General features: G+C 42.8%; 2 protein-coding genes across 3 annotated transcripts; both read left to right on the top strand.

The window, feature by feature from the left end:
* Positions 1–58125: 58125 nt before the first annotated feature.
* LOC310966203 (eukaryotic translation initiation factor 4B-like) lies at positions 58126–99335 on the top strand. 2 transcript variants are annotated; one of them, XR_014593803.1, is made up of 14 exons: positions 58126–58174; positions 63407–63547; positions 65867–66072; positions 68733–68849; positions 68983–69037; positions 76502–76648; positions 89442–89564; positions 91434–91595; positions 91890–92136; positions 94824–94912; positions 95321–95521; positions 95857–95894; positions 97649–97721; positions 97940–98005. XR_014593803.1 is itself a non-coding variant. In XM_083940058.1 (14 exons), the coding sequence occupies exons 1-14, from the start codon at positions 58162–58164 to the stop codon at positions 97974–97976; spliced, it is 1710 nt and encodes a 569-aa protein (XP_083796184.1). In that variant the 5' UTR covers positions 58126–58161; the 3' UTR covers positions 97977–99335. The 2 variants fall into 2 exon arrangements, 1 of the variants encoding a protein (XP_083796184.1); XM_083940058.1 differs by having other exon boundaries at positions 95321–95582; positions 97940–99335.
* Positions 99336–106492: 7157 nt separating this feature from the next.
* Positions 106493–116087, top strand: LOC310966154 (uncharacterized protein). The gene is made up of 2 exons (XM_083939996.1): positions 106493–107154; positions 115965–116087. Exons 1-2 carry the CDS (start codon positions 106649–106651, stop codon positions 116044–116046), a joined length of 588 nt encoding a protein of 195 aa, XP_083796122.1. The 5' UTR covers positions 106493–106648; the 3' UTR covers positions 116047–116087.
* Positions 116088–144179: the final 28092 nt, after the last annotated feature.

Below are 144179 nucleotides of genomic sequence, written 5' to 3'. Positions count from 1 at the left end.
GTTGCACTTCAGGCCGGTACTGTGCCGTGTTCTGAGGGGAAGAATATTATAAAATAAGATACCTGAATGGAAAATGTTATACTCTATCTAGCAGATAGAATAGAGATCAGAACTTCTTGCCTCTGATCATGGGTACTGTGTTGTACACAGTTACTCTAGATAGAGAATAGAACATTTCTCCAGACGTCTGTATCATCCGATGTCCCTCCTGCTAAAAAATGCCTGCTGGCGCACTAAACTACCAACAACTCTGCTGACTCCAGAAAGCCTCCTGTAGAATTTGAATTATGCAATATATACTCTGTGAGGTCCTTCTGATTTGACTAACATATTGTGTGTAAATTTCCTACAGTTATTAATGGTTGAACAAGCTGCTAACATGTCTAAACAGAATTGTGTAGTGTGTATGAGTCCTAGACCCCTCTTACAAATAATCCCAGCTATAATTCCCCAAACATGTGTAGCTGATATAGTGAATGACACAAATCCTAGGGCAAATTGTAGTTACTGGGATCACTGCGATCGACCTTAAGAAACCAATGTTTTCCTTAAAAAAAAAAGTAGCACCAGGCAACTTTACATGTAAAAACATGACTGAAGGAGAAAAACGACTAGGCAATCTCTCAAAAGAATGGTGTCACGTAATTGTGCCCGTAGACGGACAATTTAAACCCGTGTCACAAAGTGACATCTGGTGGTGGTGTGGGGACGAGAGATTATTTGATAAATTGCTGAGAAATGTGAAGGGATACTGTGCTCTCATAACATTGCTCTTGCCAATATCTATTCATTCTATGTCTGCTGCAAATTTAGCAGCTCATCGATCCAACGAAATGCCTGAACAGTGGCAACGTGCGAAAAGATCTGCGAAATGGGTAGATGTAAAAGATCCAACATACATTGATGCTATAGGAGTTCCACGAGGGGTGCCAGATGAATATAAAGTAGCCAACCAGATATCTAATGGTTTTGAATCTATTTTTTGCTTGTGGTGTACAGTTAACAAAAATGTCGACAGAATCAATTACATCCACTACAACGTGCAAAAGCTAGGAAATTGGACACAAAGTGGTTTTGAAGCAGTTCACGATCAATTAGTTGCAACTTCCTTCATGGCATTCCAAAAACGAATAGCCCTGGACATGCTATTGGCCGAGAAAGGAGGGGTATGTGCAATGTTCAGGTGAACAGTGCTGCACTTTCATCCCTAACAACACTGCTGCTGATGGCAGCCTCACTAAGGCCATAGAAGGGCTCAGTACTCTTAACGGTAAGATGAACGGACACTCTGGAGTCGATACAACTATGTGGGACTCCTGGATGGATGCTTTTGGGAAGTATAGAACTTTGGTGTCCTCTGTCCTAGTCTCCATAGCAGTTTTTGTTGCAATTTTAACCTTGTGTGGATGCTGTTGTGTTCCCTGTTTGCGTTCTTTGCTTAACCAGCTAATTACTACAGCTATTTCACCCATGGTGAACAAAGTGGAGCAAATGTATCCTTTGCTTGGCAGCGATCCCCAAGGTGATGATGAAAGCAACGATGACGACGACAAGGAAACTCCTTTTGATTTGACGGAACTGTATCCTGATCCAACAGACTATGACTCTGACAAGTATTAACAAACTGAGTGTAAATGTATTTGTGCTATTGAAAATGATCTTAGAGCTGAAAATCAAACAAGAAGTGGCTGACTAAAAGTGATATGAGAATTTGAGCAAATATGTGATAAACAGGAGGGAAATGTTAGAATAATTGTACATAAAGTAATCTCATATTTACTCTAATTGCCTTTACATATAAATTAACCTTACTTGGTGTGTGTGTATAGCCAATTTGTGCAGAGTTGTGTTGCAGGTAGAAGAAATCAGATAAGCATGACTGCTGATGAGTCACCAAAGAGGTATCTGTGCAAAAACAGACACTGCTCAACTGATTCAAGACAGAACATGGTTTAAGGACGAGCAACATGTGCCCCCTCTCCCTTAGAGTTGTAAACTCATAAACATAATGAATTGTTTATATGTGACGAGTTGCAGTTGTGTGCCCCCTCACCTTTAGAGCTTTAACACATATTGTAACTAGGGACTAAAGGAAATAAAAAGAAAGGGCTCGGCAGAGTGTGCTTCAGAGCGGTGGGAGATTGTATCTGAACGCATCTCTGTCCGTTCTCCTTGCAAGTAAAACATATAACTCTTGTCTTTCTCTCTTTTGTTAAGTTTTGGATGTTTTAGGTTGCTTGAACCTGACGGTTTTTATCTCTTTTAGGTAGAACAGAAATTGAAGCCTTGGTCATAGATGTAGGGAGCTTTTTTTGGTTAAGCGATTCTGTATAAACAGAGCGTAGGAGTGGTGTCAATTTACTGGCAAAAGTCTTGTAAAATTCAATGGGGTAACCATCTGGGCCGGGGGCTTTTCTATTTTTCATTAGTTTAATTGCTTGGCCAATTTCAACCTCAGATATTGGCTCTTTTAGGCTGGACTTATCGTCGTCACTTAGGGTGGGTAAGTCTAGATTTTTTACTAAATTGTTTGCACGACAACTATCCGACCTATATAGGGAGGAGTAAAACATTTTAAACTAATTATATATATCTTTAGGATCTGATTTGATGGTGCCATCAGTGGCTTGTATTTCTGTAATATAACTGACTGCTGAAAATTGGCGTAACTGATGAGAAAGCAGCCTACTCGAACGTTCTCCATGTTCGTAGTGGCTCTGTCTTAGTTTTAAAAATTTCTCTTCAGCCTGTTTAGAGGCAAGACTCTCTGACTCTCCATCGACAGACCTCCGGAAGAAAAGGATTGCATTGCAGACAGAGAGTTGCTGATCGTCATGAATAAGCGTGGTTAATTCTGTGAAGCGTTTCGACCTGCTTTTGTTCAGTCGAGATGTGTATTCTATTATGTGACCCCTAAAGTTTACTTTTAGTGTATCCCATAAGGTAAATATATTGGTATCTGGCAGCTGGTTAGGTTCAAGGAAAAAGTCAATCTGAGCCGAAATGAAGTCCACAAAGTCCTTTTCTGTTAAAAGTGTAGGGTTGAGACGCCAGTTGCGCCTTGTAGCTACATACAAGTGGAAGCATTTTTTTGTCTATAAGGAAAAAAATCAATCCTTGAATACGTCTGATGTGCAGTAGAAAAAAAGGAAAACTCCTTCAGTGTTTGATTTTCAAATCTCCAAAGATCTACCACACCACTTGACTGGCCAAACGTCTTAATAATATGAGCAGATTTGGAGAGAGGGCCTGCTGGGATTTTAGAGCGGTCAAGAGAGGGTTGACCTCTCTCGACCGCGCGGGACAACCGGGTTGTATTGAAATCTCCTCCTAATATCCTATAATCTCTTGTTGGCGCTGCATGAGTGGCAGCCTGTTACAGCAGCTCTCGCTCACTTTTGAGCTTTTTCCTCTTTTTATATTTCTTTTGCAATTTTTTAACTATTCTTTCTTAACACTCTTTTGAGCTCTCTCTTGGGCAGTATGGAGACCAGACTAGCGTACTTCGTTCTGGTCTCAATACTAATTTTTTCAACTTTTTCAGTTGTGTCCGGGGAGCCTGTACGCAGCCCTGTTGTTTACAGTAGGGATCAGCTGTTGGCCCTCAGTAGCGCTGCGTTGCAGCCGCACGAGCGGCCTGATGTCCCCCGCGAGCTGAGGAGGAGGAGATGTGGGTGCCGTTCCGGAGCCGCTCGCCGTCGCAGGAGGACATGCTACAGACCCGTCCTCCCGTCTGTCATCATGGGGAATGTAAAATCTCTTCCCAACAAGATGGACGAGCTAGCGGCGCTGACCCGGCATCATAGGGACTACCGCGAGTGCAGCATCATAGTGCTCACTGAGACGTGGCTAACAAAGCTGACCCCCGACACAGACGCTAACACGGACGGGTTTCAATTATGGCGGGCAGACAGGACGGCAGAGAGTGGTAAGAGGAAAGGAGGAGGGCTGGCTGTGTTTGTTAATGACAGTTTTGAATTTGAATTTGAATTTATTGAAAAGGATCCCCATTAGCTGACGCCTAGACGACAGCTAGTCTTCCTGGGGTCCACCGAGGTCATAAAACAGTTTTACACACTTAAATTGGCAAGGTCACAATCTTAGCCAAAAATAAGAAACAAATAAAAAAATAAAAACACAACAATAAATAAAGAGCTTAAAATTAAGAACAATAATAAAAATAAATAAAAACAATAAAAACAATAAAAAAGTTGAAGGATAAAATTCCGTTCATACATTAATAAACAGGACAATCCTTGCTGAGTCAAACAATTAAAATGAATAAAACCTTCTTAGTCTCTTTTTAAAAGCAAATTTTCCCTTTGTATCGCGAATCATAACAGGTAGATTGTTCCAAAGAACAGTTGCCCTATAAAATACAGTCCTTTTCATTGAGTTTGATTTGGGTAGTGGTAATGCCATTTGTCGACTATCCGCTCCTCTAGTGTAGTGCGAATGTGAATCTGAGCAATATGTTATTTTATCATAAAAAGATCCAGGAGTTTTGGTATTAATAATTCTGTGATAGTATATTAAAATGTTTGCAGATAGTCTATGCTCGACAGTCAGCCAACCAAGACATTCATGCATCACAGTAACACTAGTTCTTGTGGAACAACTAAGAACCAGTCTTGCAGCTTTGTTTTGAGCCACTTGTAATTGTTTTAGCAGACAGTTTGATGCAGCAGCCCATACAACAGAACAATAGTCTAAATGGCATAGCACCAATGTACAAACAACAACAACAACAGCAACTGCGAATTGATGAATGGTGCACATTTACGTGTAATTGCAACAGCTCTACCCATCTTGCCCACAACTTTGTTGATATGATCAGACTATGATAATGTGCAATCAAGCCAGAGTCCAAGGAGTTTTACAGTTTTTACTTGCTGAATGTTCTGGCCGTTCAATTGCACATTTATTGTTGGATTATGTGATAATCTACTTCTAGAACCAAATATTATTGCCGCCTTTTCTGATATATTTAGGATAAGTCTATTTGTTTTAATCCAGTTAAATAATTCAGTTATCTCACAAGACAGAACCTGATTAAGTTCTGAGCATGTAGGTGCTGCATAATACAGAGTAGAGTCATCTGCATACATGGTCAATGTTGTCTTATTGAGCACATACGGCATATCATTAGTAAAAATGGAAAATAAAAGAGGTCAGAGGCAGCTTCCTTGTGGGACCCCACATTCAAGAGACTTCTTGCAAGATAATGCACCATTAAAATAAACTTTTTGAGACCTATCAGACAGATAGCTTGCAAACCACTTGATAGCAGAAGAAGTGAAACCATAACTAACAAGTTTGGAAATCAAAATGTCATGGTCGATCACATCAAAAGCAGCACTGAAGTTGAGTAATACAGTACCAACAAGCATTGAGGCATCAATTGATGTTAACCAACTATCAGACATTTGGGTCATTGCAGTGCAGGTGGAATGACCAGACCTATATGCATGTTGGAACTTAGTTGTTAAATTATTATGAGAAAAGTAATGTTGTACTTGCTTAAATACAATCTTTTCCAGCAATTTACTAAGAACAGGCAAAATGCTAATAGGCCTACTATTCGGGCCACAGAAAGTGGATTTTGTGTCTTTGGGTAAAGGAATGATCTTTCCCTCCTTCCAGATTGTTGGACACACACCACTAGTGAGACATCTGTTGAATATGTGACAGATTGGTTTAGAAATATGTTCCACGGATAATCTCAACAGCTTGCTATCTAAATTGTCTGTACCAGCAGACCCACCCATAGTCAAAGATCTCAGCAACATTTCCACCTGCACAACATCAACCTGATTGAATTCAAAAGTACACTCTTTGTCCTGCATAATGAACTTTTTGATCAGCTCATCAGAGTTTGATACAACTGTACAATCCATGCTCTCTCGGAGTTTGGTAACCTTATTGACAAAGTAATCATTGAAATAATTAGCAATCTGTGATGGCTTGGTTAAATAAACTCCATTCACTTCAACAAAAGAAGTACAGGTAGATTTTTTCCCCATGCTTTCATTTAGAACATTCCACGTTCTCTTGCTATCTGTACAACTATTGTAGATCCTCTTTTGAAAATGTTGTTTCTTTTTCTCTCTGTTCACCTTGGTTACTTGATTCCTTAAAGTACAGTAACATTTTCTGTCTTCAAGAGAGCCCGAAAGAACAAAAACCTTTTTGGCTTCATCCCTTTGAGCCATCAAAGACTTTAATTCAGTGTCGATCCAAGGGGCACTTTTGGCTTTAACAGAAAATGTTTTAAGTGGGGCATGATTGTTGACAACTCCCATGTAAAGATCCATGAATAGCTTAAGGGATATATCGACATCATCAATGGCACACACCGAATCCCAATTAATGTTAGACAGATCCTTAAGAAAGTTCTCCTCATTAAATGCTCTATATGATCTTTTCATGATGATTTTAGGACAGGATCTAGGTAGCTTTGATCTCCTGGAGACAGCAACACAGTTATGGTCACTGAAGCCAACTATTACAGAAACAGGTGTTGAGCATAGATCAGGATTATTAGTGTAAATATGATCAATACATTTTGAGGTTAAAGATCCCAAACTATTACTTGAAATTCTTGTGGGTTGATCAATTAATTGAGATAAGCCACAGGTGTCTGTCATAGATTTAAGCTTATTCTTCAGAGGACAATCAGATAACCAATCAATATTTAGATCACCCAGCCAGTATAACTCCCTGTTTTCCTCGGTCACTTTGTCCAGCATATTGCATAAATCATTTAAATACTCTATCCTGGCACTCGGTGGCCTATAACAGCAGCCAATAAGTATTGGTTTTAAGAATGGAAGTTGCACCTGTAACCATAACACTTCAACTTCATCAACCATTAAGTCATGTCTCAGTTTCACAGGGAAATGATTACGTATGTAGATGGCCACGCCACCACCAAACCTGTTCCGATCATGTCTATAAATTGAAAACCCCCCTATATCAACATCTGTATTTTCTACAGAGTCATCCAGATGGGTTTCAGAAATCATAAGTATGTCTATTTTATTAAGTTGCAAAAATAAAGTAAGATCATGAACTTTATTCCTCAGACTACAAATATTAATATGTGCAAGCCTTTAGGCAGTTTATCTATACTAGTCATCTTAGATGATGGTAACTAAGTGAGATAAATAAAATGACAAATCAATTAGCATTATGTTACTTATTTGTATTCCCATTGCAATTGCTTGCTTGAATTGTGTTTGGAGATGGATATGTAATCAGTTTGTCATAGCGGAGAAAGGCTATTTCCCTTCTTTCTCTTGCTGCCTTCATTGCAGGTATCAGTTCTTTACGTTTTTGACGGACGTTTTCTGGATAATCTTCATTTAAAAATATTTTAGTGCCCTTTAAGCATTTTGCTTTGGCCATGACCTGTTGTTTATCCTTATGGCTTAAGAATTTCACCAGAATGGGCCTTGGTTTAGTTGGGTTGGTAGTCTTGAACCTACCAATTCTGTGCACTTTATCAATAATCATTTTATTGTAGTCTAGTTTTAAATGATCTTGAAAAAACAGCTTGACCTTTTCTTCAGAATCATGCCACTTCTCATGTGGCATTTCTGGGATGCCATCAATGAGAATGTTACTCTGTTTACAATGTGTCTCCAAACTGTCTGTTTTTGAGTCTAAGACCAACATTGATTCCGCCAATTTATTAACATCCTCCATGTTTGAATTACACCCCTTGTTTAGCTCTTTTTGAGCAATTCTTAAGTCATCTACCTCCTTTTGGGTGTACTGTAGACTTGTCTTTAAATCCTGGAGCTCTTTGACTAGCCCGTCCATTCTCTTGGTGGTAGTATTCATTATAATTTCAGTAAAGTTTCTGTAGTTCTGTTCTTGTTGTTGCAGCAGTGCTTTGAAGTGCACCCGTTCCTGCTCAAGTAGTTCACGTACCTGTGAGGTGGAGATGTAATCCTCACTGCTGTTTGTGTTGCCGCCTCTCGGCATTGTCATTTAAATCCACAGCAAATGCAGTAAATAACTGTACATTCACCAGCAGCAGCACAGACTACCGTTGCGGCTAGGGGCCCAGGCTGTAGCATATGGAAGCCAGGCAGAGGCTAGCAGAGATCCAGGCCAGCAGATGGAAGCCAGGCAGAGGCAAGCAGATCCACGCTAGCAGATGGAGAGCCAGGCAGATGCTAACAGAGACCCAGGCCAGTAGATGGAAGCCAGGCAGACACTACAGAGTACCAAGCTGTAGCAGATGGAAGCAAGGCAGAGGCTAGCAGACCCAGGCTAGCTGATGGAAAGCCAGGCAGAGGCTAGCAGAGATCCAGGCCAGCAGATGGAAGCCAGGCAGAGGCTAGCAGATCCACGCTAGCAGATGGAGAGCCAGGCAGAGGCTAGCAGAGACCCAGGCTAGTAGATGGAAGCCAGGCAGATACTACAGAGTACCAAGCTGTAGCAGATGGAAGCCAGGCAGAGGCCAGCAGACCCAGGCCAGGCAGAGGCTAGCAGACCCAGGCTAGCAGATGGAAAGCCAGGCAGAGGCTAGCAGATCCACGCTAGCAGATGGAGAACCAGGCAGAGGCTAGCAGAGACCCAGGCCAGTAGATGGAAGCAAGGCAGAGGCTACAGAGTACCAAGCTGTAGCAGATGGAAGCCAGGCAGAGGCTACAGAGTACCAAGCTGTAGCAGATGGAAGCCAGGCAGAGGCTACAGAGTACCAAGCTGTAGCAGATGGAAGCCAGGCAGAGGCTAGCAGACCCAGGCTAGCAGATGGAGGCCAGGCTGTAGCAGATGGAGGCCAGGCAGAGGCTAGCAGATCCACGCTAGTAGCCCAGGCCCAGGCCAGAAGAGGCCTAGAGCAAGTGCAGGCTAGGCTAGCAGGGATCCAACAGAAAGCTTCAGCAAGTAGAGGTAGTATAGTATTCCAAAACCATAAAGACGTAAAAGTTCTTTGAGGGAAATTAAGCACACAGTCAACTTGTAGTCAAGATGATATAGAAATATCACATTAGGATAGATGTGTAATCAGAGCACTGGCAAGCAACAAACAATGCTGGCGGCCATTTTGCAAGGAAGGAAATGACTGAGTTGGTGCTACTCTGGGCATATCACTGTTAAAGAGCAAGTCTGCAATAAGGTCATCGAACTTTTAGCTGTTAGCATGAGGCCGTACTACCTCCCGAGGGAGTTCACACAGGTGATTGTGTTAGCTGTGTACACCCCCCCCCCCCCCCCCCCCCCTCTGCTAACGCTGATACAGCTTGTGATGTTCTTCATTCAGTCTCAAGCTCACTGCAGACACAGCACCCACAGGCCCTCTTCCTCATCTCTGGGGACTTCAATCATGCCTCTCTGACCTCTACTCTGCCCACATTCACACAGTATGTCACCTGCCACACCAGAGACGATAAAACGCTGGACTTATTGTACGTCAACATCAAGAAGGCATACAACTCATCCCCCCTCCCTCCCCTGGGAAGATCTGACCACAACCTGGTGCATCTTCTGCCTGTGTACAAGCCCCTTGTGAACAGGCAACCAGTGGAAGTCCGCTTAGTTAAAGCATGGACTAAGGAGTCTGAGGAGGCTCTGAGAGACTGCTTTGACTCAACTGTGTGGGAAGAACTGTGTGTTTCTCATGGGGAGGACATTGACAGCTTAACAGACTGCATAACGGACTACATTAATTTTTGTGTTGATAACACTGTACCCACCAGGACTGTACGGTGTTTTTCAAACAGCAAGCCCTGGATTAATCCTGACATAAAGGCCCTTCTTAAGGAGAAAAAGAATGCCTTTAGGTCCGGAAACAAGGAGGAGCTGAAGGCTGTGCAGAGGGAGCTGAGGAAGAAGATCAGAGAGGGGAAGAACAGCTACAGGAGGAATATGGAAAACCAGCTGCAGCAGAGAAACGTCAGTGGAGTCTGGAAAAGCCTAAAAACTATCTCAGGGCAGAGGACACCAGGCTCCCAGGCTGTGGGGGATCAGACGTGGGTGAACAACATGAACCTGTTTTTCAACAGGTTCGAGGTTTGTTTTTCAGCTGTGGAAAACCTCCTGCGTGGTACCTGTACCAAAGACCCCTCACCCAAAAGACTTCAACAGCTACAGACCAGTTGCTCTCACTTCACACCTGATGAAGACCCTGGAGCGGCTGGTCCTCCTCCATCTCCGCCCTCTGGTGGGCCCCTTTTTGGACCCTCTCCAGTTCGCATATCAACCCAGCATCGGAGTGGATGACGCCATCTTCCTCCTGGACAGATCACTGTCTCACCTGGAGAAGGCTGGAAACACTGTGAGGATTATGTTCTTTGATTTCTCCAGTGCCTTTAACACCATCCAGCCTGCACTTCTGGGGGACAAGCTGGAGCTGGCAGGGGTGAACCAACACCTCACATCCTGGATCCTGGATTACCTCACTAACCAGCCACAGTATGTGATGACTCGGGACTACGTGTCGGACACAATAATCTGCAGTACGGGTCCCCACAGGGAACGGTCCTGGCTCCTTTCCTGTTCACCCTGTACACCGCAGACTTCTACCACCAATCCCCTCACTGCCATCTACAAAAGTTATCTGACGACTGCTATCGTCGGCCTCATCAGGGACGGTGACGACGGAGCCTACAGAGAACTTATTCAGGACTTTGTGGACCGGTGCCGGCGGAACCACCTCCAGCTCAACGCCGGGAAGACCAAAGAGCTGGTGGTGGATTTCTGCAGGCACAAACAACCCTGCACACAGGTGAAAATCCGGGGAACGGACATTGAGATGGTGACAGGAGGAGACTTGATAAACTTATCAAGAAGGCCGGCTCCATCCTGGGATGCCCTGTGGACCCAGTGCAGGTGGTGGGGGAGAGCAGGATGCTGGACAAGCTGTCATCCCTGCTGGTGCAGGAGTCCCACCCCCTGCAGGCCACTCTCACAGCACTGGGCAGCTCCTTCAGCAAAAGACTGATTCACCCTAAGTGTGCGAAGGAGAGGTATCGCAGGTCCTTCCTTCCTGCTGCTGTCAGACTTTACAATCAGCACTGCTCCCAATAGACTATTGACCTCATCCTGTACCCTGCACTGTGCAATATGCCTGTACTATGGGCACTTTTGTTTTTGCACTTTTTGGTAATATTTACTCATATTTATTCACTCCATATTATATTATTACAAAACAAACAAAACAAGAACACCTGCACTATATCATGTGAATATGTATATATGTCTATTTCTATTTCTTCCCTTTTTAAATTTAACTTTATTGCTTATTCTTTGCCATTTTCTTTACCTTATTTTGTGACAAAAGAATTTCCCCGTCTGCGGGACATTAAAGGTTCTTTTCTGATAATATCAAGTGGTGTGTGCCTGACTCTGGGATGCAGCTAAACAGTCAAGTCAAGTCAAATCAAATTTATTTATATAGCACATTTCATATGGCAAACTTGAACTCAGTGTGCTTTGAGAAATTAACACAAAGATACATTGAATAACATAAAATAGCATATAGGATAAAAAATAATTACAAGAAAATAAAAAATTAAATTAAAAAAATGAAATAAAAATAAGAAAAAATATATATGTATGTGTAATGAATAGTTTGACGGCAGAAGAGGAATCGAAAACAATATTTCCTAAACAATTGCAATGTCTTTCCTGTTAGCCATACCTGCGTTTTACCTCTCAGCATAGAGTGTCTGATTTATGTAGAAATGATGTGCCAGTCGAGAGCTCTTTTACAAACGCTTCAGCTTTGACTGTATCCGTGAAGCTTCTCTGCATTCCATCCCGTTGTAATAATCAGCTTGGCTTGGTACCACATCCCGTATTTTATGCCCTCACAACGTTGCAGAAGTTGTCTCACCTGCTTGAATGCAGCTCGCTGCCGTGCCACTGACCTTGTGTAATCAGGAAAAATCAGAATCCTGTCGTGTGTTCGAAGATAAGATTTTGTGCCGCATGATCAGAAGCGGTGAAAAAGTTGATATTTTATGGGTCTCAGTCTAGGGCGGGGCAAATTAGCTCTATGGGGCCCCCTTGAATACTGCCAAAGTGGAGCCCCTCAATGCGCTTTCACCTACATGTATGAAAATTGGTAGGCATGTGGAGAATGCAGAGACACAAAAAATATCTTCTTGGAGGTATGCCCTAAACACATTTATTGGACTTTGTTTTTTTTTTGAAAAAGCTTTACTCTGTACACTGTTCAACGGAATGACTTCAAAGTCGGTCTGTACACCTTCAGGACATGGGCGACGTTAAATTGTGGAGCCTGCGCATTTTATTTTTATTTTATCAGCCTGGCTGTGGCGGGGCCTCAAATTTCGCCCCCACGCCATAAACCAGGAAGTGGTCTTTAACTTGACCATACATTGTCCAATCTATCCCAAACTTCTCAGGCATGATTGGACTCTCGGCCTGAACACATCTATGAGACAATAGTCACTTATAGTCATAGCGCCCCTGCTGGTAACAGGCAATGACATGTTTTGTACTTTGATGTCCTCCTGACTGGTTCATCACATTCTCCTGGGGATGAGAGACTTAAGAGGTCTATGATGCTTCATTGTGAACGTGGGACGATGTCGTTTAACGGCACAGCTGTGGCGGAACGACGAATTCTGATTAAAAACCATGACAAAGGACACTGCTGAGACTGCATAACAGGATTTCAGATCTTTTCCAAACCTCACATGTTTGATAAGAGACCGTCCCTGAACACATATGTAGGACAATTTTGAATTATCATCATCATAGCACTCCCTACTTGCGACCAGGGGCGGCTGGCCCATAGTGGGCGATAGTGCACCGCCCTCCTTCAGCCACACAAAAAAATGTATATATTTTTTGTCGGCCTCAGTCTTAATCATAGACTGTATAAAGGTCTTAATATTATTGTCTAATCAGCAGCCTGAATACCACTCTCCAACCAGTAGCACCACCCCCATGTGCTCTCATAGAATTACATGTTAAGATTTTTTTTTTTCAAGTTTTGGACCCAAAAATGCATTTTTATGGGTTCATGGAGGGCTAGCCCCAACGTGATTTCATCATGTGAACTGATGCGTGTGGTCTGATCACGTATCAGTGCGCGAAAGCGCATAGAGAGTGAGACGACACAAGATCGTCATGGCAAGCAAATGCAATTCCATTATTTCATTGAGGGAATTACCGTTCAGTCTTTGAAGCAATATCGAAAAAGTGTCTATTAAAGTGTCTATTAAAGAATAACAACCACCCTGACCAAATTTAAATATCAAGCAGTCAACAAAAAAACGTACAATCGCTGATTTTCCCAGTGATGTTAGGAGCGGAAAACATGGCTTGCAGGGTGTAAAGTGGCTAATGCTCTTTTTTGCTACCCCTGCGTGTTAATTCACCCTGATGGCACCTAGACGGACACAGCCTGGACAAAGACAGGTGTCACTGTTCTGCAACATCTCTCGGAAAAGGTGAAGGAACGTGAAGCATCGAAGAACAGCGTTTTCATTTACGATGAAAAGTGTAAACTCATTGCTCAGGCTTATGACGGTGCCAGTGTAATGTGAGGAGAGAGGGCTGGTATGCAGCTAAAGGTACACAAAAGCACGGTCCTTCACCAGATTGTTGCACGAAGGCTGCCTAGAGCATCATCCACAAGACAGAACTTCAACAGCAGGATTGTGAGTACTGTCTATGAGAACCTGGCTGACCTCATCGAGTGCTTTGAGACCATCACGTCAGATAGATCATTTGACCGCACCACCTTGAGGGAGGCATCTGGCTTCCTGTGGAGGCTGCAGGATGATGGGTTCCGTTTTTTCCTGCAGCTGTTTCATCAAACCATGGCTCATGTTGACATGATGTACCAACTGCTGCAGAAGAGGGACATTGACATGGTGTTCATCAAATGTACCCTGCAGGACTTCACCAGCAGTGTTCAGGCAAGATAATATAATATAGTATAATAATTATGCACATGCTCATTACTACATTTTTGCATGTTGTGATGGCAATAATGAATAGAACCTCAAAAGTAATAAACCAATTTAATCATATGCATTTGTGTGCATAAGTAAGTTAAGCAAATCCAGAAGTAGTGATATTTTATTCGGCCATTTCCAGAAAGTTATGCAAAACAGTGTTTATTACTTACTAGTATAACGTTTTTTTTTTTTAAAGACATGGATTGTTGGTCATGGCAATGACACTGTCTCATTCAAATTCTCCTCAAAGCTCCTCACAACAGCAGCAGCAAAAAGCACCAGGTACGACAAGATCAAGGAGAGCCTTAGGAGAACAAGAGAAGCAGAAGCTGTCAAAAGAGGTATCTGCATTCACTACTGACCAATATTGTATACATACTCAAGTGTCGGATCTAAGTGATATAAAATCCCATCCTCATCCATAACGTATCCATTATACTCAAGGATACAGTATAAGTCTGCAAACTGAAACAAGACCCTACCAGCGGTTACAAAAAGAAGGTTATAGAGTGTCTACAGCAACTACAAAAAGAAGGAATCATTAGCAAACCACAGTATTTCAGGCTTTACCCCCAGGACTCGACCCCCTGCTTATATGGACTCCCAAAAATCCATAGAGAAGGGGCCCCGCTCAGGCCCATTGTCAGCAGCATAAACTTGGTCACTTATAACATTGCCAAGCATGTTGCCAATATTCTGGCACCACTGGTGGGCAACATCCCACGCCACATCCAAAACTCAATAGACTTTGTTAACAAAGTCCGAGACCTAAAAATGGATGCAGATGAAACCATGGTGTCCTACGACGTGACTTCCTTGTTCACCTGTATTCCAACCATGGAGGCCTTGGCCACGGTAAGAGAGCGGCTCACACAGGACAACTCCTTACACAACCGAACAAATCTCAAACCAGACCACATTTGCCAACTTCTGGATTTGTGCCTGAACACCACATATTTCCAGTTTAATGGCATTTTTACAGACAGAAACACGGCTGTGCCATGGGTTCACCAGTATCCCCTATTGTGGCAAATCTGTACATGGAGGAGGTAGAGGACAAGGCTTTGAACTCTTTCAAAAGGAGTAACCCCAAGCCATTGGTTCAGATATGTGGACGACACATGGGTTAAGATCAAATCCAAAGAGGTGCAAACTTTTACAGAACATATAAACTCTGTGGACAGAAACATCAAGTTCACCAGAGAGGAAGTCAAGGACAACAGTTTGCCTTTCTTAGACTGTGACGTCCATATGGAGAATGACAGGAGCCTCCACATTGGGGTATGCAGAAAACCCACTCACACAGATCAATATCTACTGTTTGACTCTCACCACCCTTTGGAACACAAGCTTGCCGTTATCAGAACACTGCAGCATAGAGCTGATAACGTACCCACCAGCTCACAGGCCCAAGGGGAAGAATGCAAGCACCTGAGAGGCGCCATCACAACTTGTGGCTACCCAGCTGGACCTTTGTGAAAACAGCAGCTGCTTCCAGAAAGAAAACCAAAGTGGTTGAGAAAGAAAAAGAAAACAAGAGAAACAACATAGTCATCCCGTATTCGGCTGGGGTAACAGAGACTAGTTCATCCAAAGGACAGAACACCACACACCCACAAAAGCAATCTGGTTGATGCTGTTAATGCAACGAGGAATGCAAAGATCCCTACATTGGAGAAACAAAACAACCACTGCATAAACGCACGACCCAACACAGGAGAGCTAACTCCTCAGGCCTGGACTCTGCTGTCCACTTACAACTCAAGGAGAAAGACCACTCCTTTGATGACAACAATGTCCACATCCTGGACAGAGAGGTGTGAGAAATAACCAAAGATTGACCTACCTTATTTATCTATGATTGTAAATCCCTGTATGTTTATTAACAGTCACGCTGTGAATGACTGCTGGGGGGGATTGTGGATAGGAGTCACAGGGGGGTTTGCAAATGGTGACAAACGGGGGGTCGTAAACACTGATAACACCCACTGGGGTCATAAATATGGGGTAGTGTGTTTTAATTGCTTTGATGTGCCTTGTGTCTGTAAGGATCTTTTGATGTCATGGTATAAATGTTGAAGTGACTTGAAGAGAGGCAGAGTTTGTTGAGACCCGCTGTTGGTATGAGCTCTCCTGTTATGCATGCAGTATTTAGTAAAGATATGATTTGTGAAACACTGAGGACTCCAGAGAATTTCTTTCACATTTGGCGACGAGGATGGGATTGGACGGTCTGCTGATCAGGCCTGAGTCATGACTGAAGGTTAAACCGGTAAGGAAAAATTCCGCTCCACCAAAGGAGGACAGGATTCCGCCTGATGTCAGGAACGGGTGCTGGACAGCAGACGCTCCATCCATTTTAAACCTGAGTACAGTGTTTTTTAGATCATATCTCGTGTGTAATTTTGAAGACAAGCTTCATTTACTTGTGGGGTTTTTGAAGCTCAAAAGAAGGTGTGTATAACCTAGGCGACAGTTCGAGAACCTGTGTGTGGTCTGCTGTCAAGATATTCTGTAATTCCTGTGAGTTTGAATATAAGGTCCGACGAGTCTATTTGTAGAGGTCGGACCGTCTTCATATGTCCTTTGTGGTTTTGAAGACTAGTTTCATTTTCTGTGTGATTTTGAGGCTCTGAGAAGGCGAGGTATCCTAGGTGACAGTTCGAGACAATGTAGTCTTCTGTCTGATATTCTATAAATCCTGTGGGGTTGAATATCGAGGTCCAATGAGTCCCGTTTGGAGATTGGACCGTCTTCATATTTTCTGTGTAATTTTATTTTGTAGACTAGTTTCATTAAAAAAATATATATGCACTTAAAAGCTATATAAGTGATGTCTTAAAATAGACATAAATGAGTATAATGTGTTGTGAGAGGGTGGTGCAACCTAACAAATGAGAGAAGTGTTTTGGAAAAAACATAAGCATTTAGGGAGAAAAATGAATGATTTCTGAATCAATTAGGAGTAGAAATTTTTGAACTGCAAATATAATTTGCATGAGTGTAGGGATTCCCAACTACAATAAAATGGGCGTATGAATGTGGTAAGGAAAATAAACTTTGGGTTAACTCATTTCAGTGTCTAAATATCCAGTATGGATATTAAAGGGTGCATTGCTCTGAACGAATGTGTCGTATAAACCACCTGGCTGAAAGATTATCCAAAGTTAGTGTATGTGTGATAAGATCTAACCATGTTCGTATGGAAAGATCAGCATGTGTGAAATCTGTCTGAGTGAACAATAAGCCCATTGAAAGTAAAAGCACATCCAAGTGAGTCAATAGAAAAATGGGAAACAAAATGGGAAAGTTAAAATTTTTACAGATCCTGCTAAATTTATAGCAGATAAATGGGTTAATGTGGTTGAGAGCTTCCATTTTGGCATTACTAGACTAAGAGGTTTTTTTGTTTTTTCGTCTTTTATTAGGCACATATTTAGGTACATATATAGTGAAGAGGGTAAAGTGATGAGAGAGAAAGGGACAGCGAGTAGGGAAAGATAGGAGGAAGGCAAACTCAGTTATAGAAAGACAAGAAAGAGATTAGGGATAAAAGACAGGGCCTCCTCATGCTGTCTCCAGGCCATATTCCCAGAAGGACTCTGACAATGAGGGGGAGGGGAGACTGAACCTGCATCTGATGTGTCAGTTGTCACAAAACCAGTGACGGAGGAAAACAGACTGAAACAAAGAAAAAGATAACTTTGCTTCTCAAGAAAGTTCTCTCTCCAAACAGCAACTTCTTTTTTACTACTGGCCTGAAGAAAAGGAGACGGATGTCCACGGCACCAGATGTTCAGTTGAATTGAACACTGAAGAGCTTGTGTTCAGGGCATGTCAGCCAGAGGAACTAAAAGATTGCAAGGAGGGGGAGCTGGAGAGGTGTAAACTCCGATGGGCCAACATTCGACCGGCCATTTGGTCCACTATACCAGCAGAATGGGGCACAGAATCCTGGACAAAGATGGCCTCATCAAGACAACATCAGAAGGAGAGAAAGAAGGAGACTGGGACAATGGCTCAATGCTGAAGATCCAGAGAAGTCCTGGTTGCATGTTTTCTCATGGTTCCCCCGTGAACAGGCCATACAGACAGCGGAGGAAGGTCAGAGCATTTGAAAATCACAAATTAGAAATTAAAGATAAAAACATCCACACTAGATGACACGTTAGTTGAACTTAGAATGAACAGGATGTTAATGTTCAACACATACATACACTTGCATATACATATAGGAACATTTATTAAGAATAAGTATTGGTGTCAATAGGGAAAATTAGGGTTTTGCAGTAAGAGTTGATCATTAGACAAACAGAAAGTTAAGGTTTTGATTACTATGCCCAGACAAAATATTTTTTAGCTCACATGAGAAAAAAATCAAGATATTGAAAGCAACAAGCATGCCATTGTGGAATGTCTCAAACATACCTCACATTTTACCTGAAGAGGCATCATAGATGTCACAGGTTTGAGTTTCTGGTGATTGATTTTAGAGAATGCAATATTGATGCATCACTGTAAATCCTGACTCATTATTCTGGGTTTTTTTTTTTTTTTTTGCTTTCACTCTCAATGGTATTTCAATTTTTGGAATTTAATGGTATAGTTTTCTGGGAAAACCTGGTTTAAAAAACTGCCATAGTGATGGTGAAGTTTTCAGAAACATACGTCTTGTTTTTGCAAATTGAAGCATTAGATATAACAATAATAATAAGGATAATATTATTAATAATGATAATAAGTGGGTCCTGACTGCATCCATAGGAACTGGATGGGTTTTTAAAATAAATAAATAAATAGATTAAATTCTATTGCCACTTATGGATTATTTTATGTTTCTGTGGAGATCTCCCCCTGTATGAAGAAACTTGGCTAATGACTGACTTTTTAGACTGTGACTGCTGAGGCAAACAGCCTGTACCGACTTAAAATGACCTACCTGATCGAGCTCTGATTGTTTCTTTTTAATTTTTGCATGATAGTTGTATGTCAGTAGTTTTATGTCGATTAACAAACACTAACATCTGACCCTATTGTATTTTCGAAGTGTGCACGTTATGCATGATACTCATTGTCACACTAATGTTTAATGTCAGCCTGAAGCGCTGTACTGTCTTAATTTTTGAGCTTTTGATCCTACAGCTGAAGATGGAGAACCATTCTTGAATGGAAATGTTTAACAATGGATCAAAACCATGGAAAGCATTGTTTGATACATAGTGTCTAACGATAATTCTGTTTTTCTTTATAGATGGTTCTGCGAGGAATCCATCTAAATGCTCTTTCTGTGTTTGCCTTTGAACTAAACTGCCAAATAACTCGTCTGCTAAAGCGAACAGTTATTTGTATTAATCTGTGGTTTTCTTTCTAGGCGCAACAGATGACACAGTGTCAGAGTCACAATATGCTTTAATATTGTCCCTAACTTTCACACTCTGGGAAAAACTGTGGCATTCTCACTCCTACAGGAAAACCTTTTGTTCTTAACCTTTTGTCTCCAACACTTTTACCTGTTTACAGTTAAAATAGTTCACGCTGACTATAACAACTCCATTGCAGATGATGGTGCCTCTGACACCAGAAGAACATGGAAGAGAGAAGAAAATGGCATCCATGGCATCGAATGAGGCAAAAAAAATAAAGCAAAGAAACCTATATAGTGGCTCAGATGAAGAAACGGTGTGAATAGAATTGTGTTTGTTATAATGTTTTTCGTTGTTTTAATTTTTCCTTGTCAAAATCAGAGAGTTAAGAGTGAACCTCGACTAATGTTTGTAGTGTGTAGTCAAAGAAAGAGTTAGTTGATGATATTGTGTTATTTCCAAAAAATTATTTGACACTTTGTGTCAAAAGGGGGGAATGTGAGAAATAACCAAAGATTGACCTACCTTATTTATCTATGATTGTAAATCCCTGTATGTTTATTAACAGTCACGCTGTGAATGACTGCTGGGGGGGATTGTGGATAGGAGTCACAGGGGGGTTTGCAAATGGTGACAAACGGGGGGTCGTAAACACTGATAACACCCACTGGGGTCATAAATATGGGGTAGTGTGTTTTGATTGCTTTGATGTGCCTTGTGTCTGTAAGGATCTTTTGATGTCATGGTATAAATGTTGAAGTGACTTGAAGAGAGGCAGAGTTTGTTGAGACCCGCTGTTGGTATGAGCTCTCCTGTTATGCATGCAGTATTTAGTAAAGATATGATTTGAGAAACACTGAGGACTCCAGAGAATTTCTTTCACAGAGGACAGATGGTTTGAAAGAGGAGGAAAAGAAGCCATCTATGTAAAAGTAGAGAAACCATCGCTAAACAGAGGAGGAGGGCTGAGACACCACTTATCTCCAATTTACAATGTTGCCCTTTCATCCCTCCCAGGAGACTCAACAATCTAACCTCAAAGAACAACTGTTCACAAATGGCCTCCTGTGACTCCAACGACTGTCGTTAAGACTTAATAGAGCACTAACAAAGTCGAAACAAACTTCCCACCAACGACTACCACTCTAGCGACGGTCGTTGGCACTTGGAGCACAAAGGGTCACAGTGACAACATCGGCCTTGTGAGAGGTTAAATACCTGGATCTCCACACCAGTTAGTTGGAGCAGTCCCAGCCTGGTCAGATGCGTACATGAACTGATGAAGCCTCTTGGATGAGAGGTGAAACGTCTTCCAAGACAAATAACCAAGTCCAGTTGCTTTTGACTGAAATGGCTTTGAGGTTAACGATGACCTGGACAAATGAGAATATTCACAGGCTTATGACACAATGTAGTTCTTTAGTCCCCTTGTCATGAAGTTTGTCAACATGAATGTTATATCACCAACAATAACTACACAGTCAAAGTCAATACAGATCATAGACAGCACTTCAGAAAATTCTTCAAAAAAGGTTGTACAGTATTTGGGTGGGGGAATCATTAGGCAGGGCGGCCACTCGTCCTCCTTTCTTATGAACTCTGGCTTCACTTTGAAAACTGAAGTTGGGATGAGCTGATTCAATAAGAACAGAACAACCACTGTTATACCGATTTAACCAGGTTTCAGTTCAAAATAAACAATCAAGATTGTGCTTGATAATGAAATTATTGATTAAGAATGTTTTCCTGCCAAAGAGCTAATATTTAATAAGGCTAGATTTAGTGTGTTAGCATCATTATTATCTTCCCCATGTTTTAGGATTGGCTGTGACTGACGAGGGAAGGATGCTAGATTTGATAAATTTGCTGAATTAGTTCTTTGGTGTATTTTTTTTGCTTAGCCTTTTTCGATTATTTATCAATACTTGAACTGAGGAAGCTATCGACTTGGGCTCTGACTTCCCTGGGAAAAAGCCAGTAGTACAGTCCCTCCTGGAGTCTGAGCCAAGCACATATCAGTTGGAGCTTGCTGTATTTTGCACACAAGCCACTGAACGTGCTGTACTGTTGTAATCAGGCTGTTGAGACAAAGGATGATTCTGTCATCGAGGTGGGGGTGGTGCATGACGTGTCTTTGGTGATATGGCCAGAACTGGACTTATAGCGAAAGATGGGAGAGGGGGAGGATGCAGTGAGTCATTTGAGAGATGGGATGTAGGAATCAGGAGGGGTGTGAATTTGGTCCCAGCAGTGTCCAGCTGTTTCATGTGATCAGTGAACTCCAAGAGAGAGGAGGAGGAGGGGGACAGGGTGGGTGTAGAGAAGGTGGAGCGGGATAGTGTTTGGGGTGAGGGCGCAGGAGCTGGGAGACAGGGGACTTTTTCTCCTCGCTGACCATGCCCAAAGCTCTCTTCATGCTGAGGCTTTGTTTTGGCTTTGTCATGGCTGGTCCTTATCTTGGTAGAGGGAAAAGATGAGTGACATAGAAGATAAAATAAGTTTGACATGTAAAGCCTTATTTCCATCCTGTTTGGGTATAATCCATGTGCTTTAAAAAAGCTGTCTGCGGTCCCAAAAGCTGAAAGCCATGTGTTAAGACTAAGAAGTCTTGAGAATTTCTCAACTCCTTTTTCAACGGGCGGCCCACTGTTGGACACTTCAATGTTTAGACAACTGAATGTGTTTAGCAGATCACTAAAATCTTTCTTCAGTACTTCAGACTGCTGTTTCACAACATTGTTTGACCCTATGTACAATATAATGCGTTTGACCGTTTGGTGCTCATTCACGATAGCCATGATTATTTTATTCATGAGGACAGATGGTTTGAAAGAGGAGGAAAAGAAGCATCTATGCAAAAGTTGAAAAAAACATTGCTAAACAGAGGAGGTCTGAGACACCACTTATCTCCAATTTACAATGCTGCCCTTTCATCCCTTCAGGAGATTCAACAATCTAACCCCAAAGAACAACTGTTCACAATAACCTCCTGTGACTCCAACGACTGTAGTTAAGACCCAAAAGAGCACTAACGAAGACCAAACCTACTTCCCACCAATAACGGCCACTCTAACGACGGTCGTTGGCACTTGGCACACACAAAGGGTTCCAGTGACATCATCGGCCTTGTGAGAGGTTAAATACCTGGATCTCCACACCAGTTAGTTGGAACAGTCCCAGCCTGGTCCTGGTCCAGGTCCAGCCCCAGCCTCTTGGATGAGAGGTGAAACACCTTCCTAGACAAATAACCAAGTCCAGCTGCTTTTGACTGAAGTTGCTTTGGGGATAACGATGACCTGGACAAATGAGAACATTCACAGGCTACAACTCAAAAACACTCCAAGAGAAGGAAAAACAAAGGCACTATAAAAAATTTAACTAGCTAATCAAGCTGACCAAAAACTTTAGAAACAAAAAAAATCTTTCATCTTCAGAGGAACTCAAGGGAACAGAAATATAAGCGAGGCAATACTAAGAACCAATACAAGGCTGTGTACAAGACGCTATACTCTGGCAACAAGACAGGGGAAGCTAAGGACTATATACACATGAGAAAGGATGACACAGGTGGACACAATCAGGTGATCAGCCCAGTGACACAGGAGGAAGGGCAAATGACCTGAAACGAGAGGAAGATTACTTTTTCAAAATAAAACATGAATTTCACAAGAGAAAAACAAAACAAAACGAACAATTTGGTGGTGGGAACTAGCAATGTTCCAGTCAAGGCAGTAAAGGACCATGAGAGTGCCTGAAGTCACCAGGAGAGCTTAAGGAACTTATACAGTATGTGTGATAGATAGATCCCACGTTTGAAATGAAATGTTTGCACTGTGCATATGTTTTTGTATGTACAGTGCATCCGGAAAGTATTCACAGCGTTTCACTTTTTCCACATTTTATTACGTTACAGCTTTAGTCCAAATTGTATTAAATTAATCTTAATCTTAAATTCTACACATAATGCCCCATTATGACCACGTGAAAAAAGTTTTCTTGAGAGTTTTGAAAATTGATTAAAATTAGAAAACAAAGAAATCACATTTACGTAAGTATTCACAGCCTTTACCATGAAGCTCAAAATTGAGCTCAGGTGCATCCTGTTTCCTCTGATCATCCTTGAGATGTTTCTACAGCTTAAATGGAGTCCACCTGTGGTAAATCCAGTTTATTGGACATGATTTGGAAAGGCACACACCTGTCTATATAAGGTCCCACAGTTGACTGCAAGTCAGAGCGCAAACACCAAGCATGAAGTCAAAGGAATTGTCTGTAGACCTCAGAGACAAAATTGTCTCGAGGTACAAATCTGGGGAAGGATACAGAAAAATATCTGCTGCTTTGAATGTCCCAATGAGCACAGTGGCCTCCATCATTCGTAAATGGAAGAAGTTTGGAACCACCAGGACTCTTCCTAGAGCTGGCCAGCCGTCTAAATTGAGCAATCGGGGGAGAAGGGCGTTGGTCAGGGAAGTGACCAAGAACCCGATGGTCACTCTGTCAGAGCTCCAGTGTTCCTCCGTGGAGAGAGGAGAACCTTGCAGAAGGACAACCATCTCTGCAGCAATCCACCAATCAGGCCTGTATGGCAGAGTGGCCAGGAGAAAGCCATTCCTTAGTAAAAGGCACAAGGCAGCCCGTCTGGAATTTGCCAAAAGGCACCTGAAGGACTCTCCGACCATGAGAAACAAAATTATCTGGTCTGATGAGACAAAGATTGAATTCTTTGGTGTGAATGCCAGGCGTCATGTTTGGAGGAAACCAGGCACTGCTCATCACGAGGCCGATACCACCCCTACAGTCAAGCATGGTGGTGGCAGCATCATGCTATGGGAATGTTTTCAGCAGCAGGAACTGGCAGACTAGTAAGGATAGAGGGAAAGACGAATGCAGCAATGTACAGAGACATCCTGGATGAAAACCTGCTCCAGAGTGCTCTTGACCTCAGACTAGAGCGACGGTTCATTTTTCAGCAGGACAACGACCCCAAGCACACAGCCAAGATCTCGAAGGAGTGGCTTTAGGACCACTCTGTGAATGTCCTAGAGTGGCCCAGCCAGAGCCCAGACTTGAATCGATTGAACATCTCTGGAGAGATCTGAAAATGGCTGTGCACAGACAGCCCATCCAACCGGATAGAGCTTGAGAGGTACTGCAAAGAAGAATGGGCGAAACTGCCAAAAGAGAGGTGTGCCAAGCTTGTGGCATCATATTCAAAAAGACTTGAGGCTGTAGAGGCTGCCAAAGGTGGTTCTACAAAGTATTAAGCAAATGCTGTGAATACTTATGTAAATATGATTTCTTTGTTTTTTAATTTTAATACATTTTCAAAACTCTCAAGAAAACTTTTTTCACGTGGTCATAATGGGGCATTATGTGTAGAATTTTGAGGACAGATTAATTTAATACAATTTGGAATAAGGCTGTAACGTAATAAAATGTGGAAAAAGTGAAACGCTGTGAATACTTTCCGGATGCACTGTATTTTAGATAGATGGAAAGATAGAATTATAGAAAGATATAGCTCAGGGATGGGGAACCCTCCTGGAGGGCCACTGTCCCGTCATGTTTTAGGTTTCTTTCTGCTCTAACACACCTGATTCTAATGCTGTGCTCGTTATCAAACAGCTGAAGCTTGTCAGGGTTTTAATAATAGTTAGACTCAGCTGTGTTGGAGCAGGGAGAAACCTAAAACATGCAGCACAGTGGCCCTGCAGGAGCATGGGTCCCCACCCCGATGTAGATAGAGGCTACAACAGTCAATTTTGCAGGAGCCTGCCTACTATCCCGTAATATAGAGCTCACACTGCACTCCTGCAAAACCTTCCCCATCTGACTGTCCTCATCTCCCAGAGTTAAGTGTCAGCACCCCCTACTGTCCATCTCCAAAAACAAATCCACCTGATACTGGTTTCACTCAACCAGTATCAGTATCAGTATCACCACAACTATTCCTGTCAGAATATCAGCTAGATCAATAACCTCTGTATAAGATAAAACTGATGGTTTCCAGAAACAGATACATTTCTTACCCCTCCTGCTGGTTATCATCAAACCAAACATATAATATGCCGGTTTTAATTAAAGATCCAAGAAGGGAAGGTGTATATGTGTTTGCCCGCAGTTATCTCTGCAAACTTAATCCCGATCACTTTGAAGCCTGGTATTGTTGGGCCCTCCAATGACTCAAAACCAGCACTTGGCCCTGAGACATTCAAGAGCGGGAAAGGTCTTGGTTTATTTCACCTGAATATTAGAAGCGTGTGGAAGAATCTGGACTATGTGAAAGCTGTAGTTTTACAGGCTGATCCTGATTTTTTGGTGAAGTGAATCGTGGCTGCATAAAAGTAATACTGACTGTGATGTGTACCTGGGTGGTGTAGGTACTTTAGGATTAATTGGATCAATAGTGTGACTATCAAATGAAATATTTGAAAAAGAAAATGAAGAAAAATTACTAAAAATGAATAACTTTAATTTATTAAAAACTTCACACGCAGAACCAATTAAATGTAGGGCCATTTGTGTACATTTAAGTTACACAAAAGCCAGCAGGCTGAAGACCTCAGAAGTTATAATCAGGTTATAACAAAGTTACAGTTCTATCTAGCCCAGGGGTGTCAAACTCAAATACAGAGTGGGCCAAAATTTAAAACTGAACAAAGCTGCGGGCCAAGGTTGAACAAATTAACCTTTTAATAGGGACCCAAACAAGTTTTGCATTGAATATGGAACAAGCAAGGCTTATATAACTTTATAGTGACATGCAAAATCGAGTTTCTAATAATAATAATTAAAAAATATCAATGGCATATCAAATAAAATTTAAATGAAAATTGAATGCGTCTTTTCTATTTGCAGCCTTCTGAGGTAAATATCAACATTCACTTTTTCCACAGGCTATTAATAAATTTGAAAATAAAATAACAACGAATAAATCAACCATTCAGGCCTTTTTACTGCTCAGTTTGCGACACACTGCTCTAATCTGATGTGCCCAAGCCAGATACCTGGCATCTTTTCTTGGATGCTAGTTCATTAATGTCGGGGTTCAGGCTTTGAGCTGAGGCAACCTTCATTATCGAACGAAGGTGTTCATCAGTCAGACGTCTCCTGTGAGACGTTTTCGTCATCTTCATTGAGGAGAAAAGTTGCTCACATAGATAAGTGCTTCCGAACATGGAGAGCAATTGAGCAGCTTGGGTGCGGAGCTGAGGCACTGTGTCAGGGATGAATTGTGGAAACTGTGCGGCGCCAACAGCATCATACTTTGACTTCAGCGTGTCATCAAACTGGAGTTCAATCAGCTCCATTTAGCAATAGCATCCAGCTGCAGACCCAGAGTACAAGCCCCTCACTTGACAGAGGTCTCTCAGAGGTCTCTCACTTGACAAAGCCCCTTGCTTGTCGGAAGTGAAAATGTAGTTTTTTTTACTTTATGCAAAGTCACGCAATAGTTTTTTTTAATAGGTTATTTAAACTTTTTTGAAAAAGCACAAAACATAGTAAGTTACAGAAAATCTTTTTTTTTTTAACTTTATTGAAAAAATAAGTTGTCGTTTTTTTCAGTCAGGTCTCAGTCCTTATACACAGTTAGTGTATCTTACAGTTAATGTACTCCTGAATATTGTGACATTACAAAGATAAAATTTTAAATCAAATATTACAATGTGGATGTTTTAGTGAAGATAAACATCTGCAAAGTTTTAATGGAAACGAAAATTAAATGCAACTTTAATAAACAAATATTTTAAAGCCCTTTGTAACAGGGTGACATGAAATTTCAAAATAAAAGTAGTGGGCTGTAGGAAATGACGATACTTAGTCAGTCAACGAGCACAACAGTCCTGTGACTGCCAATAAATATTAATAAAATTGAAAAATATATGAATTTATATTAATAAATGATTATGTAATGTGAAAGGTCAGTTAATTTTAAAGAAATCACAAAATGGAAACTGTAAATGTTAAAGCAGACAAATTGTGAGATGGTGCAGAGTTCGATCAGCAGACACATGAGTATGGATTAACAAAGTTTAGTTTAATAGCCTTTTAATATTGATTTCATGATCCAATATTAGAATTCAATAATCAATAATCATCTAGGCAACAATACATATGTTATTTTGTCACTTTTTACTTCAATCTTAATGAGGCAAAGTTAACCAGTTTGTAATCATTCATTCATCTTCAACCGCTTGTCCCTGTCGGGGCGGGGGGGGGGCTGGAGCCGATCTAGTTTTTTTTATTTAATCTATTTAAATGGTAATAATTAAACATCATTCTGGAGAGAATTCTGGGACTTTTTGCAGCAGGATGGATCAAAACATGATGCGGTTTGCGTGTTATTTATCAAGGCAGTGGCTGTGAAGATGGAGATAGTTGTTTCTTTGTTAGAAGCTGCAGTTTCTTCCTCTTGAAGTCTGTGGTCTTCTTGTACAGTTCCATGACAATGGGGCCCAAGGCAAAACATTTAGTGCCGGTGAACCTTTTTAGGTTTGTAGTGCTTGAATTCAAAGAAGATAGCTGCTCCGTAACTTCTCCACATGTCTCTGGATCTCCACGTCACACTGGAGTGAATGTAGGTGTCTTCCTTTCTGGAGGCCACAGGGATGTCCTGCACTGGGTTCACATCTACACCGTTCAAATCTTTAACACCAATAGTCATGTATGGTAAGGCAATATACCAGTTTCTACCAATCTGGATCTGAATGATGAACACTGACATTTTGCCTGAGGCAACAGAATCTATAGGTTGTCTCGCTCCTGGTGTGTCTTCAAGGATTCCAAAAAGAAAAGAGACCACTTCATCAAGCTGCGTGTCATCAAAGTAGATGGTGGCCGTTTGCTTTTTTTCCTTCCCACAGCGAATGCAGAGAGCCGGTGGTGATGGCCTGCAAATAAACATCACTTTAAAATGACATGGCATTGATCATCTTCTGATAAATGCTTTAAGATGGACATCCAGTGAATGCCATAATTACTAATGAATTTAGTGCCATATAGATACCTCAAGGTGTTGTCTTAGTTTAGTCTTCCCTGTTATGAAGTCAATCAGTACTGAACACCGCTGTTTCCGCTTCTCCTGTGCCTCTTCTACCATTTCCTGTAGTTTCACAGAGCAAATATTAAAATTATACTAAGCGCAGTTAATTCCACATACTTAGATGGCTTTTTACTGACCTCTAGTCTTTTCATGCTGCCTTAGATCCATTGTCCTAAAAGTAAACATTTGAAAATGTATTTATGTTTAGTAAATGCTTGATATAAATTAGGGAGACAAGATAGCATGCTTGATACTAATATCTAAATCACATACTAACCAACTCAGCCAGGTTGATTGTGCATGGCCTCTTTAAGTCACTGTGCTCCCTGATGACGTGATCATCCTGTGTTAGCTCCTGTTGGCCACATTTATAATATAATGAACTTTTAGCAATGTCAAGAAAATTTACATTGCTACCACTATTTAAAATTGTAAAAAACACAGTTTCTTAAACAAATAATGTCTCAAACCTTTCCATTTTTGTCCTCCGCTTGGCTTGTTACCTCCTCCTGGACATTAAAAACAGCTGTGTCCTTTTGAGGAAAGTATTAATTTTTTTAACCATGTCAAACTGTTAGAAATCAATCAGTTATGGTGATTACCATACATAGATTTTTATAATATTGGACACTTAATTCACCTCTCTTTCGTTTTAGTCTAAAGACTGGTTGAAGAAGACCATTCAGCATGCTTTCCGCCTCCTTGGAAAAATGGGCAAACCTTCTGCCATGTCTGTAGAACAAACAAATAGTCAAAATATGACACAGACAAAAACAGACACAGACCCCTCCAGGTGCAGGTTTTCCACTAGCACTGCACACCACCATCTCCGCAGAGCTGCCATGTCATCCTAAAGGAATGTAGGTGCAACCGGCGCCCAAAGATGATTGTTCATTTTCTGGATTAACTCGAACTGTCAGTTTGATTAAAAGTAGAACCCACAGCCTGCTGGAACAAAGGCCTCAAAAGGCTAGGCCGAAAGCCTTCGCTTCCATGCCGTCTCCCCCACAACAGGTCACACCCAGGTGTGACCCCTCCAAGGCACCCAAACTGTTCATTGGCTAAATTGACCCCCAAGTGATGACATCATCCGGGCCTATATAAAGTGAAGCACACCATCTCTCGCTCTCTTTCTACTGAATCTTCTACTGGATCTTCCTCCTGCGCTTCTCCAACTCTACGCGATCCCGATCCAGGAGACCAGCTTCCCGCTGTCCCCTCGCCCCTAGACCTGGCCTATGGCGTGGGATCACCACCAAGGTTAACCAACCGGTTATCCTCAACTGAGCACAGCACAGAGCGATCCTCTTTTGCCTAAGAGCAACTAAGACAAGCTTCCAACTTCCTTTCTTCACCCAGCCGCTGGCATCAAGCAACGCAAAACATCTTCCAACTCATGGACTGGTAACTAATCACCAACTGGGCATTACTACATGTTATAGGACTGTATGAACGGCTAGATACCATTGTAACTTTGTCATAAGAACTGAGAGATCAGGCTTCCGGCCTTTGTGTAACAAAGAGAATGTTCACACCTTCTTCGAGCCCCCACCTCTTCTCTTTGTCTCTCTCTCTCACACACACACACACACGCACACACACACACATACACACAAACATACGTTTGCTGTTCGCTTTAGTTATTTCATTGTGTTTTATTTGTTGCATTTATTAACCTGTTAATAAATGTTTGTGTTTACCATATGTCTGATTATTTAATATTACACAAAGATGAATGAGCCAGCTTCTACTAAGAAAAGAACTTTTAAATCCTTCAACTGATTAAACTATTACATTTATCGGTGTTTAACCCTTAATTAGTAGTTTAATATATTTAATGAGACTTTAATATTAGTTATCACTCCGTCTATGACGGTGGTGCCCCGAGGAACTCTGGTTTGACTAGAGTCATTTTTTTATTATCTTTGATAATTATTGGTGATAACTAATATTTCCTTGATTAACGGTAAGTTTATTGAGAATACTCAATCTCATAATCTGAACGTGAGTCAAGGCACTATATTTGATTGGTTCTCCGTGTGACGTTTTTTAATAAATTGAAGTTATTAATTTTTATTAATTTTTCTTTATTAATTTTCCTTATCAAATATTTCATTTGATAGTAACTATTGATCCAATTAAACCCAAAGTACCTACATTGGTGCCCCGTGTGAGGCTTAGTTATGTTGGCTTGGCAATAATTCATAATTGTGTGATATTAATATTCGTCATATTTTTGGACATTTTACAATTTTGGGATTTTTCATCCAAAATTTTCCAAAGTCGTTCCATTGAACCCCACTTGTCTTCCACAGGAGTAGACATCCAGCTGTACTTACAAACAAGTACAAAGTGGTGTTATTTGATTAATTCTCCAAATTTAGCTAAAGCGATTTGAGAATATTGATAACCTCTGTAAGCCTGATAGTTACCCTTAAGATTTTGCTATTGCTGCTAGCTTGTCAAGTTTGGTTTAGCATTAGAATATCACATATTCAATGCAATCTAATGAGTCTTGTCATAAGTTGTTGCTAAATTAAGTGCTCCTTCCCCTTTACTCATAGCGTGCCCCCGGCCCTATGAACCCGAGAGTTTGAACTGTTGGAACTGCCTTGCATTTCAACCTGAGTGGAGATAGATAGAGCCACAGTGTGCTACCAGCCCCTGTGAAATAAAGTTAAATGCCCAGCTGTTTCTTCCATGTGTCTCAGCTTGAGTTGTACTTTACAGATATTATTCCCTGACTGACTGCCCTGCATCTCAGTTAGTGTAAATTCTGGTCCCAGAACCACATGGTGCTGTAGTTGCCCCTCCCCGCGCAGGAAGCAAGCTACCCACAAAGTGTAGATCAGAGGAACTGTTGTTTTAGGCTAGTGTACTACCCAATTTACATCACAAGGTGTCTGCCAAGCAACACCAGAGCCAAAACAATTGCATTGTTGTACTAGACAACAAGTTTAATCTCACCTTCCATTTTAACACAATGGAGAACCCAAGTGTAGATAATTTCATTTCTTCTCTAGCACAGAGCCTTAAACCTGGCTACCCTGAGTTCATTAACACATTGAACTTAAGTGAGTGCAGGAAAGAAATAGACTCCCTTCTCAGCGACACATCAAAAGGGTCTGTGTTGAGATGTTTGCTCCTGAACTTCCACCGGCAAATTAACATTGTCTGTCAGAGCAAAATAGCATTAGAAAAGGAGATAGAATCCCTTAAAGCTCAAAATGCTAATCTCATCAGTGAAGTTCAGATAGCAAATCACAAAGTCCTGCGTTATTTAGAAGATTTGCACTCAGCAGAGTCACAACTCTTCTCCCACAAAAAGGAATTGTTAGGGCTTAGATCAGAAACTCTTGCCCCATCAAAGTCATTCAGCCTTGCTGATTCTGGCCTTTCAAATTCAAATTCCTCCCTCAATGAGAGATTAACGCCCTCTCCAGAGCCGACCAGGGATGTTCAGTCCTGCTCTACCTCCTCACTGCATCACTTTGAGAGTGATGACAGAGAGAGCATAGTCTTGCCTTCACAAAGGGTGACCTCACAATGTCCTCGCCTTGAAGAGCTTGAGCTTCTAGCTAAAGATATGGACGTGTTTGATCCAGACAACTGCGATCATAACATTGAGGACCATTTTAGGGAATTAGATCAAAATCTAATTGACCTGCCCAATGCAACACACAGAGAGAAAGTTAAACTTGTGTGGAAAACCAGCTCAAAAGCTGTCCGCAAAGTTATACAGTCTCAACCTGCCAGAGTCAGAAATGACTACAATGAGCTCCGTCATGCACTGACAGAAGAATTTGCTTCTACTGCAGACGAAATCGCTTCTTTGGTTGCAGCTAGTCAAATAAAACATTCCCGTCAAGAGAGTCCCAGAGACTATTACAGACGTTTGAGACACGTATACTTTCAAGGAAAGAATGCACCAGGCTTAGAAGAGAACCCAACCTTTAAGTCCCTGTACTTGCAGAACCTTCATCCTTGTATACGTACACACGTTATTCTTGAGACAAGAAAAGATAACCTCTCTCTTAACGAGGTTAGGAAAATAGCACAGGTGGCTTGGGAAACTGTTGTCAATTGCAAAGCAAGGGAAACAACATCTGCTTCCAGCAGCTCAAACACCGTGAGGTCAAACAGACCTTCTGTCTCAGAACCCCATCCTCAGAACAGATCGAAAGGGGGGGACAAAACACAGCATAGGGACGCAGAGCGTAAACGCCATGTCCGCCAGCTGCCACGGGATAGTCATGCCCAGAGCAGGAGCTGTAGAAGGCCATATTCTGAGATCCTGGCCCAGCATAATGACCTGCCAAACCACTGCTCAGATGATGACCACAGCATCTCTGACCGCAGCTCAGAATCCGACAGTGACAGTGCCTCTGAGTGTCTTTCTGTACACGGCTACAGGCAGCGTTACAGCCCTGAGCCACGAGTGAAGACGAACTTCAAACAACAGAGCTCCAGAGTCCGCTCCTCTCGGTTTTGTAGGTAACAGTCCATCTGCACTGATAGTAAGATTAATGCAAGCTCAGCAGCCTTACTTTTCTTACAGTTAAATTGGTAAACTTTGATTTGTTAGCAGCCGCAGCAAACTCAATAAGACCCAAATTGTAATTGGACTTAACACCTTGTACAAACTTTGCAAATACTTTTGGATCAACTCCTGGTATTTTGTAATAAGCTCACTGGTAAACACTAGTTTAGGACACATCTTGGATTGACACACCAATCATACAACTGTCCTCATGCAACTGAGAGCTGCATCTCATCTGTACCTCACCCCAAGTCATTTACATAACTAACACTTCTGTTCTCACTAACCTGAAGAGTAGCTGAGAAACAATGTTTATTATGTATTTTGTATAGTGCCATTGTCATGTTTAGATTTTGTTTTGTAGCTTTTGTTCTTGCCTAGTCGAGATATTAGTAGTGTTTAGCTATTTCCCAGTTGGTGAAATAACTGCCCAAAACGTTGCAAACACTAAATGAACTGACAAATGAACTCTGTACATCTATGGACTGTGAAAGATGCCCTTAAAACCGCACATCGGGTGCAGTCTCAAGGACATCGGGGGGATATGTAGGTGCAACCGGCGCCCAAAGATGATTGTTCATTTTCTGGATTAACTCGAACTGTCAGTTTGATTAAAAGTAGAACCCACAGCCTGCTGGAACAAAGGCCTCAAAAGGCTAGGCCGAAAGCCTTCGCTTCCATGCCGTCTCCCCCACAACAGGTCACACCCAGGTGTGACCCCTCCAAGGCACCCAAACTGTTCATTGGCTGAATTGACCCCCAAGTGATGACATCATCCGGGCCTATATAAAGTGAAGCACACCATCTCTCGCTCTCTTTCTACTGAATCTTCTACTGGATCTTCCTCCTGCGCTTCTCCAACTCTACGCGATCCCGATCCAGGAGACCAGCTTCCCGCTGTCCCCTCGCCCCTGGACCTGGCCTATGGCGTGGGATCACCACCAAGGTTAACCAACCGGTTATCCTCAACTGAGCACAGCACAGAGCGATCCTCTTTTGCCTAAGAGCAACTAAGACAAGCTTCCAACTTCCTTTCTTCACCCAGCCGCTGGCATCAAGCAACGCAAAACATCTTCCAACTCATGGACTGGTAACTAATCACCAACTGGGCATTACTACATGTTATAGGACTGTATGAACGGCTAGATACCATTGTAACTTTGTCATAAGAACTGAGAGATCAGGCTTCCGGCCTTTGTGTAACAAAAAGAATGTTCACACCTTCTTCGAGCCCCCACCTCTTCTCTTTGTCTCTCTCTCTCTCACACACACACACACGCACACACACACACACATACACACAAACATACGTTTGCTGTTAGCTTTAGTTAGTTTATTGTGTTTTGTTTGTTGCATTTATTAACCTGTTAATAAATGTTTGTGTTTACCATATGTCTGATTATTTAATATTACACAAAGATGAATGAGCCAGCTTCTACTAAGAAAAGAACTTTTAAATCCTTCAACTGATTAAACTATTACATTTATCGGTGTTTAACCCTTAATTAGTAGTTTAATATATTTAATGAGACTTTAATATTAGTTATCACTCCGTCTATGACGGTGGTGCCCCGAGGAACTCTGGTTTGACTAGAGTCATTTTTTTTATTATCTTTGATAATTATTGGTGATAACTAATATTTCCTTGATTAACGGAAAGTTTATTGAGAATACTCAATCTCATAATCTGAACGTGAGTCAAGGCACTATATTTGATTGGTTCTCCGTGTGACGTTTTTAATAAATTGAAGTTATTCACTTTTAGTAATTTTTCTTTATTAATTTTCCTTATCAAATATTTCATTTGATAGTCACTATGGATCCAATTAAACCCGAAGTACCTACAGGAAGAACATTGCCACAAATACAAAGTGCATCCATATACGGCTTAAAGAGAAATATGCCGAGGCTGGCTTGTCTTTTCATCATTGTGGTGCTCATGGTTTTCATTAGCACTGGCAGTTTAATAAGCCTTTAGCGGCCGACACAATCTCAGCGCAGGAAAAACCCTTACACATCTCACAGGTTGCAAAAAACCTTTATCAGAAATGTATTTGCCACAGAGTGACAGCACTATCCTCAAATTCCCGCGCATCAAATATTGCTAGTTAGCTCGTAGTTGGCAACATTATCAACATAGCAAAGCTTACGTTGTTTTTAAACGTCTCCATTATCTTCATCATGTTCAGCCGTGACAGCGAGTTCGCTAAAATTCCCGCCCACTTACTGATTCACTTCCGGCAAGCAAGGGGCTTTGTCAAGTGAGGGACCTGTGTCAAGTGAGGGGCTTGTACTCCGGGTCTGCAGCTGGATGCTACTCCCATTTAGAGCTTTTTCCACATCAACTGCGAAGGGATTACTAAGCAGTTCAAATCTACATTTCTGACCATCAAAGTCGCCAAATCGCCAGCTAAACTCAGCGGCGAGTACACTGAGTTTTTCAGCAAACTGTGCGCACACGGCGGTAGAGATCTGCGTTTTTATGGCTTGGCAGCAGGGGAAATGGCCATGGTTTCCTTGCAGCAGCTGATTCTCCCACAGGTAGAGTTTAGTTTTAAAAGCTCTCACTGACGAGTACATATCTGTGATGATGCGGCCCCGCCCCTGTAGCTGCAGGTTCAGCGCATCAAGAATGCTTGAGATGTCACAGAGAAAGGCCAGCTCACACAGAAACTTTTGCTCCCGGAGCTCTGCTGTGTCCTTTGCTTTGCAGAAACTGACATATTTCTTCACGCAGCCCGTAAAGTCTGTTCAGTACTTTTCCCACGGCTTAACCATCTCACCTCTGTGTGATACGGCACGTTTGTGTGTTCCGAACCAAACTAGTCCAGAAAAGACTTAAACTGGCAGGGATTCAGACCTTTGGCTCTTATAAAGTTGACAACTTGTGTTACTGTGGTCATAACATGTTCCATCTGTAGGGCTTTAGCACACAGTGACTCTTGATGTATGATGCAGTGATAAACAGATAGCTCACCTGCACAGTTCTCTTCCCGCATCTTTTCACAAATCCTGCCCACCAGTCCATTCTTTTTACCACTCATCGCTGGCGCACCATCAGCGGTGTAGGTGCAACCGGCGCCCAAAGATGATTGTTCATTTTCTGGATTAACTCAAACTGTCAGTTTGATTACAGTAGGCCCACAGCCTGCTGGAACAAAGACCTCATAAAGGCCTTCACCCCCACAACAGGTCACACCCAGGTGTGAATCCTCCAAGGCACCCAAACTGTTCATTGGCTGAATTGACCCCCAGGTGATGACATCATCCGGGCCTATATAAAGTGAAGCACACAATCTCTCGCCCTCTTTCTACTGACTCTTTCTACTGACTCTTTCTACTGGATCTTGCTCCCGGATCTTCCTCCCGCTCTCTCTCCCTGATCACTCAACTCCAGGAGACCAGCTTCCAGCTGTCCCCTCGGCCCTGGACCTGGCCTATGGCGTGGGATCACCACGAAGGTTAACCAACCGGTTATCCTCAACTGAGCACAGCATAGAGCGATCTGTTTCCTCTTTTGCCTAAGAGCCACAATCAGACAAGAACTACTACGGAGCTTCCTTTCTTCACCCAACCACTGGCATCAAGCAATGCGCAACATCTCCTATCTCATGGACTGGTAACTAATCACCAACTGGGCATTACTACATGTTATAGGACTTTATGAACGACTAGATACCATTGTAACTTTGTCATAAGAACTGAGAGATCAGGCTTCCGGCCTTTGTGTAACAAAGAGAATGTTCACACCTTCTTCGAGCCCCCACCTCTTCTCTTTGTCTCTCTCTCTCTCACACACACACACACACGCACACACACACACATACACACAAACATACGTTTGCTGTTAGCTTTAGTTAGTTTATTGTGTTTTGTTTGTTGCATTTATTAATTTGTTAATAAATGTTTGTGTTTACCATATGTCTGATTATTTAATATTACACAAAGATGAATGAGCCAGCTTCTACTAAGAAAAGAACTTCTTAAATCCTTCAACTAGTTAAACTATTATATTTATTGGTGTTTAACCCTTAATTAGTAGTTTAATATATTTTATGAGACTTTAATATTAGTTATCACTCCGTCTATGACGGTGGTGCCCCGAGGAACTCTGGTTTGACTAGAGTCATTTTTATTATTATCTTTGATAATTATTGGTGATAACTAATATTTACTTGATTAACGGTAAGTTTATTGAGAATACTCAATCTCATAATCTGAACGTGAGTCAAGGCACTATATTTGATTGGTTCTCCGTGTGACGTTTTTAATAAATTGAAGTTATTAATTTTTAGTAATTTTTCTTTATTAATTTTCCTCATCAAATATTTCATTTGATAGTCACTATTGATCCAATTAAACCCAAAGTACCTACATTGGTGCCCCGTGTGAGGCTTAGTTATGTTGGCTTGGCAATAATTCATAATTGTGTGATATTAATATTCGTCATATTTTTGGACATTTTACAATTTTGGGATTTTTCATCCAAAATTTTCCAAAAGTCGTTCCATTTAACCCCACTTGTCTTCCACAGGAGTAGACATCCAGCTGTACTTACAAACAAGTACAAAGTGGTGTTATTTGATTAATTCCAAATTTAGCTAAAGTGATTTGAGAATATTGATAACCTCTGTAAGCCTGATAGTTACCCTTAAGATTTTGCTATTGCTGCTAGCTATTGAAGTTTGGTTTAGCATTTGAATATCACATATTCAATGCAATCCAATGAGTCTTGTCATAAATTGTTGCTAAATTAAGTGCTCCTTCCCCTTAACTCATAGCGTGCCCCCGGCCCTATGAACCCGAGAGTTTTAACTGTTGGAACTGCCTTGCATTTCAACCTGAGTGGAGATAGATAGAGCCACAGTGTGCTACCAGCCCCTGTGAAATAAAGTTACATGCCCAGCTGTTTCTTCCACGTGTCTCAGCTTGAGTAGTACTTTATAGATATTATTCCCTGACTGACTGCCTTGCATCTCAGTTAGTGTAAATTCTGGTCCCAGAACCACATGGTGCTGTAGTTGCCCCTCCCCGTGCAGGAAGCAAGCTACCCACAAAGTGTAGATCAGAGGAACTGTTGTTTTAGGCTAGTGTACTACCCAATTTACATCACAAGGTGTCTGCCAAGCAACACCAGAGCCAAAACAATTGCATTGTCGTACTAGACAACAAGTTTAATCTCACCTTCCATTTTAACACAATGGAGAACCCAAGTGTAGAGAATTTCATTTCTTCCCTAGCACAGAGCCTTAAACCTGGCTACCCTGAGTTCATTAACACATTGAACTTAAGTGAGTGCAGGAAAGAAATAGACTCCCTTCTCAGCGACACATCAAAAGGGTCTGTGGTGAGATGTTTGCTCCTGAACTTCCACCGGCAAATTAACATTGTCTGTCAGAGCAAAACAGCATTAGAAAAGGAGATAGAATCCCTTAAAGCTCAAAATGCTAATCTCATTAGTGAAGTTCAGATAGCAAATCACAAAGTCCTGCGTTATTTAGAAGATTTGCACTCAGCAGAGTCACAACTCTTCTCCCACAAAAAGGAATTGTTAGGGCTTAGATCAGAAACTCTTGCCCCACCAAAGTCATTCAGCCTTGCTGATTCTGGCCTTTCAAATTCAAATTCCTCCCTCAATGAGAGATTAACGCCCTCTCCAGAGCCGACCAGGGAAGTTCAGTCCTGCTCTACCTCCTCACTGCATCACTTTGAAAGTGATGACAGAGCTAGCATAGTCTTGCCTTCACAAACGGTGACCTCACAACGTCCCCGCCTTGAAGAGCTTGAGCTTCTAGCTAAAGATATGGACGTGTTTGATCCAGACAACTGCGATCATAACATTGAGGACCATTTTAGGGAATTAGATCAAAATCTAATTGACCTGCCCAATGCAACACAGAGAGAGAAAGTTAAACTTGTGTGGAAAACCAGCTCAAAAGCTGTCCGCAAAGTTATACAGTCTCAACCTGCCAGAGTCAGAAATGACTACAATGAGCTCCGTCATGCACTGACAGAAGAATTTGCTTCTACTGCAGACGAAATCGCTTCTTTGGTTGCAGCTAGTCAAATAAAACATTCCCGTCAAGAGAGTCCCAGAGACTATTACAGACGTTTGAGACACGTATACTTCCAAGGAAGGAATGCACCAGGCTTAGAAGAGAACCCAACTTTTAAGTCCCTGTACTTGCGGAATCTTCATCCTTGTATACGTACACACGTTATTCTTGAGACAAGAAAAGATAACCTCTCTCTTAACGAGGTTAGGAAAATAGCACAGGTGGCTTGGGAAACTGTTGTCAATTGCAAAGCAAGGGAAACAACATCTGCTTCCAGCAGCTCAAACACCGTGAGGTCACACAGACCTTCTGTCTCAGAACCCCACCCTCAGAACAGATCGAAAGGGGGGGACAAAACACAGCATAGGGACGCAGAGCGTAAACGCCATGTCCGCCAGCTGCCACGGGATAGTCATGCCCAGAGCAGGAGCTGTAGAAGGCCATACTCTGAGATCCAGGCCCAGCATAATGACCTGCCAAACCACTGCTCAGATGATGACCACAGCATCTCTGACCGCAGTTCAGAACCCGACAGTGACAGCGCCTCTGAGTGTCTTTCTGTACACGGCTACAGGCAGCGTTACAGCCCTGAGCCACGAGTTAAGGAGAACTTCAAACAACAGAGCTCCAGAGTCCGCTCCTCTCGGTTTTGTAGGTAACAGTCCTTCTGCACTGATAGTAAGATTAATGCAATCTCAGCAGCCTTACTTTTCTTACAGTTAAATTGGTAAACTTTGATTTGTTAGCAGCCGCAGCAAACTCAATAAGACCCAAATTGTAATTGGACTTAACACCTTGTACAAACTTTGCAAATACTTTTGGATCAACTCCTTGTATTTTGTAATAAGCTCACTGGTAAACACTAGTTTAGGACACATCTTGGATTGACACACCAATCATACAACTGTCCTCATGCAACTGACAGCTGCATCTCATCTGTATCTCACCCCAAGTCATTTACATAACTAACACTTCTGTTCTCACTAACCTGAAGAGTAGCTGAGAAACAATGTTTATTATGTATTTCGTATAGTGCCATTGTCATGTTTAGATTTAGTTTTGTAGCTTTTGTTCTTGCCTAGTCGAGATATTAGTAGTGTTTAGCCAATTCCCAGTTGGTGAAATAACTGCCCAAAACGTTGCAAACACTAAATGAACTGACAAATGAACTCTGTACATCTATGGACTGTGAAAGATGCCCTTCAAACCGCACATCGGGTGCAGTCTCAAGGACATCGGGGGGATATGTAGGTGCAACCGGCGCCCAAAGATGATTGTTCATTTTCTGGATTAACTCGAACTGTCAGTTTGATTAAACGTAGAAAATGCAGCCTGCTGGAAGCAGAGACCTCAAAATGCCTTCACCCCCACAACAGGTCACACCCAGGTGTGAATCCTCCAAGGCACCCAAACTGTTCATTGGCTGAATTGACCCCCAGGTGATGACATCATCCGGGCCTATATAAAGTGAAGCACACAATCTCTCGCTCTCTTTCTACTGAATCTTTCTACTGGATCTTGCTCCCGGATCTTCCTCCCGCTCTCTCTCCCTGATCACTCAACTCCAGGAGACCAGCTTCCAGCTGTCCCCTCGGCCCTGAACCTGGCCTATGGCGTGGGATCACCACGAAGGTTAACCAACCGGTTATCCTCTACTGAGCACAGCACAGACGATCCGAATCCTCTTTTGCCTAAGAGCCACAAATAAGACAAGAACCTCTTCACCACGAAGCTTCCTTTCTTCACCCAACCACTGGCATCAAGCAATGCGCAACATCTCCTATCTCATGGACTGGTAACTAATCACCAACTGGGCATTACTACATGTTATAGGACTTTATGAACGACTAGATACCATTGTAACTTTGTCATAAGAACTGAGAGATCAGGCTTCCGGCCTTTGTGTAACAAAGAGAATGTTCACACCTTCTTCGAGCCCCCACCTCTTCTCTTTGTCTCTCTCTCTCTCACACACACACACACACACATACACACAAACATACGTTTGCTGTTAGCTTTAGTTAGTTTATTGTGTTTTGTTTGTTGCATTTATTAATTTGTTAATAAATGTTTGTGTTTACCATATGTCTGATTATTTAATATTACACAAAGATGAATGAGCCAGCTTCTACTGAGAAAAGAACTTCTTAAATCCTTCAACTAATTAAACTATTACATTTATCGGTGTTTAACCCTTAATTATTAGTTTAATATATTTTATGAGACTTTAATATTAGTTATCACTCCGTCTATGACGGTGGTGCCCCGAGGAACTCTGGTTTAACTAGAGTCATTTTTATTATTATCTTTGATAATTATTGGTGATAACTAATATTTCCTTGATTAACGGTAAGTTTATTGAGAATACTCAATCTCATAATCTGAACGTGAGTCAAGGCACTATATTTGATTGGTTCTCCGTGTGACGTTTTTAATAAATTGAAGTTATTAATTTTTAGTAATTTTTCTTTATTAATTTTCCTTATCAAATATTTCATTTGATAGTCACTATTGATCCAATTAAACCCAAAGTACCTACAGCGGTTAACGAGTCCCACGAGTTTATCCCACGGCAGGTTTATTTCAGCTACACATTTGAAAAACTTCCTCAAAGATTTCCTTCCCTGTGGTTGTGCCATGCATGGATTTAAATCCCAACAGCTCCTCCGTAACACACAGATTTGAGTCGACACCGCGGATGCAGACTGACAGCTGCGCAGTATCAGACACGTCAGTGCTCTCGTCCACAGCAAGGGAAAAAGAAACAAAATCTTTTCCCTTTTCCATCAGCTGGTCATGCAGATTGGTGTCAAGATCACATGTGCGCTCAGCTATTGTGTTTCTGCTCAGGCTTACGTTTGAAAAGGCCTGCTTTTTCTCTGGGCACACAACTTTTGTCGTCTAAACTTAACCGTCTCCTTTAGTCGTTGGTCACAAACTTTCAGCATGCACTTTTTAACAAACTCCCTCATTAAAGGGTCGGGTTGATTTGGCGATTTCTTCTGCCACGATATAACTTGCCTTTACAGCAGCCTCATTTTGTGCTGTGGCTTTTTTGAACATATACTGTTGTGAAACCAAACCTCCTTTCATCTCCTCTACTTTCTGGCTCCTTTGTTGCGCAAGAACACGGATCGCTACTGACACAGAGGAGAGAGCATGGCTGGCGCGCCAAAACAACAGCAGAGAATTATGGGACTTGTAGTAGTAGCGGTGAATGCGGTGTTACAGCGGCGGTGCCACTGTATAATACCGGCGGGCCAGCTCTAATGTTAATTTGATATTGCCTCAAGGGCCAAATGAAATTACACGGCGGGCCAGAGTTTGACACCTATGATAACGAGGGATGAGACGGGCCTGTGAACGAGCATGCGCGCTCCCGATAATAAACTTCTGACACCATCATCCGGGAACTATTACAAGCGAACGCTGTGGCAGAGGGCTTGAGTAGCATCCAGCTGCAGACCCGGAGCACAAGCCCCTCACTTGACAAATCCCCTTGCTTGACGGAAGTGACGTATGAGATCAGTAAGTAGGCGGGAATTTTAGCGAACTCGCTGTCACGGCTGAACATGATGAAGATAATGGAGACGTTTAAAAACAACGTAAGCTTTGCTATGTTGATAATGTTGCTAACTACGAGCTAACTAGCAATCTTTGATGCGCGGGAATTTGAGGATAGGGCTGTCACTCTGTGGCAAATGCATTACTGATAAAGTTCTTTTGCAACCTGTGAGATGTGTAAGGGATTTTCCTGCGCTGAGATTGTTGTGCCGGCCGCTAGAGGCTTATTAAATTGCCAGTGCTAATGAAAACCATGAGCACCACAATGATGAAAAGACAAGCCAGCCTCGGCATATTTCTCTTTAACCCGTATATGGATGCACCATTTGACTCCACTGTTGTAAGGAGACATTATCAAACTGAAATAATATCTCTCTGGAATCATGAGGTTACCGTACAACATAGAAAAACACAAACATGCACTTTGTATTTGTGGCAATGTTCTTCCTTTAGGATGACATGGCAGCTCTGCGGAGATGGTGGTGTGCAGTGCTAGTGGAAAACCTGCACCTGGAGGGGTCTGTGTCTGTTTTTGTCATATTTTAACTATTTGTTAGTTCTACAGACATGGCAGAAGGTTTGCCCATTTTTCCAAGGAGGCAGAAAGCATGCTGAATGGTCTTCTTCAACCCGTCTTTAGAATAAAACGAAAAAGAGAGGTGAATTAAGTGTCCAATATTATTCAATTCAATTCAATTTTATTTATAGTGTCGAATCATAACAGAACTTATCTCAGGACACTTTACAGAGTAGGTAAAGACCACACTTTATGACTTATTTATGATTTACAGAGACCCAACAATTCCCCCGTAGAGTACGGTGGCAACGAAAACCTTCCCTATAACAGACAGGAACGTGGGACGGACCCAGCTCTGTGGAGGACGCACATCTGTCTGCACCGGAGAGAGGAAGAGAAGGAGAGAGAGAAAGAGAAAAAGACGGACAGATGGACAGAGAGAGACAAAGACAGACACAAAGACAGAGAGAGACAAAGACAGACACACTTCCATAGATGCAAGCAAAGCCTAACAGTAACTATAATATCTATAGTTATGTGAATATGACTTATATGTTAAGACAGTTAATACAACAGAATAGTAGAAACAAGCACAGCTAAGGTGACAGAATATGAAAATGATAATAATTATGGTGGCAAACATGATCAATGATGAGTAGTGGCAATAGCAGCTACAAATGTTATAGTTTATTAAACTAGTGATAGTATATATGAGTAACAGTGATAATAGCAGCAGGAAGCGTCATGTAGGACCACGGCAGCAGGCACCACCACGATCAGCAGAGACCTGCGAGATGACAAAGCACAAACAACTCCAGTGAAGAAGTTGAATTAGTAACATGCATTGATGAGACATGAATGGTACAGACAGAGAGGAGAGAAGCTCAGAGTATCAGGAAAAGTATTATCCCCCAGCAGACTAGGCCTATAGCAGCAGAATTAAGCAAAATAAAATCTTATCGTAAGTCCTAGCTGTAAGCTTTATCAAAAAGGAAAGTTTTAAGTCTACTCTTAAATATGGGGACAGTGTCTGCCTCCAGAATAACATTTGGGAATTTGTTCAACAGGAGAGGAGCTTGGTAGCTGAAGGCTCTGCCTCCACTTCTACTTTTGGAGACTCTAGGAACGACGAGTAGCCCTGCATTCTCAGAGCGCAGCAATCTAGTCGGGTAATACGTTACTATGAGCTCTTTAAGATACGATGGAGCCTGACCAATAAGAGCTTTGTAGGTAAGGAGAAGGATTTTAAATTCTATTCTAGATTTTACAGGTAGCCAGTGCAAAGAAGCTAATACAGGAGAACTATGTTCTCTTTGATTTGTTTTAGTTAGTACACGAGCTGCAGCATTTTGGACCAACTGGAGACTCTGAACAGACTTATTGGAGCAGCCTGAGAATAAGGAGTTGCAGTAGTCCAGCCTAGAAGTAACAAATGCATGGACAAGTTTCTCTGCATCTTTCTGAGACACAATGTTCCTAATTTTCCCAATATTACGCAGGTGAAAATATGCAGTCCTTGTTGTTAGTTTTATGTGAGAATCGAAGGACATATCCTGGTCAAAAATAACACACAGATTCCTTACTGTGGTGCTGGGGGACAACACAACATCATCCAGAGTAACAATGTCTTTAACTATTGAGTTTCGGAGGCCTTTGGGGCCAAGTACAATAACTTCAGTTTTGTCTGACTTTAACATCAGAAAATTGCAGGTCATCCAGCTCTTAATTTCCTTAATGCACATTTGAAGTGTATCTAACTGATGGGTTTCTTCTGGTTTGATCGATAAATATAATTGTGTATCATCAGCATAACAATGAAAATTTATGGAGTGCTTCCTTATAATATTTCCTAAGGGAAGCATATATAGGGTGAATAGAATGGGTCCAAGGACAGAACCCTGTGGGACTCCGTGACTAACTTTAGTGAGATCTATCTGATAAATAAGACTTAAACCAGCTCAGTGCGGTTCCTTTAATGCCAATCAGATGCTCTAGTCTCTGTAGCAGGATGCGATGGTCAATAGTGTTGAAGGCCGCACTAAGATCTAGTAAAACAAGCACAGAGGCAAGTCCTTTGTCTGAAGCTATTAGAGGGTCATTAGTCATTTTCACCAGTGCTGTCTCAGTGCTATGATTTGCTCTAAATCCTGACTGGAAATTATAACAGGCTATGTATAGTAATCACCATAATTGATTGATTTCTAACATTTTGACATGGTTAAAAAAATCTATACTTTCCTCAAAAGGACACAGCTGCTTTTAATGTCCAGGAGGAGGACAAGCCAAGGGGAGGACAAAAATGGAAAGGTTTGAGACATTATTTGTTTAAGAAACTAATGTGTTTTTTACAATTTTAAATAGTGGTAGTAATGTAAATATTCTTGACATTGCTAAAAGTTAATTATATTATAAATGTGGCCAACAGGAGCTAACACAGGATGATCACGTCATCAGGGAGCACAGTGACTTAAAGAGGCCATGCACAATCAACCTGGCTGAGTTGGTTAGTATGTGATTTAGTTAGTATCAAGCATGCTATCTAGGACAATGGATCTAAGGGAGCCTGTAAAGACTAGAGGTCAGTAAAAAGCCATCTAAGTATGTGGAATTAACTGCGCTTAGTATAATTTTGATATGTGCTCTATGAAATTACAGGAAATGGTAGAAGAGGCACAGGAGAAGCGGAAACGGCAGTGTTCAGTACTGATGGACTTCATAACAGGGAACACTAAACTAAGACAACACCTTGAGGTATCTATATGGCACTAACTTCATTAGCAGTTATGGCATTCACTGGATGTCCATCTTAAAGCATTTCTCAGAAGATGATCAATGCCATGTCATTTTAAAGTGATGTTTATTTGCAGGCCATCACCACCGGCTATCTGCATTCGCTGTGGGAAGGAAAAAAAGCAAACGGCCTCCATCTGCTTTGATGACACGCAGCTTGATGAAGTTCTCTATTCTTTTTGGAATCCTTAAAGACACACCAGGGGCGAGACAACCTATAGATTCTGTTGCCTTTGTCTTTAACGTGCTTTTGCCTGAGGTAAAATGTCAGTGTTCATCATTCAGATCCAGATTGGTAGAAACTGGTATATTGCCTTACCATACATGACTATTGGTGTTAAAGATTTGAACGGTGTAGATGTGAACCCAGGGCAGGACACCCCTGTGGCCTCCAGGAAGGAAGACACCTACATTCACTCCAGTGTGACGTGGAGATCCAGAGACATGTGGAGAAGTTACAAGAAGGAGCAGCTATCTTCTTTGAATTCAAGCACTACAAACCTAAAAAGAGGTTCACCGGCACTAAATGTTTTGCCTTGAGCCCCATTGTCATGGACCTGTATAAGAAGCCCACAGACTTCAAGAGGAAGAAACTGCAGCTTCTAACAAAGAAACACCTATCTCCATCTTCACAGCCACTGCCTTGATAAATAACACGCAAACAGCATCATGTTTTGATCCATCCTGCCGCAAAAAGTCCCAGAATTCTGTCCAGAATGGTTTCAGTGTGCCATAAAGACTTTTTTGATGTTTAATTATTACCATTTAAATAGATTAAATAAAAAAAGCTAGATCGGCTCAACATTTACAGTTTCCATTTTGTGATTTCTTTAAAATTAACTGACCTTTCACATTACATATAGTCATTTATTAATATAAATTTATATATATTTCAATTTTATTAATATTTATTGGCAGTCACAGGACTGTTGTGCTCGTGGACTGACTAAGTATCGTCCTTTTCTACAGCCCACTACTTTTATTTTGAAATTTCATGTCACCCTGTTATAAAGGGCTTTTAAATTTTTGTTTATTAAAGTTGCATTTAATTTTTGTTTCCATTCAAACTTTGCAGATGTTTATCTTCACTAAAACATCCACATTGTAATATTTGATTTAAAATTTTATCTTTGTAATGGCATAATATTCAGGACTAAATCAACTGTAAGATACACTAACTGTGTATAAAGGACTGAGACCTGACTGAGGGGAATTGTATTTTCTTTTTCAAAAAAATGAAAACTTATTTTTACAATAAAGTTAAAAAAAAATTTTCCTTTAACTTGCTATGTTTTGTGCTTTTTCAAAAAAGTTTAAATAACCTATTAAAAAAAAATATTGCGTGACTTTCAATAAAGTAAAAAAAACTACATTTGCGTCACTTCCGTCAAGCAAAGAGCTTGTGTCAAGTGAGGGACTTGTGCTCCGGGTCTGCAGCTGGATACTATTGGAGGGCTTTGGCTGGCGAGTTGAGAGAGGCGCACTTGCGCGACTTCCGGGAGGAGCGGTGTATGCTTTTGAGTCCAGCGAATAGAGAAAGTTTGCATTGCTTTGCTTTGTTTTGTACAAATAAAAAATCACATTTTTTTAGGGCTAGGTAGAAGTAGAATAGATTCAGTGGAGAGAGTATTTTGCGGGAGTATCGGCCGACGACCTTTATAGGTCCGGTATACGATACGCTTGTACATATTCTCTACCATGGCAGAGAATCAGGAAGATAGTTGTTGCAGTATGGATGAAGTGGAACAAGACAATGGGCACTGGCAGACAAGGAGGATAAATAAAGCAAAACGGACTAGGGAAGTGAAAGAGAGAGAGGAGAACTGGAATGTCGTGGTGAGGTTTGAAGAGCCAGGGGTGAAGAGTTTGGATCCAATAAAATTGACAAAAATAATTAAGAATCAGGTTGGCGAGGTTAAATATGCTAGAATTCTTAATGATGGTAATTGGTTAATAGGATGCAACTCTGAAGAGCAGATTGGAAGAGCTCTAAAGCTGCAAGCTATTGGGAGAGCAGTGGTGGTAAAGGTGGTAAAAGTGGGTGAACAAAGAGGTAAAGGAGTGATTTATGGGATTCCGTTAGTAAATGAGATGAAAGAGCTGGTTAGGAACTTAAATGTAAAGTGTGATGCTTTTCAGAGTGAAAAGTGCTTAACCAAAGGAGCTGAGAAAAATGAATCTGAATCAGTTCTGATACAGTTCAGTATAAAAGAGTTGCCCACTGAGCTATACTTCGTATTCATGAGGTACAGGGTAAGAGAGTTCACTCATAAGCCAATAAGATGCTGCAAGTGCCAGAAGTTTGGTCATGTAGCTAAACTGTGTAAAGGGACAAAAAGATGTGCGAAATGTGGTGGGGAGCATGACTATGGAGAATGTGGAGAGGGGGTAAGACCTAAATGCTGTAATTGTGGAGGGGGACACAGTGCGGCCTACTGGGGGTGCGAAGTAATGAGAAAGGAGACTGAGATTCAGAGTGTGGAAAGGAAGGATAGAGTTCCTTATGTCGCAGCAGTTAAAAGAGTGGAACAAACAAAGAATAAGAATGAAGGAAATGATAGAGGGGAAACACCGACAGGAAATGTGTGGATACAGAGGCAAGAACAATTCAGAGAGATGGAGAAAAAGCAGAGGGAGGAAAAGAGGGACTTGGTTATCTTTATTGCTGGGGTAATCAATGCAACAGCTGAGGTTAAATCTAAAACTGAAAGGATTCAAATCATTACAAAGGCAGCAACTCAACATTTGGGCATGGTAGACTTAAAATGGGAAGAAGTAAGGGACTGTCTTGCTGTGCACTCAAACCAGGAAGTAGGGAAAGGATGATATGTTCATTTTACAATGGAATGCAAGGAGTCTGTTGGCAAATGGTCAAGATTTTAAAAAACTTTATAGATAGTAGAAGTATAAAACCAGAAATAATGTGTGTTCAAGAAACACGGTTAAAACCTAGATTTGATTTTGTTTTATCTGACTATACTGTCATCAGACAAGACAGAGAACAAGGAAGTGGTGGGGGATGTGCTACCTTTGTAAGGAAGGGTGTTCCAGGGAAGGAACAAGAATATGTGGTAGTGGAAGTATGGGCAGATAAAAAGAAAATAGTAGTGATTCATTATTATAACCCTTGTAAACAGCTAGCATTAAATGAACTAGAGGAAATAGAAGGTCAGGATAGAGATAATGTTGTAGGGTGTGGAGATTTTAATGCCCATAATACACTGTGGGGAGGGCAAAAGACAGACAACAATGGGCAGGTAATTGAAGACTTAATGAATGATAGGAACTTAGTTTGTTTGAATGATGGTAGAAGGACTAGGATTGATAGTAGAACTGGTAAAGAGTCCGTAGTAGACCTCACAAGTCTGTCCAATAGAATGGCTCCAAAATGTGAATGGGAAGTGCACGGAGAAGGCACTATTGGAAGTGATCACTATCCAATTCTATGTAAACTGGATGTTGATGTAAAGTTGAGCTCAGAAGATCGCCATGGAAGGTGGATTTTCAACAACGCAGAGTGGAAGCAATTTAAGGAAGAAAGTGATTTGTACATTAGTTCAATCCAAGAAACAAATGATGTTGAAAGAAATTAAAGTGAGTCATGACACAGTATTTATATGGCTTGTGAATATTCTCATTCGTCCAGGTCATCGTTATCCTCAAAGCAATTTCAGTCAAAAACAACTGGACTTGGTTATTTGTCTAGGAAGACGTTTCACCTCTCATCCAAGAGGCTTCATCAGTTCATGTACGCATCTGACCAGGCTGGGACTGGTCCAACTAACTGGTGTGGAGATCCAGGTATTTAACCTCTCACAAGGCCGATGATGTCACTGACACCCTTTGTGCTCCAAGTGCCCACGCCCATCGTTAGAGTGACAGTCGTTGGTGGGCAGTTGGTTTCGACTTCGTTAGTGCTCTATTGAGTCTGAACGACAGTCGTTGGGGTCACCCGGGCCATGTGTGAACAGTTGTCCTTTGAGGTTAGATTGTTGAATCTCCTGGGAAGGGATGAAAGGGCGGCATTGTAAATTGGAGATAAGTGGTGTCTCAGACCCCCTCCTCTGTTTAGCGATGGTTTCTCCACTTTTACATAGATGGCTTCTTTTACTCCTCTTTCAAACCATCTGTCCTCTCTGTCCAAGATTTGAACATTGCTGTCATCAAAGGAGTGGGCTTTCTCCTTGAGGTGTAAGTGGACAGCCGAGTCCAGGCCTGAGGAGTTAGCTCTCCTGTGTTGGGCCATGCGTTTATGCAGTGGTTGTTTTGTTTCTCCAATGTAGAGATCTTTGCATTCCTCGTTGCATTGGACTGCTGTCCAATGCAACGAGGAATGCCTGGTCAGATGCGTACATGAACTGATGAAGCCTCTTGGATGAGAGGTGAAACGTCTTCCTAGACAAACAACCAGTCCAGTTGTTTTTGACTGAAATTGCTTTGAGGATATTTATATGGCTGCACTGGCTTCAATACCAAGAAGTTCAGGAAAACTAGTAAGGAAAGTGGTTCCATGGTGGAATGCTAAATGTGAAGAGGCAGTTCGGGAAAGGAACAGAGCATTTAGAAGGTTAAAAAGAACTCATAACTTTCAACATCTGATTGATTATAAACAAGCACAGGCACTAGTGAGAAGGTCTATAAGGCAAAGAAAAAGAACATACTGGAAAATTATTTTACCTCAATTGGAAGTACTATTAATATAAATGATGTATGGGGAATGATCAAGAAAATGGAAGGTAATAGAAGACAATGGAATTATCCAGAACAGTTGGCTATATCAAACCTAGAGAAAGCAGAAATGATGGTGAACACACTGAGTAAGGTACATAGTTCAATTAATTTATCAGAAGAAGAAAGAAGGGGTAGGGAAGAAACAAGGAGTCTATATACTGAGATTATTCAAAAGAAAGACAAAATAGAGGATAAATATAATGTTCCATTCACACTGAGAGAGTTAAGAAATGCTTTGGATAAGTGTAAAAACTCTGCTCCTGGTAAAGATGAAATCTGTTATAGCATGTTAAGACATTTAAGTGAAACTGGAATTCAGAAGGTCTTAAATTTATTTAATAAAGTATGGGAAGAAGGAAAGATTCCTGCAGGATGGAAGGAGGCAGTTATTGTTCCAATAAGAAAACCAGGAAAGGATGCTAGTAATCCAGCTAATTATAGGCCAATAGCTCTAACTTCTCACTTAGGTAAATTAATGGAAAGGTTGGTGAATGGAAGGATAATGCACTTTATTGAAGAGAGGGGGGTGATGACTAGTTGTCAGAGTGGTTTTAGAAAGGGGAGAAGTACTATTGATTCAGTCATATGTCTTGAGGACGAAATAAGAAAAGCACAGGTAAAGAAAGAGACTGTTGTGGCAGTATTTTTAGATGTGGAAAAAGCGTATGATATGCTATGGGTATAGGGCCTTTTAATCAAAATGCATATGTTAGGAATTGGAGGAAATATGTTTAACTGGGTGATGGACTTTTTAAATAATAGAAGTATTCAGGTGAAAATAGGGAAAGAAACATCTAGAAGGTGCTTGGTAGAAAACGGGACACCACAAGGAAGTGTGATTAGTCCATTACTGTTCAACATCATGATTAATGATATTTTTGCTAATGTTCAGCCAGGTAAATCACTATGTGCAGACAATGGTAGCTTATGGAAAAGGGGGAAAAATATAAAGTACACCCTGAAGAAGGTACAGGAAGCTCTAACACTAGTGGAGGACTGGGGAAGGAAATGGGGCTTTAGATTCTCTATTGAGAAGACTAAGGTTGTGTTTTTTACTCGAAAGAAAATAGATGAAAGTATAAAACTGGAGCTGTATGGTAGGAATTTGGAGAGGGTTAAGTTTTAAATTTCTTGGTGTGTTTTTTGATGCAGGACTTACATGGAGGGATGGGTCAAAGGGATTACCACTCAGTTAAAATAACAATACAGGAAAGCTGGGAGAGAGAGATGGCAAGACTCCCAAGTTTTAAATGGACCGGGAAGGCAGTGGCACAGGAAATGTCAATATATGACAAGAACTTTTGCACAGGAGTACTGTGGCCATCAGTTCCTTTATGGGAACTGGAGGTACCAAAGATTGACTTAGAGGTACTTGAGATTAAATCAGATCATCCTGAATCAAATTTGGTGCATCACTTCTAGTGTCATGTAATAGAACAATATCAAGATCACATAAATTTTTACTGATGGTTCAAAGGATCCAGAAACAGGTGTTACAGGAGCAGCTTTTGTCGTGCAGGGATGGAATGCTCAAGCTTTGAAGAGAACCTCACATTTCCTAAGCGTGTTCACAGTGGAATTATACGCAATCCTGATGGCAGTGCAATGGACAGAGCAGATCCAGAACCTTAAAGTTTTGATATGTAGTGACTCTGTGTCAGCGATCAATAGTGTTGGGAAAGGATCATCAAAGAGTCGACAAGACCTTGTGAAAAGGAGAGGGGTAGAAATATCGTTTCTATGGGTCCCAGCTAATGTCGGTATTGCAACAAACGAAAAGGTTGATAAGTTGGCCAAGGAAGCTGCTCTAAAGGAAACTGTAGATGTCAACATAAATCTATCAAAGGCAGAGGGTAAAAGTATAGTTTGGCAGGAAACCATTTTAAAATGGCAGCAGCTCTGGGAGCAAGAACACAAAGGCAGGCACCTATTCGCATTATCTAGTAGGGTAACTGATTCAGTTAACATCTGCAAAAGAGGGGGATTTAGACGTTAGGGAGTGGTTATTATTTCTAGAATGAGAATTGGTCACACGTATCTGAACAGCACTTTGTTTATTCTAGGGAAACACCAGAGTGGCTTGTGTTCCTTTCTGGAACCTGAGACAAAACAGCATGTTTTGATGTCTTGCAGAAAACATGATCGCCAAAGACAAGACCTTCTAAGAGAATTGCAAGAAATTGGATTAATTGAAGTATCTCTTAAAAGTATTTTGGAAGGGGGGTCAAGCGGGGGGGGGGGGGGGGGCTGTTTTTTCAGATTCTTAAAAGACACTGGGCTGTATAGAAGAGTATAGAGCACTAAGGTGCTAGTCCCATAGGTGGCAGCAATGCAACTTTTGGATGCCGGCTGCCGTAAAACCACAAAGAAGAAGAAGAAGAAGCAGCGTTTTTGGATTTTTGGACTTCCGGGAGGAGTGGTGTATGCGTTTGAGTTCGGCGATTAGAAGAAGTTTGCATTGCTTTGCTTTGTTTGTATGAATAAAAGTCACAATAATTTTTCAAGGATAGTTAGAAGTAGAGTAGATTTAGTGGAGAGAGTATTTTGCGAGAGTATCGGCCGACGACCTGTATAGGTCCGGTATACGATACGCTTGTACATATTCTCTACCATGGCAGAAAATCAGGAAGATAGTTGTTGCAGTATGGATGAAGTGGATCAAGACGATGGGCACTGGCAGACAAGGAGGATAAATAAAGCAAAACGGACTAGGGAAGTGAAAGAGAGTGAGGATAAATTGAATGTCGTGGTGAGGTTTGAAGAGCCAGGAGTGAAGAATTTAGATCCAATAAAACTGACAAAAATAATTAAGAATCAGGTTGGCGAGGTAAAATACGCTAGAATTCTAAATGATGGAAATTTGTTAATAGGATGCAACTCTGAAGAGCAGATTGGAAGAGCTCTAAAGCTGCAAGCTATTGGGAGGGCAGTGGTAGTAAAGGTGGTAAAAGTGGGTGAACAAGGGAGTAAAGGAGTGATTTATGGGATTCCGTTGGCAATTGAGATGAAAGAGCTGGTAAAGAACTTAAAAGTAAAGTGTGATGCAGTTCAGAGTGCAAAGCGCTTAACCAAGGGAGCTGAGAAAAAAGAATCTGAATCAGTTCTGATACAGTTCAGTATAAAAGAGTTGCCCACTGAGCTATACTTTGGATTCATGAGGTACAGGGTAAGAGAGTTCACTCATAAGCCAATAAGATGCTACAAGTGCCAGAAGTTTGGTCATGTAGCTAAACTGTGTAAAGGGACAAAAAGATGTGCGAAATGTGGTGGGGAGCATGACTATGGAGAATGTGGAGAGGGGGTAAGACCTAAATGCTGTAATTGTGGAGGGGGACACAGTGCGGCCTACTGGGGGTGTGAAGTAATGAGAAAGGAGACTGAGATTCAGAGTGTGAAAAGGAAGGATAGAGTTTCTTATGCCGAAGCAGTTAAAAGAGTGGAACAAACAAAGAATAAGAATGAAGGTAATGATAGAGGGGAAACACCGACAGGAAATGTGTGGATACAGAGGCAAGAACAATTCAGAGAGAAGGAGGAAAAGCAGAGGGAGGAAAAGAGGGACTTGGTTATCTTTATTGCTGGAGTAATCAATGCAACAGCTGAGGTTAAATCTAAAACTGAAAGGATTCAAATCATTACAAAGGCAGCAACTCAACATTTGGGCATGGTAGACTTAAAATGGGAAGAAGTAAGGGACTGTCTTGCTGTGCACTCAAACCAGGAAGTAGGGAAAGGATGATATGTTCATTTTACAATGGAACGCAAGGAGTCTGTTGGCAAATGGTCAAGATTTTAAAAAGTTTATAGATAGTAGGAGTATAAAACCAGAAATAATGTGTGTTCAAGAAACATGGTTAAAACCTAGATATGATTTTGTTATATCTGACTATACTGTCATCAGACACGACAGAGAACAAGGAAGTGGTGGGGGATGTGCTACCTTTGTAAGGAAGGGTGTTCCCTATAGGGTGTTGGGTACAGGGAAGGAACAAGAATATTTGGTAGTGGAAGTATGGGCAGATAAAAAGAAAATAGTAGTGATTAATTATTATAACCCTTGTAAAAAGCTAGCATTAAATGAACTAGAGAAAATAGAAGGTCAGGATAGAGATAATGTTGTATGGTGTGGAGATTTTAATGCCCATAATACACTGTGGGGAGGGGGGAAGACGGACAACAATGGGCAGGTAATTGAAGATTTAATGAATGATAGGAACTTAGTTTGTTTGAATGATGGTAGAAGCACTAGGATTGATATTAGAACTGGTAAAGAGTCTGTACTAGACCTCACAATTCTGTCCAGTAGAATGGCTCCAAAATGTGAATGGGAAGTGCACGGAAAAGGCACTATTGGAAGTGATCACTATCCAATTCTATGTAAACTGGATATTGATGTAAGGTTGAGCTCAGAAGATCGCCATGGAAGGTGGATTTTCAAAAAAGCAGAGTGGAAGAAATTTAAGGAAGAAAGTGATTTGTACATTAGTTCAATCCAAGAAACAAATGATGTTGAAAGAAATGAAAGTGAGTTACGACACAGTATTTATATGGCTGCACTGGCTTCAATACCAAAAAGTTCAGGAAAATTAGTAAGAAAAGTTGTTCCATGGTGGGATGCTAAATGTGAAGAGGCAGTTCGGAAAAGGAACAGAGCATTTAGAAGGTTAAAAAGAACTCATAACTTTCAACATCTGATTGATTATAAACAAGCACAGGCAGTAGTGAGAAGGTCTATAAGGCAAAGAAAAAGAACATACTGGAGAGATTATTGTACCTCAATTGGAAGTACTATTAATATAAATGATGTATGGGGAATGATCAAGAAAATGGAAGGTAATAGAAGAGAATGGAATTATCCAATCCTGTCAGATGGAGAACAGTTGGCTATATCAAACCTAGAGAAAGCAGACATGATGGTGAACACACTGAGTAAGGTACATAGTTCAAGTAATTTATCAGAAGAAGAAAGAAGGGGTAGGGAAGAAACAAGGAGTCTATATACTGAGATTATTCAAAAGAAAGACAAAACAGAGGATAAATATAATGTTCCATTCACACTGAGAGAGTTAAGAAATGCTTTGGATAAGTGTAAGAACTCTGCTTCTGGTAAAGATGAAATCTGTTATAGCATGTTAAGACATTTAAGTGAAACAGGAATTCAGAAGGTTTTAAATGTATTTAATAAAGTATGGGAAGAAGGAAAGATCCCTACAGGATGGAAGGAGGCAGTTATTGTTCCAATAAGAAAACCAGGAAAGGATGCTAGTAATCCAGCTAATTATAGGCCAATAGCTCTAACTTCTCACTTAATGCACTTTATTGAAGAGAGGGGGTGTATGACTAGTTGTCAGAGTGGTTTTAGAAAGGGGAGAAGTACTATTGATTCAGTCATATGTCTTGAGGACGAAATCAGAAAAGCACAGGTAAAGAAAGAGACTGTTGTGGCAGTATTTTTAGATGTGGAAAAAGCGTATGATATGCTATGGGTAGAGGGCCTTTTAATCAAAATGCATATGTTAGGGATTGGAGGAAATATGTTTAACTGGGTGATGGACTTTTTAAATAATAGAAGTATTCAGGTGAAAATAGGGAAAGAAACATCTAGAAGGTGCTTGGTAGAAAACGGGACACCGCAAGGAAGTGTGATTAGTCCATTACTGTTCAACATCATGATTAATGAAATTTTCGCTAATGTTCAGCCAGGTATTGGAAAATCACTATTTGCAGACGATGGTAGCTTATGGAAAAGGGGGAAAAATATAAAGTACACCCTGAAGAAGGTACAGGAAGCTCTAACACTAGTGGAGAACTGGGGAAGGAAATGGGGCTTTAGATTCTCTATTGAGAAGACTAAGGTTGTGTTTTTTACTCGAAAGAAAATAGATGAAAATATAAAACTGGAGCTGTATGGTAGGAATTTGGAGAGGGTTAAAAGTTTTAAATTTCTTGGTATGTTTTTTGATGCAGGACTTACATGGAGGGACCATGTATCAAAATTAGTAGATAAATGTAAAAAAGTAATGAATTTAATGAGATGTCTTGCTGGAACAGTATGGGGAGCAGATATATCTTCTTTGAAGCAAATTTATGTGTATTTAATCAGAGCAAGAATTGAATATGGGTGTTTGGTTTATGGATCTGCAGCCAAATCAGTTTTAGCTGGATTAGATAAAGTCCAAGCTATGGCACTGAGAATATGTACAGGAGCAGTGCGATCCTCTCCAGTATGCTCTTTGCAGGTAGAAACAGGAGAAATGCCACTCTGTCTAAGGAGAAAGCAGCTTCAGGCTAACTATTGGGTCAGCTTGATGGGTCAAAGGGATGACCACCCAGTTAAAATAACAATACAGGAAAGCTGGGAGAGAGAGGTGGCAAGATTCCCAAGTTTTGGATGGACCGGGAAGGCAGTGGCACAGGAAATGTCCATATATGATAAAAACTTTTGTACAGGAGTACTGTGGCCATCAGTACCTTTATGGGAACTGGAGGTACCAAAGATCGACTTAGAGGTACTTGAGATTAAATCACATAATCCTGACTCAAATTTGGTGCATCACTTCCAGTGTCATGTAGTAGGACAATATCAAGATCACATATTAATTTTCACTGATGGCTCAAAGGATCCAGAAACAGGTGTTACAGGAGCAGCATTTATTGTGCAGGGATGGAATGCTCAAGCTTTGAAGAGAACCTCAAATTTCCTAAGCGTGTTCACAGTGGAATTATACGCAATCCTGATGGCAGTGCAATGGACAGAGCAGATCCAGAACCATAAGGTGTTGATATGCAGTGACTCTGTGTCAGCGATCAATAGTGTTGGGAGAGGATCGTCAAAGAGTCGGCAAGATCTAGTATATGACATTCTTCTGGCCATAAGAGATGTGAAAAGGAGAGGGGTAGAAATATCGTTTCTATGGGTCCCAGCTCATGTCGGTATTGCGACAAATGAAAAGGTTGATAAGTTGGCCAAGGAAGCTGCTCTTAAGGAAACTGTAGATATCAACATACATTTATCAAAGGCAGAGGGTAAAAGTATAGTTTGGCAGGAAACCATTTTAAAATGGCAGCAGCTCTGGGAGCAAGAACACAAAGGCAGGCACCTGTTCTCATTATCTAGTAGGGTAACTGATTCAGTTAACATCTGCAAAAGAGGGGGGTTAAGACGTAAGGAACAGGTTACTATTTCTAGATTGAGAATTGGGCACACATATCTGAACAGCACCTTGTTTATTTTAGGGAAACACCAGAGTGGCTTGTGTTCCTGTTTGGAACCTGAAACAGTACAACATGTTTTGATGTCTTGCAGAAAACATGATTGCCAGAGACAAGACCTTCTTAGAGAATTGCAAGAAATTGGATTAAAAGAAATATCTCTTAAAAGTATTTTGGAAGTGGGATCAAGCAGGAGGGGAAAAAGCAGTTTTTTCAGATTCTTAAAAGACACTGGGCTGTATAGTAGAATATAGAGCACTAAGGTACTAGTCCCATAGGTGGCAGCAATGCAACTTTTGGTTGCCGGCTGCCGTAAAACCACAAAGAAGAAGAAGAAGAAGAAGAAGCAGCAGAAGAAGAAGAAGAAGAAGAGGAACGAACTCGGTCTCCAACATGGCGGCGTCAGGTGAGGTTTATCAGGTTGAACGAGCTGGGTCGGTTGTAGCGAATTTCAGCGGGTTGTACGTCGATATAGTTAAACGCATTAGGTTTTAAGACGGTTAAAGCCTCGTCTTACTGATTGGCGACGTTGTCCCGCGTGTATAAGTCGGTGGCTTTGTTCCGGTAAAGACGTAGCTGCTGGTGGAAGGCGAATGAACGAAGACACACAATCTGAAAACTGTAACCTACAGGTTACATGCGGCATTTACTTTGAGAAAGGTGTATCGCGATGTTTGGATTGTCCGCTTTGTGTTGTATTTTGGACTTTGTGTGACATGTTACGAAATGTTGCTAACTGCGTGCAGGGCTGGCACATTCTGTAACCATGGAGGGGAGCAGCAGGGTGCAAGCGCGTCTCGTGGAGGAGGGGGTTGAGCCGAGACATCCGGGCTGCCCGAGGAGTTTCTCTCTCCCCCCCCCAGCTCTCGGGTATCTGGTTTTTGACGAACCGGTGCAGCTGGGGTTGATGAGTCACATCACAAATACTTCCCTGGCAGCTCCACAACTTAAAAAAACATCCGGTCGAGTCTTGCGCCTATGATTGCGCATTTGGATCCTGGTCCTGCGACGTGCACTAGGCCCTAAGGGCGCACTCACAGTGTCCTTCCACACCGGGCCAAAACCGTTTTTTTAACTAAAGCCTAGTGCGTTTGAGCAGTGTGAGTGCAACTGCTCCGCGCATAACTCCACGTCCATGGCCCGCCTGAGAGAGGTGGGCTTTTGTAGAGCCCGTTTGCACATGTAGGAGCACGAGGCCTATGGCGGTTCTGACGTCCTTTATGTGCGCCTGTTCGGACATGGAAAATAGGAGGGACCATGCGCGGACATTTAACAACATGTCATGTTGGTGTGATGCGGAGGTGGAGTGTTTACTGTAGATTTGGTCAATGAAAAGATTCAAAAACAGTCGACAAGACGCACAAAAACTCCGAGGTCTACGGAAAGATCTGGAAACAAAGCCACGCATCGCGATGACGTCAATCAATGCGTGTAATGGTGTGATGACGTATAGGCAGCAAGAAGCATTTGCGTGAGGCCCAGGTAGTGTGAGTACAAACGGGCCTGGGGTGTGAGGGTGTGAGCCCTAAAACCTAGCCAGCTATAGCAGGGACACTTTGTTGACGAAGCCCGCATAGTCAAAAATAAAGACAAAAGCGGCAAACAAACAACTAAACGATTAACTGTTGGCCCTCGTAGTTGTTGGGCTCTTGTAGCTTTAGCAGATGTCAGTGCTGCCTCAGGTCAACGTCACGCAGCTTATTGCTTGCTAAAGTCGCTTTAGCGTGGAGCTCTAAGGAAGCTATTAGGCAACATGTAATTTTTTTCAGTTTTTATAAGTTTCAAGCAGTCAAGGCGAGTTACGCCTCTTAATTGTAAACAATGATTTAGCATTATGTACACGGGAAGAGTTGTTAACCTGTGTGTATTGGTCTGTATGTGTGCAGGTTTTGTAGTGATGTGCTTAAAGAATGTCCTGACAGCTGGTATTTTCACAATTAAGCTCACAGACCAGCTTTGTCGCTCCCCTTTTTCTGCCTCAGACCACAACAAACCAGACCAGGGGGCTGTTGCACGAAACCTAGATAAGGGATTAAGCTGGGATATTCCGGTTATCCTGGCTTACTTTACCCATGTTCCGGTTGCACGAAAGCACAGGCACTTAAGGGCGCACTGGCACTGTCCGTCCGCGCCCCGGGCTTTAGGGTACTTGTCCGCCCTCCCTCTCCCCCCCCGCGTCCCAGGCCCGTTTGTACTCACACTGCCTGTGCCTCGCGCAAATGCTTCTCGCTGTCCATACGTCATCACGCCGTAACACGTCACACACATTGATTGACGTCATCGTGATGCGTCGCTTTGTTTCCAAATCTTTCCGTAGACCTCGGAGTTTTTGTGCGTCTTGTCGACTGTTTTTGAATCTTTTCATCGACCAAATCTGTAGTAAACACTCCACCTCCGCATCACACCAACGTGAACCTTTCGCCGCCATTGTTGTTGTTAAATGTGGTCCTTCCTTCTGTGTTCTATGTCCGAACAGGCACACATAAATGACTTCAGAACTGCCGTAGGCATCGTGCTCGTACATGTGCAAACAGTGTGAGTGCGCCCTTAGGGCTCGTACATGTGCAAACACGCAAACAGTGTGAGTGCGCCCTTAGGGCCGCACCAGGCCAAAACCGTTTTTTTCAGCTAAAGCCTAGTGCGTTTGACCAGTGTGAGTGCATCCGCTCCGCACATAACTGCGACCAGCGGGCCGTCCACAGCCCGTCTGAGAGAGGTGGGCTTTTGTAGAGCGTGTTTGCACATGTACGAGCACGAGCACGTGTACGAGCACGAGCGCGATGCCTACGGCGGTTCTGACTTGCGCCTGTCCGGGCATAGAAATTAGAAGGACGGACCATGCGCGGACATTTAACAACAACAACAATGGCGGTGAAAGGTTCACGTTGGTGTGATGCGGAGATGCAGTGTTTACTGCAGATTTGGTCGATGAAAATATTCAAAAACAGTCGACAAGACGCACAAAAACTCCCAGGTCTATGGAAAGATTTGTAAACAACGAGACGCATCGCGATGACATCAATCAATGCGTGTGACGTGTTACAGCGTGATGATGTATAGGCAGCAAGAAGCATTTGCCGAGGCCTAGGTAGTGTGAGTACAGACGGGCCTGGGGCGCAGGGGTAGAGGGAGGGGGGGACAAGTTCCCTAAAGTCCGGGGCGCGATGCGGAAGGACAGTGTGAGTGCGCCCTAAGTTACCATGGAGATTTATACAGTGCTGTTAGCCTGCTTTATTTGTTCAGTCAGCTGTCACTCCAATCACAAATGTGATGTTCACCTATTCATTTATGAAAATGACGTGACGAAATTTATCAACACTTGTGCCTTCAGTCGGTCTACTTATTGCCGATCCCCCCCCCCCCGCCCTTTTTCTCGATTTTTAATAATAGCGGCATAATTTCCTTTACTACGAATGACATGCTTCACTTCCTCATAAGTTTACATTAGTTCTTGCTGTTTGGACACAGTGAAGAACGATGCACGCATTTTTTCCGTGTCTGCATCAGTGAATCTGTGCTCGATCTCACAGTCTTCCTTTGGAATCCGTGAGTAGGCACTCAACAGAATTACTTACACCTGGCTGGACATTAGGGCTGTAGCGATACACTAATCTCACAATATATGATACACGATATTCAGCTCACTATACGATTTGATATGATACACACTGAACAAAGACTTTAAAGGGACAGTGTGATTTTTGGTGACATCTTGTGGGTGTTTCATTGACTGGGATTAAATTAATAAAGCCTGAAAAATTCAATTACAGTATATATGGCTCTGACTGGACAGCAGAGATGGTAACATCAAGTCTCTGCGGGAAGCAGCAAGTCCTAATCAAGTCTCTAATGGTTTTAATAAATAATAAAACATAGTTGAAGTGGTACCTTATTGTATAATAAGTTCCTTACTAATGACGCCTTATAATCTAGTGTAATGCCAGCTCCCTCTCCTTATTCATCGTATTGCTCACTTGACATGCTCTCTCGCACGTTGGTTGAGCCTCCGTTCATAACAGCATTTTTACACTTTTTGAGCAGTGGACTTTGCTAAGACTTCATTGGCTGTTGAAACAGATGACATGTGACTTGATTTTGAAGCACACCCGCAGCGTCGGTCCCAGTTTATGGTCGCGATCAGTGTGGGAATTTTACACCGTAAAATAAGGCAGGAATGAGCTGCGGACACCCTCACCAGCGAGAGCGGGAAGCTTGGTGCAACATTAGCTTAGCATTAGCCTGAAGCTATGCTTTTCCACGAACCATGGCTACTTTTGTAGTCAGAGATGATGGAGAAACAAGAGAACTTAAAAAATCCTCCTGCTTTTCTAAAGTCACCGGTGTGTAAACATGTCTGCCTTCTCTCTCAGTTATAAACAATGAATGGTAGTGCTCTGACAGGACTTGATGATGCATTCAGGTGCACCCTTTGACCTGGGACGAGTGGATTCCACAACAATGATAAACAGAAACCGGTAGATGAGAAAAAGAGCCGCCTGTCAGGTGACAGAGATGGATCTGTTTGTAAAACAAATCTACCATTAATGTTCAAGTAACTAAATTTAGCTTCTTGTGTCTTTAAACCATTTCTCCTCTGGAATTATTAAAGTATTTCTGATTCTAACAGCAACATCAACCTAAAGGTGCCTTCTAATCCGTCAGTTGCTGCTCTTAGCTGTTGCACATTTTTTTGGGAAAACAATTTTTTTTATTTGATTTTGCTCATTTATTTTTCATATTTTATATTTTATTATTTGAAAGGTGCCTTCAGTTCTGCGTTTTTAATCTGTTATTCATTTTAGACTACCTAACCTGTTAAATTTTAGGTTTGGTTCAATCAAAGAAAGAAAGAAAAGTTCCAATAATGTTTCTGTATGCTGTGAATTATAGTTGTAAGGGGGGGTCAGAATCGGTATAGGAAGGTTAGATTCTACAAAATTGGCGATCAGTGCACCCCTATATTTGTGAATTACATGATAGCCTATCATTTCTTTCTCTACATGGTCACACGTTTACACACTTTCTGATGCACGCACACCAGCGGACAGGGAGCAGGCATCAGAAAATATGCCCCACCCCCCAAAAGCTGTAAACCTAGGGGAAACTCTGATGCAAGTCATCATCGGCTTTACACGCGAGATGTTAGAGCCCCAGCCCCTCAAAAGGTTTCCACACATTGCTACCTGGTCTGTGGGAAACACCTTCGGGGCTGGCTTTTTCTTTCATCCCGGATGAAAAAGCCATTCTGCAATGGACAAGCGACTTGTTTTAGACTCCTGAGGTGTATTACTCTAAAATGCAGAATGCTCCGAGTGTGTGTGTCACTCGAAGATTGACTATCAAAGCCCCTGAACACCCACACAGGTGTTTTCAGTTAACTAGTTGATTAGACCTCTTCTCAGGACTGTGTGGTTGTCTACTGTGAATGATTGACATCTTCCCAAGTCTCCTGTTAGCTTTGTTTCACCTATTAAGGCGGGACAAAGTGCACCTGTATCATTCTTAGTGGTAGACGGACAATTATGACCTAATAAAGCCCCGCCCACCTTCAACCCAAGCAGAGGTCTAATCAGCCAGAAGAACAGAAAACACCTGTTGGTGTTCAGGTGCTTTAACTCTGTGTTCATCTCCCCTCTAGCTAAGAAGAAAAATAAGAAGGGTAAGACTCTCACTCTGACTGACTTCTTGGCAGAGGGCAAGGGAAGCAGCAATGCACCCCCCAGCTACCCTGCCAAGTCCACTAGCTGGGCCGATGAGACTGATGACCTGGAGGGAGATGGTGAGCACACTCTGAAATACACACAAAGTACCTTGCTTCTGTCTTGGATTTTTCTGACAACGATAGAAAGATCAATATCATCACTCTATTGCTCGGTTTATCTCTCAGCTGAGTGGTGGGAAATGAAAATGTGTTGAAGATTACAGTTACTTAATGTAAAATGAGCAAATGTGTTCTTTTAAGTGTGAATGTGCTATGACTCAGACTCAGGCTCAGACACATAAGCGAACCAAGGATTTTTATTTTATTTTATTAAGATAGTGCTCTATAACCAGCAGGTTATTATTGAACTATTCAGCCTACAGCACTGCTTTTTTCAATGTAAAACTTGAATCATTACAGTTTCCTTTCAAATTTGGTAACTTGCCATTTGTTAAAGTTTTTTGAAAGGAATCCACATACTTGATTTAGGCCTCTGTTGTTATATTAATCATAAAAATTCCATATCAACTGCAGTTTAGAGTTGGTCATTATTTTTGGACGCAGCATGAATACTTAGTCCTGACAGGCTGCTGATATTCTGTCTGTTAAGATTTTTGAACAGAAATCGTTAAATGGACATTTTAACGCACTGTGGATATTTTTTAAATTCCTGTTTTTTCATCCTTTTTCTTGTGCCTGCTTACACTACTATGTGAATTCAGCTTCTCTTTAATCGGCCATTGTGCCAAGAACTGGAAGCACGTCTACATGCAGATTTCAGTTCGTTATTATATTTTTTTATTCACAGCTTTATTTCATTTAATTTTAACCGCCACGGGGTTATCTGAAGTGTTCTTGCTTTCTGTTGCCCACTCGGTCAGAGGGTTTCGCTGAGGCCTGACACTAATGCACTGATGTGAAGTGGTGGCCTACATTAATACAGTCTATGCACTCTAGTCCAAAGGCCTCTTGGTTCCCCTGTGCTGGCTAATTTGAGTTTGCTGTCTGTTCAGTTATTTATTTATTTATTTTTTAAATTTGAATATTTTTTTCTCTTTTCTTATGGTGACTTAAACTGAAATAAGCCATCGAGACAATTTTTTTTCATGTAACAACTATTAATGTAGATTTGGATTTGGAGAGTAGCTAACAGTCGCTAACAGCCTGTCGCAGCTAACATGGATAAGCTCCGGGCAGTGAGTTGGATGCATTCAAACGTCTTTTTTAACCACTAATACTGCTCCAAATAACACCAAACCTCTGCAATAGCATGAGAAGAGTCCTTACACATTAACCGAAGCACCAACAACAAAGTATGTGAACACAGTTTATGAAGAGTGCTTACCTACTGGCCCCGATACCAGCTGCTCCATTCAAGTCGATTACCAAATACAATCCAAAGGGAAGAAGCCCATTGATGATTTATTCCAGCAAAACATGTAAACCTTGTGGTCTGTGGACTCTCGACAGATCTTCCCCTACACAAATTACACTATCCAAACCAGCACACACAGTAAAAACATATGCATCGCTGTTAGGAATTTCAGGTCCTTGGAGGTTTAGAAAATGGTACACTTGTTATTCCTTCAAAGAACCACATGTATTATCATAAGCTAAACTGCCGTCCATTCGCTATTTAAGCTGGAGCATCTCAGCGCTGCAATAATTTACAAACACAAACCGTAAAAAACACAAAAGTATGCATGTGAACAGGGAATTAAAGTTGCTGTACATGAGCAGATTCTCATGTTATTGACTCATGCACACACATTACAAGGGAGAAGTTCAAAGGGGTTCATTGTTGCTCCTGAGCTTGACTGAACTGTCCATCACTGCTCTGAAGTGGGTGCTGGCAATGCACGAGTGTTTGTGTGTGGAAGAGTTACCTGCACCAAAAAGCAAAGGAGGAGTGCAGCCAGAAATGACAGCAAAAGCTTTCCCAGCATTTTATCCTGTTCATTTGGCCTTCATACTTTATACTTGCATGCTCCTGCTAAGTAAGAGGATCCAGACTGGGCTTGTGATATCACTACACTGCCCGGTTCACCCGGTATATCTGATCCAGGGTTTTTGGCTAAACAAAATCCTGATAACTGACTCCATTAATATGTAACTCCCAGAACAATAACGCACACACACATGCACATTCCACATCATAAAAAATAAACTTGTTAATAAAAGTCTGCAGAACAAAAAGGGTTTAAAATATCGTCTTGTCTCATTCTTGTGAACTGATGGTCTCCTCACCCCTAGTGACTAATGCCTATATTTTTCCATTAATATTAATTCTTCTGAAGTATTTGTTTCAGTGTGCTTTTTGCATGTCAGAATAGAAGAACTAACTAAATGGAAGTTTTAGGTTTGTATTTGACATTGTCTCACTCCTCAACCCTCCAGTCTCAACCTCTTGGCACACAGAGGAGGATTCGTTCCGGGCACCACCCATTGACCGGTCCATCCTGCCCACAGCACCACGCTCAGCTCGTGAACCCAACGTTGACCAGTCCCGACTGCCCCGCAGCCCGCCTTACACTGCCTTCCTGGGCAACCTGCCCTATGATGTCACCGAGGACTCAATCAAAGACTTCTTCCGTGGCTTGGCAGTATGTATATCAAGCGCACACACGTAATGTAGGGCGTGTAACACATCGCACTTGGGGGGGGGGGGTTACAATAACTGCAACTCTTTGGCAAATTTCAAACAGATTAGGAACTCATTACCCACCAGTGCAGCTTTGATGTTTTTACACTGTATGATCCTCTCACATATCGACTACTGCTTCACAAGCTGGTCACTGGCATGTAAGATGGCACTCAAACCAATAGACAGTCTCTATAAAAGAGCCCTAAAGACTCTGGATACAAAACCCTTCTCCTACCACATCTGCAAGACTCTTAAAAAACACTTTTTTCAAGTTTCCATCATTTTAAAACATTTAGATTTGCGTGTTGTGTGTATAAAAGTCTCCATGGTGTCGCTCCACCACCACTGACTGAACTCATAAAGAAAAGGACTCTGGAAGGTCTGAGCACCAGGGCTTGTGTTAGAGGAGACTGTGAGATCCCCCACAGGCGCACTGCATTTGGGAAGAATGTGTTGTCTGTTGTATGGGGGGATCTGGTATAGTCTTCCCTCCACAATAAGGGAACGCCCCACATATTCCTCTTTTAAAGGTCAACTCAAGAAGTAGCTTAAATCAAATCAAAAGCGCGACCACTGACTCGACTGTATCCTATTGCACATGACGTTTTATTCCATTGTTTTATCCTGTGTGGGTCTGGTGTCTTCCTGAGTGTGTAATGTATTGTGCGGTGTGTCTTTTCTCTCTATTTATTTATTTATTTATTTACCGTATTTTTCGGATTACAAGTCGCTCCGGAGTTTAAGTCTCACCAGGCGAAAATGCAGAATAAAGAAGGAAAAAAACATAAGTCGCACTCGAGTATAAGTCGCATTTTTTGGGGAAATGTATTTGATTAAATCCAACACCAAGACACGACATTTCATCTTGAAAGGCAATTTAAACTAAAACTAGAATAGAGAACAGGCTGAATAAGTGTACGTTATATGACGCATAAACAACGACCTGAGAACGTGCCTGGTATGTTAACCTAACATATTACGGTAAGAGTCATTCACAGAACTATAACATATAGAACATGCTCTACGTTTACCAAACACTCTGTCACTGCTAATCACTACATCCACTGAACTCTTCTTCCTCCTGTCACTTCTGAACAACTCCACCAATTCCAAAGGTAGACAATGCGCCGCTTAGCTCAAGCATTAGCAGGTAGTGTTGTGGTTTTATGTCATTGCGCGACTATTGTAGTGCGCATTGTGGGTCTCTATGATAAATATCACACACGGAGGTGGGTCTTTAACATGTGCTCTTTTAGTAGCCGCACAATTTCATAACACACATACAGGAACAATCAATCACCGCACACACCGAGTGACACAGTCATGAACAGTCGAGCACTGAGTGCTGGATCAGATACACCACAGGTAGCATCTTTTTTTTCGCAACGCACTTCTGCCATGACCCACCACCGCCGGATTTTGACTGGTTGACGTGTGTGTGTGACGATTGCTGATATACGCCCGTCTCTTACGTGACTGAGATAAACAACAGCCCGGGCTATTGTTTGATATTTTACAGTAATGTGTTAATAATTTCACACATAAGTCGCTCCACAGTATAAGTCGCACCCCCGGCCAAACTATGAAAAAAACTGCGATTTATAGTCCGAAAAATACGGTAGTAGTATTTGTATTTTTTGTTTGTTTTTTTAGCAAGGACTACGGATGCAAATTAGCATCTTTGCTATAATCTGGCACTTTTACAGTGATGTTGTTATCGTTGCTCATTAAGGTGCACTGTCCCTAACAAATAAGGAACGGTGAAACACAAGTGACAGTTTAAGTTGTAGGCTTTATTGCTCTTTACGGGAGCCTTAAACACTCGCCTGAGCATCTTGTCAAGCTAGTGAGTTTTGTCTATATTCAATTACATCCGTTATTTAAGTATTTATTTTTACACCACACTGACACACTGCTGTTATTAACACACAAAGGACAAGTTAATTTGTTTAGAAATAAAGAACAGGACATATGGGTCAAGCTTGTTTTTATTTTCTTCCCTTTGTATCTACAGAAAGATGTTCAAGTAGGGTCATGTTGGGGAGCTGGGATCAGGGACATCAGAGGAATACTATAGGTTTTATGTTAGTTTCCTCATCTAACTAGGAATGTTGGAGGAAAAACACTATCTTTTACAGTTAAGTCAAGCTGGTCAGTCCTATTTTTGATAACCGTAAACCATTGCATAGTCATAAAACTCAACTTCCCTGATATAAGGTCTAGAGCTGCAACGATTTTCATATAATCGGTTGGATATCAACAATTAAATAATTTGGCAACTATTTTGATCATAGATTAAAAGAAATTTAAAGAAAAACAGGTAAAAGTTCTCTGATTCGAGCTTCTCAAATGTGAATGTTTTCAGGTTTCTTTCCTCCTGACAGTAAACTGAATATTTATGAGATGTGGACAAAACAAGACATTTGAGGACTTCATATTGGGCTTAAGGATCAAGTTTGTTTTTTTTAAACCGTTTTATGCCTAAACATCTTATGATTATGATTATTTTGCCTGCTACATTTTTTTTCTCCTGGTCTTTTGTGGTTGAGCGCTACACTTTTGTGCCCAGATCAGTGCATGCTATGTTTTATGTTATTCTGTCACTATTCTTATCACCAGATCAGTGCAGTGCGTCTGCCTCGAGAGCCCAGTAACTCAGAGAGGCTAAAGGGCTTTGGATATGCTGAATTTGATGACGTAGACTCTCTTCTGAGGGCCCTGAGTCTCAATGAGGAGGTGAGAGGACGCAATAAGAACTTAGTTTTATTTGTTTGCATTTTTATTTTAACCCCGGGATCTGAACTGACATGAACGACTTTCCACATAGTTGTATTGCACACAAATCTGAGCTATTTGTTCATGTCAACAGAACCTGGGAAACCGAAGAATCCGTGTGGATATTGCAGACCAGTCAAACGATAAAGGTACCAACTTTTTTTCCTATGTCTTCTTCTGACCGCTGTTGGGGTAGTACAGTATAGATGGTAGTACGGTAGGAATTTGGCTACAGTATGGATTGTGTAACAGGAAGAGCAGCTCAGACGTTTTGACACAATGTGTGCGGATCTGGTTTGCAAGGGAATTTTTACTGGCCCTTTTGAGTAGAAGCTTATGTGAAAAAAAGTAATTTGTGGCCTCAGTAGCTGATGTTGACTCCTGTCCTCTCTTTCATCTCAGGGCAACAGTCGCAGCTTGTCAAATAACGGCGCACAGGGAGGCTTGCTCCACGCATTTCCTATATGTGTGCCCTTAATGCTACGCGTGCTCCCGCTATTTCTGCCCAACTGTTGTTGTTGGTGTTGTTGAAATCGTTTCAGTCTGGTTAAATCCATGGTTAAATCACCACCACAATGTCTCTTTCTACTTTGAGAAAAAGAAAGGTTGACACAGTCAAACAAATACTTCTGTCCATTCACAGTTGAAATGCTGTTTTTCTGTCACTGTGAAGTCTCTGTTTAATCTCCAACAAGTGGGGCTGAAACAATTACTCAAGTAAGTTACTCGATTAGAAAAAAATTCCTCAAGGCAAATTCTCTGTCTCAATGATTTGTTGAATTCCTATCTCACACGTTATGTGGCCTGTCAGCGCAGGGATCATTGTTCCACATGGACCATTTCTGCGGATTCACACCACTACTGACCAGAAAGTCAGAGATTAAGTTTGGGATAATTTTACACCTAAAAAAGAAGCCATGTGTTCACTGCAAACTAGAACTGTTCCACCACAACAGCACAACATCAATGATTCAGCGTCTTAGCCCAAAGCAGCCCGTTGTTAACACCAATTCACTGAGCCCCGCTGTTACGGTTAAAGGAGGGTGGTTGCTGTAGTGAAGGAAAAAACAGGAAAAGAATGGTTAACGTTAGCTGTCCTCTGTGCCTCGGTGCCCACGGTTACCCACTGATCAGTCTTTATAGTTTTGTCTGAGTAAATGTGTCAGTGGCGTTTTGTACGTTGCTTGTTGTTACGGTAAACAGGGAGAGTGACTCCCTCTTCCTGATATCTATCTCTAATTAATATTCAAAATAAATGTATTTGTCTTTGAAACCTGTTTGAATAAACACGTACACTACTGTTCAAAAGTTTTAGGCTACTGAGGTGAGGTTGTAGAAGAGTTTCATGTCACAGGTCATACACCATGGCAAGACTGAGCACAGCAAGGTAGTTATACTGCATCAGCAAAGTCTCTCCAAACACAGATTTCAAAGCAGACTGGGGTTTCAAGATGTGCTGCTCAAACTTTTTTAAGAAGAACAAACAAAACGGCCATCGTTGAGGATCAACGAGGAAAATGTCAAGATGTCCAGAAGTGCAATCAGCTCAGAACTGGCAGACACCAGTGGGACCTAGGTCCACCGTTCTACTGTCCTGAGGACGCTGGCTTTTTGGCTGCAACTCCTCCATGAAGACCACTTCCGTCCAAACCGTGGAAACAAGGCCAAGAGACTCAACTATGCACAAAAACATAGGAACTGGGGTACAGAAAAATGGCAGCAGGGTCTCTGGACCGATGAGTCCAGAGAAATATTTGGCTGTAGCAGAAGGCAGTTTTTTCCTGGAGAGCGTTACAATAATGAGTGTCTGCGGGTAACAGTTGCTGGAGGAAGTTCCTTGCAAGTTTGAGTTGGAGATTAGGTCAGGATTAATGTGTCCTCAATGCTGAGAATTACAGGCAGATACTTATCCATCATGCAACACCATCAGGGAGGCAAGGCAAGGCAGCTTTATTTGTATAGCACTTTTCATACACAAGGCAGACTCAAAGTGCTTCACAGCACAACATGTCATGAATTCAAATGCATTACAGGAAGACAAAGAGAATAAAAACATAGACAATAATCAAAACAGTGCGGACGTTAAAAGTGCGAAGATTTAGCAGAAAGCTAAGGTGAACATAAAAGTTTTCAGTCTAGTTTTAAAAGTGGTCAGAGTGGGTGAAAGTCTCAAATCTTCAGGAAGTTTATTCCAGCTGTTTGTTGCATAATGACTGAAAGATGCTTTCCCTTGATTTGAGTTTACTCTGCGAACCACTAACAGATTGGTCTCAGAGGATCTTAGTGATCTAGAAGGCTTATGTAGTGGGAGCATATCAGTGATATACCTCGGCCCTAGACCATGAAGTGATTTATATGTGAGCAGGAGGATTTTGAAATCAATTCTCTGACGTACAGGAAGCCAGTGTAATGATTTAAGAATTGGTGTAATGTGCTCACATTTTTTGGTCTTTGTTAGAACTCTAGCAGCAGCGTTCTGAACAAACTGTAGCTGCCTGACAGTTTTTTTGGGAAGACCTGCAAGGAGACCGTTACAGTAGTCTAGCCTACTGGTTATAAAGGCATGGACAAGTTTTTCTAAGTCTTGAGCTGACATGAGCCCTCTAAGTCTTGTTACATTTTTAAGGTGATAGTAGGCCGATTTTGTTACTGATTTGATGTGACTGTCGAAATGTAAATCAGAATCCATAATAACCCCAAGATTTCTGGCTTTATTTGAGGTTTTCAGGGACAGTGATTGAAGGTGTTGGATGACTTTAGACCTTTCTTTCTTAGCACCAATAAACAATTATCTCAGTTTTATCCTCATTTAGTTGAAGGAAATTTTGGCACATCCAGTGTTTGACCTGCTCAATGCACTGGCACAGTAGATCTATGGGGCGATAGTCATTTGGTGATAGCGCTACATAGATTTGGGTGTCATCGGCATAGCAATGGTGGTCAATGTTATTATTTTGCATGATTTGTCCTAGTGGGAGCATATAGATATTAAATAAAGTCGGCCCCAAGATTGAACCTTGGGGGACTCCACACGTTACGTTGGTTTGTTCTGATACAAAGTCGCCAATGGAAACAAAATAGTTCCTATCTTGTAGATATGACTTGAACCAGTTTAGGACTGTGCCTGAGAGCCCCACCCAGTTTTCCAACCTGTCCAAAAGTATTGAGTGGTCGACAGTGTCAAATGCAGCACTGAGGTCCAATAGCATTAGTACTGAAGTTTTGCCAGAGTCTGTGTTAAGACGGATGTCATTTATAATTTTAATAAGGGCCGTCTCTGTGCTATGAAAAGGTCTAAATCCTGACTGGAGGTTGTTGTGGCAGCCAGTAGAAGCCAAGAAGTGAGTTAGTTGTTGGAGTACAACTTTCTCAATTATTTTACTTATGAATGGTAGATTTGAAATTGGTCTGTAGTTGTTGATAATAGAGGCATCTAGGCTCCGCTTTTTTAGAAGAGGTTTAATGACTGCAGTTTTGAAGGCCTTTGGGAAATTGCCCGATTGAATAGAGTTATTAACTATTTGCAATACGTCTGTTGATAGGCAGTCAAAAACATTCTTAAAGAAGTTGGTAGGTAAAGCATCGAGACAGCAGGTGGTTGGCTTTAGATCGGTCACTGTTTCCACTAGAGTTTTAGAGTCTATGGCATTAAAGCTTGCCATCATTGCTGTGTTATTTTGGCCTAAACGGGGTGGTGATCCAACTTTTTTGTTTGAGATATTGATGGCACGTCTGATGCCTTCAATTTTATCAGTATAAAAGAATGCAAACTCATTGCATTTCTGTGTGGAATGGAGTTCGGCTGGTATTTGTGTTGGGGGGTTGGTCAGTCTGTCGACAGTTGCAAATAGGGTTTTGGCCTTATTAGTGTTGCTGTTTATGATATTGGAGAAGAATGTTTCTCTAGCACTTTTTAAGACTAAATTGTAGGCCTGGAGCCTCTCTTTATAGATGTCATGGTGACTATGAAGTTTTGTATTTCGCCAGATTCGTTCAGCCTTCCTGCACTCTCTTCTCTGGGCTGTTACAACAGCAGCTTTTCTCCAGGGTGCCTTTTGCTTACCAGAAATCGTTTTAACTGTAACCGGTGCAATGACATCTATGATATTCACAATTTTGGAATTAAAGTTGTTTACAAGATCATCAGCATGGCATGGGTTTAGAGGTGGTAGCGAGGAGATGGCATTTTTAAAGAGTACATTAGCATGTTCATTGATGTAGCGCTTTTTGACATTCTTTGATTCTGTTTGTGTCTCCGGAATTAAAGAAATATTAAAGAAAACACAGAAGTGATCAGACAATGAAAGATCAGTCACAAGAACATCAGAAACATTGAGACCTTTTGTGATAATCAGGTCCAGGGTGTGTCCTTTACAATGAGTAGCCTCTTTCACATGTTGAGACAGGTCAAATGTATCTAAAATAGTAAAAAGTTCCTTTGCACCCTTGCCATTCGAATCATCAATATGCAAATTAAAGTCACCAGTTATAACTAGGCAGTCAAAGTCAGTGGAGATACTAGACAATAATTCGGTAAAATCATCGAAAAAATTTGCTGAGTATTTAGGTGGCCTGTAAATAATTAACAGAAGAATTTTGGGAGAGCATTTCAACACAGCACACAGGTATTCGAATGATGTAAAATCACCAAGTGACATCTGTTTCCCCTGAAATATTTTTTTAAATATAGCAGCAACCCCTTCCCCCCTTTTCCCAGATCTACATACATCAATAAAGTTATAGTTGGGGGGTGCTGTCTCGATCAGAATGCTTGCACTGTTATTTTGCTCCAGCCATGTTTCAGTTAAAAACATAAAATCAAGTTTGGAAGTAGTAATAAAATCGTTGACTAAAAATGATTTGTTATTCAGAGACCTAACATTGAGCAGACCCATCCTGATGGTGTTATTGACAGGCTTCGATGTTGACTTTGATTTGGAGAGGATAGGAATGAGATTGTTTAGGTTAGCAGGGTGTCTACGTTTCCCAATGTTCTCTCTCTTGGTAGTCACAACAGGAATGTAGAAGGTGCCAAGCTTTGACGTAGGCAGCCTTGGGCCCAGGCCCAGCTGATAATGTGGTCTACTGCTGAACCCTGTTTTGTATCAATAATATTCAGGACTGCTGTCAGGGCGGGGCGGGGGTGGCCATGAGGGGGAGGAGGAGTGGGCAGCGTCAGAGCTGGAATGAACTACTGGAGGTGGACGTTGAGGGCGAAGAGGGGGTTTACGTAAGAGGGGCGGAGTAGGGCTGAGGGTTTGTGAAGCACACCTTTGTGGAGGGGGGAGGGAGGTGCCACTGAGATGACGCTGAGGGGGGGATCGCTGAGGTCGGTCAAGGGGAGTAAAAATAGGAGTAGGGCGGGGAGTGGGTGGGGGTAGCTCCCGGAACTCCAAAGGGGATAAGGGGGGAGAAAGGCTTACTTGAGGGAGGGAGAAGGATGGAGACCTGGATTTAGGCTTGGGGGGTGTGGGGGAGGGATCTTCAAGCCCATTTGAAATGAAAGGGGAGGTAGAGGGGGATGGACACGTCTCCTCTTTGCTCCGGTGTCTCTCATGGTCAGCGCTCTCCTTTTGCAATGGCGGTCCTCCTTCGACGTTCATGATAAGCTGTGTTGTGTCTGTCTTATCCGTTGGTTCCTCTTGTCTCTTGTCCTTGGCAGTGATGATAGATGGATGACGCAGGAAGTAAGACATGTTGGTCATGAAAAGCTTTACTCCCAGCTTATTTAGACAAAGTCCGTCTGCCTTAAAAAGATGCCTGCGGTCCCAGAAAAAGCTAAAATTGTCAATAAAATGCATCGAACGAGCAAGAAAAACGCTGGAGAGCCACTCATTCAGCGAGTAAAGTCGACTGAATCTCTCAGCTCCTCTCCTGATCGGGGGTAGAGGACCACTGATAAACACCTCAGCATTCACAGCGCTGACTGTTTCAAAGAGTTTATTAAAGTGCTCTCTCAGCTCACTTGATTGTTGTTTTTCAATGTCATTAAAACCAATGTGCAGAATGATATTTTTCACATTTGGGTGTGCAGCCACAATATCCAGGATTCTTTTTTCCAAGTCAGACACCGTATCCTTCGGAAAGCAGAGCACTTTGGTGTTATTATTGCTTTTCATATCTTTTACAGAAAAGTCACCCACAATCAGATTTTCAGGCCCACTTGTTAGCTTTCTCGGTGGTTTTAAGTTAGCAGGTCTTACCCTTCTGCGTGGTGATGGTGGGTTATTCAGGCAATCAGAGGGGGATCCATTGTCCGACAACAGTGGAGCAAACCTGTTCTTTAGTTGAACACTTGCTTGCTGGGGAAGTTTCTTGGTACTTTTCCTCTTCTCAGCTGTCCGCTGCTGTGTCCTCCATGGCAGGGGAGTTGATGAAGCGCTATGCCTGGATAGAGATGGTAGCGCAGGCCAACCGGTCAGATCAGAGATCGGGGCGCTGGGTCCTCCCGGTTATCCGTTCTCCCTTGTCGCAGGGAGGTGGTCTTCTCTTTGGCTTTGCCCCAAGTGTGTTCCAGGGAGAATTATCGCTGGTAGATTTATTACCCTGTACAGGGACCTCCCGTTTCCTCGTAGCTTCATCGTTGCTAGTTTGCTGAGTTCTGGCATGCCCCTGTCCACTGTTTTCAGTCAGTGCTAGGGTGGTATTGTTGTCACAATATCCATTCACTTCTATAAATACTTCTAACCGATTAATTTTTGTTTCCAGCAGCAAAATCTTCTGTAGTAGTTTGTGGTAATCTTCCATAGAGAAGGGAGGCATCTTCTGGTGATTACCTTTAGCACTGTAGCACAGGCTCAGGCTTATCTTGAATGGTAGGCCTCCCTGCCTAGCGTTGAGGAAGTCGTAAAAATATTGAAAAATGTCTCTGTTATCTAAAAGAAATATAATCCCACTGGTTTTGTAAGTATCCAGCTGTTGCTCTTTGTTTCTTATTGAGGAGAAGCAAATAGTAGCAGATAGTAGCAAAAAATGCAAGCAAAGGCGAGAGCAAGCAGAAAAGCGTCCGCACTGTAGCAAAGCAGCAAGCAGATTGCTCCAGAGGGAGGTGTGTGATTGGCCCCCAATGTATTCTGCAGCAGGACAATGAGCCCAAACAGACAGCCAATGTCATTAAGAACTATATTCAGAGTAAAGAAGAAGTCCTGATGAAGTGATGGAGTGGCCCCACAGAGCCCTGATCTCATCACCCAGTCTGTCTGGTATTACATGCAGAGACACAGAAATATTTGAGGTCTACATCCACAGAAGATCTGTGGTTCGTTCTCCAAGATGTTTGGAACAACCTACGAGTCGAGTTCCTTCAAAGACTGTGTGAGTGAACATGGACGAAATGATGCTGTTTTGAAGGCAAAGGGTGGTCAAACTAAATACTGATTTGATTTAGGTTTCTCATCTATTCAGTCACTGCATGTTGATAATTAATGATTCTTTCTGTCTGTCTGTCTGTCTGTCTTATAGAACTTTAAAGATATAATACAATCAATATACTGTGATAATAATGTTAAGTCTGTTTAAAATGATATCTCCATATACAGTACATTTTTAGACCATATCGTACAGCCCTAGCCACTATGACAAGATATATCTTTTTCTTTTTCTTCACACATCAGAGAGAGACAATGGATCTATGGGAGGCCGAGACAGGGGTGGACGGATGTCGGACATGGGACCTGACAAGACAAACAGTGACTGGAGGGCTCGGCCCAGTGCAGATGCCGATGACGGACCTCCCAATAGAGATGATGCCTTTGGAGAGAGTGAGTCAGAATTGGCTTGGTTTTTGCTTTGACATCCATATTTATTTTTACACTTGATCCCAGGACAATTGTGTTTGCAGCGTTGGACAGAAGTAGGGGTTGTGCAATTTGAACCGATATCAGTACCTGGAATTCGGTACTTTCACTCTGTTAATACAAACAGTGTAACTCCATCTCCACGTGTGTCTCTCAGAGTGGAGCCCAACTCTCCTCAACAAACGCTTACAAAAAACAAGGAGAGAGGGAGGGGGGGGGGGGGGGGGGGGGGGGTTACAAGCGCCACTGTGACTAGGGTATATCTTAGCCAGTTTAGCGTTGGTGAAATGGGCTCTATGAAGCATTGTGCCTGGCACAAATCGAGGATGAGTGGAGCAGTTTCAGAATGTCCTTTTCCCATGCATTTTAAGGTGAGCCAGTAGGGACTGAGCGCAGAAGAGGAATCTTATTATAAATGACATATCAGTCATTTGTGTTGTACGTTGAGAGACAGGAATTGGTCCATCTCAGCTTCAGGGGGCGGTTCGGAAAATGTGGGAATTTCTTTTGGATAAAATATCTTATTTGAAAGTACCGGAAAAAGTCACTATTAGGCCGGCTGTATTTGTCCAAGACTGATGCAAAGGACGCAAAAACACCTCCGTCATACAGGCCATTAAGCGTTTTGAGGCCTGGTTTATTCTGCTAAATAAAGGCATTAAGTTGTTGGTTTATATTAGTAAAAATTTATTTAAGACAAATTGGAAGGGGTTGAAAAAATACAGAAAATCTGTCTGCACTGGTTGAGGCGGAAGAAAAGGAGAGAGAAAGACAGACAGACAAAAGACAGAGACAGACACACTTCCAGAGATGCAAGCAACCAAAGCGTAACAGTAACTATAATATCTATAGTAATGTGAATATGACTTGTATGTTATGGCAGTTAAAACAACAGAATAGTAGGAACAAGCACAGCTAAGGTGATAGAATATGAAAATGATAATAATTATGACGAACATGATCAATGATGAGTAGCGGCAACAGCAGCTACGGTACAGCGAGACATTCCACTGATGGTGTTTCTATGGCTACAAATTTTATAATTTATAAGACTAGTGATAGTATATATGACTAATAGTAATAACAGCAGCATGAAGCGTCATGCAGGACCACGGCAGCAGGCACCACCACGATCAGCAGAGACCTGCGAGACGACAAAGCACAAACAACTCCAGGGAAGAAGTTGAATTAGTAACATGCATTGATGAGACATGAATAATACAGACTAAGTAATTATCAAAAGTTGGGGGAGCAAGACTTGACATGTGTCTACTCCATCTCAGCCAAATTGGAAGTTTGAGATTTTTTTGCACAAATTGATCACCAATGTTATCATTCAGAGTTGAATACCATAATTTAACTGCATTTTCATTTGAATTCTCAGCTTATCTATGACACACATTTTTCAGTTGAGTGCCTTAAGATCAAGTACTCACTCTTTTGAATAATATAATCAGTGATTAACCATTTAAGTTTTTAAAACAATTTGACTTATTAGAAAATATGTGACAAAGCCTAGTAACTCCATTGTCCTTAAAGTTTTACCGGTTAATAACCTTTTTGTTCACTGTTATATTTGGGTTCTGCCATATTGGCTGATTGAGGTATCTTTATCAATTCTTAAGACCTTTGCACATTACTTTAAAATGTCAAATGATACTTAAATGGAAGTTCCAGTCAGTACTAGGGATGTCCGATAATATCGGCCCACCGATATTATCGGCCGATATTGAGTTAAAAATGTAATATCGGGAATTATCGGTATCTGGTTTTTACAACTGATAATAGTTCTGTAGGCTTCAGCATTTCCGAGTGTACCTGAATGCAACACGGGCCGTTTACAGGCGCGTGCTTGATGACGTATAACAACAACAACACGCTTCACTCGTAGGTTGCTAACCGTGGCTAACAAGCTTCAGCTCTCCCGGTGCATGAGATGTCCGTGGTTTGGAAGTATTTCCAAGTGTCATCTACTAACAGTGAATGTGCGCTTTGAAATGACTGCAAGGCGTTGGTTATGAGAGGAGGAAACAAGGCGTCTTCCTTTAATACATCTAATTTGATCATCCACCTGAAGAAGAATAATGCGGAGTTATTCGATACATCTGTGCAGCAAAGTGATGAAAAGAAGCAACAGCCGACACAGAGAAACAAACTTTTTCTATCGTTCAGGATGCCGGATTCACCAAACGTGTGGAGTTCCTCGAGCCCCGTTATGTCTGTATAACGCTCAGTCACAACTATTTCTCAGACCAGTGCTGACCTCAATTGTGCAGCATTGTTTACAGTCACGTCGAGAAGGTAATTTCTGGTGCTGTATCCATTAGATCCAATACAGGTTAGCATGTTGAGCTTGACTGCTGATTTATTGATTGTATTATTTGTCAAGTTACAGCCGGTTACTCAGTCTGGAAAAAGAGGACTATGTTTGTTTACTACTCTGGACTGAAGATATGCATCTTCCTTGTTGTGATGTTGTCTGTAGTGTGTTTGAGGCAAAATATTCTCTCTAAAAACACAAACAAATAAATGAATGGCACTTTTTTCAATAACTTATTTTGTACGGACTGTGTTTACAATTGAAAAGCCGTGTTGCATTTATGTATGCATCCAGTGGGGCATCACAATAAAATTAGGCATAATGTGTTAATTCCATAATAGGTGATATGTGATGAATTTTTGGTGTAAAAAGGCTGCATATATCGGTATCGGGTGATATCGGTATCGGAAATTAAGGGTTGGACAATATCGGAATATTGGATATCGGCAGAAAAGCCAATATCGAGCATCCCTAGTCAGTACCCTAGGTAATGTTTTCATATAGTATAGACCAGTGGCAGAATTTAGTTTATAAATTCTACCCTTCCTATTCAAGAAATTTATCCGTGACCTTGTCATATCAACTAGGCGTTTTTTCCAGTGTGAAGTGTGACCGCCTATGAGTGAGAGTGATCGTGACGGGGGGCGAAGCACCGCAGTGACAGAACAGAGTCACCAAACAAGGCTAGTTGTTTTTAACAAAGACAAAGCTGTGGGGATCGGTAAAGTCTCCGGATCAATTCAGAACGGGATGTTTATTCTTCAAGATCGCTGATTCGCTCATTTAGCTGTCAATCAAAAAATGCTTTTTATCAATGCCGCTTCCACTGGGACATGCTGTCTTTGTTTACTCCGGAGAACAGTTGATCGCGCTAATGCCGGCTGGCATAGCGACCAGGGCTGCTTTGAAGTGACTGACTGGCCTGCACTTTGAGCCACATCAATGGGGTCACTGAGTGCATCACAGACTACATACATTTTTGCATGGACTGCAATGTCCCAGCTCGGACTGTAACCTGCTACGCCAACAACAAATCCTGGATCACCAAGGACTTTAAGGCCGTCCTGAATGAAAAGAAGAGAGCATTCAGAGATGGCAACCGTGATGAGGTGAGGAGAGTGCAAGGGGTTCTCAGACTTAAAATCAGGGAGGCTAAAGACAATTATAGGAGAAAGCTGGAGAAAAAACTCCAGCGAAACAACATGAGGGATGTGAGGAGTGGCATGAGAACTATTACCGGGTTCCAGAAGACTGGTAGCACGGGGTTGGAGGACCATGTGGACCAGGCCAACGAACTAAACCTATTATTCAATAGGTTTGATACTGTGGCCAATCCCCCACATAACTCTGCTGCTGCCGGCCCCTCAACCACCTCACTTCACGCCTACCTATTCCACCCCTCCGCCCTGCTCTACATCATGTCCTCCACAACCTGACGACCGTCCCCTAACAGACACCTCTACAGTGTCCTTCACGCCTGACCTGGTGAGGAGACAGCTGACGAGACTCTACTCTGGCAAAGCTGCGGGCCTCAATGGCGTATTTCCAGGGTGCTTAAAGCCTGTGCCCCCCAGCTATGTGGAGTACTCAGTCAAGTCTTCAGCCTAAGCCTGCACCTCCAGAGAGTTCCTGTGCTGTGGAATACGCCCTGCCTTGTGCCTGTGCCAAAGACGTCATGTCACAGTGGCCCTCAGGACTACAGACCAGTGGCCCTGAAGTCCCACATCATGAAGACCATGGAGAGACTCGTCCTGGAGCAGCTAAGGCCTATGGTCGGACCCTTCACTGATCCACTACTGTTCACCCTCCAGCCCCGCCTGGGAGTTGAGGATTGCATCACCTACCTGCTGAACAGAGTCTGCAGTCATCTGGACAAGCCTGTGAGCACTGTGAGAGTTATGTTTTTTGACTTTCTCCAGTGCATTCAACACCATCCAGCTCTTCTGGGTGAGAAGATGGCTGCGATGCAGGTGGTCACCCTCTTCACCTCAGACTTCAACTATTTCACTGAGTCCTGCCACCTTCAGAAGTTTTCTGATGACTCAGCAATAGTTGGTTGCATTGGAAAGGGGGATAAAAGTGAATACAGGACTGTTGTGGGCAACTTTGTCACTTGGAGTGAGCCGAATCATCTGCAGCTCAACATGACTAAAACAAAGGAGCTCCTAGTGGATCTGAGGAGCGTGAAAACACCTGTGACCCCAGTCTCCATCCAGGGGGTCCCTGTGGACACTGTAGAGGAGTATAAGTACCTGGAGGTGTACTGTTATAATAATTTGTACTGGACTAGAAACACAGAGGCTGTCTACAAAAAGGGCCAAAGTGGACTCTTCTTCCTGAGGAGGCTGAGGTCCTTTAACATCCGCCGGACGATGGTGAGGATGTTTTGAGTCTGTTTCCAGTGTGATCTTCTTCGCTGTCACATGCTGGGGCAGTGGGCTGAAGGTTGCAGACACCAACAGACTGAACAAAAGATTGCTTTACGCAAGTCATCAAACCAGGCTTTTTGTATAATAGTGCATAGTATTCTCAAGATATACTTGACAGTAGGGAGGATATTCATTTTTATATTTACTCGACTCCACAGATGTATGGGAAGGCTTTACCAGCGATCAATATTTGCTCTTTTATTATAGGTTTGAGTAAGTTTAATATATCTGGTTTGATGGATACTTGATGTCATTTTTGTCCCAGATATGTTAATTCTGTTCGTTTCCATTTTATTTTGTATTCCGTACACATGATACAGTACAAATTTTATTTAAGGACATCAATTCACATTTCTCCCAATTTACTTTATATCCTGACAGAGAGCCATACTGAGTAATGATCTGTGTGAGATGAAGAGAGGATTCTACATCTGTGAAATACAAAATTACGTCATCACAGTACAGTTATATTTTATGTTTGACTTCCAATATATATGCCTTTTTAATATTATTTTCAGATCTTTTTTCTCAGCTAATGGCTCAACCAAATTAAATAGGAGACCTGAAATTGGGCACCATTGTTTTGCGCCTCGTTGTAAAGTGAATGATTTTGAAAAGAAGTAATTTGTTCTTACTGAAGCCATAGGATTGTGGTAGAGCATTTTGATCCACTGTATAAAGTTGGTGCCGAACCCATATTTCTGTAGAGCCCAAAACAAGTATGACCATTCAATGCGGTCAAACACTACACAGTGTGGCTGACAGAGGGAGTTTTTTTTGTATGTTGTATATTAAATAATTTCTTTGTATTATCAGATGAGTATCGTTTCCTCATGAAGCCAGTTTGGTTTCATGTATCAGCTTAACAATCAACTTCAATAATCTTGCTGCAAGAAGGTTATCCAGGTTGGCTAGAGATATTCGGCAATAGTTCCTTTTACCTTTTTTTATGGGTTAATGTAATATGTGAATGATTAAATGACGGTGGAAAACTGACGTTTTCATGTGATGCTTAATACATCTGCAAAAGGAGGGGTGATAGATCCCCACTGAACTCCTGATAGAACTCTGCATTATAACCATCAGGCCCCGGATATTTCTTTTTAGAAAAATAATTTATGGCCTGATTTATTTCAGATAGTTATGGGCTGCTCTGTGTGTTTTCTTCTTCTGTTAGGAAGGGGAGCTTTACATTATTAAAAAGCGTTCCTTCAGACTCATGAAGCTGTTTGTAAAACTCAGTAAAGGTTTTATTTGATCTGGATCGGAGGGTATCGAGTAATTTTATTTTTTGTCATCTTTTTCAATCATTTCCTCACTTTCATAATCATTTAATTTTGCTCTCTTAAGTTTATATTCAATTTTTTCTCTTCTGATGTCATCATTTTTCAGTTTTACGGATACTTGTTCCTCAGGAACCCATAAGATAAAGTGTGGGGTTCCATAAGGGTCAATTTTAGGTCCGACTCTTTTTAACCTTGACATGCTTCCCCTCGGGGACGTCATCAGGAGACACGGCATCAGCTTTCATAGTTATGCTGACGACACGCAACTGTACATCGCCGTGTATCCTGATGTCGTTTTTAACTGCATTTTAGATCTCAAGTCATGGATGGCAGCAAGCTTCCTGATTTTAGTCAATGAAGGCCAGAGAGAAACTTTTACCAATGTTACAGGATTTTAAACCCTCAAAATGTGGGTGTGATCTCTTTTATTCCAGACATCAAAAACATGACAAAGATAGGTTTTAACCATCTTAGCCAGAGTCCACCCGTTTCTCTCAGGCCAGCGCGGATGCATGCTCTTATCTCTCGTTTGTTTAGATTATTGTAATGCCCTGCTCTCTGGTCTTCCCAAAAAGAACATGTACAGCTTACAATTACTACAGAACTCAGCCGCACGCGTGCTGATGAGGACCAGGAGCACATCACGCCAGTTTTAAAATCGCTGCATTGGCTCCCTGTGTTCTTCAGGATCGATTTTAATGTTCTTTTACTAGTTTTTAAATGTCTTAATGGTCTCGGGCCTTCTTATTTATCTGAAATACTTTTACCCTATCGACCCTCACGGACCCTGAGTTCCTCCGGTGCTGGCCTTTTAACCATACCACAAGTAAGAACCAAAACACATGTGGAGGCGGTATTCAGTTATTATGGCCCTCAATTATGGAACAGCCTTTTATCTTATTTTACAGTTTTGACTGTTTTTACTCCCTCAGTCTTTAGCTTCTATACTTTTTTTAATCTTATTTGACTGTTTTAGCCCCTCGGTTTTCAAGTGTTTCCTCCTGGGGGCCAACCACACCGAGAGTTGTTTCTGTTCCACTGATGGGGGGGGGTGCTGTCCCGTGGACGGCCCTGGCCTGGCTGGCTTGAGAGCTCTACACTGTGGTGTGGAGCCTCCTGTCTGCCTGGGGGGGGTCGGGGGTCCACGTAGAGGCGCCCCCTGCAGCCATGGACCATGATTCCTCTTGGTGTGCGCGGCCACCAAAGGTAGATTCTTCCTCACCTCAGATCTCGGTGCCCAGCCATGTCTCCTCAGCAACAGATAGTGTATGTGTGTGTATGTCTTTGTGTATATTTTTGGGGGTTGGAGTTTTGGGTTTTCATGGTGTTTTTGTTCATGTTTTGTTTTGCTTTTATTTTCTGTAAGGCACTTTGTGCTACTGTCAAAGTATGAAAAGTGCCATGTAAATAAAGATTAATTTAGTTTGCACGGTTCTGTAGTTCCATATTTCATTCTTGTACTCGTTTGACAGTGAACTTTAACAGCTTACTTTTTGTTAGCAATTTTCTTTCCTCTTGCTGCTGTAGCTTCTTCTTGAAGCTACCGATCTTAATTGGCTCCCCTCTGAGGCAACATTTTAATGCTTCCCATATCATTGGCAAATCACGTTTTTATTAATATCCAAAAATGTATGAATGTATTCACTTTATTTCTGGGTCTCTGACCAGAGAATCGTTGACCTTCCACTGTTTAAAACACACTGGAGCTGATTTTAATTCATGGTAAATATGAATGACTATGATCAGATATCGCTATTGGCTGTATCGATCTTTGTCACATTTTTAACAATATCTTGAGAAATTAGGAACAAATCAATTCTTGAGAAGGTTTGATGCCTGTAGGAGTAAGAAGTATAATCCCTTACATCAGGGGTGTCAAACTCAAATACAGAGTGGGCAAAAATTTAAAACTGAACAAAGCTGCGGGCCAAGGTTGAACAAATTAACCTTTTAATAGGGACCCAAACAAGTTTTGCATTGAATATGGAACAAGCAAGGCTTATATTACTTTATAGTGACATGCAAAATCGAGTTTCTAATAATAATTAAAAAATATCAATGGCATTTTAAATGAAAATTGAATGCGTCTTTTCTATTTGCAGCCTTCTGAGGTAAATATCAACATTCACTTTTTCCACAGGCTATTAATACATTTGAAAATAAAATAATGAATGAATCTAACATTCAAGCCTTGAAGTAGCAAGAGACAGTGCATGAATAAAACGTTAATTATTGCTCAGTTTGCTACACTGATTTGCTTTAACACTGAATATGGAACAAGCAACGCTTGTATAACTTAATAGTGCAAAATCAAATTTCAAAAAACATCAATGGCATATTTAATAAAAATGTAATGCGTCTTTTCTATTTGCAGCCTTCTGAGGTAAATATCAACATTCACTTTTTCCACAGGCTATTAATAAATTTGAAAAAATAACGAATAAATCAACCATTCAGGCCTTTTTACTGCTCAGTTTGCGACACACTGCTCTAATCTGATGTGCCCAAGCCAGATACCTGGCATCTTTTCTTGGATGCTAGTTCATTAATGTCGGGGTTCAGGCTTTGAGCTGAGGCAACCTTCATTATCGAACGAAGGTGTTCATCAGTCAGACGTATCCTGTGAGACGTTTTCGTCATCTTCATTGAGGAGAAAAGTTGCTCACATAGATAAGTGCTGCCAAACATGGAGAGCAATTGAGCAGCTTGGGTGCGGAGCTGAGGCACTGTGTCAGGGATGAATTGTGGAAACTGTGCGGCGCCAACTAATCATACTTTGACTTCAGCGTGTCATCAAACTGGAGTTCAATCAGCTCCATTTAGAGGTTAGTTGGTGCTTTTTCCACATCAACTGCGAAGGGATTACTAAGCAGTTCAAATCTACATTTCTGACCATCAAAGTCGCCAAATCGCCGGCTAAACTCAGCGGCGAGTACACTGACTTTTTCAGCAAACTGTGCGCACACGGCGGTAGAGATCTGCGTTTTATTGGCTTGGCAGCAGGGGAAATGGCCATGGTTTCCTTGCAGCAGCTGATTCTCCCACAGGCAGAGTTTAGTTTTAAAAGCTCTCACTGACGAGTACATATCTGTGATGATGCGGCCCCGCCCCTGTAGCTGCAGGTTCAGCGCATCAAGAATGCTTGAGATGTGACAGAGAAAGGCCAGCTCACACAGAAACTTTTGCTCCCGGAGCTCTGCTGTGTCCTTTGCTTTGCAGAAACTGACATATTTCTTCACGCAGCCCGAAAAGTCTGTTCAGTACTTTTCCCACGGCTTAACCATCTCACCTCTGTGTGATACGGCATGTTTGTGTGTTCCGAACCAAACTAGTCCAGAAAAGACTTAAACTGGCGGTGATTCAGACCTTTGGCTCTTATAAAGTTGACAACTTGTGTTACTGTGGTCATGACATGTTCCAACTTTAGGGCTTTAGCACACAGTGACTCTTGATGTATGATGCAGTGATAAACAGATAGCTCACCTGCACAGTTCTCTTCCCGCATCTTTTCACAAATCCTGCCCACCAGTCCATTCTTTTTACCACTCATCGCTGGCGCACCATCAGCGGTTAACGAGTCCCACGAGTTTATCCCACGGCAGGTTTATTTCAGCTACACATTTGAAAAACTTCCTCAAAGATTTCCTTCCCTGTGGTTGTGCCATGCATGGATTTAAATCCCAACAGCTCCTCCGTAACACACAGATTTGAGTCGACACCGCGGATGAAGACTGACAGCTGCGCAGTATCAGACATGTCAGTGCTCTCGTCCACAGCAAGGGAAAAAGAAACAAAATCTTTTCCCTTTTCCATCAGCTGGTCATGCAGATTGGTGTCAGGATCACATGTGCGCTCAGCTATTGTGTTTCTGCTCAGGCTTACGTTTGAAAAGGCCTGCTTTTTCTCTGGGCACACAACTTTTGTCGTCTAAACTTAACCGTCTCCTTTAGTCGTTGGTCACAAACTTTCAGCATGCACTTTTTAACAAACTCCCTCATTAAAGGGTCGGGTTGATTTGGCGATTTCTTCTGCCACGATATAACTTGCCTTTACAGCAGCCTCATTTTGTGCTGTGGCTTTTTTGAACATATACTGTTGTGAAACCAAACCTCCTTTCATCTCCTCTACTTTCTGTCTCCTTTGTTGCGCAAGAACACGGATCGCTACTGACAGAGGAGAGAGCATGGCTGGCGCGCCAAAACAACAGCAGAGAATTATGGGACTTGTAGTAGTAGCGGTGAATGGGGTATTACAGCGGCGGTGCCACTGTATAATACCAGCGGGCCAGCTCTAATGTTAATTTGATATTGCCTCAAGGGCCAAATGAAATTACACGGCGGGCCAGATTTGGCCCGCGGGCCAGAGTTTGACACCCATGCCTTACATCATTGTGTAGTGTTCTCCAAATATCAACAAGCCTAACAGCATTCATTCATTTTAATAACATCAATACAGATTCTTTCAGTTGGTTTATATTCCCGCTCTTGTCAATCTGTGGATTTAATGTTAAATTTAGATGATTTCCCAATATATACAGTGCCTTGCGAAAGTATTCGGCCCCCTTGAACCTTTCAACATTTCGCCACATTTCAGGCTTCAAACATAAAGATATAAAAGTTAAATTTTTTGTCAAGAATCAACAACAAGTAGGACACAATCGTGAAGTGGAACGAAATTTATTGGATACTTTAAACTTTTTTAACAAATAAAAAACTGAAAAGTGGGGCGTGCAATATTATTCGGCCCCTTTACTTTCAGTGCAGCAAACTCACTCCAGAAGTTCAGTGAGGATCTTTGAATGATCCAATGTTGTCCTAAATGACTGATGATGATAAATAGAATGCACCTGTGTGTAATCAAGTCTCCGTATAAATGCACCTGCTCTTTGATAGTCTCAGGGTTCTGTTTAAAGCGCAGAGAGAACCATGAAGACAAAGGAACACACCAGGCAGGTCCGAGATACTGTTGTGGAGAAGTTTAAAGCCGGAATTGGATACAAAAAGATTTCCCAAGCTTTAAACATCTCTAGGAGCACTGTGCAAGCAATTATATTGAAATGGAAGGAGTATCAGACCACTGCAAATCTACCAAGACCCGGCCGTCCCTCCAAACTTTCATCTCAAACAAGGAGAAGACTGATTAGAGATGCAGCCAAGAGGCCCATGATCACTCTGGATGAACTGCAGATAGCTACAGCTGAGGTGGGAGAGTCTGTCCATAGGACAACAATCAGTCGTGCAGTGCACAAATCTGGCCTTTATGGAAGAGTGGCAAGAAGAAAGCCATTTCTCAAAGATATCCATAATAAGTCTCGTTTAAAGTTTGTCACAAGCCACCTGGGAGACACACCAAACATGTGGAAGAAGGTGCTCTGGTCAGATGAAACCAAAGTCGAACTTTTTGGCCACAATGCAAAACGATATGTTTGGCGTAAAAGCAACACAGCTCATCACCCTGAACACACCATCCCCACTGTCAAACATGGTGGTGGCAGCATCATGGTTTGGGCCTGCTTTTCTTCAGCACAGACAGGGAAGATGGCTACAATTGATGGGAAGATGGATGGAGCCAAATACAGGACCATTCTGGAAGAAAACCTGTTGGAGTCTGCAAAAGACCTGAGACTGGGACGGAGATTTATCTTGCAACAGGACAATGATCCAAAACATAAAGCCAAATCTACAATGGAATGGTTCACAAATAGACATATCCAGGTGTTAGAATGGCCAAGTCAAAGTCCAGACCTGAATCCAATCGAGAATCTGTGGAAAGAGCTGAAGACTGCTGTTCACAAACGCTCTCCATCCAACCTCACTGAGCTCGAGCTGTTTTGCAAGGAAGAATGGGCAAGAATTCCAGTCTCTCGATGTGCAAAACTGATAGAGACATACCCCAAGCGACTTGCAGCTGTAATTGCAGCAAAAGGTGGCGCTACAAAGTATTAGCGCAAGGGGGCCGAATAATATTGCACGCCCCACTTTTCAGTTTTTTATTTGTTAAAAAAGTTTAAAGTATCCAATAAATTTCGTTCCACTTCACGATTGTGTCCTACTTGTTGTTGATTCTTGACAAAAAATTACACTTTTATATCTTTATGTTTGAAGCCTGAAATGTGGCGAAATGTTGAAAGGTTCAAGGGGGCCGAATACTTTCGCAAGGCACTGTATATAATTGGGAAATTGTTGTCACAAAAATCTGATTCTACTCTGAGTTGCGCTGAAGAAACCTGGACAGTCTTCATAAGGTGCATATACATTGACTAGAGTAAAATTGTTTGATTCCACAGAAACATTAAGAATATATCTCCCGAAAGGGTTACTTAATACAATGACTGAGGTTTAATTTCTTATTAAATATAACAGCAACACCAGCTCTCTTTGAAGCATGTCCAGCACAAAGTACCTCACCTACCCATTCTTTTTTTAGATGACCACATTTCTCTGTTCTTACCTGTGTTTCTTGAAGGAAGACTATCTGGGGAAACTCTTTTTAAATGCTTTAATATTTTACCACGTTTAACTTGATTATTTACTCCGTTCATATTCCAGGATATAATTCTTAATTTTGTGCTATTCATTAAACTAACCTAAAGATCAAGTTTAAAACAAAATAGTATACATTTCTTCTTTTAATTTTCAAATACATACCTTCCAAGCTCCACTTGACATACATAATTTGTTAATTTGTTCCATAAGTGCAACAGCAATGTTATTCTGTTACAGGATCACGGGACCGCTATGAGCCAGATCGTGGGCCATGGCGGGACAACGGCCGCTATGATGGAGGGAGAGATCGCTACCGGGATCGTTATGACGAGAGGGACCGTAGAGACTACAATAGAGGAGGTCTGTCATTGTGCTTGTTTGGAGCCTGTGTTGGGATTCAGATCTTGCTAGCTGTATCAACAGCTCTTTGGCTTCCTCATCATAAAATGCCTGAAATATACTTAATAAGATATACAGTGGGTACGGAAAGTATTCAGACCCCCTTAAATTTTTTACTCTTTGTTAAATTGCAGCCATGTGCTAAAATCATTTAAGTTCATTTTTTTCCTCATTAATGTACACACAGCACCCCATATTGACAGAAAAACACAGAATTGTAGACATTTTTACAGATTTATTAAAAAAGAAAAACTGATATCACATGGACATAAGTATTCAGACCCTTTGCTCAGTATTGAGTGGAAGCACCCTTTTGAGCTAATACAGCCGTGAGTCTTCTTGGGAATGATGCAACTAGTTTTTCACACCTGGATTTGGGGATCCTCTGCCATTCCTCCTTGCAGATCCTCTCCAGTTCTGTCAGGTTGGATGGTGAATGTTGGTGGACAGCCATTTTGAGGTCTCTCCAGAGATGCTCAATTGGGTTCAAGTCAGGGCTCTGGCTGGGCCATTCAAGAACAGTCACAGAGTTGTTCCGAAGCCACTCCTTCGTCATTTTAGCTGTGTGCTTAGGGTCATTGTCTTGTTGGAAGGTAAACCGTCGGCCCAGTCTGAGGTCCATAGCACTCTGGAAAAGGTTTTCGTCCAGGATATCTCTGTACTTGGCCGCATTCATCTTTCCTTCAATTGCAACCAGTCGTCCTGTCCCTGCAGCTGCAAAACACCCCCACAGCATGATGCTCCCACCACCACACTTGACTGTAGGGATGGTGTTGGGCAGGTGATGAGCGGTGCCTGGTTTTCTCCACACATACCGCTTAGAATTAAGGCCAAAAAGTTCTATCTTTGTCTCATCAGACCAGAGAATCTTATTTATCATAGTCTGGGAGTCCTTCATGTGTTTTTTGGCAAATTCTATGCGGGCTTTCATGTGTCTTACTCTGAGGAGAGGCTTCCGTCGGGCCACTCTGCCATAAAGCCCTGACTGGTGGAGGGCTGCAGTGATGGTTGACTTTCTTGAACTTTCTCCCATCTCCTCACTGCATCTCTGGAGTTCAGCCACTGTGATCTTTGGGTTCTTCTTTACCTCTCTCACCAAGGCTCTTCTCCCCCGATTGCTCAGTTTGGTTGGACGGCCAGCTCTTGGAAGAGTTCTTGTCATCCCATACGTCTTCCATTTAAGGATTATGGAGGCCACTGTGCTCTTGGGAACTTTAAGTGCAGCAGAAATTTTTTTGTATCCATGGCCAGATCTGTGCCTTGCCACAATTCTGTCTCTGAGCTCTTCAGGCAGTTCCTTCGACCTCATGATTCTCATCTGCTCTGACATGCACTGTGAGCTGTAAGGTCTTATATAGACAGTTGTGTGGCTTCCTTAATCAAGTCCAATCATTAGAATTAAACACAGCTGGACTCCAATGAAGGTGTAGAACCATCTCATGGATGATCAGAAGAAATGGACAGTACCTGAGGTAAATATACAAGTGTCACAGCAAAGGGTCTGAATACTTATGTCCATGTGATATTTCAGTTTTTCTTTTTTAATAAATCTGTAAAAATGTCTACAATTCTCTGTTTTTCTGTCAATATGGGGTGCTGTGTGTACATTAATGAGGAAAAAAAATGAACTTAAATGATTTTAGCACATGGCTGCAATTTAACAAAGAGTAAAAAATTTAAGGGGGTCTGAATACTTTCCGTACCCACTGTACCTATCCTAATCCAGTCATTGGCTTGCATGACAACCTGATTGCACTGCTGCGACCTTAATTACACATGTATACACTTTTTTTTTTTTTAACACAGTTTTCTCTCCTGTCATCCTTGTAGGTTATGACTCTCGCGTAGGAGGAGGTCATCGTGCCTTTGGCAGTGGCTTTCGCCGCGATTATGACGACAGTCGGGGTAGCAGTGATTGTTATGGGGATCTGGATCGTTATGACGACCGTGAGGATCGGTACGAGAGAAGGGATGACAAGCGAGAGGACAGAGGTGAGAGTTCAATATGCTAATACTACAGTTTGACAGCATGATTCATTACCTGATTTTATCAAATAAGGTTGTTGAGTGAGTTACATTTAATGGTAATTGTAGTGTTTCATATTTACCACCAATTAATATGATGTAAATTTATGAAATTAAGGGTGTAAATTATGTTGAAAGATTTTCACACGTTATCACCGCATTTTGTTTTTTTGTCAGAGTTTGACTGTGCCAAGACCATCTTCAGATAGTCACAGCCACGCCACTCCATATTAATATTATTCTTTCATGTTCTCTCACCAGCTCCTCAGCATAGACCCAAGTTGATCCTTAAGCCTCGTAGCGTGCCCGCGGAGGAAGGTGGCGGTGGCGGTATTGGCGGTGGTAATTCCCCAGCTGCAGCTCCGAGCTCTGGCAGCAGGGCCTCATCAATCTTTGGTGCGGCCAAGCCAGTTGACACAGCAGCCAAGGAGAGGGAGGTGGAGGAGAGGCTGCAGAGGCAACTGGAGGAGAACAAAGGCCTGGCATCCGATAGAAAGATAAGAGACAGGTCAGGAGTTGACATTGCTGGTCATCATATAAGTTTGGATGAGATTGTGACAACTCAGTTGTAGGAGATTAAGCCTGATTATGGCTAGAATATATTAGTCGCTGAACTAATTATGAATTAACTCGACTCGTTGAAATTTGGGATTGATTTTACCTCGGAGTAGGGCACCACACCAAAATAAGACAGGATGTTTATTAAACTTTGGTGAAGGTTTAATACCTGTTAGTTATTTAAAGTAATTGATTCTTTAAATTTTATCAGTCTCGTCTTGAACGCGTTAGTTCGTACCACAGCCTTATCAGTGACCAACACTTTCTGCACAGAACAGAAGACTCACAACGACGTAAAGTTATAAACATTTATTTGACTACCTAACAAAGAGAATACAGGATAGTGCAACATTGAATCGACAAGTGAAAAAAAAAGGTTAAATGTGGATATAAGAAGCTTGAGACTCGAGGGGGGGCTTGTTTATGATATTACTGGCGGCTACAAAAACTTGCTCTAATAAGCCTGCCAACAGAACTCGGATCAGAATCTAACTGTCACCAACGTTTAACCAGAAGCTGCATTAAAAGGCCAACCTTACTTTGCCCGTTGATATTACAGTCGCCCTGGTGTCTTACAGTACCGATGCAGGTTCAGTGGGTCCGCGTCCCTGTGTTTGGCGGATATCGGCTCGGTTTGTAGACTGGGTCAGCTGCGCGGTTGGATCGGCAGGTCTCGGCGGGTCCCGTCGTGGCTCTTCAGGTGGCTTGCCTCTGGAGGTGGTTTGTGGCTTGACAAAAGTTCTGATCGGTTCTGTGGGGCTGGAGTCGTGAGTTTGATGCAATTTGCCGGCCGGACAAAAAGGCAAAGACAGCACGAGGGGTTTTACTATACTTATAAAAGATTAAAAAAACGTGTCGTAGAAAACTTAAAAAGTCACGCGATAAAAATAGATTAATAAACAAAAATACTTTAGTAAGGAACAAAATATAAAGTAACGTCTCTTGCTAACTTTGGGTTAACAAGGGAATGAACAGCAGGAGGGGTGGTCAGAGGTGCGAACGGTAGAGAGAGAGATCAAGAGAGGTGAAGAGAAGAGAGCAGATGCAGAAGAGAACAAGAGAGCCTTTTGGACACCTGTTTGTTCCTTTATCTCACAGTTGAACGAAGAGGTGGGGTCTGGTTTAACCCACCCCTTTGGCTCTGAGCGAATCAACTGCTTTTTACGCCAGAATTCTACTTCTGAGATTAAACCATATTTGGTTGATTTTCCACTATTAAGCTTTCTGAGATTTTAACCAAAATCTAAAGGCAGACAGTTTTAACAAATAAAGATACTGAGTGATGGCCCTATTATTAAAACACAACATATTTCAGGAATTAGACAGAGACTTTGCACTTCTCAAACCACATAAACATAATCACAACAAGATACAAATAATGCATATACTGTTACACACCTGCAAGAATGTCTTTGAACAGCCAGTTGCGATGAAACATCGAACTTCAACTGTTTTCCAAACTTCTACACAAAGTTCTGTTGTGTAGATTTTATTAATGAAAGTCCCTCTGTCTCCTAACAGAGACGGTCCTCCGGTTCAAATTGTGTTCAGATTTGACGTTGATTTAGGTTAAAAGGGGTCCTTCTTTTGGAGTTCTGTTTTTTTATTACCCTAGGAGGGTTTGAGGTTGTAAACCACACCTTATCTCCTATCGAAACAAGTATGCAAATGTCTTATCTACCGTTGTCTTCCTGCGACGCTGAGCAGACAACCAGACACAAAAACTCCTTAAACAGCACTTCCTCATGGAGGTCCTACACAGTGTTATTTATGCTTAAATATATTTAAGGAAGATTGTTTTGTAATAAAGCTGCATACTTTACAGAAGACAATGGGACAGAAAAAGCAGTTATTCACACTTATACACCATGTTTTTGCATGATTGCATGACATGTACTTAAGAATATCTGATTAAAAAATAATCTAAGTATCTTTAGATCTGACACCTGGTATTTTTAGAATCTAAAAGAAATCAGACCCTAGATCAGCCCTAGCTAACATTATCCACTCCAGACAGTATTTTGCTATGTTAGTTAGTAGTTTATCCGTGTTAGCAAGCTAATGTTGTTTTTTATCTGGTGACGCTGTAGGGTTGTGGTGTCTCAAAGTGATCCGCTGTGGCTGCAGGTTTTCATTCCAACCAAGCAAGAACACACTTGACTCAACTTAGGACGCACTCCCACTGTCCATTCAATTTTTTTAAAATGTGGCACAAACGTCCACTTGTACCCAAGGGTGACCTTATTAGATTTTGGTAGTCAAAGGTCACTGTGACCTCACAAAATGGGTTTTTGGCCTTTGTAAGAGTCCTACTCTTTTGAAAGCATTTCACACAAGAGATGATGAATTTATGAGAGGAACACTTTTTTTGTCCATCACTCAGTTTCAAAAGGGGAGACATTTGGCCAGATACTGATTTGGTGTAACTCATCTTCTAACTTTGGTGATTGTTCGGATCTTTGTGTGATGCTGGGTTTAAGACGTGCGTGAGGCATACACATTTTGCCAAAAAAATACACAAACTGCAACAACACATAAGTGGTGCTTTGCAAAGTTTTGCTCTATTCTTAGAACTGTCTTTTTTTAAGCCCATTGTAGTTTGCAGGCCTGTTTTAGCTTTAGCTCTATTGTTTTCAGGGACTCAAGCTGGCGCAATGAAGAATTTCATTCTGATCGATCTTGCACAGGAATTGACTCTTCACAGGGAGGAAGTACCTCTGGAAATGGTGAGATAGAGCATCATTTAACTTTGATAGAGCTTGCCTTCAGGAATCGGGTTCCTCCATATAAACCTGAAGAGACAAAATTGCACTGCTGTGTTTCCGTATGTCCTATTTTTGTGTGCGTCTTTCAACATAAAACGTAGGACCTCTTTTTTGTCAGTCACATCACAATCAATTCAGTCTGTTCAATGAAATTTTGAGTGACTTTTTTTTTTTTTAGACATGTAGACACAAAAATGCAGCTTTTTCTGTACTGGGAGTCATGTTAGAATATTTTCAGTGCACTTGAAACAAAACATCCGCGACAAACCACAAATGGTTAATATTTCCTTCAGTCGTAAGAGTATTGGAAAATAATCTTCAGTGATCTAAAATGGTGAGAAACAATGCGCTGCTCTTCTCATCCACCAGGCTACCAGTTTCAAGATAGTGACCGCTCTGGGGAGAATGAGGTTTTCAGCAGGAGAGTAGGTGAGCCCTCCTCCCCTGGGGCCTCCCCGCAGCCCCCCTCTACCAGCTCCTCTAAGGATCCGCTGGAAGGGATGCCTGCACCTCCTCCAAAGGAGAACGTCTGGGCCAAGAGAAGTGCAGCCAGCACAGGCTCAAGCGAAGGTGACGGACGAGTTCCAGTCTCTCCTGTCTCTCCCAGTGGTTCAGCTCCTACCAAGCTTTTGTGAGAACTCAAGTTTATTTATTTATTTATTTATTAAACAGGAACAATCAACAGCCATCGACTGTCCCAGAGTTGGCTAAATATTTCATATCAAATCCACAAATAATTTGTCTCAAATGAGTTAGGAACATTTTTAGTAACACTGCAGATAAATAGCCATGTCAAAACATTTCACACCCAGAATTAGCCATCATAGCCTTGTAAATAGAAAAGTATAACTTTCAGTTTGAGTGTTTTGTATACCATTTCTTGACTGTTCTTACGTTGTCTTTAGATCCCCAAGTTCTGCAGTTGAAATAGGATCTGGGAAAGGTAAGGCCTACTAATGAATGGGGGATTTTACCCAAACCTCAGTGTAGACTATGATTTTCAAAGTTGAACAAACCATGTCAGCTATAAGAGGACTCTACAAAATCAACAACACAGAGGGAGGAAGACATTTCCGTAAACAAACACTTGCATACACCTGGATAATATGTGTCGAATTTGAACACGTCTTAAAGTCCTGTGAGACTGTAAAGGCCATTAAGCACAAAACAAAAATGGTGGATGGATAAAAATGAGACAACTTTCTTTTCTTAAATCCATTCTTCCAGTGAAGAAAAACTGCTAAGTTTGGGAACAGTGAAAAGGCCATGTTGTCACATTGATCTAATCCTTTATTCTCTTTCATCTCAGACTGTTCTTATTAAGCTCTTTTTAAGGTTCTCGGCTCCGACTGACTCAGCTTTCTTCAACTTAATCTGTGTTTTGAACTAAAAACAAAATTCACCATGTCCTATATTTCCACGACTATTGGATAAACATGTAGTATGGTGACATTGAAAATAAGCATATTAGACATCAGCATTGATCTTAAATATCTGATGGGAATCCTGCCATTAGGTTTAGATGATTTTAGAGGTCCAGTCATGAACTTAAGTGTTTGGCCTCTTATTAAGCTGACCTATACTCTGACTGGCACTGCCACCTCTTGAGCTTCAGTGCTGGCCAGGCTAAAAATTGAAAGTGTAGTTTTTGTTTTCAAATATCTGACAGTGACTGCGGTCCAGTCTCACAGATTGTGGACTTTAAAGGCAGCCATGAGGTGCAAGAACAGCTGTTATACTTACTTTTCACACTGCTTAGAATCATAATGGACATATCTGGCAAACATCTCTGACAGTAGCAGGTATACATTACAAGGGGAGCACTGAAATATGTCTTGCATTGTTAGTCTGCATTCTTGTATAAATAATCAAAGTGAAATATATGGTGCAGAATAATATGCACATGCACCACAAAGAAGATAAACGCCTGTCAGCCATCTGGCCAAATATGAAAACATTGAGCATCTAAATTATTTGCTGTACTGTATCAGATAACTTATTTTCATTGTTGTTTTAGAAACCTTTGAAGCAACTTTCAAGTCAATATCAAATTTAATTAAATGAATTGCACTGTACTAGCTCAGCTTGCATTCAAACAGTTGTGCACCTCTCATTTGGCCCTACATCAGTGTCTAACACTTTTTGAATCCAACCCAGTGGCCCTTTATTCTGCAGTGGGTTGTAGTGTAGTTGGCTGTATAAAGTCCAACTTCACTATACTGTCTGGCTTCTCCTTTAAGATGAGAACAAGGCTGATGGTATGCGTCGGGACTAACAAAGACCGAAAGAGGTGCCCAACAAAGACCGAAGAAAGGAGGCAGACAGGTCAGCCATCCAAAGCTAGCCACTCCAAGGTTCTTAATGAGACAAGGACATCTGTATATAATGGCCTATGCCCAGTGACACAACTGATGATGCAATCATTGTTCCTAGTGTTGTGGAATCAATTGATTTGAGTACTCAAACTCTCAAAACTGGACCTGAAATTTGGGACATTTATTTGAGGCTTTTCTTGTGAACATGAGAACTGAGCATAGTGCTAACTGGGGGCCAAGCAGCTTGTAGATGTAACTTTTCAAATAATTAAAATGCATAATTTGTGCTGTATTAGATTGTTTTTTTAGCTGTGTGTTTAAGGCTTCACAGCAAGGGCCAAATACCAATACATTTTAATCTTGGTGTTCGCTCTGCTTGTAGAAAGGATAACAGAAGAGACTGAGACTCCAGATAACCCCCAGAGCCAAGGAAATTTGAAGAAACCCCAAGCCCTGTAAGTCCTTCACTCCCAAGGATTAGTCAGACTTTGACGTCACCTAAATTAATCTTCATTGAAGGGATTCTCTAAAGCCTTAAGTTGTCCATAACTCCATCATCAGTCATAAAATAATTTTCATAAAATTATGTTTCATTGTTCTTGAGAATATTCTTATTTGTTTAGCGTCCAAAGCCAACTCTACTGATCCAGGTTCTGTTTTGTTTTGTCTCCAGAAGTTCAGCTCAGCCAGTAAGAATGCCGCTTTGCTAATGGACGGAGACCAAGGCGATGACGCAGAGGACGTAGAATAGAGAGAAAATAACGAGACAAGGCCCGAAAGAGTAAGCGGAGAAAACGACCTTCACTGAAAAAAAAAATGAATCTCACATAATTAATGAAAAAACTTCTCACATGGAAGATGCTCCTGGAAAGACATCACTCACTCCTTCCTTTCCTCCTACAAAACTGTCCTTTACTTTCAAAACACACACCCATCCTCCCTCCACTTCAGGACTATTCAGCTTCTTAAGAATAGTCGCATACTGGACTTGTTTTAAATGTGGAAAAAAGGAGTAGCTGACACATGGAAAAGTGATGGATAACATTGAATTAATTGTAATAAATAAATGGAAAAAGTGGGGAAAAAATTAATTTGTATATTTGTGGATCACAGGTGGGGTGAGGGTGGAGGATATGACGCAAGATGTAGTTTACAGAGTGGAACCTTAAGTTTTATCAGCTCTTATGCATTTACTCTGGGAATTATGCAAATCAATAACTTAATTTGAATCCATTTTATTCATTAGTAAATCATTTGGTTATTTATATTTATAATTATTTAAAATCAATCCAATAAAGGAGCAGTGTATATGATTCAGTGACATCTAATAGTGGCTCTGTAGAGCTGGTGTTCAGTTGGTTGCAATCTGAGCTGGTGTCTGAGCTGGTTTTGGTTTGTCCACTCGGGGCTACTGTAGAAATATGGCCGTGCAACATTGCAGGCTCCGTGAAAGAGGACCCGCTCCCTTTGTAGGTGCAAACAACTCATTCTAAGCTAACGAAAGTCCATGCAACAATTCTTGATTTCAGGTGATTATACACTAAAGAAAACAGTTATAAATGTTATATTTCATTTCTAGATCCTAAACACTGCTCCCTTTAAATCGGATTAATTACTGAGAATTGGTCAAGAATAACCTTCGAATGCTCACGATCATGAATGTTGAGACTGGTTACTAGTTTAAAAACATTTGTCATGTGTGCACCATTTAACAAAGCATTGATTGATTTTTTTCTAAACTGATTGACAGTATTGTTAGAGGACTGACTTGTATGTCTGAAGAAAAACAGCTGCTACACGATTTTCACTCAGAGAATCAAGTGCCATGACCATTATCCCCAATCATTGCACTGATGTCTCCATTTCCACACCTAATGAAATAATCAAATCAAATGAAGGCTAATTGTTATTAGTTGTTTCCAGCCATCTTGAAGATTTTCCACAGCTGTCTAAATCACTCACTTTCTGAAGTGAGAAATACAAATATTAGGGTAACATCTGGAGTTTTCTACAGCAGGATGTAAGGATTTACATAAGATAACATGAACATGTTTTTCATTTTGCAATAAATTGGGATTGTCATGCACATTCAAATGGAATGTGGTAAGTGTGTTTGTGTGCATTATTGAAGGTATTCAGACCAAGGATTAAACAAAAATACACCTGTTAAGGTCCCTTATTTTAATAGGTGAGTTGTTTTTTTATTATTGTAAAGCAGGTTGAGATGCTATATAAATACTGTGAAATTATAAAAACGCTCAATCCGCAGAGAAATGCACACGGCATGTATTCAGAAACTGCCTTTAAACAAGAGGATAAGACTATACGGTTGTGATGTCGCAAATCTACTACAGATAGGTGGCAAGTGCCATTGCAGTGTTGTTAGTCATTCATTGGCTGCCATGTTGCCATGCAGAGAATGCAGAAGACCTCGAGACGCTGACCAATCAGAGCAGACTGGGCCTGCCTTCTAATACCCATATCACCTTACTATATTACCCAATACATAGTATGTCAAATGCAGTATTCCAAAAATACTAGGATGTCCTATCTCATCTCGTTGGATTTTGCAGTAAGCCAGCATGCTTTTCTGGATATTCTGACCCACAATCCTTTGCACAGCATATGAGCCAGAGGGTCAACATTCAAGGCACTATGTTAGGAAGAGGTATGTCCCAATAGGAGTACTCCATGCAACAGTAGATATTAAAGGTAAAAAGAAAAAGTATGTGATTTGGAACTCAGCCTGGGTATTTTCAAAAAAATTCACGCAGTATGATACATATAATGTATTTTGAGCAAGAATGTAAACATGTTCTAGTACCAAAATACAATTATGAACATAAAAATAGCATAATATGGGGTTAGAGCCAGTCTCCCCATGTAAAGAGGCTGAAGGTCCTCGAGGCACAGTAATATGACTCGGTCCCACACTTGTGGTAGCGCATCATTCTAAAATGACTGTCACAGGATGGCAAGTTGCCTCATCAAATGTCACACTTGTATACAATGAAAACGTCCTTTGCTGACTGTTCTCCTTGGGCCTGAGCTAGCTCAAACCAGAGACAGAGGGGTAACTCTAGCCTGTTTCACAAAGAGAGCTAACTCAAACCAGAGACAGGGGTAACTCTAGCCTGTTTCACAAAGAGAGGTAACTTAACCTCTCTCTGGTCAGTTACCATGGTAACATGCTCTCTGAACCTAACCTGGTTGGGACCAGGTTAGTTTCAGAAAACCTTGAGTTTCTCACACACGGCATTTGATTTCCTCATTCATTCAGTCAGCGGGCGAGTTTTGGCGTATTATAGTTCTGTCTGTTTCTTCAGAAAATCACTGCCAACATCAGACATTAGAAGTTATATTAGGTGGTGACTATTTCACTACCATGGCATGTCCTTTTGATAACGATCCCACGGATGAAGGTGCAGAATTACTGCACAGAGAATTCAATATTCGTCGGGAGATAATTATCAAACTATTGATTATAGAAGTTCTTGCATTTCCAGGCAATTCTCTTTTTGAGTGTTACCGTTTCATATCCCAGCAGATATTCTGTGTTGCGCTGCGTTTTTTTGCAAAAGGGAGTTTTTTTTATACAACGTATGAAAATCATTCAGTAGGCCTATATAGAAGTTATATTAGGTGTTGACTATTTCCACTACCATGGCATGTCCTTTTGATAACGATCCCGTGGATGAAGGTGACGCATTACCGCGAAGAGAATTAAATATTCGTCGGGAGATGATTATCAGACCGCGCATAGACGTCCTTAATATACTGCAGCCATAATTACAAAATGAATGAAATGGATCTTTTGAGCAAGTTGAATGTATTTGACTCAGCGTTTCCTAAATATAATCCCAGCTTTTCTTGCAATTCATAGGTTCAAAAGTGTGTGCTTTTAATGTGGTTACCGGTATATAAACTACTCCTATAGGTGGAAACAACAGCCTTCTGATCCAGAATATCACCTATAATGCGAGGGGGTCCATTTCACGGCAGGGAAACACCGTTTCATGTCACAGTCCATCTCATCCCTCCTTACATTTCCAACATTAACAACCAGTAATGCTCTTATATCACAGCAGATATTGTGTTGCGCTGCGTTTTTTTGCAAATGGGAGTTTTTTATACAACATATAAAACAGCCACTTACGGTAATATTTACTTTACCATGTAAAACATGCTCAAAATGAGGCGTCACCATGAGACAGTGCTGAGGTTTTACCTGTTTGAACATTGTTTTTATGTTTCATCTTAAGCTGCTGCCAAGTGCGCTTCTCCCCCGCGGGGTTGCACTTAAATTAAATCAATTAATAGACTACCACTCAAGCAGTTCCCCCTGTGATATTACTGTGATTGCAACAGGATTACATTTAAACTTACGCACTGCACCGAGCAGCAATGTTCTCCCGCACCACCTCCCTCTCTTTTGCTGCTGCAGCGTTGTAAACCTGCTCAAACTCTCCGTATGAGCGCATTAATATTTACAGTTACAGTTGTAGCGTAGCCCTTCGCTTCCCCGTTGCTATGGTGACTCGTCGAATCAGGGCTCCATTGATGCTGTCTTTTTTTACTTGTGGTGCACGCGCTTAACTCCAGGTCAAACTACTCTGAGCTGATCAACCTAACGCAAATCTGCTGTTCTGGAACTGAAAACTCAGAGTTTCCTATCTCAGAGTAGATCAACTCAGAGTTCAGGGTTAGACTCAGAGTTTTTTGAACCTGCTTTGTGAAACGGACCCCTGGTGTGGTCCATTAGACAGAACATTTCTACAGTTTTTCTTCAGTCTCAACCCCCTGCTGAGGACCGGGCTCCTGATGGCAGCCGTTAAGGATCCTGCTGAGCCTGACGTCCCACACAGAGGGCACCCACTTTGATGTAAGATAGGACACCTCTAAAGCCCTCAGCAGCAGACCACTCTCTTCAATGGACATCGGCATACTCAGAGACTCACAGTGGGAATGATTTAAAGAACCGCTAGTCCAAGGTCCTTAAGCAGGACTTTAGGTCCATGCTGGACCGCCTGCTAGACACAGGGAAGTGACTGATTATTTCCGTCCCGCTCAACCACCGCGTTTTGGGCATGTGGCTGAAAGGAAGCTGCCTGGCGAAAAGTATTCCATTTGTGGACAACTTTAGGGCTTTTTATAACAGACCCAGGCTTTTTAAACATGACGGCCTGCACCCTAACCAGGAGGGGTCAAGACTTTTATTTGTAAACATTGCCCTGACTGTCCAGTCCTGCACCACCACCTCCTCCTGACAAAAACCCAGTGTTGGGATCAGGATGCAGAGTCACGGTTTAATACACCTCTCTGCGCTGCCCTTATCACAGACGCCCAGGAAGCATAGCTGCAGCCTTACACACCTCTCCGCGCGCTCTGTGGATCACTTTACAGCTCAGTATCCTATACAAACGCTGTGTGCCTCACAATCATCTACATTAACCAGATCAAAAATGAACAGAAGAGAACACCAAATCTGCGATAGTGTAACAAAATCAGAAGATAAAATGTGGCCTTTTAAACATCAGATTTCTGTCATCTAACGCTGTATTAGTAAATGATCTGATATCAAATAACCATATTGATGTTCTCTGTCTGACTCAAACCTGGCTGTATCCTGAAGAATATGTTAGCCTAAATGAATCCACTCCTCCCAGTCATATTAATACTCATATTCCTCGAGGCAGTGGTCGAGGAGGAGGCGTTGCAGCTATTTATGACTCAGGCCTATTAATCAACCCTAAACCTAAACTAAATTATAATTCATTTGAAAGTCTTGCTCTTTGTCTTTCACATTCAACCTGGAAAACTGTGCAGCCAATTAAACTTGTTATAGTGTACCGTGCTCCTGGTCCCGACTCTGAATTTCTGTCTGAATTCTCAGAGTTTCTGTCAAATTTAGTCCTTAAATCACTGTAGGAGATTTTAATATTCACGTGGACGTTGATAATAATAGTCTTAGTACTGTGTTTATCTCGTTATTACATGGGTGTCAAACAGAGTAAATCAGATTTTTGTGACTCAACAATTTCCCAATTATATACACTACCGTTCAAAAGTTTGGGGTCACCCAGAAAATTATGTGTTTTCCATGAAAAGTCACACTTACTTACCACCATGAGTTGTAAAATGAATAGAAAATATAGTCAAGACATTGACAAGGTTAGAAATAATGATTATTTGAAATAATATTTTTTTTCCTTCAAACTTTGCTTTCGTCAAAGAATCCTCCATTTGCAGCAATTACAGCATTGCAGACCTTGGGCATTCTAGCTGTTAATTTGTTGAGGTAATCAGGAGAAATTTCACCCCATGCTTCTAGAAGCCCTTCCCACAAGTTGGATTGGCTGGATGGGCACTTCTTGCGTACCATACGGTCAAGCTGCTCCCACAACAGCTCAATGGGGTTTAGATCTGGTGACTGCGCTGGCCACTCCATTACAGATAGAATACCAGCTGCCTGCTTCTTCTCTAAATAGTTCTTGCACAACTTGGAGGTGTGCTTTGGGTCATTGTCCTGTTGTAGGATGAAATTGGCTCCAATCAAGCGCTGTCCACAGGGTATGGCATGGCGTTGCAAAATGGAGGGATAGCCTTCCTTATTCAGAATCCCTTTAACCCTGAACAAGTCTCCCACCTTACCAGCACCAAAGCAACCCCAGACCATCACGTTACCCCAACCATGCTTGACAGATGGCGTCAGGCACTCTTCCAGCATCTTTTCAGTTGTTCTGCGTCTCACAAATGTTCTTCTGTGTGATCCAAACACCTCAAACTTTGATTCGTCCGTCCATAACACTTTTTTCCAATCTTCCTCTGTCCAATGTCTGTGTTCTTTTGCCAATATTAATCTTTTTCTTTTATTGGCCAGTCTCAGATATGGCTTTTTCTTTGCCACTCTGCCCTGAAGGCCAGCATCACGGAGTCGCCTCTTCACTGTAGATGTTGACACTGGCGTTTTGCGGGTACTATTTAATGAAGCTGCCAGTTGAGGACCTGTGAGGTGTCTATTTCTCAAACTAGAAACTCTAATGTACTTGTGCTGAGTTGTGCAGGGGGGCCTCCCACTTCTCTTTCTACTCTGGTTAGAGCCTGTTTGTGCTGTTCTCTGAAGGCTTTGCTAACATAATTGCACAAGGGTTTTCTAATCATCCATTAGCCTTCTGACCCAATGAGCAAACACATTGTACCATTAGAACACTGGAGTGATAGTTGCTGGAAATGGGCCTCTCTACACCTATGTAGATATTGCACCAAAAAACAGACATTTGCATCTAGAATAGTCATTTACCACATTAGCAATGTATAGATTAGTTTAAACCTAGATTAGTTCAAAGCACTGTTTAAAAAAACAGTGCTTTTTTTTCAAAAATAAGGAAATTTCTAAGTGACCCCAAACATATATATATATATATTATATATATATTATATATATATAATATATATAAATTATATATATAGTATATATATATTATATAGATATATATATTATATAGATATAAATAATATATATATATATTATATAGATATAAATAATATATATTATATATAATAATAATAATTCTTTATTTCAGACACAAGAGGAAGGTCCATATAAAAAACATACAAAATACATATCCTCAAAGCAATTTCAGTCAGGACCTGGTCCTGGTCCAGTCCCAGCCTGGTCAGATGCGTACATGAACTGATGAAGCCTCTTGGATGAGAGGTGAAACGTCTTTCTAGACAAACAACCAGTCCAGTTGTTTTTGACTGAAATTGAGGATAACGATGACCTGGACAAATGAGAACATTCACAGGCTTACAAAATACATAAGTAGCTTAAGTAGATGAAAAAAAAAGCAAATGGCATCATGTTACATTAAAAATACTCTTGTTCCAATGTGTCCATATCCAATGTGTCCATATGTTAGATTTGTACCGAGTTTGACTTTTCACCGGGTCTACTAATGAGACTATGATGGAGTTCATCGACATGTTAAGACGACACATAAATCTAAACATAAGATTTCTTAGAAGTGCTTCAAATGTAGGCAGCCTGTGGCTGACAAAGAGTTGGCTGGCACTGTGCTATCTTGGCACGCGCAAAAACATACGCAGTGCATCATTGTATGCTACATTGAGTCTATAGATGGAATTCACCTTGTAGCTCCCCCACAGTTGAGCAGTGTACAGTGGTGTGCAATATGCTCTAAACAGTGAGGCCTTGACAGCTGGGGAACACATGTAGAACTTTCTCTTAAGAGTATTGGCCTGAGCATACAGTTTATGACATTGCCTCTTGATGTCAGCGTCATCTGAAATACAATGGCCAAGGTATTTCACCTCACGACACACATCAAGTACCCTATTGCTCAGGGTAAACTCTGGGAAAATTAAGTTATTGTCATATTTGCACCGCACAACCATGATATTACTTTTTTTAGCGTTATAGTTGATGTCATGTTGAGCCCCATAGTGAGAGCAGACTCTCAACAGCTTTTGCAATCCAGCGCTGTATAGGGAAAACACAACCAGGTCATCTGCATACATCAGATGGTTAATAACAGTATCCCCACTGATGCAGCCAGTTCTACATTTATTAAGTTGGGTTGACAACCTGTCCATATAAACATTGAAGAGGGTGGGCGAAAGGATCCCCCCCCTGCCGAACACCATTACTCACTCTAAAACTAACTACTACATCAATGAAACACAAAAACTTGGTTGAGTTTTGTTTCCTGTTTTTCTGATAGAATTTCTTTTAAGGCAAATATGCACATGTCAGTTCCATGTTTTTCTTTAAAGCCAAGCTGATTGTCACTTGTGAGAATGAATGCTTGTATTCTGTCCAATAAGATGCTTTCTAGCAATTTGGAGATGGTACCGGCCAAGGCAATTGGTCTATAATAGTCCTTGCTGTTAATTTTACCAGTTTTGTCCTTTATGACAGGCACAAGCTGGACCGCAATCATAGATTCATTATTGACAATATAATATATAAATATATTATATCTCTCTTTTTATATATATAATTGTGGCAGTGGGGTGTGGTTAAGGTGTCGACTGCTGGAGGAGAGGGAGGAGTGGCTCGGCCGGTGATCAGACAGCTGGACAGAATCAGGTAATCAGTCAGCTATATAAGCACGTTTGTAACCTGGTTCTGTCTCTTGCAGTAGACTGGGTCCTATGGGAGGACCAGAGCGGGGACCGAATAGAGAGGCAGCAGACAGAGGGACAGCCGCTCGTCCGTACAACGTGAAAGACGTTGAGTCACGTTTGGGGGGGGAAAAGAAGCGGAAAATAAACAGTTAACCGCTGACAAACGCTGTGTCTCTCATTGTCCGTCTGTCCGGTGAGCAGGGAGGCGCACATCTGGCACCTGAACAGGGAAATGTCGGAAGCCCAAAGCCCGCTGGCGCTGGCCCTCCAGCACCTCGCCGCGATGCAGGAGAGCACCACCGCTCTCCAGCAGCAGCAGTCCCGTGCCCTGGCCGACATCGCGGCGGCCCAGAGGGAAGATCGTGCTCTCCTGCAGGGGCTGCTGCAGCGCCCGGCCACCCAGCCCGACCCGGAGCCCAGTCGCGGCCGGCCTCCGCCTGTTGCCCTTCAACGGATGACAGCAGAGGATGATCCGGAGGCATTTCTGGACATCTTCGAGGGCACGGCGGAGGCGTGCGGGTGGTCGGAGGAGGAGAGGGCGGTCCGGCTTCTCCCCCTGCTTACCGGCGTGGCGCAGCTGGCCGCACACAGCCTGCCGGCGGCCTCTCGCCATGACTTTGCCCACCTGAAGAGGGCCATCTCCGGGCGGAGTGCCCCCTCATGGAGGTGGGACAAGTGGTGCGGGTTGCGGGACCGCCAGCTCCCTCCCCCGGTCCGGAAGGGACGTACCGTATACCGGTATGTATACAGGGGGGTACACACCAAGCTCTGCTGGACTCTGGTTGTGAACAGACCATGATCCACCAGCGCTTGGTTCGACCGGGGGCTTTGCTAGAGGCATCGTGGGTGAAGGTGAGGTGTGTGCATGGGGATATTCACGATTATCCGGTGGTGGCTCTAGAAATTCTTTTTAAAGGGAAAAAGCATAGAGTTAGGGCTGGAGTTAGTACTCGCCTCACGCACCCTCTAATCTTGGGCACGAATTGGCCGGGGTTTGCTAGCTTAGCGGGGGAAACTATGAGGGTGCGGTCACGTACGTCAGGGGAATGCGAGTGGTGTGCCGTGCTTAGTGGTGAGACGGGGGTGCCGCATCCCGACGCCGTCGGGGGGGGCGTGGGGCCGGCGGGGCCAGCACGGCTGGCTCCGGGGGCCCTGCAGATAGCCCCCATGGAAGATTTTCCACTTGAGCAGTCTCGGGATGAGACCCTCCGTCATGCCTTTAACCAAGTGATGAAAATTGATGGGTGCCAGGTCCACCCTAACACAGCACTCACTCACCCATATTTTGTTGTCATTAGGGACAGGTTATACAGAGCGAGTCGTGACGCTCGGACAGGCGAAGAACTCACCCAGTTGTTGGTGCCCAAAAGCCGCCGGGAAACAATTTTCCAGGCGGCTCATCATAACCCCATGGCGGGCCACCTAGGCTATGACAAAACACTGAACCGGATCATGGCCCGATTTTATTGGCCGGGCATTCGCGCAGATGTAAGTCGGTGGTGTGCATCCTGCCGCGAATGTCAGTTAGTCAATCCGCCGGCCACCCCAAAAGCGCCGTTGCGCCCACTACCACTAATGGAGGTCCCATTTGATAGAATTGCCATGGACCTCATCGGGCCATTAGACCGGAGTGCACGGGGATATCGCTTTGTGTTAGTCCTAGTGGACTATGCAACCCGATATCCCGAGGCGGTGCCTCTGCGCAATATCTCTGCAAAGAGTGTTGCACAGGCACTGTTTCAAGTTATCTCCCGAGTTGGGATCCCGAAAGAGATCCTGACGGATCAGGGCACATCCTTTATGTCACGTACACTACGCGAACTATATGAATTACTGGGCATCCGTTCAATCCGGACTAGTGTGTACCATCCCCAGACCGACGGCCTGGTGGAGCGGTTTAACAAAACACTGAAAAACATGATTCGTAAGTTCGTGCACGAGGATAGCCGTAATTGGGATAAATGGTTGGACCCTCTGTTGTTTGCAGTGCAGGAGGTTCCCCAGGCCTCCACGGGATTTTCTCCCTTCGAACTCCTGTTCGGCCGAAAACCGCGGGGTGTCTTGGACCTGGTTAAGGAAAACTGGGAGGCGGGTCCAAGCACCAGCAAGAGCGAGGTGCAGCACGTCCTGGACCTGCGAGCAAAACTCCACTCACTGGGTCAGTTATCACGGGAGAATTTGCTCCAGGCCCAGGAACGTCAACAGCGTCTGTACAACAGAGGGGCAAAACTTAGACAGTTTTCACCGGGAGATAAAGTGCTTGTATTGCTACCATCATCTAGCTCCAAATTGCTCGCCAAGTGGCAAGGGCCCTTTGTGGTCACACGGCGAGTGGGGGATGTTGACTATGAGGTTGTACGTTCAGACAGGGGCGGGGCCACACAGGTTTACCACCTCAACCTCCTTAAAGCCTGGAGGGAGGTGACTGCTGTTTCTCTGGCTACTACGGTGATCGAGAGAGATGAGTTGGGGCCGGAGGTGGTAAAATCGAACTATTCAGCACCGGTCCCCTTTGATGACCATCTCTCACCGAGCCAGATAGCAGATGTGGCCTCGTTGCAGCAGCGTTTTGCGGATGTGTTCTCGCCCCTGCCAGGACGCACAAGCCTCATACACCACCACATAGAAACAACCCCAGGGGTGACCGTGCGTTCACGACCCTATCGGCTGCCAGAACACAAGAGGAAAATGGTTCTGGCAGAGCTTCAGGCCATGTTGGAGATGGGGGTAATAGAAGAGTCCAACAGTGACTGGTGTTGCCCCATTGTGCTGGTTCGCAAGTCTGATGGGTCAATACGGTTCTGTGTGGACTATCGCAGGGTCAATGAGGTGTCCAAATTCGATGCCTACCCAATGCCCCGGGTCGACGAACTCCTGGATCGGCTGGGCACGGCTCGCTTTTTCACGACACTGGATCTGACCAAGGGCTACTGGCAGATTCCCCTGTCGCCGGAGTCCAGGGAAAAGACGGCCTTCTCCACTCCGTACGGTTTGTACCAGTTTGTCACACTTCCGTTCGGGCTGTTCGGGGCCCCAGCTACTTTCCAGCGCCTCATGGACCGGGTACTGCGGCCTCACTCTGCATATGCTGCGGCCTACTTGGATGATGTAATCATTCATAGTGAGTCCTGGGAGCAGCATATGCAGCAGGTGGGGGCGGTGCTCGAGTCTCTGAGGAAGGCGGGGCTCACGGCCAACCCGAAGAAGTGTGCGGTTGGACGGAGGGAGGTACGGTATTTGGGGTACCACTTGGGGGGCGGGCAGGTGCGGCCACAGGTGCAAAAGACCGCAGCAGTGGCGGCCTGCCCGACACCCAAGACAAAAAAGGAGGTCAGGAGGTTTCTGGGGCTGGCCAGTTACTATAGGAGGTTCATTCCGGCCTTTTCGGAGCTGACCAGCCCCCTCACCGACCTGACCCGAAAGGGTGCCTCAGATCCGGTCCAGTGGACGGAGCCGTGTCAGCTGGCGTTTGAGAGGTAGAAGCGAGCCCTCTGTGGGAAGCCACTCTTGTACACCCCTAACTTTTCTCTCCCTTTCATCCTGCAGACCGATGCCTCGAACAGTGGGCTGGGGGCCGTTTTGTCCCAGGAGGTGGAGGGGATCGACCGCCCCGTACTGTACATTAGCCGAAAGCTGGCTCAGCGGGAGGTGAACTACAGTACGGTGGAAAAGGAGTGCCTCGCCATACGGTGGGCGGTCGGGGCCCTCCGCTACTACCTCCTGGGGCGCTCATTCACCCTCTGGTCGGACCATGCCCCGCTCCAATGGCTCCACCGCATGAAAGATGCCAACGCGCGGATCACTCGCTGGTATCTGGCATTACAGCCGTTCCGGTTCAAGGTGATCCATAGGCCGGGTAACCGCATGGTCGTGGCTGACTTTCTCTCCCGCTCCGCGGAGGGGGGGGGGAGTGGGCTTGCGGCCGGTGGGATCCCGGCCTAAGTCGGGCGGTGGGGGTATGTGGCAGTGGGGTGTGGTTAAGGTGTCGACTGCTGGAGGAGAGGGAGGAGTGGCTCGGCCGGTGATCAGACAGCTGGACAGAATCAGGTAATCAGTCAGCTATATAAGCACGTTTGTAACCTGGTTCTGTCTCTTGCAGTAGACTGGGTCCTATGGGAGGACCAGAGCGGGGACCGAATAGAGAGGCAGCAGACACTGGACCACGGCCGTCAGAGGGACGGCCGCTCGTCCGTACAACGTGAAAGACGTTGAGTCACGTTTGGGGGGGGAAAAGAAGCGGAAAATAAACAGTTAACCGCTGACAAACGCTGTGTCTCTCATTGTCCGTCTGTCCGGTGAGCAGGGAGGCTCACAATAATATATATATGTATGTTTATATATATATTATATATATATACATATATATATATAATATATATATATATATATAATATAAATATGTATGTATATATATATATAATATATATATACATACATATATATATAATATATACTGTATATATGTATGTATATATATAATATATATATAATATATATAATATATATAAAGAGAGAGAGAGAAAGAGAAACATATATATGTCTATATAGATAGATAGATAGATAGAAACTCAGACTCCATTGACAGCACAGCAGACTGTTTACAGACACAGGACATAATTGCCGACTAAAAGCAGCATAACAAGACAACTTTAATATGACAATAAATTATGGAATCATCATCCTGTCTGGTGCAGGGCAAGAAGACATCTCCAACAAAATGAGATGAAAACAAAGTATACGGATGTATACACTTTATACAATCATCCTGTGTGAAGCAGAACATATAACAGAGTAACAAGGCATTATGACTTCATTTATTCATTCATTCATCTTCAACCGCTTGTCCCTGTCGGGGTCGCGGGGGCATTATGACTTCAGCAAAAGCCAAATCACAGGTGGCATAACAGAGGAGAACAGAAGTGTTAAAATGTCACTGAACATCATAGTGCAGAGAGGGTCATTTATGAACGGCCCTCATTTTTTTAATCAACATCATCTACATCTGAGTCAGGTGTGCTCTTCCTCACTGCATTGGTTGGCACAGGTTTGCAATTTGCACAGGTTTGTGCACTTCTGCCCATTGTTGAGACATGTCCACTCTGGTAGTTTGCATGACCTCACACTGCACTGACAGTAACTGCAAAACAGCATCTGGTGCTGGGGAACCATGCATTCACTGTATATTCTGCTGCCCTTCATCATTTGTGGTCCATCCAGATAGATGTGCTCCCCTGTTAAGACTGTTTAATTAACAACACGATTCATTAATTTACAACTATGTGTCATTTTAATAACTGAATTAAATATCGATAAGTATATCAGTATCAGAATTGGTAGTATGACAGGACACACGTGTGATTTATGAAACATTCGTATCGGACCAATCTCAGCGTACGAATGAGCGGGCCTTGATAAATGCAGTGGCTGAATTCGATCGTCATTAACATTTTACGCCCTTAAATATTCCTGTTTCGGAGGCCTCGCCCACTGAGGTCAAACATGTAGAAGAGAAACGCTGGGAAGAAAAGACACTTTTCCGACACACAGATGGCATCCTGACATCCGAGATGGAGCAAAATAAAGATGTGCTTTTTGTCAGTCTTAAGAGTGGAATAAAGGGGGCCCATTAAAACGCTGTATGGAAAGGAATAACGGAGGAAGTCAACCTGAAGCAGCGCTCCACTGTGACCCCTGTGCGCCTGTGCGTGTGTGCGCACTGCTGAACCTGCGCTCCTGCTCTGTAGCGGGGTTTGCCAGGGGGGTTATTAGGTATTCCGTTAGAGGATAACCTTTGTCGTCTAGAAGAACCATACCAAGATGTTAATCATCTGAAACCTTGTTTGATTTAATGCAATTTATCGAGGGTAGCCACTTACCGAGGAGATGACTTTGGCTCTGCAGTGCGCTTTCCTTTTCATTCATTCATCTCCAACCTTGTTCCTGTCGGGGTCGCGGGGGGCTTGAGCCGAGCTGTTTTAAAATATAAAAGAATCGCGTGCCCCCCTCCCCCGGGCCACCTGGCCATCTGGCCACCACGTTAAAAAGCCATAGCTTGGCATCACAAATCACCTGTACATTTATCAAGTGGTAGTTTTTGCGATTGATGAATGCGTAATCATTCATGGATGGTGCCTTCAGACGCACATGAGTACAATCAACCACAATTTTTTTTTTTTTATTCGTTTTAAGAATCCGTTTTGATCTGTTCTTAATATGTGACTGCTTATGTGTAATGACAGCTGAGGTTTGTTCATTATTTTCAGCCAGATTTTTCTGTGCTGCACCGCAAATCCACAGGCTCAAATTTGCGTACACGATCTCAGACCAGACGTGAGATTTGATCGTAGCTCCCGCTCACGTCCAAATTGATAAATGCCGACGTTTGCCAGGAAATGGTCGTACGCACGTTTTTCTGCCGTACGTTCGTTTGATAAATGAGGGCCTCTGAGTCTATAGCGTTTCATGTTATGCCTTCCACTAATGCCCCAGTAGTTCTTGGTCTTCCCTGGCTCATCACTCACAACCCGGTCATTGACTGGATAACGGGTCGGATCGTGAGTTGGAGTAGCCATTGTCACTCTTCCTGTCTCCGCTCAGCTCCTCCTAGTTGTCCTAGTGCTCTCAGTTCCGCTGTTCCTGATCCGCCTGATTTGTCTTCCGTACCTCCCGTGTATCACGATGTCGCCAAGGTTTTTAGCAAGACTAAGGCTTTATCTTTGCTTCCTCACCGTCCTTACGACTGCCCCATTGAGCTTTTGCCCGGATCGACTTTTCCCACTAGTCGTCTTTACAATCTGTCAGGTCCCGAACGAGAGTCAATGGAGACCTACATTAACGACTCCCTCAAGTCAGGGATTATTCGCCCTTCGTCTCCCCCCCTGGGAGCGGGGTTTTTCTTCGTGGCCAAGAAGGATAAATCCCTGCGTCCCTGCATAGATTACCGGGGACTTAATAACATCAACATTAAGAATAAGTACCCATTACCGTTGATCAATTCTGCATTCGAGGCGTTGCATGGCGCAACCATCTTCTTGAAACTCGACCTCCGCAACGCATATCACCTCGTGAGGGTGAGGGAGGGGGACGAGTGGAAGACAGCCTTTAATACGCCACTCGGGCACTTTGAGTACCTGGTCATGCCTTTCGGGTTAACCAATGCTCCGGCTGTGTTTCAGGCTTTAATTAACGAAGTGCTTCGGGACCTTCCCAACCGTTTCGTATTTGTGTACCTAGACGACATCCTGGTATTCTCTAAAGACTTGAACGAACACGTGGTGCACGTTCGTCAGGTGCTTCAGCGTCTCCAGGAGAATCGGTTATTTGTGAAAGCCGAGAAGTGCGAGTTTCATGTATCGTCGGTAGCCTTCTTGGGTTATATTGTCGAGAGCGGACGGGTTAGGGCTGACCCTGCGAAAGTCACGGCTGTGACGGAGTGGCCCACACCTACCTCTCGCAAACAACTTCAGAGGTTTTTGGGTTTCGCTGATTTCTACCGGCGATTTATCCGCAACTACAGTCAGGTAGTTTCTCCGATGACCAGGTTGACCTCGCCCGCTACTCCGTTTGACTGGTCCCCTGCCGCCAACAGCGCCTTTTTGACTCTGAAGAAGTGTTTTTCTTCCGCTCCTGTGCTCACGCAGCCTGACACTGGTCTCCAGTTCATCGTTGAGGTGGACGCTTCTGATTTGGGAGTGGGGGCGGTTTTGTCTCAGCAAGCCAAGTCCGACAACAAGGTTCACCCTTGTGCTTTCTTCTCCAAGAAACTGTCTCCTGCAGAGAGAAATTATGATGTTGGAAACCGTGAGTTGCTGGCGGTGAAGCTAGTGTTGGAGGAGTGGCGACATTGGCTGGAGGGGGCAGAGATTCCATTTGTGGTCTGGATGGACCACAAAAATCGGCCAAAAGGCTTAATTCCCGCCAAGCCCTATGGGCTTTGTTCTTTGGTCGTTTTAATTTCACTCTGACTTACATTCCAGGAAGTAAGAACGTTAAGCCTGATGCCCTTTCAAGGCAGTTTGGACCTACCGAGGAGGAGGAGTTCGGTATGGAGAACATCGTCCCTTCATCTTGTGTCATGGCAGCATTAACCTGGGAGATCGAGGCCACGGTCCGTCAGGCGCAGCACTCGCATCCCGACCCTGGTGGTGGACCACCAGGACGCCTGTTTGTCCCTGTCCATGTTCGCTCTCAGGTACTCGAGTGGGGACACTCATCTTGTCTCTCCTGCCATCCCGGAATCACCAGAACCCACTTTTTCGTCGCCACTTCTGGTGGAAATCCATGGAGCCGGATACGAAGGAGTTTGTCCTGGCCTGCACCGTCTGCGCCCAAGGGAAGGCATCTCATCGACCTCCAGCTGGTGTTCTTCGCCCTCTCCCGGTCCCCGGTCGACCATGGTCCTACATCGCGCTGGATTTCGTTACCGGACTCCCTGTGTCACAAGGTAAAGACACCATCGTTACGATAGTGGATCGTTTCTCCAAAATGGTGCACTTTGTTCCTCTCCCTAAGTTGCCGTCGGCCATGGAATACCTGCGGACATCGTCTCCGACCGTGGTCCTCAATTTACCTCCTGGGTCTGGAAGGCCTTCTGCCAGCCTTAGGGGCCAAGGTCAGTTTATCCTCGGGCTTCCACCCCCAGTCGAATGGCCAAACGGAGAGGGCTAATCAGGATTTGGAGACTGCTCTTCGTTGCATCTGTGCCCGCAACCCTTTTTCGTGGTCTTCGCAGCTCTCCTGGGTCGAGTACTCCCACAACTCCCTACCAGCACCGCTACAGGTATGTCCCCCTTCGAGGCTTCGTTGGGCTACTTATCCCCTTTGTTCCCGGCCCAGGAAGCCGAGATAGCGGTGCCATCCGTTCAGCACCATCTCCGGAGAGTGCGTCGGATTTGGAGGGAGACCCGTGGGGCCTTGCTCCGAACGGCGGAGCAGAACCGCAAGATGGCAGATCGTCATCGCCTGCACCCAAATACAGACCTGGACAAAAGGTGTGGCTGAATTTGCGTGACATTCCCCTGAATGTCGCGTCTAAGAAACTCGCCCCTTGTTTCATTGGACCGTTCGAGATCGAGGCCATCGTGAACCCCTGTGCTGTCCGCCTGAAGCTCCCTGCGTCTCTCAGAATCCACCCAACCTTCCATGTCTCCCAAGTCAAACCAGTAACCACCAGCCTCCACCCTGGGAGGCCCGGTAGAGCGCCTGGAGGGGCTCGTTGAGGGGGGGGTACTGTCAAGAACTGTTTCTGTCAGTACCCTCCTCTCTTCCGTTCTGTGTGAGTTTGTCTCCCTCTGTCTGTGTTTCCCTGCATGTGTCTCTCCCTTGTCTGTGTGTAGGTCCGGGAGGCGTTTCCCTCAAGCTGCAGCCTGTTATGCTGATTACTCCACCACCATAAATACCTGAAGCTGACAGGCATGCAGCGCCGGACCGTCGTCGACCCCGTATTGATAAAACTATTCCCCGCGGACTGGCATCCCCTTTCTCGTTGTGGTTTTCACGCTCCCCGAAGTAAGTTGATTAATCGTGTTTGTTTTCTGTTTTCTCCGTAGTTTCCCGTGTTCCCGTTTCCCGTCCATCTCCCTGGTCTTTCGTCGTCTTCCTGTTCCTGTATTCCCGTGTTCGTTTAGTTAGTCTTTGTATTTGTATTCTCTGTAGTGTTTTGCGTTTGTCGGTTTATTATATTAAACGTTTGTTTTGTACTTTACTTTTTGTCCGTGTCTGCATTGGGTCCACCTTTTGTGCTATCCCCGTACCGTTCTTGACACAGTTGGGCCCCCAAATAGTGTGATAGGAGGTATGCGGTCAGCCTAGGCCTGACTCAGGGAGCTGGCAACCCCTGCCATGCATAGTCCCCTGAGATGTCCGCCACTTGACAACAAGGTGACTCTTACGGCTAATTGGGCTTGGGACGCAAGGTCAGGGCTGATCACCCTGTGGCTGGCCGCCTCTGGGGAGGGTGTATGGTGGAACACTACTGATGATTGAAGAATTAAAAATCATGTGTTAGTGTGTGTATTAGTAATGATTCAATTAATAATCATGTGTTAGCATGTGTATTAGTAGTGATTAATAAGAGTGTGATAATCAATGATTGAAGAATTAATAATCATATGTTAACGTGTGTATTAGTAATGATTAAAAAGAATGTGATAAGTGTGATTATTAGGTATGATCATTTAAAGTGTGATAGTGATTATTAGTCCAGGCTCAAACTTTTCTGTTTCCAAAAGCACACAAACTTTTGACTCAATCTTTTTCTGCTTTCTCCAAAAGCACAGGAACAGTAAGTCGGTCAAGGTCACAAAGACAATGAACTAGCCATGTTGCAAATATGCACCTGGCAAAGTTAGTTGAGATTAGGGAAATTGCTGTACGTGTTGTGCTTTCTTCACAGATAAAGAAGAAAACTCCTGCTATACAGAGGCTACTCCTACGCACAGGGAGGAAGATGGAGGCTGGAGCAACTGCTACTTCTGAAATACACATATGCACGCACAAGCGGACACATAACCACGCCTTTGTAACAAGTTTATATGCTGGAGCAGATAGAATAGATATCAGAACTTCTTGACTCTGATCACGGGTACTGTGTGTTCACAGTTACTCTAGATAGAGAATAGAACATTTCTCCAAACGTCTGTAGAATCCGATGTCATCCTGCTAATAAATGCCTGCTGGCGCACTAAACTGCCAACGACTCTGCTGACTCCAGAAAGCCTCCTGTAGAATTTGAATTACGCAATATATACTCTGTTAGGTCCTTTTGATTTGACTAAAGTTTTTGGTGTAAAATTCCTACAGAGAAACTTGGTGACCCCGGCGTGATTCTAACAAGGAGGCTCGGGTAAAAGGAGCTGCAGAGGTTGGACCGGTGACCAAGCGGAGTCACTGGGAACCTCCTGGGGCCGACTGAAATTCTCCACAAGGGCGCCCATCACTGACAAAAGGTAAGCAGTCACCTATTCTTCTTAAGAAGTAAAGACTGTGATTCGGCCTATAATCTAAATTGGTGGAGAAAGTCAGTATGTTTCCTCGAGGTTAATTTGATCCAAATTTAGCCGGGGGACTGACGATTTGAAAAAAGGCCTGGTAAACTGATTTGGAATCAGTATAAGTAAAAGGTAAAGGAGTGTTGGGATCATAAATCCCGACAGGTTCTTGGCGCATAAACGGTGCTCAGTAAGACGTTCAGGGAACGCAGAAAGGCCGGGGGCTGTAGAGACCCTCGAATATACATTAGGGATTAAGGACTAAAAGTGCCACAGAGGGATAGCCCCTAGGTGAGCCTAGAAAGCCACCATAGGTCTGGGACCTAAAGGTTCTGGGAACCAAAGAAAAAAAATTATAGGTCTGGGACCTAAAGGTTCTGGGAACCAAAGTATAAGAAATACTTAAAAGTTGTGTTTGTTTGTGGGATTGTTGTATGGAAGGTTTCGAAGATAATAGAGAACACAAACAGATAAAAGTGTGAGTAGGTTTCTGTGGTGGTGGATACACCCTGTCTGGAGCCGCTGATGGTGAAACACTGTCAGTAGAAGCTTGTTGCAGACATCACAGAAAAGCCTGACGATTAAACTCACCACTGGTCTTCTCTTATCTGGGGGTACATAAATAACGGGGCTGTGACGCTCGGCTTTTGGTCATGAAAACTAGTGATTAACATCGTCTCACTCCGCTCTATCCAGGTAGAGTAGAAGCTTGAGTGAGGGGAGGATCACTGGGGACTAGATCCACTGACCGGATAACGAGTGTGTGTGAATAATAGAATAAATAAATACCTGTGAATAGTACTTTAACAGCTGAAATAACTATGGCAGGCCCTGTAGAGTCCCGGCTGATTGATGGTCGGACGCTTTAACTGATGGTTCACAAGTGTTTATTTTTGGGCAAAATAGATGATACAGTTGCTCCCTTAAAGACTCTGAACACAACGTGAACAATAAGAGTAAGAGCTATGTAATAAAACAAAAATAATATGTATTAAATAAATAAATAATACCATCTATGTAATATCATGTTCAACAATATCAAAATAGTGTTTTTAACCTTTTACAGAAAATGAATTGTCTTTTACAATCCTGAAGTATCCTTTTTAACCTATTATCTTGATTACAAACTCAGAATAGAGTGCAATAAACAAACATATTTTACTTAAAAAATGATATCATAACTGTCAGTTTGCAGCTTTAACTTCCAAAGATTGTTAATGCACACAAAAATAATGATGTATTTATTAAATACTAGCAAGGAGTGTAATGAAATAATTGTCTCCTTCAGAGAGACAGATGCTCTGAATCGCACCAAAACAGCGTTACTGATTAAATTAAAAGCTTAAAATAGACTTCTATAAAACGATGCAAAGCAACACAAGGACATCCCGTTTTGATAACGCATTAAGCACCACATGAAACAAAATGATGACAAACCTTGTGCCTTTATCAGCCAGGTGCTAAACAAACGCGGTTTACATTTCCTTAAGTTTTTGCACTTTTGATAGACCCGTTTGCAAGACACTAAAAAAAACTGTAAAGTTGTTCTTTTTTTTCTCTTTTCCGGTTACACTCTATCAAAATAAAAGCACAAGCCTAAAAACAGGAAGTAACGGTAAAAATAAACAAATTTTAAGAGATTTCTCATGAAAATGCAACTACACATTTTGTGAATATGATGTGCTATATTCAACGTAATTTACAGGCCCAGGATTAGGTTGGGATGAATACTGGCAGCGAGTAGTAGGACGAGTGAAACGAGCCAGAGAATATGGTTAAAATTATCCAGTTAGAGGAGGACTATAGTACCATAACAGGGGAATCTGAGAGGGTGAGACTTCAGACAGAAGAGGAGAGACAGTGGGAGGAGGAAAAACAGTAGGAGAAGGAGAGACAGCGTCAGAGAGGAGCGCGATATGAGGAAGAGAGATTGCATGAGAGGGCACAACAGAAAGGAGGGGCTTTCGGAGAGACAGTATGAGAGAAGAAGTTAGAGGGAGAAATAGAGGGAGCAGCAACAAGGACAAAACTGCCGTTTAATGAAAAAACACCTACTAACATCCACAGACACCAAGCAGGAAAACCCAAACCTGAGACTGACTTAACTGACTCAGACCACTCTGACTATGACTGAAGAAGCCAGAAAAGCGACAAACACGGGAAAAAGAGACAGGGATTTAAAAACAAACACGTAAATCTAAAAAATCAGTATGATGAGTTCTGGCTCAGAGGGGGAGGAAGAGGAGATACTATGGTCAGAATGCGGACGTGAAGGACCAGGAACTAAGACTAGGGACAGGACCACCGATATACAAACCATTTAGTTTAGCAGACAAGGAACACATGAATGCACAACTACCACCACTTAGTGACAGAGCTGGAATATGGTTACAGAAATTAGCTGGTCTAACCGTAGGCACAGAGCTCACCATGAATGAATGAATGGATGAATTTTATTTTTGGTTATACATCAGATGTTAAATAAAATAACATAATATTTTGACAATTTCAACCAAAAAAGGATTAAAGGGGCTGAAGCAACTTGCTTTTATTAGCCCACCCTAACATCACAGTTCTAACTGTTTAAACACAACATATTTACTTATGATTAAACATATATTTGATTAAAAGTATTTTTACTTATACTTAAATAAATGAAATCATTTACTTACTTTATATACATTTAAACATATTATACATGTAAACACACACACACATACACACACTCACAAAGCAAAAATCAAAATCTGCAAAATCAAAGTTCATATTTGCATCAATAAGGTTTATTTTTTCTCATTTCCATGTATTCAATAATCAACATGAATAACATTTTCCTTTTTTATTTATTTATTTATTTTTCTCTTTTCCAATTATAACATTTATACATATTCATTAATTATTTCAAATTTCAAGGTCTTTTTAAATATCGGTCGTGTTGTAATTACTTTCAGTTTATCATTAAGGTCATTCCACGTTTTTACACCAATAACGGACGCGGACGCGCATCTTTGTCTAATGTTAGTTCTTGCTTTTCTTATTTCAAATCGAAGCAGTCCTCTTAAATTATAGCAATTGTTTCTTAATTTAAATAAAGATTGAATACCTGTAGGAAGATTTTTTTACAGCTCTGAATATGATTTCAAGTATTTTTAGCTTGACTATATCCGTAAATTTTTAAATATTAGATTTTATGAAAAGCTCCTTAGTAGAGTCACAGTATCCCACCATAGGTGGTATGAGAAGATTAAGATTCAAGAAGCTTTATTTTATCCAGAGGGAAATTATTGTGCAACAGTTTCAATTCAAAGATGGGAAAGGATCAGAGTAACAATAAGCATAAAAATATAATCAAATAAAAATAAGCTAACATAAAATAAATCAAACAATAACTAAGTGTGACAGAGTGCAACAGACATTGTGGTTAAGCGTAGGTTTATACAATAAACAACAATACGCACTGTGCAGTTTAGCAGCAGATGAAATAAAATAAGTACAAACTAAATAAGTGATAAAGAGCGATAATTGAAACAGTGTAAAAAATGGAGCAGCATTTCCTACAGAACTAAGAATTAATTGGACAGAAATACGGATTAGGGACAACAGACCAATTAGATTTAGATGCAGGAAAGACTGGCAGGAAAGGTCAGGAACAATCCAGGGTCAGATCCACTGCAGGGATCAATCTTTAAAGCTGCAGTTATGAAAGGAACAGACAAGGAAGTAAGAGCCATTACACATATGGATGAGGACACTTCAACATCACATGCGTAGAGCAGATGAGAGAAAAGAGGCAAGCAAGACAGAGGTAGAGAATTTGAAAATACAACTGACCAAATTACAGTTAGAGACACAAGCACAGATGAGCCAACAACAGGCGGAGCCAGCGCCAATGGGAATCCCCAGTTCCAGTTGCCCCAGTTGCAGGCCAATTTTATACAGGACCCCCTCCCCGGGGACCATGGAACCCGCCAGGACCATGGGGCCCACCACAATCACATTATAGAGGAGGAAGAGGACGAGGCTTTAATCCTCGAGGAGGTTATGGAAGGGGCAGGGGTGGAGCACCGGGGCCTAGGGACAATGGGTGTTTCGTGTGTGGAGGTCATGGACATTGGGCAAGAGACTGTCCACAAACCAGAGAGGGCAACCAAGAGAGGACCCCCACCACAGCAGCAACAACAGTATGTGCCACCGCAACCACAACTGGCCCCAGGTAACCAGTTGCCCCAAGGCACCTGGTATCCAGACCAATACCAGGGGTGCCCAGGGTCAAAGGCAAGGGGAGAGGCTGACCCCTTGCTACGGGGAGAAGAGAACGAACGAAAAGTGAACTTTTTAGTCGATACAGGAGAAACACATTCGACTCTGATACAACCTTAGTTCGGTCAACAGCTCTCCAAATATTCCATGGACCTGGTGGGATTTGGAGGACAGCCAATGTCACTCCCTTTCACAGAACCCCATCCCTCTAAAATAGCTGGTTACCAGTTTCATCAAAGCTATGTATATTCGCCACAATGCCCAATCTCACTGCTAGGAAGAGATGTCCTAGTTAGATTGAAAGCACATATCCTATGTGGCCCACAGGGGGTGCAAGTTCATTTCCCTAATAGGGTAAAAATAGACTGTTCAGAGACAATTACTTCAAGATGTAACAATGGACAATGGATCCTAGGGGAAGATCCTGATCAACAGCAACAGTCGGCCAACGTTTATTGGGCTCAATTGAAAGAGGACCCAGACCCGCCAATTACCAATGTTTTGAAACTGTATCAACAATGGAAACCGTGGATTCACTCAGTGCACCCATATGAACCGGTCCCTGACGTTCCCCAATGTACTCTTCTCTATGACCGCACCCAAACTGAAGAAGTGTATGAGGAAAGATTTAGGGAAGTAGAGGGTTCCCCTTGGACACGGACTTTGGACTTTATATATCAGAATCAGAATCAGAATCAGAAAACCTTTGATGTCCCGCAGACGAGGAAATTCTTTTGTCACAGCAGCAACAGAATTTTACAAAATAGGATTAAAAATAGCAAAAATAATTAGCATTAGGAGCAGGATGTCAAGCTAAAGATTTAGGGCCCATGGTAAAAACAACATCTCAGTTACAGGACTGGGAACAAACCACAATCCCTGCAGTCACATACTCCAAAGAAGGACAGGTGTACAAGATCACTCATCACACCACCTCACAATCAGAATTAGAGAAAAAGGTAATCCAGACATCCACCCAAAATTTTGACCAGGCATAGTGTAATAGCGTTAATCTCATCATCCGTTTTTACTCTATCAGGCTCTTGACTAAGAAAAGTAGAGGACGGCTTAAATGCGCCAAACATAACGTACACACACAAAGGAGTTAATGCAGCGAGCTGTTTAGTAGTTCCAGATGACGAAAAACCCAAATGACTGCATTCCACTGACAGTGATAGCCATTATAGTGAGACCCGACTTGCATGCAAAATCACAGGACCGACCAGACATTGACTTGTATGTATACGGCTGCTGTTTCAGAAAAGATCAGCGCAGGACTAAGCGCAGCATGGGCAGTGGTAATCAAAGATCAGGGAAAGTTTGAGACACTAAGTACAGGAGAAGTGACAGAACAACCGTCAGCTCAGCTAGCGGAAGTGATGGCAGTAACAGTAGCTTGTAAGCATGGTGAGGGAAAGAGAGTGAACATAGATAGATAGATAGATAGATAGATAGATAGATAGATAGATAACTTTATTTACCCCTGAGGGGAAATTAGGTCATCGTAGCAGCGGTACAGAGCAATCAGAAGTACTAAAAATAAGATAAAATATAAAATACAAAATATGAACAACAATAAAATAAAATAAAAGCACAGTATCGCAGATAAACACTATATTACAATGTGCTATGTGGATTTTAATGTGCAAGAGAGATAAAGGTGCATTTCAGTGATAGTTCACTTTGAGTAGTGCAAGTTTATTCCCTGAGCATTGCTCAGCGTTGATGGCAACTACAGGTTTATCATGATTAGACTGTTTGCCTATGGCATTATACTCTAAGAGGGCTAGTGTGAACAGAGAAAAGAAATTTACCCCTTATGAGTTATTTACAGGTCGCACCATCCCCGGACCAAGACACCAGGAACCGCTGCAGCCAGGGGCCACACCAGGACTGGCACGGTCCTACGTGACTCAACTCCAAGGCTGGGTAAAAAACATTGACAGGAAGCCAAGGGGGGTCAGGACCAGTACCGGCCCCATTGACTCTGTTAGGTGAACCTTGGGTATATGTAAAGTATATTGAAAAGAAAGTGTACACACTCTAGGTGGACAGGACCCCATAAGGTAGTGGAGCGAACCTCCACAGCAGTAAAAATACAGGGAAGTGACAAGTGGATTCACCTTTCAAGGTGTAGACAGGGAGAGGAGCCCAAAAGGTCCTTAGATCAAGTCAGAACAGATCTAACCGAGCAGGGTTAAGGGACTTCTGTAAATACATATAATCTATGATTGACCCACATACACCATTAGTAAAAAACACCACAGTATATAGAGTTGATAAATAGGGTAAAAAAAAAAAAAAAGGAGCAGAAAAACAAACAGTGTGTGTGTGGACACTTATTGTGTTTATTGTAATATTCATTATTTTAGTGGTAATTTATCTCATATGTGCATGGTTTGATAATTGTTAGAGTTATGGAACTTGGCAGGCCACGTCCGTGGCATCCCTTTAGACATCCAGGATTTTGTGGTCTCGGAGGAATGATCACTCTGGTGAGTGATCAACAGGGGGAATTGAAGAATTAAAAATCATGTGTTAGTGTGTGTATTAGTAATGATTCAATTAATAATCATGTGTTAGCATGTGTATTAGTAGTGATTAATAAGAGTGTGATAATCAATGATTGAAGAATTAATAATCATATGTTAACGTGTGTATTAGTAATGATTAATAAGAATGTGATAAGTGTGATTATTAGGTATGATCATTTAAAGTGTGATAGTGATTATTAGTCCAAGCTCAAACTTTTCCGTTTCCAAAAGCACACAAACTTTTGACTCAATCTTTTTCTGCTTTCTCCAAAAGCACAGGAACAGTAAGTCGGTCAAGGTCACAAAGACAATGAACTAGCCATGTTGCAAATATGCACCTGGCAAAGTTAGTTGAGATTAGGGAAATTGCTGTACGTGTTGTGCTTTCTTCACAGATAAAGAAGAAGACTCCTGCTATACAGAGGCTACTCCTATGCACAGGGAGGAAGATGGAGGCTGGAGCAACTGCTACTTCTGAAATACACATATGCACGCACAAGCGGACACATAACCACGCCTTTGTAACAAGTTTATATGCTGGAGCAGATAGAATAGATATCAGAACTTCTTGACTCTGATCACGGGTACTGTGTGTTCACAGTTACTCTAGATAGAGAATAGAACATTTCTCCAGACGTCTGTAGAATCCGATGTCATCCTGCTAATAAATGCCTGCTGGCGCACTAAACTACCAACGACTCTGCTGACTCCAGAAAGCCTCCTGTAGAATTTGAATTATGCAATATATACTCTGTTAGGTCCTTTTGATTTGACTAAAGTTTTTTGTGTAAAATTCCTACATGATGCATCCCGTAAATTAAATTCTCCTTCAAGTCATCCACCATTCACCGATAAGTCCACCAGCTAATTGTATCTGCTTGCACAAGGATAACAACATCTCATCCTGTGTAGTCTGGATTCTGCTTATCTGGACCCGTCCAGTGACTGCTGAGAAAGATCAGCTGACGACAGGGGAAAGCCCTTGTGACAGCATGGAGAGACAGCATGCAGGAGGGAATAGACCCCAACGGGACAGTCGTGGGTTAGCTGCCCGCGACTGTAGTCTCTCACGCCTTGCAGGTTGGAGGAGACACCCCCCCTTAGCTAAGAAGAAGCAAACAAAGAGAACACCCCCAGAGTCTGCAAGCGCGGGGGCGGAGGAAGACTCATCGGCTGACAAAATGGTAACGACTGGACCGGAAACGACTACGAGTAAAGACAGCACAGCGCAAAAGAGCACCACAGCAACCAGCTCAGCGGACCACAAGCTGCAGATATGTAGCTGCGGATGGAGGAAAATAACATCTTTTCGGGGTCAGAGGATTCACCAGGGAAGGAAAAAGTGCTTGACAGAAGAGAGACAGAAGCCGTATTGACTACTTCTTGCGGAAGGAGTCAAATCAGTCGAATGAAGTTCACCAACTGGACGAAAACCATAGTTTGGAGAACATCCGCACTCCTGTCACAGAAGAGGCAAACTCAAGCACTGAACTAGCGGTGGAACAAACATCAGCGGTGGAACCCACCCAAACTCCCCGACCTGCAGTCGAGCGGAGACTTCCAAGCTACAAACTGCGTGTGAAGTGGCTCAGTGCTGCGGAAAAAAACTGTGGGAAACGGTGAACAGTGACCTGACCCTGTCCCTCGAACAACTTCGAGGCACAGTGGAGAAGAAAATGGAGAATATGGGAAACATCATCAATCAATACCGAGCAGAACGCTTCGGAGTGCTACAGCCGAAAGTTGCTAAACAGGCTCCCACTCCACCAGTCTCCAGGAGGCAACAAGAGATCAAGGAAAAGGAGGGCATCAGCACTCTCCAAGCTGACATCAAAACACGTCTGGCATCCCTCCGCAGAGCAGAGAACTCACGGAAACGAAGGAGGAATAAAGAACTAACAAGAACACGGTTCTACAAAGATCCCTTCAAATTCCTAAAGACTCTCTTCACCAAGGAGAAAAGCGGAGTTCTAAAAACAACAAAGAAAGACCTGGAGGAGCACCTGAGAACAACGCACTCTGATCCAAAGCGCCATGAACACCTGGCCATTCCTCCAGACATTCCACCAATCAACCCCCCTAGAGCATCAATTTGAGACCGGTCCTCCAACGTGAAAGGAGGTGGAGAAAATTGTGCATCCGGCGAGAACAGCCAAACGGAGTCCCATACAAAGTGTACAAGAACGCACCAGGTGTCTGTAGGTTTCTCTGGAGCAGAGAAACAGGGGGGATCCTTGTCCCAAAGGAGAAAGACGCAGAAAACATCAGTCAGTTCCGCCCAATTGCCTTGCTTAACGTGGAATGTAAGATCTTCTTCGGAGTCATCACACAAAGGATGGCCGAGTACCTGCACAGAAACGAGTACGTGGATACATCTGTTCAGAAGGCAGGAATATCTGGCTTTCCTGGGTGCCTAGAACATGCCAGCATGATCTGGCACCAGCTCCAAGTGGCAAAACTGGAGAAAAGGGACCTCCATGCAATCTTCTTGGATCTCGCAAACGCCTTCGGCTCTGTGCCCCATGAGCTTCTCTGGACAACCTTTAAGTTCTTTAACATCCCAGACACCATCACAACCCTGGTGAAAGACTACTTTCAGGACCTGCAGTTCTGCTTCTCGACGCCTGAATTAACCACCTCATGGCAGCACCTGGAAGTAGGCATCATGATGTACCGTATCTCCCTTGGCTTTCTCCATGGCAATGGAGGTCATCATTAGAGCCTCAAAATGGGTCGTAGGTGGACAAAGACTCGGCTCTTGCCGGCACCTCCCTCCCCTCAGAGCCTACATGGACGACATCACCACCCTGACTACCACCGTCCCATGCACCAGGAGGTTACTCAGAAAACTTGAGGAGAACATCAGTTGGACCCGTATGAAGATAAAACCATCAAAGTCACGCAGCATCTCAGTGGTGAAGGGAGTGCTTACCGACGTGCAGTTCTTCATCGGCGACGACCCAATCCCCACTGTATCTGAGCAGCCAGTCAAAAGCCTTGGAAGGCGCTATGACGCAAGCCTGAAGGATAAAGACCAGGGGCCTCATGTTTCAATGTTGCGTACGCACAAAGACGTGGCGCACGCCATTTTCCACGCCAACGTTCAGATGTATCAAAAGTGAAATGACCGTGGAAATGTGCGGTGGGCCACGCAAACTTCATGGCTGTCATATGCACGTTTCTACAGCTATTGTTTCGTTGGCGACACTTAGAGGTGATGCTGGGAAACTGTTAGTTATGTGAAAACAATTAATCCTCAGTGTAATGTGCGAGACACATTAATGGAAAATTAACACACACGTGTTTGCAATCATTGTGCCCTGTGATAGACTGGCGTCCTGTCCAGGGTGTACCCCGCCTCACGCCCGATGTCAGCTGGGATCGGCTCCAGCACCCCCGCGACCCCGACCCCGGGATAAGCGGTTGAAGATGAATGAATGAATGATGTGTTTGCAATCATATGGATGGATATAAAAGCATGCGCAAAGTGATGAAAAAATGGCATAAACAATGGCAGCCTTGGCCTTGTTAGAAGACATCGCAAATGATTATTTCAGACGTGAGAAGGTGTTTAGAGAACGGGAAGATCTGTTTTCAAATGACGACAACTGGCTCATGAGTCGTTTCAGGTTGCCGAGGCCAGTGTTATTGGAGCTGGGCGCAGAGCTGCGGCCAGTCCTAGAAAGACACACAGCCAGGAGCTAGGGGTTGTCCGTTCCCACACAGGTGCTGACCACTCTGGGGTTTCTGGCAACGCATGACTCGTTCATTCTAACCAATAGCATGGTTGGTAACAGGTTGGAGGCTGGCAGGGTGCGCGATGGGTGGCTTCTCGGTGAGTAAATAATTTATCCGTTTAATGCGCCCCGAATTTAAACCAGCACAATGCCCGTTTGGACACGCGCATTCAAATATGTGTATTTGTTTTTTTACCTGGTGAAGAAAGAGTGGCCGAGCTATCTAGTAAGCCTTTTTTGTCTCCTTGTGTTCAGTATTTGTCTCAATAAACGCGTGCGTAAAGTTGGAAATGTCACACTTCAGTAGCAACGGCGCACCTCTGCAGTCATTAATATACGTGTGACCAGTCTTGTCAATTCCTGTAAGTTGTTTTGTCCTGTTTGTTTTTTCCCACGAACAGTAGTGTGATTATATATATATATATCTTTAGAAATTGAAAGGGCGCTGGCGCTGTCTAGACAGGTCGGGCGGGGTGCTGCTGTACACACCTGAGAAGGTGTGCCGCATCGTGCTGGCCTGTGGTGTCCTGCACAACTTGGCAAACCGCCATAGCATACCACTGCCAGAGCACATCCCCCCACCAGAGGAACCGGGTTCCGGACCCGTCAACCTCACCCACCCCGCGAAGCGATACGGGCCCGGCAGCATCTGATTTCAACGATGTAAAGAGGCAAGGACACAATTTACTTTATAAGTGCATTTATTGCGGGACAAATATCTCCCAGTGCATTGACCATTGATCTAGATGATCACTGACGCCACGGATTGCTCTCATTATTTCCTCCTGTGATTCCAGCACAGCTTGTGGAAGGACACGGCCAGTCGGGCGGACGTCAGCAGCTGGCGTGGAGTCGCCTGGGCGCGTGGTGCTGGAAGAATTCAATTCCATTCAGAATTCATCCCGCAACGGGGAAATTTAATTTTTTCACTCTTATTATTAATCATGTTACACACACAGGCCCAAAATACACACATGCACAGACAGGACCTATACATGCAATTAAGGAGAGATGTTAGAGCGAGGGGGCTGCCAGTGACCGGCGCCCCAAGCAGTTGGGGGTTCGGTGACTTGCTCAACAGCACCTCGGCAGTGCCCAGGAGATGAATTGGCACCTCTGCCACCGGAGTAGCCAGTGGAGAAGCCAGGGCGCATGGTGCAGAGGGAGGAGCCCTCTCCTGTCTCATCGTCTATTGAGAAATAATAATTAAAAAAATTAAGTAGTCAAACAAGAGTCAATGTGTTTATATCCTGGCAACTTAACACACGAGCATGTGTAATGTGAGCAGCCTATTGTACGACCAGTATAATGACATTTCTGAGTTTAACACATTTACCTTGAGGATGATCTGTGTCGCCTTCATGGGCCCCCACAACTCCGCTTAGAGCTGTGTCCTCCACAATAGCCGCGACTCTCTGATCAAAGGGGGTCAGTTCCTCCCCTCCTGTCCCCCCGCCTGTTGCGGTGATACTTCGGCGGTGGGACGAAATCCTCTGCTTTACCTCCACCTGAACGTCGGACCCTTTTTTTTTTATTTCAGTGGGTGTGCGCTGCTCCGACCCCACAGCGTTCACTGCCTCACACACACTCCCACTCAAATTTCTTTTTCTTTGTGTTTATCCCTGAAGAGAGGCTACCAAATAAAACAGCTCTTCGAGCTCAGACTCGTTGATGTTGCGCTTCTTGCCTTTACTCATCGTTTAAATCTGATGATGCAGAGAGGGAATCCCCGGTGCAGGCCCTATTTACATTGATTTGCATATTTAAATGGGGGCGTGGACAGGGAGTAGATTAGCACTTCTACATGTGCGCTCAATTCCACGTTGATTGGGATGTACAAAGGAAAAGTGCTTGGATCCATGCGTACGCACACTTTGATACATCTGAATTTTTTTGTGCTTACACCAGTTTCTGGATTCTAGCGTACGCCATGTTTTAGTAAGAAATCCACGCAAGTCTTAGTACATGAGGCCCCAGGTGAAGCAACTGTGCAGTGACATCAATGCAGGCCTACAGGCGATTGATAAAACCCAGCTACCTGGGAAGTTAAAGACCTGGGGCCTCATGTACTAAGACGTGCGTGGCTTTCTTACTAAAACATGGCGTACGCTAGAATCCAGAAACTGGCGTAAGCACAAAAAAATTCAGATGTATCAAAGTGTGCGTACGCATGGATCCAAGCGCTTTTCCTTTGTACATCCCAATCAACGTGGAATTGAGCGCACATGTAGAAGTGCTAATTTCCTCCCTGTCCACGCCCCCATTTAAATATGCAAATCAATGTAAATAGGGCCTGCACCGGGGATTCCCTCTCTGCAGCATCAGATTTAAACGATGAGTAAAGGTAAGAAGCGCAACCTCAACGAGTCTAAGCTTGAAATGTAATTAAATGAAGTGGAGACCCGAAGAGCTGTGTTATTTGGTAGCCTCTTCTCAGGGATAAACACAAAGAAAGAGACATTTGTGGGGAGTGTGTGTGTGAGGCAGTGAACGCTGTGGGGTCGGAGCAGCGAACATCCACTGAAATAATAAAAAAAAAGGGTCCAACGTTAAGGTGGAGGTGAAGCGGAGGATTTCGGCCCACCGCCGAAGTATCACCGCAACGGGCGGGGTGACAGGAGGGGAGGAACTGACCCCCTTTTGATCAGAGAGTGGCGGCTATTGTGGAGGACACAGCTCTAATCGGAGTTGTGGGGGCCCTCAAGGTAAATGTGTTAAACTCAGAAATGTCATTATACTGGTCTTACAATAGGCTGCTCACATTACACATGCTCGTGCGTTAAGTTGCCAGGATATAAACACATTGACTCATGTTTAATTACTTCATTTTTTTAATTATTATTTCTCAATAGACGATGAGACAGGAGAGGGCTCCTCCCTCTGCATCGTGCGCCCTGGCGTCTCCACCGGCACCTCCAGCACCACGCGCCCCGGCGACTCCACGCCAGCTGACGTCCGCCCGACTGGCCGTGTCCTTTCACAAGCTGTGCTGGAATCACAGGAGGAAATAGTGAGAGCAATCCGTGGCGTCAGTGATTGTCTAGATCAAATGGTCAATGCACTGTGAGATATTTATCATGCAATAAATGCACTTACAAAGTAAATTGTGTCCTTGCCTCTTTACATCGTTGAAATCAGACGCTGCCGGGCCGGTATCGCTTCACGGGGTGGGTCGAGGTTGCCGGGTCCGGCATCCGGTTCCTCTGGTGGGGGGGATATGCTCTGGCAGTGGTATGCCATGGCGGTGTGCCAAGTTGTGCAGGACACCATAGGCCAGCACGATGCGGCACACCTTCTCAGGTGTGTACAGCAGCACCCCGCCCGACCGGTCTAGACAGCGCCAGCGCTCCTTCAATAGGCCAATTGCCCTCTCCACCACTGCCCGAGTTCGGGAATGGCGGTCGTTGTACCTCCCCTCTTGGTCGGTGCCGGGGTTAATGACTGCAGAGGTGCGCCGTGGCTACTGAAGTTTACTTTACGCACGCGTTTATTGAGACAAATACTGAACACAAGGAGACAAGATAGCTCTGCCATTCTTTTTTCACTGGGGAAAAAAACAAATACACATATTTGAATGCGCGTGTCCAAACGGGCATTGTGCTGGTTTAAATTCGGGGCGCATTAAACGGATAAATTATTTACTCACGAGAAGCCACCCATCACTCACCGTGCCAGCCTCCAATCTGTTACCAACCATGCTATTGGTTAGATTGAACGAGTCATGCGTTGCCAGAAACCCCAGAGTGGTCAGCACCTGTGTGGGAACGGACAACCCCTGGCTCCTGGCTGTGTGTCGTTCTAGGGCTGGCCGCAGCTCCACGCACAGCTCCAATAACACTGGCCTCGGCAACCTGAAACGACTCATGAGCCAGTTGTCATCATTTGCCAACAGATCTTCCCGTTCTCTAAACACCTTCTCACGTCTGATATAACCATTTGTGATGTCTTCTAACAAGGCCAAGGCTGCCATTGTTAATGCCATTTTTCATTAAATTGCGCATGCTTTTATATCCATATGATTGCAAACACGTGTGTGTTAATTTTCCATTAATGTGTCTCTGATGCGCACATTACACTGAGGATGAATTGTTTTCACATAACTAACAGTTTCCCAGCATCACCTCTAAGTGTCGCCAACGAAACAATAGCTGTAGAAACGTGCGTACGACAGCCATGAAGTTTGCGTGGCGCACCGCACATTTCCACGGTCATTTCACTTTTGATACATCTGAACGTTGGCGTGGAAAATGGCGTACGCCACGTTTTTGTGCATTGATACATGAGGCCCCTGGTGCTTCCAGTTTGGTCTATTACCCCGGGTGTTGTGGCCTCTGGCGGTCTATGAGGTGCCTATCTCAACAGTAGAGAAGCTGGAAAGAAGAGTCACAGTCCATGTCAAGAAGTGGCTTGAAATTCCGCGCTGCCTAACCACCATAGGCCTCTACGGAGACAGTGTCCTCAAGTTGCCCCTCACCAGCCTCACGGAGGAGTTCAAGTGTGCCAAAACACGACTGCAAATGACCTTGAACGAATCTAAAGATCCGGTGGTGAGGGAAAATGCACCAACCTTGGCTACTGGGCGCAAGTGGACACCAGCAAGGGCAGTGCAGGAGGCAACAGCAGCTCTTAGGCATGCTGACATTGTGGGGAACGTTCAGCAAGGAAGAGGAGGCCTCGGTTTAACAACTAGCCGCCCAGCCTGGAGAAATGCCACTGCGCCAGCACGGAGGAAGATGGTAGTGGAGGAAGTGAAGCGTCAGGAGGAGGCGGCAAGATGGGCCAAGGCAGTCGCCCTTGGCAAACAGGGTCTTTGGACATGGTGGGAGGGTGTCGAAAGGAGAAGGCTGAGCTGGAGGGATGTATGGGCCATGGAAGCGAGAAGCTTGAGCTTCGCAATCAGAGCCACCTATGACGTCCTTCCAACACCGACTAACCTCCACCAGTGGTTTGGCGAAGATCCTGGATGCGTCCTGTGTGCCAGGCCAGCCTCCCTCCGGCACATACTCACAGGGTGTAAAACCAGCCTCACCCAAGGACGGTACACTTGGCGCCACAACCAAGTCTTGAAGAGCCTTGCTTCAACACTGGAGGGAAAACGGTCCAGCATCAACGCCCTACCACAGCCAACATCTAACACCTCGTGGGCAACTGCCTTTGTCCGCAAAGGGGCCACAGCAACCAGGAGCAACTCTACACTATCAGAGAGAAGCCAGCTGTGCCTAGCACGTGACTGGAATATGCTGGCAGATATTGGCAAACAGCTGGTGTTCCCCTCGGAGATCGCCACCACCACCTTGAGGCCTGACTGGGTGCTCTGGTCCCCTTCCTTAAAGAAGGTTTACATAATCGAACTCACTGTACCCTGGGAGGATGCCATGGAGGAGGCATACGAGCGGAAACACCTGCGGTATATCGAGCTAGCCGCTGAAGCCCGACAATGTGGCTGGAACGCTGAAGTCCGCCCAGTGGAAGTTTGGGTGCTGGGGGTTCGTGGGGACATCTACCACAAAACATCTGAGGGACTTGGGAGTTAAGGGCCAGAGCCAACGCACAGCCGTCAAAGCCGCATCAGAGGCAGCAGAAAGAAGCAGCCAGTGGCTCTGGCTGAAGCGAAACGACCCCAGTTGGGCCCCCAAATAGTGTGATAGGAGGTATGCGGTCAGCCTAGGCCTGACTCAGGGAGCTGGACGCCCCTGCCATGCATAGTCCTCTGAGATGTCCGCCACTTGACAACAAGGTGACTCTCACGGCTAATTGGGCTTGGGACACAAGCTCAGGGCTGATCACCCTGCGGCTGGCCGCCTCTGGGGAGGGTGTATAGTGTAAATGGCCGAAACAGCCCACGATCCAGAGGAACACTACTGATGATGCATCCGGTAAATTCAATTCTCCTTTAAGTCATCCACCATTCACCGATAAGTCCACCAGTTAATTGTATGTGCTTGCACAAGGATAACAACATCTCATCCTGTGTATTCTGGAATCTTTCTTATAAAACAAACATGCCATTGTGGAATATCTCAAATATAACTCCCATTTTACCTGAAGTGGCATTGTAGATGTCACAGGTTGGAGTTTCTGGTGATTGATGTAGAAAATGCAATATTGTAGCGTCACTGTCCATCACTTCTCATTTTTTTAATTTTATGATACAGTTTTCTGGAAAACCATGTTTAAAAAATTGCCATAGTGATGGTGAAGTTTTCAAAAACATACGTCTTGTTTTTGCAAATTGAAGCATTATATATAAAAATAATAATAATAAGGATAATAATAGTAATAACAAAAATGATAATAAGTGGGTCCTGACTGCATCCAGAGAAACAAACCCTTACAAACCCCCGGCTGAGCGCCGCGGTGTTACAGTTCTCCCCGGTGGACAAGAGGGTCGCCTCCTTACGCCTGCAGGGGGTAGGGGGGAAAACTCTGACTGTTGTTTGTGCATATGCACCGAACAGCAGTTCAGAGTATTCAGCCTTCTTGGAGACCCTGAATTGAGTCCTGCATGGGGCTCCAGTAGGGGACTCTATAGTTCTGCTGGGAGACTTCCACGTGGGCAATGATGGAGACACCTGGAGAGGCGTGGTTGGGAGGAAAGGTCTCACTGATCTAAATCCGAGTGGTCGTCAGTTATTAGACTTTCAATTCAATTCAATTCAATTTCAATTCAATTCAATTCAATTCAATTCAATTTTATTTATAGTGCCAAATCATAACAAAAGTTATCTCAGGACACTTTACAGAGTAGGCATAGACCCAACAATTCCCCCATAGAGTACGGTGGCAATGAGAACCTTCCCTATAACAGGCAGGAACGTCGGACAGACCCAGCTCTGTGGAGGGCGGGCATCTGTCTTGACCGGTTGGGGAGGAAGAAAAGGAGAGAGAAAGAGAGAAACACAAAGATAGACAGAAGACAAAGAGACTGACACACTTCCAGAGATGCAAGCAGCCAGCGAGTAACAGTAACTATAACAATATCTATAGTAATGTGAACATGACCCACATGTTATGGCAGTCTACACAGCAGAACAGCAGGAACACGCACATCCAAGGTGACAGAACATGAAAATGATAACAATTATGACAAACATGATCAATGATGAGTAGGGGCAATAGCAGCTACGAAACAGCAAGACATACCACTGATGGTGTTTCTATGGCTACAAATTCTATAATTTATAAGACTAGTGACAGTATAAATGACTAATAGTGATGCAGGACCAGGGCAGCAGGCACCACCAAAATCAGCAGAGACCAGCACACAGGACCACGGCAGCAGGCACCACCACGATCAGCAGAGACCTACACAAAGGACCACGGCAGCAGGAACCGACACCATCGGGAGAAACCTGCACACAGGACCACAGGACCACGGCAACAGGCACCACCACCATCAGCCGAGAACTGCGCACAGGACCACGGCAGCAGGCACCACCACCATCAGCAGGGACCTGATACACAGGACCAAGGCAGCCGGCACCACCACCATCAGCAGAGACCTGCACAGGACCACGATAGCAGGCACCACCACCATCAGCAGAGACCTACACACAGGACCATGGCAGTAGGCACCACCACCATCAGCAGAGATGTGACTAGGGTATATCTTAGCCAGTTTAGCGTTGGTGAAATGGGCTCTATGAAGCATTGTGCCTGGCACAAATCGAGGATGAGTGGAGCAGTTTCAGAATGTCCTTTTCCCATGCATTTTAAGGTGAGCCAGTAGGGACTGAGCGCAGAAGAGGAATCTTATTATAAATGACATATCAGTCATTTGTGTTGTACGTTGAGAGACAGGAATTGGTCCATCTCAGCTTCAGGGGGCGGTTCGGAAAATGTGGGAATTTCTTTTGGATAAAATATCTTATTTGAAAGTACCGGAAAAAGTCACTATTAGGCCGGCTGTATTTGTCCAAGACTGATGCAAAGGACGCAAAAACACCTCCGTCATACAGGCCATTAAGCGTTTTGAGGCCTGGTTTATTCTGCTAAATAAAGGCATTAAGTTGTTGGTTTATATTAGTAAAAATTTATTTAAGACAAATTGGAAGGGGTTGAAAAAATACAGAAAATCTGTCTGCACTGGTTGAGGCGGAAGAAAAGGAGAGAGAAAGACAGACAGACAAAAGACAGAGACAGACACACTTCCAGAGATGCAAGCAACCAAAGCGTAACAGTAACTATAATATCTATAGTAATGTGAATATGACTTGTATGTTATGGCAGTTAAAACAACAGAATAGTAGGAACAAGCACAGCTAAGGTGATAGAATATGAAAATGATAATAATTATGACGAACATGATCAATGATGAGTAGCGGCAACAGCAGCTACGGTACAGCGAGACATTCCACTGATGGTGTTTCTATGGCTACAAATTTTATAATTTATAAGACTAGTGATAGTATATATGACTAATAGTAATAACAGCAGCATGAAGCGTCATGCAGGACCACGGCAGCAGGCACCACCACGATCAGCAGAGACCTGCGAGACGACAAAGCACAAACAACTCCAGGGAAGAAGTTGAATTAGTAACATGCATTGATGAGACATGAATAATACAGACTAAGTAATTATCAAAAGTTGGGGGAGCAAGACTTGACATGTGTCTACTCCATCTCAGCCAAATTGGAAGTTTGAGATTTTTTTGCACAAATTGATCACCAATGTTATCATTCAGAGTTGAATACCATAATTTAACTGCATTTTCATTTGAATTCTCAGCTTATCTATGACACACATTTTTCAGTTGAGTGCCTTAAGATCAAGTACTCACTCTTTTGAATAATATAATCAGTGATTAACCATTTAAGTTTTTAAAACAATTTGACTTATTAGAAAATATGTGACAAAGCCTAGTAACTCCATTGTCCTTAAAGTTTTACCGGTTAATAACCTTTTTGTTCACTGTTATATTTGGGTTCTGCCATATTGGCTGATTGAGGTATCTTTATCAATTCTTAAGACCTTTGCACATTACTTTAAAATGTCAAATGATACTTAAATGGAAGTTCCAGTCAGTACTAGGGATGTCCGATAATATCGGCCCACCGATATTATCGGCCGATATTGAGTTAAAAATGTAATATCGGGAATTATCGGTATCTGGTTTTTACAACTGATAATAGTTCTGTAGGCTTCAGCATTTCCGAGTGTACCTGAATGCAACACGGGCCGTTTACAGGCGCGTGCTTGATGACGTATAACAACAACAACACGCTTCACTCGTAGGTTGCTAACCGTGGCTAACAAGCTTCAGCTCTCCCGGTGCATGAGATGTCCGTGGTTTGGAAGTATTTCCAAGTGTCATCTACTAACAGTGAATGTGCGCTTTGAAATGACTGCAAGGCGTTGGTTATGAGAGGAGGAAACAAGGCGTCTTCCTTTAATACATCTAATTTGATCATCCACCTGAAGAAGAATAATGCGGAGTTATTCGATACATCTGTGCAGCAAAGTGATGAAAAGAAGCAACAGCCGACACAGAGAAACAAACTTTTTCTATCGTTCAGGATGCCGGATTCACCAAACGTGTGGAGTTCCTCGAGCCCCGTTATGTCTGTATAACGCTCAGTCACAACTATTTCTCAGACCAGTGCTGACCTCAATTGTGCAGCATTGTTTACAGTCACGTCGAGAAGGTAATTTCTGGTGCTGTATCCATTAGATCCAATACAGGTTAGCATGTTGAGCTTGACTGCTGATTTATTGATTGTATTATTTGTCAAGTTACAGCCGGTTACTCAGTCTGGAAAAAGAGGACTATGTTTGTTTACTACTCTGGACTGAAGATATGCATCTTCCTTGTTGTGATGTTGTCTGTAGTGTGTTTGAGGCAAAATATTCTCTCTAAAAACACAAACAAATAAATGAATGGCACTTTTTTCAATAACTTATTTTGTACGGACTGTGTTTACAATTGAAAAGCCGTGTTGCATTTATGTATGCATCCAGTGGGGCATCACAATAAAATTAGGCATAATGTGTTAATTCCATAATAGGTGATATGTGATGAATTTTTGGTGTAAAAAGGCTGCATATATCGGTATCGGGTGATATCGGTATCGGAAATTAAGGGTTGGACAATATCGGAATATTGGATATCGGCAGAAAAGCCAATATCGAGCATCCCTAGTCAGTACCCTAGGTAATGTTTTCATATAGTATAGACCAGTGGCAGAATTTAGTTTATAAATTCTACCCTTCCTATTCAAGAAATTTATCCGTGACCTTGTCATATCAACTAGGCGTTTTTTCCAGTGTGAAGTGTGACCGCCTATGAGTGAGAGTGATCGTGACGGGGGGCGAAGCACCGCAGTGACAGAACAGAGTCACCAAACAAGGCTAGTTGTTTTTAACAAAGACAAAGCTGTGGGGATCGGTAAAGTCTCCGGATCAATTCAGAACGGGATGTTTATTCTTCAAGATCGCTGATTCGCTCATTTAGCTGTCAATCAAAAAATGCTTTTTATCAATGCCGCTTCCACTGGGACATGCTGTCTTTGTTTACTCCGGAGAACAGTTGATCGCGCTAATGCCGGCTGGCATAGCGACCAGGGCTGCTTTGAAGTGACTGACTGGCCTGCACTTTGAGCCACATCAATGGGGTCACTGAGTGCATCACAGACTACATACATTTTTGCATGGACTGCAATGTCCCAGCTCGGACTGTAACCTGCTACGCCAACAACAAATCCTGGATCACCAAGGACTTTAAGGCCGTCCTGAATGAAAAGAAGAGAGCATTCAGAGATGGCAACCGTGATGAGGTGAGGAGAGTGCAAGGGGTTCTCAGACTTAAAATCAGGGAGGCTAAAGACAATTATAGGAGAAAGCTGGAGAAAAAACTCCAGCGAAACAACATGAGGGATGTGAGGAGTGGCATGAGAACTATTACCGGGTTCCAGAAGACTGGTAGCACGGGGTTGGAGGACCATGTGGACCAGGCCAACGAACTAAACCTATTATTCAATAGGTTTGATACTGTGGCCAATCCCCCACATAACTCTGCTGCTGCCGGCCCCTCAACCACCTCACTTCACGCCTACCTATTCCACCCCTCCGCCCTGCTCTACATCATGTCCTCCACAACCTGACGACCGTCCCCTAACAGACACCTCTACAGTGTCCTTCACGCCTGACCTGGTGAGGAGACAGCTGACGAGACTCTACTCTGGCAAAGCTGCGGGCCTCAATGGCGTATTTCCAGGGTGCTTAAAGCCTGTGCCCCCCAGCTATGTGGAGTACTCAGTCAAGTCTTCAGCCTAAGCCTGCACCTCCAGAGAGTTCCTGTGCTGTGGAATACGCCCTGCCTTGTGCCTGTGCCAAAGACGTCATGTCACAGTGGCCCTCAGGACTACAGACCAGTGGCCCTGAAGTCCCACATCATGAAGACCATGGAGAGACTCGTCCTGGAGCAGCTAAGGCCTATGGTCGGACCCTTCACTGATCCACTACTGTTCACCCTCCAGCCCCGCCTGGGAGTTGAGGATTGCATCACCTACCTGCTGAACAGAGTCTGCAGTCATCTGGACAAGCCTGTGAGCACTGTGAGAGTTATGTTTTTTGACTTTCTCCAGTGCATTCAACACCATCCAGCTCTTCTGGGTGAGAAGATGGCTGCGATGCAGGTGGTCACCCTCTTCACCTCAGACTTCAACTATTTCACTGAGTCCTGCCACCTTCAGAAGTTTTCTGATGACTCAGCAATAGTTGGTTGCATTGGAAAGGGGGATAAAAGTGAATACAGGACTGTTGTGGGCAACTTTGTCACTTGGAGTGAGCCGAATCATCTGCAGCTCAACATGACTAAAACAAAGGAGCTCCTAGTGGATCTGAGGAGCGTGAAAACACCTGTGACCCCAGTCTCCATCCAGGGGGTCCCTGTGGACACTGTAGAGGAGTATAAGTACCTGGAGGTGTACTGTTATAATAATTTGTACTGGACTAGAAACACAGAGGCTGTCTACAAAAAGGGCCAAAGTGGACTCTTCTTCCTGAGGAGGCTGAGGTCCTTTAACATCCGCCGGACGATGGTGAGGATGTTTTGAGTCTGTTTCCAGTGTGATCTTCTTCGCTGTCACATGCTGGGGCAGTGGGCTGAAGGTTGCAGACACCAACAGACTGAACAAAAGATTGCTTTACGCAAGTCATCAAACCAGGCTTTTTGTATAATAGTGCATAGTATTCTCAAGATATACTTGACAGTAGGGAGGATATTCATTTTTATATTTACTCGACTCCACAGATGTATGGGAAGGCTTTACCAGCGATCAATATTTGCTCTTTTATTATAGGTTTGAGTAAGTTTAATATATCTGGTTTGATGGATACTTGATGTCATTTTTGTCCCAGATATGTTAATTCTGTTCGTTTCCATTTTATTTTGTATTCCGTACACATGATACAGTACAAATTTTATTTAAGGACATCAATTCACATTTCTCCCAATTTACTTTATATCCTGACAGAGAGCCATACTGAGTAATGATCTGTGTGAGATGAAGAGAGGATTCTACATCTGTGAAATACAAAATTACGTCATCACAGTACAGTTATATTTTATGTTTGACTTCCAATATATATGCCTTTTTAATATTATTTTCAGATCTTTTTTCTCAGCTAATGGCTCAACCAAATTAAATAGGAGACCTGAAATTGGGCACCATTGTTTTGCGCCTCGTTGTAAAGTGAATGATTTTGAAAAGAAGTAATTTGTTCTTACTGAAGCCATAGGATTGTGGTAGAGCATTTTGATCCACTGTATAAAGTTGGTGCCGAACCCATATTTCTGTAGAGCCCAAAACAAGTATGACCATTCAATGCGGTCAAACACTACACAGTGTGGCTGACAGAGGGAGTTTTTTTTGTATGTTGTATATTAAATAATTTCTTTGTATTATCAGATGAGTATCGTTTCCTCATGAAGCCAGTTTGGTTTCATGTATCAGCTTAACAATCAACTTCAATAATCTTGCTGCAAGAAGGTTATCCAGGTTGGCTAGAGATATTCGGCAATAGTTCCTTTTACCTTTTTTTATGGGTTAATGTAATATGTGAATGATTAAATGACGGTGGAAAACTGACGTTTTCATGTGATGCTTAATACATCTGCAAAAGGAGGGGTGATAGATCCCCACTGAACTCCTGATAGAACTCTGCATTATAACCATCAGGCCCCGGATATTTCTTTTTAGAAAAATAATTTATGGCCTGATTTATTTCAGATAGTTATGGGCTGCTCTGTGTGTTTTCTTCTTCTGTTAGGAAGGGGAGCTTTACATTATTAAAAAGCGTTCCTTCAGACTCATGAAGCTGTTTGTAAAACTCAGTAAAGGTTTTATTTGATCTGGATCGGAGGGTATCGAGTAATTTTATTTTTTGTCATCTTTTTCAATCATTTCCTCACTTTCATAATCATTTAATTTTGCTCTCTTAAGTTTATATTCAATTTTTTCTCTTCTGATGTCATCATTTTTCAGTTTTACGGATACTTGTTCCTCAGGAACCCATAAGATAAAGTGTGGGGTTCCATAAGGGTCAATTTTAGGTCCGACTCTTTTTAACCTTGACATGCTTCCCCTCGGGGACGTCATCAGGAGACACGGCATCAGCTTTCATAGTTATGCTGACGACACGCAACTGTACATCGCCGTGTATCCTGATGTCGTTTTTAACTGCATTTTAGATCTCAAGTCATGGATGGCAGCAAGCTTCCTGATTTTAGTCAATGAAGGCCAGAGAGAAACTTTTACCAATGTTACAGGATTTTAAACCCTCAAAATGTGGGTGTGATCTCTTTTATTCCAGACATCAAAAACATGACAAAGATAGGTTTTAACCATCTTAGCCAGAGTCCACCCGTTTCTCTCAGGCCAGCGCGGATGCATGCTCTTATCTCTCGTTTGTTTAGATTATTGTAATGCCCTGCTCTCTGGTCTTCCCAAAAAGAACATGTACAGCTTACAATTACTACAGAACTCAGCCGCACGCGTGCTGATGAGGACCAGGAGCACATCACGCCAGTTTTAAAATCGCTGCATTGGCTCCCTGTGTTCTTCAGGATCGATTTTAATGTTCTTTTACTAGTTTTTAAATGTCTTAATGGTCTCGGGCCTTCTTATTTATCTGAAATACTTTTACCCTATCGACCCTCACGGACCCTGAGTTCCTCCGGTGCTGGCCTTTTAACCATACCACAAGTAAGAACCAAAACACATGTGGAGGCGGTATTCAGTTATTATGGCCCTCAATTATGGAACAGCCTTTTATCTTATTTTACAGTTTTGACTGTTTTTACTCCCTCAGTCTTTAGCTTCTATACTTTTTTTAATCTTATTTGACTGTTTTAGCCCCTCGGTTTTCAAGTGTTTCCTCCTGGGGGCCAACCACACCGAGAGTTGTTTCTGTTCCACTGATGGGGGGGGGTGCTGTCCCGTGGACGGCCCTGGCCTGGCTGGCTTGAGAGCTCTACACTGTGGTGTGGAGCCTCCTGTCTGCCTGGGGGGGGTCGGGGGTCCACGTAGAGGCGCCCCCTGCAGCCATGGACCATGATTCCTCTTGGTGTGCGCGGCCACCAAAGGTAGATTCTTCCTCACCTCAGATCTCGGTGCCCAGCCATGTCTCCTCAGCAACAGATAGTGTATGTGTGTGTATGTCTTTGTGTATATTTTTGGGGGTTGGAGTTTTGGGTTTTCATGGTGTTTTTGTTCATGTTTTGTTTTGCTTTTATTTTCTGTAAGGCACTTTGTGCTACTGTCAAAGTATGAAAAGTGCCATGTAAATAAAGATTAATTTAGTTTGCACGGTTCTGTAGTTCCATATTTCATTCTTGTACTCGTTTGACAGTGAACTTTAACAGCTTACTTTTTGTTAGCAATTTTCTTTCCTCTTGCTGCTGTAGCTTCTTCTTGAAGCTACCGATCTTAATTGGCTCCCCTCTGAGGCAACATTTTAATGCTTCCCATATCATTGGCAAATCACGTTTTTATTAATATCCAAAAATGTATGAATGTATTCACTTTATTTCTGGGTCTCTGACCAGAGAATCGTTGACCTTCCACTGTTTAAAACACACTGGAGCTGATTTTAATTCATGGTAAATATGAATGACTATGATCAGATATCGCTATTGGCTGTATCGATCTTTGTCACATTTTTAACAATATCTTGAGAAATTAGGAACAAATCAATTCTTGAGAAGGTTTGATGCCTGTAGGAGTAAGAAGTATAATCCCTTACATCAGGGGTGTCAAACTCAAATACAGAGTGGGCAAAAATTTAAAACTGAACAAAGCTGCGGGCCAAGGTTGAACAAATTAACCTTTTAATAGGGACCCAAACAAGTTTTGCATTGAATATGGAACAAGCAAGGCTTATATTACTTTATAGTGACATGCAAAATCGAGTTTCTAATAATAATTAAAAAATATCAATGGCATTTTAAATGAAAATTGAATGCGTCTTTTCTATTTGCAGCCTTCTGAGGTAAATATCAACATTCACTTTTTCCACAGGCTATTAATACATTTGAAAATAAAATAATGAATGAATCTAACATTCAAGCCTTGAAGTAGCAAGAGACAGTGCATGAATAAAACGTTAATTATTGCTCAGTTTGCTACACTGATTTGCTTTAACACTGAATATGGAACAAGCAACGCTTGTATAACTTAATAGTGCAAAATCAAATTTCAAAAAACATCAATGGCATATTTAATAAAAATGTAATGCGTCTTTTCTATTTGCAGCCTTCTGAGGTAAATATCAACATTCACTTTTTCCACAGGCTATTAATAAATTTGAAAAAATAACGAATAAATCAACCATTCAGGCCTTTTTACTGCTCAGTTTGCGACACACTGCTCTAATCTGATGTGCCCAAGCCAGATACCTGGCATCTTTTCTTGGATGCTAGTTCATTAATGTCGGGGTTCAGGCTTTGAGCTGAGGCAACCTTCATTATCGAACGAAGGTGTTCATCAGTCAGACGTATCCTGTGAGACGTTTTCGTCATCTTCATTGAGGAGAAAAGTTGCTCACATAGATAAGTGCTGCCAAACATGGAGAGCAATTGAGCAGCTTGGGTGCGGAGCTGAGGCACTGTGTCAGGGATGAATTGTGGAAACTGTGCGGCGCCAACTAATCATACTTTGACTTCAGCGTGTCATCAAACTGGAGTTCAATCAGCTCCATTTAGAGGTTAGTTGGTGCTTTTTCCACATCAACTGCGAAGGGAT

Source organism: Echiichthys vipera (genome assembly GCF_963691815.1).
Source record: "Echiichthys vipera genome assembly, chromosome: Y".
Lineage (NCBI taxonomy): Eukaryota > Metazoa > Chordata > Actinopteri > Perciformes > Trachinidae > Echiichthys > Echiichthys vipera.
Note: the sequence above shows the minus strand (reverse complement) of the source record. Positions and strands in the feature narration are given on the sequence as shown.

Bases quoted from the DNA above. Each gene is read 5' to 3' on its own strand.
- LOC310966203 (XM_083940058.1), top strand. The intron at 76,649-89,441 runs GTGAGTCAGAAT...ATTCTGTTACAG, and splicing joins AGATGATGCCTTTGGAGAGA to GATCACGGGACCGCTATGAG. The intron at 91,596-91,889 runs GTGAGAGTTCAA...TTCTCTCACCAG, and splicing joins TGACAAGCGAGAGGACAGAG to CTCCTCAGCATAGACCCAAG.
- LOC310966154 (XM_083939996.1), top strand. From the start codon at position 106,649: ATGTCGGAAGCCCAAAGCCCGCTGGCGCTGGCCCTCCAGCACCTCGCC. The intron at 107,155-115,964 runs GTATGTATACAG...TTTTCTCCGTAG, and splicing joins AAGGGACGTACCGTATACCG to TTTCCCGTGTTCCCGTTTCC.